At 40.5% G+C, this 114,512-nt stretch overlaps 6 protein-coding genes across 10 annotated transcripts; 2 read left to right on the top strand and 4 right to left on the bottom strand.

The window, feature by feature from the left end:
• Positions 1-6,249: 6,249 nt before the first annotated feature.
• On the bottom strand, positions 6,250-14,649 carry b4gat1 (beta-1,4-glucuronyltransferase 1). Its single transcript, XM_088346800.1, has 3 exons — positions 13,706-14,649; positions 8,487-8,711; positions 6,250-6,893 (listed from the first exon to the last, which is right to left on the bottom strand). The coding sequence occupies exons 1-3, from the start codon at positions 14,504-14,506 to the stop codon at positions 6,702-6,704; spliced, it is 1,218 nt and encodes a 405-aa protein (XP_088202926.1). The 5' UTR covers positions 14,507-14,649; the 3' UTR covers positions 6,250-6,701.
• A 1,891-nt stretch (positions 14,650-16,540) lies between these two features.
• pfdn2 (prefoldin subunit 2) lies at positions 16,541-23,494 on the bottom strand. The gene is made up of 4 exons (XM_088346802.1): positions 22,555-23,494; positions 21,261-21,349; positions 18,398-18,521; positions 16,541-17,024 (listed from the first exon to the last, which is right to left on the bottom strand). The coding sequence occupies exons 1-4, from the start codon at positions 22,633-22,635 to the stop codon at positions 16,833-16,835; spliced, it is 486 nt and encodes a 161-aa protein (XP_088202928.1). The 5' UTR covers positions 22,636-23,494; the 3' UTR covers positions 16,541-16,832.
• On the top strand, positions 22,553-27,865 carry nit1 (nitrilase 1). Its single transcript, XM_088346801.1, has 6 exons — positions 22,553-22,917; positions 23,915-24,160; positions 24,573-24,676; positions 24,742-24,878; positions 24,949-25,074; positions 26,080-27,865. Exons 1-6 carry the CDS (start codon positions 22,835-22,837, stop codon positions 26,371-26,373), a joined length of 990 nt encoding a protein of 329 aa, XP_088202927.1. The 5' UTR covers positions 22,553-22,834; the 3' UTR covers positions 26,374-27,865.
• A 2,233-nt stretch (positions 27,866-30,098) lies between these two features.
• On the top strand, positions 30,099-62,295 carry clcn3 (Cl-/H+ antiporter 3). Of its 3 annotated transcripts, XM_088348184.1 has the most exons (15): positions 30,099-30,271; positions 31,939-32,120; positions 41,311-41,471; positions 44,818-44,917; positions 46,626-46,813; positions 47,557-47,679; positions 48,808-49,014; positions 49,088-49,168; positions 49,232-49,479; positions 50,841-51,138; positions 51,200-51,386; positions 52,592-52,990; positions 55,268-55,484; positions 56,893-56,968; positions 60,682-62,295. In XM_088348184.1, the coding sequence occupies exons 2-15, from the start codon at positions 31,958-31,960 to the stop codon at positions 60,835-60,837; spliced, it is 2,604 nt and encodes an 867-aa protein (XP_088204310.1). In that variant the 5' UTR covers positions 30,099-30,271; positions 31,939-31,957; the 3' UTR covers positions 60,838-62,295. The 3 variants fall into 3 exon arrangements, with proteins under 3 accessions (XP_088204310.1, XP_088204311.1, XP_088204312.1); XM_088348185.1 differs by lacking the exon at positions 56,893-56,968; XM_088348186.1 differs by lacking the exons at positions 30,099-30,271; positions 31,939-32,120; positions 56,893-56,968 and adding an exon at positions 34,807-35,125.
• Positions 62,296-62,400: 105 nt separating this feature from the next.
• Positions 62,401-73,344, bottom strand: mfap3l (microfibril associated protein 3 like). Of its 2 annotated transcripts, none has more exons than XM_088348187.1 (3): positions 73,218-73,344; positions 69,084-69,444; positions 62,401-66,682 (listed from the first exon to the last, which is right to left on the bottom strand). In XM_088348187.1, the coding sequence occupies exons 2-3, from the start codon at positions 69,343-69,345 to the stop codon at positions 65,877-65,879; spliced, it is 1,068 nt and encodes a 355-aa protein (XP_088204313.1). In that variant the 5' UTR covers positions 69,346-69,444; positions 73,218-73,344; the 3' UTR covers positions 62,401-65,876. The 2 variants fall into 2 exon arrangements, with proteins under 2 accessions (XP_088204313.1, XP_088204314.1); XM_088348188.1 differs by lacking the exon at positions 73,218-73,344 and adding an exon at positions 72,832-73,036.
• Positions 73,345-80,499: 7,155 nt separating this feature from the next.
• Positions 80,500-93,993, bottom strand: aadat (aminoadipate aminotransferase). Of its 2 annotated transcripts, XM_088348340.1 has the most exons (12): positions 93,632-93,993; positions 88,055-88,223; positions 87,817-87,949; positions 87,684-87,758; positions 87,430-87,624; positions 86,186-86,334; positions 86,018-86,114; positions 85,820-85,881; positions 85,682-85,746; positions 84,222-84,328; positions 80,718-80,819; positions 80,500-80,645 (listed from the first exon to the last, which is right to left on the bottom strand). In XM_088348340.1, exons 1-12 carry the CDS (start codon positions 93,696-93,698, stop codon positions 80,604-80,606), a joined length of 1,263 nt encoding a protein of 420 aa, XP_088204466.1. In that variant the 5' UTR covers positions 93,699-93,993; the 3' UTR covers positions 80,500-80,603. The 2 variants fall into 2 exon arrangements, with proteins under 2 accessions (XP_088204466.1, XP_088204467.1); XM_088348341.1 differs by lacking the exon at positions 80,718-80,819 and having other exon boundaries at positions 93,632-93,992.
• Between the last annotated feature and the right edge of the window lie 20,519 nt (positions 93,994-114,512).

Here is a 114,512-nt window from a genome sequence, read left to right as displayed (position 1 = left end):
CACTGTCTTGTACTACGGACAGACTGAAGAGATCTTTTCTTCCTCGTGCCATGAGGCTCTTTAACTTCACCCGGCAGAGTAAATGCCCACATTAAACCACACCACCTACATTGGATATTACCGAATCTTACTGCAATATGTATTCTGTGTAGCACTATTTAGTTACTCTATATAACACGCTACAGTGGGCATTTGCACGTCACACTGGGTATTTGTATATTGTATTCTTTTGGCTTTATTATTGTACTGTTCTCAGCTCAGGGATGCTGCTGGAAATGTGAATTTCCCTTAGGGGATGAATAAAGTATCTATCTATCTATCTATCCGAGCGACTTGCAACTGTAATCGCAGCAAAAGATGGCGCTATAAAGTATTAACTCAATGGGGCTGAACAATTTTGCACACCCACTTTTTAATTTTTTTTATTTGTTAAAAAAGATTAAAATATCAAATAAAGTGTGTTACACTTCATGATTGTGTCCCACTTATTGTTGATGCTTTACAAGAAATTACAGTTTTATATATCTATGTTTGAAGTCGCAGCACGGTGGCGCAGCGGTTAGCGCGTGCGCGGCACAGTTATGAGGTCATTTGTGGAGTTTGCATGTTCTCCCCGTGCTTGCTTGGATTTCCTCCGGGCACTCCGGTCTCCTCCCACATTCCAAAAACATGCATGTCAGGTTTATTGGCCGGTCCAAATTGTCCCTAGGTGTGAATGAGCGAGCGAATTGTCTGTCCCTGTGTGCTTTTCGACTAGCTGGCAACCAGTTCAGGGTGTCCCCTGCCCACTGCCCGAAGACATGTGAGATGGGCTCCAGCTACCCTCGTGACCCTACTGAGGATAAACGGTGCAGATAATGGATGGATGAATGTTTGAAGTCTGAAATGTGGGAAAAGGCCACAAAGTTCATGGGGGCCAAATAGTTTGGCATGCCACTGTAAATACTGGATCAAACTCCTCATAATCAATATCGTCTTGGCTTTGCATGGACCATAATCGGCTCTGCATGTATCAATACAGTAAATGATTTTACATGTTCCATTTTATCTCCGAGCCAGATGTAATCATGAAAATAGCCATAGGTTCCTGACCCCTGAGCTTAGCAACCACTATTGTCTGAAACATGATTGGTTGAATACTTAATATTAAAGCAAACATCTGGAAGCAGCACAACCACAGATAAGCAGTGAAAGGAAGCTGACAGACAATTTGGAATTATTTAATAGGTACTGATGGATTAATGGAGAATAATTAATGATTCAGATTTTTTTAGACCAGAAGAGAAGGTCTCGAAAACCATTACGGCCCATCACTGATTGAAACAGACGTGTATACAAGGCACTGGTAATTCTTAAAATAACCCCTAAAACGATGTCAAAAAATATCTGAATTTCCTTTCCCAATCTTACCTATGTTTTCCTTTAAATTTGCATCTTATCAATGTTGTACTTTTCTTCTTAGTAATCCCTCACCTGACAACATTCACAAGAGAAATATCTGCCGCCTAAATGCGCAGCGTTAAGAATAACACAGTTATGAATAACGCCGTTAATTAATGCTGTTGCCATTAACTTCAGCATTATTTTTCATTTACGGGGTAATCTAACTATTGTGTGTGTTTATGTACATGCTGATTTTTATTTTATCATATTGTTTACTGTTTATTTTTGTTGAACTACAAATGTAGGATAAATCTGTTGCTGGCCATGTGCAATAAATATTACAAGGTTCTATAAGCTGTCTGTTCTTCTTTATTTAACTGACCCGAATACTGCTCAGAAAATGTCAAATTATTTGACATACAACAACTTGTCTTTAAAGTAACGAAAATATTTACTCTCTATTTACATTAACTATAGAGTAATTCAGTAGCTAACTCAGTTACTTTTTGGAAGGAGTAGTGAGTAAGTATAACTAAATACTTTTTAAAGCAACGTGCCCAACACTGCTAGTGCGTACCGACACATTGAAATGAGGCCCGTATCGATCGCTTCCATTGACACTCTCCCATCCCTGCAATGGAGTCACATTTTGTTCAGTAACCGTCATTCATGTGTGTTTGGTGTGTGTGTGTGTGTGTGTGCATGCACACACGCGGGCATAGGTGCTTTTGCTGAGCCGGTATGACAGCAGGGGTGTGAAGCTAAGAAGTGTTAGTGTGGTGAGAAGGATTACATTTATCTGTTGCCCCCCTCCCGGCCTGGTGTCACATCTCGTTATTGCTGTTCCGCGGCTGGGACTGCCCGGCTTTGACTAAGGTGCGAGAAACAGCAATTTTGCATCCCTGAGCTAGAGTACTTTATTTTCCGCCCCATAAGGCACACCGCATTATAATAGGCGCCCCCAGAAAAATATATGTTTTTCTAACATAAGGCTCACTGAACTATAGGGCGCATGAAATTGACACTATAGTAAGAGCTTCCGTGTGTAGGAGTATATAGTAATGGCGCTAACCCAAATCGCAAAACGTTGTATGCAATGAGAATCGAACCGAAGGGCGCTGACTCGTTATCGCTAGACCATCAGTGGTACAAAAATGAAGAGACTGTTTAACAGGCCTGGATATATGTTTACTCACCAGGAAATCTTGAGGGGGCGCCCCCAATGCTGTCTTTTTTTTTACTCCCTGCATTTTTACAGGGCCACACTGCAATAAATAGTCCTGATATTTTGATTGGGTGGACACGACTCAAATTTAGGTGGGCCGTGCCCACCTGGGCCCCCCCATACATTCGGCCCTGCTGTTCAACCCATCAAAATGTACTATTAAAATCTGTACAGATGAATTTTAAAGAATGGAGAGAACCGTCTTTCAACAAAATACTATACAAGCTTTACGCATACATTTTAAATCTAAATGTCATTGACGCACAGGTGAAGAAGTGGAGAGACTGGTTAACGTATCAGAATGCATTATGCAAATCAGTGTCGTGGCACTGTAAAAATAGTGATAATGAGATACAGTCTAATGCCTTGTTATTTGCACCACTAGTGGGCTAGCTGTAATCAGTTGATGACTCACCGTTACTACCAGAGTTCTATTCCTGTTGCATATAATTCTTTGCAAATTAGGTCAGTGGCGATTGTCGATGTGATAAACGTTCTTATTACCATAAAACCTCGTATGGTAACGCATACAAATAAGTGCCTTATAAGGCACACTTTCAAATTTCTGGGCAAATTGTGTCTTTTGTGTGCGAGGAATTGAGAAAACGTTTGTTTCGGGAGCTTTGGGAGCCTTTTGGGGATTTTCTATTTTATTCGGGTTCCTTTTGCTCCATTCAGACAATTCAGAGAAAAATTGAGTACAGTTTTTCTGAAATCCTTGGAGCCAATTGTCCCAATTGCCTTTAGGACTTGTAAAGACTGTGTAAACCCAAAAGTAGCCAGGTGGTGTTTACTACTAGACTGACCTTAAATGATTATTGGTTGTGTCAAAAGAAGAATAAGATTTGAAATATTATGAGTGTCACTTGAATGGCGGCAGTAGCTCAGGAGGTAGAGCGCTCGTCTTGGGATCAAGGGATCCCAGTTCGAATCCCGGCTCGTCCGTGTTACATGTCGAAGTGTCCTTGGGTAAGACACTGAACCCCTGATACCCCCAATAAGTAGGTTAGCGCCTTACATGGCTGCAAGGCCGCTATTGGGAAATGTGGAGCACATTGTAAAGCGCTTTGGGAAGTCATTGACTTGAAAAGCGCTATGTAAATGCAAATCATTTCATTTCATTTCAAATCATTGAATGGATTTTACAAATCACAGATCACAAACTCAATTAGTAAAAACAGAAAAATGGATTCTACCGACTGAAAGCTTCTGGGAAACGTTAAATCTGGCAATGGGTAAAAAGCAGTCAAAGTGAATCATACCTTCAGGCTAGTGACCAACAAGTTATTGGATAGCATGAAAATGGCAAAATTAAGAAAAGGTCTGCGACTTGTAATTTACCAAAGTGACGGATGCCAACTGCTGTTAAACTCGAAGAAGAAGAAGAAGCCTGTATCCTATCTCCAAAACGCCAATGTGTGACCCAAAGGTCTTGACCGGGTTCGACTGGATACCGTATGTGCCCAAATACATGCAAATGGGTAGACACCAAACCTCATGGGTATGCGTTGCTTTGAGATATGACTATCTGCTCGATTCTTGAATGAACTCCTACTTCAGTCCAAGTTTGGTGGCGCCACCTTTGGTGTGGCGAAGCACATGGGGGAACCTCCTCCCCCCTCAACTTGATCCTGGCCCCCACCTGCTGCTCTCTTGGCCCGAGATGGCCGCTGGGTGGGGAGCCGGCCCTCCTGCCAGGAGAGGGCGGGCGGGTGGCCCTAATTGCTTTTGGCGTAAAGCTCCGTGACCCAGATAAGCTGCTGGAGATAAACCTGCTCCGGTGCACACCAGCCACCCCCTCTGAGCTCCTTCCTCTACAACTTCTGCTGCGCTATATGAGACTGACCTCAGCCACTGGGAAGTCCAGTGACCCGGGTCTGCGCTCCCTGCATGCTAGCTTGTCACTCAGCTACCTGTAGAAAGAAATGGGCTCAGGGCACAGCCATTGAGACTTTGGGCGCTGGAATAGCAGCCTGTTTAAAAATGAAGGAACGAAGAACTGAAATGATATGTAACCCCTCAGCCTTTTATTTAACCACCAGCTATAAATAGAAAGGTGCATAGGGTCTATTTAAGAACTTGGCACGCATGAAATTTATTGGGAAAAATGCACCAAAGTCAGATTCTGAGTCCAAGCTCATTTCACGATATCTGAAGTGGTCATCAGTGCACTCTGAAGCGGACCAAATCTGCAACATCAGTTGGCTCTCATCGGCGTGTTCAAGGACGGTAATAGTTGCGATGAACAGAGCAGTGATGAGTCTTAATTTTTTTTTTTGACCAGTTAGCTAACCAATGCCGCGACATTGCCTAGGGAAAGTATTGCCCTAAGAAAAAAAACTTTTGTCATATTTCCTCATTTCAGGCTTCCAACATAAAGCTACAGAACTGAAACTATATTATAAGAATCAACAACATGTGAGACACAAGCAGTGGAACTAAATTATTTCAACATTTTATATTTACAACGAAGAAACTGAAAAGTAAAGGTTACAAAAATATGGCCTCTGTTTTCTTGGCTGAGCTAACTGACTCCAGAATTTTCCTGACAACTTCTTGATAACTTAATGTCAACCTCAATGGCCAACAATGACAATCAGACCTGTATGTCATTGAGTCTCAATTTATATGATTTGCGATGGGCTCAATGGTCTCTGATACGAGACACTCGAAAACTAAAGAACAGACTGAGGAATGGTAATCAATAAGATTTCACAACATTTACACATCTGTCGGAGCACGGTGCAAGCAGTAATATAAAAACGGAGAGAGCATAAAAACCACTCCAAATCTACCAAGACCTGGCCATCCCTCTTTACTTTCAACCCAAACAAGGAGAAAACTAATCAGATGATCACATAGGAGGACCTGCAGGCATACACACCGAAGGTGGGACAATATGTGCATAACGATCAATGAGTCCAATAACCATCAGAGTTCAAAGAGCTCATATGTTTTTTTTTTTACTGCGCCCATCTTGTTTTTAGCTTACTTTTAGCAAAGCTGTTCGGGACGGAACATGTTAGGTAGGAGTAATAGGGGTTGGGGGAGCGCTGGAGAGTGATGTCATGCCCGTCCAGGCGGGATATTTTTATTTTTATTTCACAGTGTAGCATGAAGATGGCAAAATTAAGAAAAAGGCTGCCTTAAGTAAAGTGCTAACGCCAACCCAAACACCATAGAGATGAAAAAGAGTTTATTCAAGCGCATCTATAAAATGTGTGTACTGGCACACACATCATGAAGTTGAGAGGCTGCAATGATGACAAAAGCCAGCAGATGTCGGCCGCGAGAAGAAAGTTCCAAATTCTGTCCAGCTCCTTTGTGTGAAAAATATTTACTGTAGAATAGCACTGAGGGTATTAAAAACTCCTGCACTTGTCCCAACACCCTATGTCTAGAATCTTTGTTTTGGTTCCATTATTTATTTTTAATATTGTGAAAGACTATTTGTCAGTTCAAAGAATGGCTTAGGCCTTGGCACAAATTGCTCCATTTCTCAAGCTACTTTCTGGTTTTGCAAATGTATTTGAAGATCTACTAGTTGACATTCTCTTTTTCAGTTGCTGAATGAACTCACTTAGACGTTGGGGGAAAATTTATATTGTTGTTGACACTATTGAAAAGGACTACCCACGCAGTTTTTTTTCTTTATAAAGTTTTTTATTTTCAAAGACAATTGTTTTATAAAAGTCAACTTGTGAGGCCAGTGATCAGCTAGCTTACTTGGTATAGTTGTATAGTGTTTGACGGCGTCTACATTTCAAGTTGTGCTTTCTTGATGCAAATCAACAGAGAACAGATAAGGTTGCTTGTTAATCAGTGCAACAACACAATATTCAAAAGAATAAAAGTCAAGAGATCTTCAGCTTGAACTTGACCACGTGACAATAAATAGAAATAAGTACAACACAAAAAACTTTGTTTTACAGTAGGGTACAGAGCAAACAACTTCAACTAGGGGCTTTTGACACCATCTAGTGGCTAGACCAGCCTATGACAAAGCAACTCCACCAAGCAAAAGCCACTGACTGGGCAAGCACAGGCAACAACTCAGAATCTTGTCAGGTACTGTTAGTGCCATGTAATTAATTCAGCAACGCCTCACGGAGTTTGGGTATTTGCTTTTGAGATTCTCCTTGAAGCTGCGAAACAGGATGCGGTTGCGTCCGTTCTCCTCGTCCTTACTGGCGTGGAACTCGCCTTGGATCTTAAAGCCCAGGTGGACCAGGAAGGCAGAGTTCAGCACGGAGAATTCATAGCCGGCCACGTGGAGCTCGCATGCCTGTGCAGAAAGAGGTACACCATCAAAGACCATACTTGCAGTCGTAACATTCAATTCTCAAAGACAAAGGTCGAGTCTAAATGTTTCGTATTTCTTCAAGTTTTATTTCGGATGTTTTACCTCCAAGTATCTATTAAAAAATGAGCTTCGCTTGATAAATGCTAATTAACTCCCTGTAAGTTGCATAGAAGATCATTTTTTTAGAGCAATGGGTCCGAAAGTTTTCCGGTTGCAGGTGTTTTTCCAAGAAGGTTGGAGGACAATGTGCTAGAAATCTCTCAAAAGGAGATTGGAGCAGAACCCAAAGTTGGCTGTAATTTTAGAGAGTTATTGCAGTTTTAAAATGACCAAGTCAAGTTAAGTCATTTTTATTTGTATAGCCCTTAATCACAAAGCGTCTCAAAGGGCTGCACAGACCACAGATTTTTGCAAACCACAGACTTAAATGTCGCCATCCCCTGATCCAAAACCTACATGAGGGTAAATATTACACATATTATCAACTTAAATATAGATTATTCATATGCTATATAGAGTAGAAGTGTGTTTTAAGCTTAGATTTTAACATTTAAACAATTTCAGGTTAGTTATGGGCGCAGTCCAGTCAATCAAGTTAATTTTTTGGGTCGGGTGTCAATACGTGCGAGCCAGGTCAGACTGGGCAGGATATTTTAGCCCCAAACTTACATCTAATGGTGGGACCTTGGATTTCCACAACGATGACACCTGTTTATCAATGTTCGTTTGTATTTATTGGGGTGCTTTGACACGAAACCTAGCTAAAAACACTCCCAGAGGCCTAAAGTACAACTGTGTAAATTGTCACAAAAATTGGTTCAGCCATTTCGAAAACTATAAGCCACAAAGGACCACGCAAGACCACACCAAATCGGGAGTTATAAACAAGTTTGGATGAGGTAGTACAGGGGAATATATTTTAATGACTTATTTTGATTGATAAAACTGTTTAACATTCCAAAAAAATAATGGTTTTACACTATATTTTGTTTGAATTATGTTCTGATTTTACATGAAAAAAATGCAGACAGTTTTCGCTCATTTTAAGTAATAAGTTTGTTGCTTTTCTATAAAAACAAGATAAAAAGTATAGTAAAAAACACAGTAAATGTACAAATTACAGCAACATTATCAACCAAAAAGCATTAGGAGTATTAACTCTGGAGCGACAGTAACCAAAAAAGAAAAACTTGACACTATCAGTTATTGCAGCATAATTTAAGCTTTTAGACATAACAACCATCACCAAAAAAAAAAAAAAAAAAAAAACATGTCTTGAATTGAGATTTAAGGTGAATTTGACAGGATTGTTAAGGGTTTAAACTTAAGAAAACAGCGCCTTTCCTCTGGGAAGCTTAGTTAGGGTTGCTGTCTATCAATCCTTGACAATAAACGCATTGTCTTGCAATTGTGTAATCGCACTGCGTCTCAACGCAATATCGATTAGATTTTTGTTAATCGTGCAGACCTAGACTGAAAGTCTCTCCGTCAACTTGCAGGTCTGAAAGCTTTCTAGCCGGCCTTGGCACGAATGTCGGGGACCAAGGCCGACGCCAACCCCCAAATTAAGTTTACCTGGCTGATGCGGTTGAAGCCGTACTGCTTAAAGCTCTCGTCGTAGGGGGGCACCGTGTTGGAGCCGATGTAAAAGGGCTCCCAGGGGTCCCGCCAAGTGACCTCATAGGCCACGTCGAGGACGTCAGCGGGCTCCGATGCGCGACCGTTGACCCAGCGGGAGTAGTTGGTGGGGGCCTGGCAGCGAGGGCACAGCTCATCGTAGAAGGGTCGCACTTCGCCCACCTGCAGGCACGGAAATGGGTAAGGGCTTAAAAGGTGAGAAGGGTGTGGAGGGAATACCGTATTAATTTCTGTTCAACGCACATCCCTTATTACTGATTCGATAAAAACATCAGTACAACATTTTGCGTGACTTTTTCTCAGCTCAGGCTAAGCATTGTAGGTCACAACTTAAATACATGCGGCTGTGATTCAAATAATTTAGAGACAACTATCAACACAATACCAACATCCAGGGGCAAGCGTAAACTCAGAGCTTTGGTGCTGGCAAAATTAAAAAAAAAAATCATTTCACTTTAAGCGATTCAGGATTGTAATAGTAATAATAGTCTGTAGTTTGCAATAAACTGTTGTCTGTGCAGCTCGTTGTGACTGTTTGTGATTAAGGGCTATACAAATAAACATGACTTGACTCACCATTTGTGAACATCACATTAGACTTTGTGATTAGCAGAAACACTTAATATGCCAACGACTTATTTCTAATAGAGTACACCAGGGATACTCAATTTAAAATATAGTGGTACAGATAGATAGATACTTTATTCATCCCCGAAGGGAAATTCACATTTCCAGCAGCATCCCTGAGCTGAGAACAATACAATAATAAAGCAAAAAGAATACAATATACAAATACCCAGTGTGACGTGCAAATGCCCACTGTAGCGTGTTATATAAAATATCTAAATAGTTCTACACAGAATACATATTGCAATAAAATTCGGTAATATGCAATGTAGGGGGTGTGGTTTAATGAAGTCAGGCAGACGTATGGGATGGTAGCTTGCCCTGCTAATGCTATTCTCAGTTTCTCTAAACACAGCTTTGTGCTTTCTAGGGCTCCACAATTAACCAAAATTGAATCAGCATGGCAATGTCACTTAGTGCAATTGTAAAACCGCAAAACACTGCATTTTTTTCAATAATTCATAGTTCCATCAAGTTTTTCTTTTCCGACATTGTTTTTTTGAGAGATGAAGTTTTTGGCCAACCAGAATTTTTACAGTTCGAGTTTTAACAGCGCCGGCCAATCAGAGGGAAGTTTTAATAACACTAGCCAATGTTGGTGATTCAAAGTTTGCATACACCACACTATGCCACACCCACCGTGTAAACCTCGCCGAATCACGAAACCCAGCCCCAGAGTCGACAAACAAGCAAGAAGCGAAGCTTGCACCGAAAATGGGTGGTTTGTTGCTCATATGGATGCATATTGGTTTTCAAATCATGGAAGTGGATCAGAAGAAAAGTGCCTTTTGCAGAATATGCTTTCGCGTAGTTGCTAGGTCCAGAGGAAATACAAGTAATTTGTACCAGCACCTTAAAAAACTACCACAAATTAAAATATACGACATGTCAAAAGGATTTCAAGTAACAGATGAAGACTCTACAAGTGTACAGGCAGATTAAGAAACCTCCATTAAAGCAGCATTTGCAGCCCTCACGGCATAAAAAAAAAAATCGCAGAGGCACAAATAAATAAAGCGGTGACCCGCTATACAGACGCTCCCCTAGTTATGATGATTCGACTTACGCAAAACGATGGATACGAACATTTGCTTTGGGATGTCGAAAAATATCCGGACATTGCTGTATGTTAGATTTTGTATTGTGGGCACCTTTTTCCGATTAGAGGACAGTACTGTAGTGCTTCTTTACGCCGCGTGGCGCTGTGAGAGGTAACCCAACATCTATCCCGAAGAAGAAATCTGGCTTCTATTTCATGGTTTGTGTGTAATCATACCAACGCGTACTGTCTCGCTAGCCAGTAAGAACTAGCACTTTTTATTGTGTAATATCTCATGCATCCATTCAATAGGGTTGGTGTAAAGTGTAAGGAAGAGGCGAGCAGTTTCTCTTAAAACGAAAATGGAATAATTGATGCGGTTGAGAAAATGGTCGGAACGCTTTTTTTCTGCCCCTTGTTACCACGGAGGAAGACCTCTTGAAGCTTATCTTCCAAAAGTAAGTTAAACTTCACTTTATTTATCTTTATAGAGCATATTATTTTATGAAATGTTTATTTTTTAGTACAAAACAATACAGGTTACTTATAGAATCCCTAAACATAAGTGTATAAAGCATAAACATACAAAATATAGCACCGAAGCAACTTACAAACAGATTCATTCCGGAACCTAACTCGTTCGAAGGTCGGGCAGGGTCTGTATCGTCAAAGAAATACTTCCGCTAAACACTGGAAGGCTTTCGTAGTCTTATGCACACAATGGACTTATTTTACTTAAGTTGGTGTTCCCGAAATGTACGTTGATTGAAGGGCTAAAGTGGAATCTGAACTGCGTAACGTGTCATATTTTGCAACATCTGAATTGAGACCTAGCCAGACCACTGAACCATACACGAGCCTAACGTTGCATGTAATTGATGATTCATTCAACCTGAAGAGTCGCTGCTTAAGGTGAACTTATTTCCCAGAGGAGCATACGGGAGAAAACTTCGCAAATGGTCCAAAAGAATGCTTCATTTCCTGGGGCGTGGATGAAACCAAGCAAATGTGTATCCCCACAGATAATGCTAATGTAATCAAAGCTGTAGACCTAAATGACTGGAGGAGACTGCAGTGTTTTGGTCACAGTAGGCACGTGGCAATTGGTAAGATTTTTACTAAACTATTTAGTGTACATTTGTATAGACGTGTCAACTTCACTATTTTTCTAAATATCATTATTATTGATTTTTTTTTTGAGAATGCTATGAAAAATGAACCACGAGGGAAGTCGTTGGTCATTCTTCCCATAGCTGGAAAAAGAGGGCGTAAATAACTGAGGCACAAAACCAAGCAGAGTTCTCTTGTCACAGAATTCTCTTGTCACAGATTTTGCGACAAGATGGGGCTGTGGACAAATGATGGTGCACAGAGTGCTGGAGCAAAAAAAAAGCCTCGACCCAGGTACTGTCTGAAGACAGGAAAACGTGACATCTGGTACCCACTTGGCAGACATTGAAGTCCTTGAATCAATGAACGGCGCCTTCAAACCACTTCAGGAGTTTACCTCTCAGGTTAAGAGTATGTCAGTGTGTCATACTTAAAACCAGTCCTTTATCTATTGAGAAATACGACTGAAAGAGGGGATGACACCGACTTAAATAAATAAACCAAGTCCAAAGTTATCAGCTATTTGGAGAGACAACGGGGACCAAGACACAGGACATTCTTGATATGCTTCTCTACTGGACCCAAGATTTAAAGCCGATGATCAGTCCAGAGAAGATTGACAGCATCAAGGACAGAGTGAAACTAGAAATGGATGAGACGGCACTAACTGTGGCTTTTTTTTTTTAATTATATGCAACTAAAATATTTATTACACAACAACTTCCTATGTACCTCTATAGGAGGGAGGACTCATGTGAACAGGGGCTATGTCAGCAAGAGTGGTGCTACTTTAAAGGAAAAAATGCGCCCCCAGGGAAGTTTATTAAGCAAGCAAACCGCACCTTCTGCTGCTGTGCAAGTGATAGAGAATGCTGAAGTTGAACTGAAGAGTTATTTGATGGCCCCAGTCATTGAGGGACATTGTGATTCCCTCGCTTGCTGGAAGGTCCACAACACCAACTTTCCGATGCTTGGTAAGCTTGCATGAAAATATTTGTGTGCCAGCAATGAACATGCTGCAGTGGCACATAGTACATTTTACTGTATATTGCACTAATTGCAGCCATGTCATGTTTACAGGCTTAAAAGTGTGTGGTTTTTGTGTGCAATGTTTACCTTTTATACAGACACTCTCCTACTTACGAACATTCGAGTTGCTTACAACAAGTTGAAGTTCACTTTATTTATTTTTAGAGAGCATATTATTTTAAGTAATATTTATTTTTCAGTACAAAACAATACAGGTTATTTATGTAAACCTCAAACATACTTGTATAAACCTTAAACATACATTCCATACAAAACATAGCAATGAAGCAACTTACAAAGGATCGTCCGGAACATATCTCGTTCGTAAGTAGGAGGAGCATCAGTAATGTGAAAATGATCTTACATTTCTATAAGAGTTCATTATTTATGTTAAAGGTTTACTTTGTTTGGTGTGGATTGTTTTTAGTGTGCAATGTTTACCTTTTGTGGGCGATTAAAATGAATACTTGAATACTTTTCTTGCTCTGATAAACATGCTTCAGTAGCACGTAGTAAATTTTACATTAGACTAAATTGCAGACATTTATAGCCTTAAAAGTATCTGGATTCATTTTAGTGTGCAATGTATACCTTTTTATCGTGTGCACATTTTCTTATTTTGTCAAAAGTTCATAATTTCCTTTTTTCAAATATTATTAATGATACAGGTTTACTTTGTTTGGTGTGAGTTATTTTAAGTGCGCAAAGTTTATCTTTTATAGTGTGCAAATGCTCTTGAATTTAAGAGATCATTATTTCCTTTTTTCAAATGTTATTTATGTTAGAGGTTGGCTTTGTCTACTGCATACCTGTCAACCTGTACGTTTTTGCCATACAAAGTACATTTTTTTATGCATTTTAAGACGAGTTCGACATACAAGGAAATCTGTACTGAAAAACGCAAATTTGTCAATGATGGGTACCATCCGGTATACACCGACTATCACGAAACGGCAAATCATTCAAGTCAAAAGGAGTTCGCCGCGGAAGCCTCTATTTCGGTATCGTTTTTTTTGTTGCAAACAAAGCGAGCGGTTTGATGCTACTGTGCGCATGCGTCTGCCGCCTGGGGATTTTCCGTCATGCATCAAAAAAATATGGTGTACGATTATTTTGTATTTTGTACAGAAAATACGACAGTTTGTCCGGGCATAGAGTCGTGGAGGTTGACAGGTATGCTACTGTTCACTGGCCTCACCCACTGTTTACTAGGGTTTACCACCGTCCGTCATGGTGTAGTCACGTGGTTAAGTCACGCGTGTACAAAGGGTAAATACGATTCACGCAGGTCACCCTTTTTGACTTCAAAACGATGTATTTATCCTAAAAGGTGAGAATTTCATTCCTGCACCTGGTAGAGCTGAACCAGCTCCTCTTTGGTGGCCGGGATCTTCCTGGTGTGCCGGATCTCGAAAGCGGGCACGACGAAAAGGCGGAGCGGCTCCGGCTGACGTTTGACCATCATAGCGGCGAACCGGCGCTCCAAATCGGCAGCAGGCACCATGTCCACATCGATAACCAGAACATAGGGGGACTCTGTGCCGCTTCGGGCGACATTCCGGAGTAGGTTGTTGGGATAAGCCACGCCAGCGCCGATGGCGTAGTTGCGGTACCTGTCACCGTGAGATCGCAGCTGGGCGAAAGCGGCGGCGCAGTCTTCCGGGCCAATTGAGTGGTGCTCAGGCAGAGTGGCCGTTTCCCCTGACGGGCACACTAGGTGAAACGTCGCCAGCGCCCTCACGCGAGGGCACTGGACGCTGAGTGCGTCCAGGAGCGTCGCGGCCTCCCGGACATCCGGCCCGTGTGCGAACACCGCCACCGAAAGCGGGCCGCGCCACCGCTCCAGAAGACCCTCCAGACGGTGCAGGTTATTGACGCTGGCGTGCGTCACCAGCGTTAGTTGGGCCGCCGCTGCCGACGACGAGCGTTCGCTTCGTATTAAGTTCTTGTAGACGCGGTACTGACCGCTACTGTCGAAGATGCCCCCGCTGGAGAGCGAGTACCGGAGGCGCTCCGAGCGACGAGCAGGTGGCGGCGGCGGCTGTTGTTCACCGTGGAGCTTGGGCAAGAAACTCAAGTAGAGGAGTTGCAAAAGGGTCACCAGTAGCAGCGCGCACGATACTGTGCACAGGGCCCAACGCTTCAGACGCATTTCCCCAGCCGGGGCCGATGCGTACGTCGCCGGTCGGGATGGAGGTCCAGCCCGAGGGGCCGCCGGCTGTTGTTGCTTAGCCTAGCCTAGCTCAGGCAGCGGAAACACGTGACCTTGAATCTAGCACTTCGACGGGGTTTCCGGCGGAGCTCCGCTTTTTTTGGTGGAGCGCACACAGCTATAAATAGCGCGTTGTAGCAGGCTTGCTACCCAGCGTGCCTACGTAGCGGCCATATTGGTTGAGTCAACGTCCCCGTTAGGGCACTGTTTGCAGATTGAAAATAATTAATAAATCATAATTTGCTTATTTTGCAACCAATTTTTCACGTGGATATTTTTTGTCAACGTCAACGCGTGCAGTTAATGCGAAAAAAAATCAATAAAGCAAAAAGCCTTTTATAAAAAACGAATAATTTATCAACACAGCAATTTAGGAGAAATTTCAATTGAAATTTTAAAACTCATTTAAAAACAGATTTACAAATCACTGTTAAGAGGATATGTTAAGACTTTTTAAAAATGTTTTTTAACCGATATTTTATTTTTATTTTGCAAATCACTCCATTTAAAATTTGTCTCCCTCCCATAGTTACTTAAGACTATTTAAGCTTATTTTGCCCGTCATTTTTGTCCTAAATAATGGTTACAAAACAAAATGCGATCAAAGTTCTTTAAAAAAAATATATCAGAAAGTGCTGCAAACAGGAATACCAACGTGTTTAATTTTGGTGTAGACAGTGCTGGGCAAGGGAGAGAAGGGGTGTGATCCATTCTTGCCGCAAACCCAGTCAAATTGCTCTGTGTGTTTTGCTGGAGTCTTCAGGGTGTTTACAGTTTGTTCTGTGGGTTTTCATCCTGAAGTGTCTCAACAGTGAACATACATTGTTTAATGAGCTTCCTTATTATGGATTCCTTGGCGGTGGACAGACAAAACTGGGTCTGTTGGTGTGACACCTTGAATGTGCCCTATCTATATTTAGTGTGGTCCCGGGTTAGCACCTACATATTAATGTTTTGTATATAATAATGGCGTTAGTTCTATCTCCCAGCCATACATAGATTGCTTTAAACTCCGATGATCAATTTTAAGCCTTTTTTCAAGATTCTAAGACTTTGGGGAACCATGTGAATCCGTACACACAACAGCTGGGCATAATGTTTTTGTAAATTGTGACTCCTAAAAACACAACTCAGCATACAAATCTTCTCTCGCTCCATTCAATCTCGTTCTTCTGCTACTCCTGCAGTTTTCGGTCAACAATGCACATGCATCCAGTCGTGATCCGGTGATGACGTAGGCCATTGACGTTCAGCAGGCAAAGGCGTTGACGCTGAATTCCACACGCGGTTGGCGTCAGGTGTGCGCGGGACTTTTTCCCGTGTTGCATATGTTGGAACCAATAGGAGCGCAAGCTCCGCACATTTTAAAGGCACGACATTACTAAACCTCTTGAGACAGCACCAATTTTATCACAGAAGTCACCCTAAATGAATAAGAATAAGAAGAATAAGAACTGACTTGATTGACATTTGCACAGAAATCAAACCGAATTCTATGAATTTGCTTGTTTTTATTGAGCTTTTCAAAAGGGAGCCGTTTTATTATTTCAAATGCATGCTTTGTTTTATTGCACTCTTTTTGTTGCCCAGATAATGGGCACATTTGTTTTTTCCAATAAAAATGACATCAATAATTGGCCTTCTTCCTTGGCATTTCTTTAATTTTATCAAAGAAATGAAACATACTGTAATCCATTAATATTGTCATGAAGTTAAACATGAGCTGGTATCCTAAAAAAAAAAAAAAAAAAAAAAAAAAAAAAAAAGTAGTCACGCGACGCATTATTCTCTACAAGTTGTGCTGCATCCAACTTGGTCATTTTGATAGTGGGCTACTATAGCTAGAGTAGATCTTTGATCCGTTACAAGGCTTTTAATATTTTGCGGGTCCAGACAAATTTTTTTTTTTCTCTCTCCAATATTTGTCTTTCAAAATTTAGGGTTGATCTATTGTTATTGAGCAGTACACTGATGGCATAGGCACAAAACGTCAAATGATTTTATTCTTACAACTTGAGAGAACAAGGACAAGCCCTCATCTCTTCAGCCAACTGCCCCAACCTCCTTGTCTGACTGACGTAAGCGCCGCACCATAAACATCAATCAAAACCACACTAAATGGAAAATGCCCATGTTTGAAGTTGTCAGTAAAAAAACAAAAAAAACAAACTTGAGGCAAATTCCACAATGTTCCGTTTGTTGCAACTTCAACATGTTTACAGCATGCTGGTGACCCCTTCGAGCCCTGCCCCAAAAGAAAAGTGAGCTATGAAACTAAAACCCCCGCCCCGCTTTTAGAGCCGCCTGCTTCGCTGTCCTTGGAAGATGCCGCTGACTGGTTTGACGCGTCGCCTTCTCCCTCGCCCACCAGGCGAATATTGTAGCGTTCTCTGTACTCTGTGAGCTCGCGCCCCTTTTCCTGCATCATCCGGTTGCGGGACTCGATTATTTTGGAGATCTGAAAAAAAAAATATATATAAATATGAAGTGCCATATAAATATATATATATAATTGAAGCTTAAATTGTATCATGAGAGAAGTCAGATCTTTAAGATTACTTATTTATAGTTTGACATTTGTGTTTCGTTGCTCGGCCCGGCTGCGTTGATTTGGCATCAAAAGAAAGAGAAGAGGATGCTGCTGCATTTTGTCCATACATTGTAATTCATTAATATTGTAATGTTGTTCAATTTGAGGTGGTATCCTACAACAGACTAATCACGTGGTGCATCATCCTCCACAGGATGTGCTGCATCCAACGGAGTCATAAAGATAGTAGGCTAATAAAGCTACATGCAGGATGTGTTTCATTCATTACAGTGCTCATATAAGGTTTTTATTTTTTTTGCAGCTCCAAACAAATTTGTTCTTTCCGTCCAATATCACTCAACATTTTGGGTTGCTCACCCCTGCGCTTGGGAGTGCCAAAGAGCAGTATGACTGCATGCAGCCCCAGAGCCGATTGAAAACAAAAGCTAATGTTTAAAGGATTTTGTTGTTATACAACTAAAGACATTCCCAGAGGCGTAAACTACTGCTGTGTACATTTTCATGATAATCGGTTTGGTTGTTTCGGAGCCTATAAATCACATACGAGAACACCCCCGCACGCAAATCAGGGTTGATATAATACTCTAGAAATCTAGATTATATGCTCATGAGGTTGCACAGGGAAATACAATACTTTTTGTTTGATGAAACCACTTTAGAAATTACGAAATAAATCAAATGAAGTAAAAGTGACCAACCTATCAATACAAAGATCTGAAAAAATAAGGAATTGCAAGTTTGAAAACAAATTAGGTGCAGGTGGGTCCTATCTAGCCATTCCACTTAGGTTGGCGCCCACTAGGGAGCGAAATATGTTTCAAATCTTGAAATTAATTCTTAGAAATAATTTCATTGAGTGTAATTATTTTCTTACTAAAAGAAAAAAAATTCATTGGCAGACAACTTTTGCTTATTTTAAGTATTATTGTTTTTTTCCAGGAAAAACAAGATACAAAATAAATATAGCAACACTTAAACAAGTTAAAATACGTCAAAAAACCGACACTGAGGAAAGTCAGACGAGCACAACAAGATGGTGATCACCAGCAGCAGTGCTCCGTAGATTATCATGGGGTTCCAACAGCTACTAGGGCAGCGTCGATTAAAACGCAAGAGTGGTCCTGCTGGTCCGGCCTACTGCTAACAGATAGGCTAACAACTCTCTTAACAAAAAAAGGCCTCATAAGCGCTACGTCCTGTTCGGACTAAGTCTGGTAAATGTTCCAATTTGTAGATAAAAAAAACAAAGGAGAAAAGTACCAACATCTCCGCTGTGATACCTGTTCCTTGTTGGTTTGCAATGCCGGCAGAACTTCTTTTACAGTCCTTTCAACCAACACACCACCGACCAGACGGAAGCATTTGCGGGACGGGTCAACATCCTTCAGTGTGTCGATGACGAGGCTTCAGAAGACACACAACAACCACAGAACAAGGTAGAAAGAGCTATAGTGAGCCTACAATCATTATTTGAGGACACATGTATACATTCAGATTTCTAGTACATAAACCCCTCGCTATTTTGCGCTCCAGTTATCGCTGGTTCACTCCTTTGCGGATTTTGAATTGAATTTATTTTGTCTTTATTGTCATTGATATCAATGTATCATGCATTGTGTTCTGTTAGACAGCGCTCAGTTGGGTGGGTGTGACGGTCCATCACTGTGTCACTGTAAATAGGTTGGTGTATGCTGCATCAGTAAACAAAATGGGAAGCATAGCGGATTGCTACAATAAAAAGGAATTCATAAATTAAACTGGACTCTGAGGAAAGTAAGAAGAGCACAACAAACTGGTGATCAACAGCGGGTGCTACGTGGATTATTAACGGGTTCCAGAAGAGTCTAGGGCGACTTCGGTAAAAAGGCAAGAGCGGTGCTGCCCGTCCGGCTTACTGCTAACGGATAGGCTAAAACCTCTTCTAAGCCACTGCTACAGACCCAGTATCTTGCCAACGCCAAGTACATTAGCCATGAAACAGATGACCAGGAGCTACAATTCGTGGGAAACCGCTTCAATGAGGTCAGCTTTATTTTAATAATCGCGGAGAACTGGTTCAATCCGAGGAGACCCGATGCTAGCCGGCCCCTCTCCAAAATGCTAACATTGAAACGAGAAGCCCTTCTACTTTGTTTTACTTTTATATAATAACAATAAAACCATTCATTCATGCAATTATGTGTTGTGTATTATTATTTGCAGATGTGTACATTTTTTTTGTTACAATTGTATACTCCGAGTCAGTAATGATGTAATCTCTAGGTGAGTTCGACCTTTTGGTGTTTTTTCTGAAGATGTGTCGCTAATTTACTAATTTTGACTTTGGGTGGTTCTTGTCCCTATTACCCGTGAAAACAGAGGAATCTCTGTATTGGCAGGTGACAGTCCTTTGTATTATTAAGGAATTTTTTAAGGAGACAATCATCAGAATCATTGTTTTGGCCATTTTAAAACAACTATTTCTCAGTTAAACCCCAGTCAACATGGTGTCTAGTGCAATATTTATTGCAATGATTTATTTTTGACTAACTCAGCGTTACAAACATACCACGAATGTCAGTTAACGATTAGTCTCTCAGTTTGACCTAAAAAGAGTTTGCTGGTTCAACAGTGTTTTCCTGGCAGAAGCCATCTCATATTGCACTTAACCCAGGTGAGTTCCACCCGACACTTGCTTTGCTAAGTCAAGACATTCTTTACAGTACTTAGGGCAACTTATGCACATCTACCAAACTTTGTTTTGACTAATCATGACTTCGGTTAAAATGGCAGGCAAACGACAAAAATCCACCAAATGTTCTAAACCAAAAGCTCTAAATGGAATGCATTTCTATTGCACTTTAACCCATCACCGAAGACCTCACAAAGCACTTTACAATATACTTCACGCGTGCCCGTTTACTTACACACACACGCTTATTGGGGGCATTAAGGCTTAAGTGTCTTGCCCAAAGAGGTGCCAGGAATCCATCCTGCGACCTCTTGGTCCAAAGACGAGCGCTCCAGCTCGCTTGGAGCTGTTAAATGTCGTCCAATGCAAACAATTAAAAGCGGTTTTGTTAAATCGTTACTTTTATGTTGAAATTGAAATCAGTTATTGTATTGTCTTGTACTGGATGACTTATGTATTTAAAAGTTAGCATAAATATTTGCTGGGTTAGGATTATAGTTTTACTTTAAAATCATAACCATCTGATAAAAATCAAGATTTTTGGTTTGGGGGCAAGTTGTCAGCCTTGGCCCGTTATCAGCTTGAAACAATTTTCAGTCAATTTTTTTCGGTTTTAGTGTTGGGTGTCACAAATAATCTGAGACAGTTTCTACACTAAGGCTATCACTACTCAAAAGAAGAGCGCAAGACTGAAAAAAATACATATATTGCCTAAGTATACAAAAATGGTACTATTCATATCTTATTTCTAAAAGTATTTTGGAAATGTGTCGCTGCACATGTCATTGCACTACAGTTCTGATGCACTTAGGGCAGTTTCCATTACAGGTCGACCGATTATCAGGCGAACCCATTATCGGCACCGATATTTGGGATTTTGACGGATATCGGTATCTGCATTTTTTTTAATTCGATGGGCCGATTAAATATATTTAAAACTGGGTGGTTTAGCGTCAGATGCAGCCGAGCCTCTGCCTCCTTTACACTTTCAATTTGCAAGCTCTGTTTAAATTTCTATTTCTTTTTTGCTTATTGTTTTAGCTTAATTTAATTCATGCGTTATATTCGTTTTTTTTTTTAATTTACTTATTGTAAAAACAAACAAACAGGGAGCTAATCAAGTTTTTAATGTACCTTTATACGAGTTTCTGCTAAGCTTAGTTTTATTCCTTAGACTGTTAGTTTTAGGTGAAAAAATAGTCATGTTTTTTTGTTGAAATTCTAAATGTAAAGGGTTTCAAAGCGCTATTAAAGTTTTATTTGAATTTATATCAAATATTCTTTTTTTTGTTTTTACAATATCAAAAAATTCTCACGCTAATTTTCAAGCTTTTACAGCAAATGAATATTGGCTTCAAATATCAGTTATCGGCCTCCTCTTAAAACAAATCGGTATTCAACATTGATCACTACATTGTCATTAATGACAACAAAAACAATTCTAGTTGGGAAATGCAGCATGCGAGCCCTACCTGTGCTCATTTGATTCCATCTCCAACTCAGCTACTTTAGAGGCCATACTGCGCTGTTCCTGGCGCATGCGTTGAAATGTTGCCACCACCTGTCAAACAGCACTAAGGTCAATTCACTCACCACTTCAGATACAATATTTTGTCCCTATGATCAAGTCAGGTAAAGGTAAGATCGGGCCTAAAAAATGCAGCCCGACCCGGCCCAGCACTACAAAAGCCCGAACCAGGCTTGATCGATAAACTTGATTTGAGGGATCGAGCCATAAGTAAATCCCAAAGCTGCACTTTGGCTGAAGTACATGGGGCGCCGAAGTGCAGGGCCGAGGTGAAGCTTTGGGGTATACTTCGGGCTCGGTGCCTCAAATCAAGTGCAGCGCCGAAGTGTGTTACTTTAAGTAAAAGTACAGTTACTTCAGAATATTATTACTCATATAGAAGTAAAAAGTAGTCATCCAAATAATGACTTTTGTAAAAGTAAGTGCACTGAATGGCGTGCATACTGTGCAGAACCTCCACAAATAAATAAATAACGGGGAGAGAGAGAGAGAATCCAGACTTAATGACTGACATTTTGTGCCTGACACCGGACAGAAATTCGGGCCCGGACCCAAGATCTTATATCTGAAGTCAGGCTTTAAATTGACCAATCATTTTTTACGGGTCAAAAATTACAGCTATCAATCAAGTGTGGCTGCCTCACACTTTTGTCCCAGGTGGATCCTGGCTCTAACCAGAAGGAAAAGATGAACTACCCATCAAAAACCAACAAAATTGTGAATTATATCCCTATACAAGTAGGTTTGACTGTTATTCCTCCAGGGCCTAATAACTGCCGGGCACACAGACAAATGTTGTACCCCTCAACGCCATTAATACCAGAACTTTTGTTGTTGTTGCAAATCTGATGTCTGCTTCGGTGGCCTTATTAACTGTGGATTGCAATCTAAGTATAAGCGAAACGTCTCACATCAGCATTTCCAGTGTATTTGTAAGGACGAGAGTAAAACATGAAATGAGTTTAAGTCACACTTGCAAAAGATCAATAGGGCGCCCCAAAATCAAATTTTGCTGAGGGCCGCATGGAGGTTTAAACTGGCCCTGATTAAAGTCCACAAGTCAAATAAATTCAAAGTGATGGATACACGAGACCGTGTCGTTTACGAAACGATTCAGCGTGAACGCTAGCAACAGAGAAGAGGCGCTACCAATAGCTACGGCTAGCTTGGAGCCTTCGCCTCGTCGATCCACACGTAATGTCCGGAAGCAAAAAGACCAAAAGCGGTCTCGTTGGTACCTGTTCGGCGGAGGGGCCCGACTGTTTTCCCCCTCCACTGTTTGCAGACTTGGAAGCGGCGTTGCTACCGTTCGCTGCCATTTTGGATCTGACTCGCTACCGAAGAAGACCCCTGTCAGGAGTCTAAGTGTTGCCCGCGAGATTGCCTGCATGAAAAGAATGCTTGTGCCCCCAACGACGTCAACGAGGAAGTAGTGCACTGACGAAAAATGGCTTCTCGGAGCTTCCAGCTTACCCTAAACATGTAGGGAATTGGGGATGATCGGAGTTTTCGAAGCCAATGTTGCTCTGCAAATTGAGGTCCTCCATCGAGATTGGTGCCGTTGCCCTGCTCGCTCTTCGGAAAACCAAGTTACACAGCAGGTATTTTTTCAGACAATGTCCACTTTTTAAAAGAATAAACATTAAGTTTAGCTTTCGTGATCGATGGTCGCAATCCCTCTTCCCGAGTGAAGTCAGTGGGTAGCCATCTTACGTTGCCACCTTCAACTGACCTAGGCACAGCAACAAATTTGCTTAAACCTTAAATTTACATCCATCCATCCGTCGTGGTGATGGTAATTGTCTTTTTTTAGGGGTCTGCTGACTAAAAACAGCCGACTCTTTCAGCTCCCAAGCCCTCTTCAGAAAGTTTTTGTTGCTTTAATTCATATAGTACCAATTATTATGTAACACCGTGGAAAAAAAGACTTTAAAGAGGGAAATACGGCAAAAAAGACTACATTAAAAAAGATACAAATAGGATAAACCGGAAAATAAGAATGACAAAAGAAGAACAACAATAAAGCAATAAACAATAAATGAAAAGCTAGGGAGAGAAAAACAAAAAAAGCAGGACATAAATATTAAAAAAGGAAGAAAAAATAAGTCAAAAGCTAGGAACTAAAACAAAATAAGAAAATGGAGAACCAAAATAACAAACAAAAGCAAGAAAAAGGGATTAAAAAAAGGAAAAAGCAGGAAAAAAATGGTTAAAAAAATGTTTGGCGGTATGTTGAACATTCTGCCATACAACAAGATAAGATACATGACCAACTTTGAAGAAAACATATGATTGGCTCAGAAATGAAAGCGGCATATCGTTTTTCCCAGGATGTTCCCCAAAGTAATTTTGGTCATTTTGCAGTCCATTGACAATTTCTCTTTACATGTGTCCATGTACATATTTATGGTTTTATCATTAATGAGACTGGCTGGAAAATATTTTCCAATGTGTGTGTCCAATTTCTGGTATAAGAACTTTATTATAGTGTCAGTCAAAAAGGCAGTAGTGGGCCTTATGTTACAAAAAATGAAATATTAGCCATGTATCTAGTGTCTTCGGCGTGCCGGATGATGCCAAGACATGATGCCTTTGCAGGATCCAGATCAGGATGGCAAGCTCTTGCCATCCGCTGGCGGCCCTGTGTCAGTTGAACGTGACAGCTGATAAAAAGGCCAACTTTTTCACCGCCCAACGATTACTGGAAGAGGCTAAATGTGGCGGTGCCATCATGGCCTTCCTCCCTGAGGCCTTCGACTACATCGGCTCCTGTCAGGAAGAGACCCTGGCCCTATCAGAGACTCTTGAAGGACCCACTATAGCACAGTACACCACCATTGCCAGGTACGTTGGCTTTATTATCGATGCTGGAGGATGTCCGCTCACTCAAGCACAGGCAACAGATAAGAGCTGAACAACCAGTCCCAATTTAACAAGTTTTGCATCCTTCCATTAGCCTTTTGATATTTCCTGTCACTGATTGTTTTCTTTTTTACTTTTAATGAGTTTTATTGGATCATACATTCACAATACTTCCTCTTAGTCTGCACTTGGCCATGCTTTCATAGACATCTTTGCGGCGGTACTTGTTTTCCAGCCAAATTCTGTAATTAAGTTTATTACAATTCATGTCGACTTGTTAATAAATAGCTTACAGATTATTACAAGAAAGATTGAAAGAGGATGCAACTACAATGCGGGGTCGCATTTGAGAAGCTCAGAATCACATTTCTCTCCCATTCCGTCCCCATTGCAGACAGTTAGACATGTGGTTGTCACTCGGGGGTTTCCACGAGCGAGGAGGCAACTGGGAGGCCGAACAGCGCATTTACAACAGCCACGTCATCATCAACAATGAAGGTAGTGCCTGTCCCTAAAAGCATGTGGACGCAGTTTCCTACGCAGTTGCGTACATGTACGTGCAGGACAGCTGGTGTCCACCTACAGGAAATGCCACCTGTTTGACGTGGAGCTACCTGAGCAGGGCATGTCATTCCGTGAGAGTGCCTTTACCATCCAAGGACCCTCGCCAGTGATGCCAGTCCAAACGCCTGTGGGAAAGGTGCGTCAATGTGTGTTGGTGCTGGACTGACTTACCCTTGTCACGGACGGTGCTCGCCTTCTCTCACCAGCTCGGACTGGGAATCTGCTACGATTTGAGATTCCCGGAATTTTCCCTGGCGTTGCGGAAGAGCGGCGCTGAGATACTGACATTCCCATCGGCTTTCACGGAAGTGACAGGAGCTGCTCACTGGGAGGTAGGAAGGGGAAATGCTTGATAAAGAGGCCCATCTCATTTGCTTTCTGTCCATACCAGGGGTTGGGGACCTTTTTGTCTCAAAAAGCCATGATAGCAAAATATTATTACTATTATTATTATTTTTGGGGGTAAGAGAGCCACAACATCAACATCCATTTAAGACAAAATTCAAAGGCTTATTCTACAGCACATTTTATTTCACTGTGTGACGTTTGATGATTTGATAAAACCAGTGTCTCTCTCTCTCCCATATCAAGTGATACAGTATACCACTTAAAATGTGTCTCCCCCGCAGTTGCATAAGATTGTTAAGATTTATCTTGTCATTTTTGTCGTAATTAATTGTTTTAAAATAAGGTGCAAACAGTTTTTTTTGTAAAAATGTCACAAAAAACTGCAAACGAGACGGATACAGATGTATTTACCTTCGGTGCAAAGGGCGATGGGCGAGTGAGAGAAGGGAGTCCGCTATGTGTGCAGAGATCCGCACACCCCTACTGCTTACCCAATCAAATTGCTCTGGGTGCTTTACTGGTATTTTTTTTGGGGTGTTTACAGTTTGCTCTGTGTCTTAACAGTGAACATATATTGTTTAATAAGCTTCCATAAACCGGATTCCAAAAAGACTTACAGCCAAAATGAGGTCTGTTGGAGTAATACTATGACCGTATACTGTAGTTGGGACACTGCCCTATTCATTCTGGACCAAACTAAGTGTACACTCTGCTGACCCGGTTTTTCATATACTGTACCACAATTTGAATGACACAGAGAAGATTAACATGGCTCAGAGACAAGCTCCCAGCCAGCCTCATGAAAAGAGCCATACCTGGCTCGTGAGCCCGACTCCTGGTATATATGAACAGACCTTTAGACCGGCATTCAGAATTGTGTCGTGTTATAAGATGTGAGCTACCTATTGTGCAGTAGACAAGTGTTAGTAGACTCCATTCACTGGACTCAAGCTGCAACCATTAAAATGCAACGTGGTCTTCTTCGACAGGTCCTGCTCCGAGCGCGAGCCATCGAGAATCAGTGTTACGTTCTGGCAGCGGCACAGGTCGGTCGGCATCACGCCAAGCGCTCCTCTTACGGTCACAGCATAGCTGTAGACCCCTGGGGAGCGGTCATGGCCGACTGTGGGAGTGACCGAGCGGACATGGTGCTGGTGGAGGTGAACCTGGACCAAATCCGCAATGTTCGCCAGAAGATGCCACTTCAGGATCATCGCAGAGATGCCGCAATTTACACCGCCCTAGAAACAGAAGTTCATGACTCTGGACAAAGTCTACCGTGACATCTCTTACAGCCAAGAATGCACAGCTGTAAATGCCAGTGTTCTGCAGAAACATCCTACCCTGTCGAGATATCCGACTGTAGGTTGACCTGACAGTAAATTTGTTTCCTTTGTAATCAAGTAAAACCAGCAACACTCAAACTCAGAATACTTGCAAACAACTTTTACTCATGATATAAAACGAAGGTTGGCATGCATATATACAAAACGTGATCACGGTAGTCAACAACCACTATGCTAAAAGGCTGCCACAAATAAACAGGCCAGGTTTAAAAGCTATGTCACAAAACAGTAATTTGAAGCACTGAAAGAGTTAAACAAGACTAAATGAAATGAAAGTCAGAAGTACAATACTCACAGCTTTCATCTGAATGTATAATCGCTTTCAAAGGCGCATAATACAGGAAGCACGAAAATGTGCACATTTACAGGCAAATCATTATCAGCGTTGTGACGAGGCATGCGAACTGGGCATTGGTAGGGCATTGGGTAGGAAGGAATTTCAGAATACGGGTACGGAAGGAATGTTTCAAAACAAAAGCAGTTGCACAAGAGTTGAGGAGCAACATATTTCTTTATCCTTCTGTCAGACTAAAAAATCTAAAGTTCTCATATACCTTGTGTTTTGTAAAAAAAATAAAAAATACGATTTACTTATGGAAAAGTCATATTTTTAGCTAGATCAATGCAATATTAATCATTTCTAAGAATTTACAAAACAACAAAATGTTTCATCTCTGTAAAAGTACAGGTTCTGACCAGATCTTTCCATCAACGTTTAGACTGTCAATATGTCAAATGAATACATTTTATGAGAACAAATTGTGATGTAAATGCAAACGGTCTGCATTTGCTTTTCAAGTCACTGAAGACCTCCCTAAGCGCTTTCCAATCTGCTTCACACTTACCCATTCGCACACACCTGATAGCAGTGTCAGCCATGCAATGCAACTACCTGCATATCAGGGGTATTAGGGCTTCAGTGTCCTGCCCAAGGACACTTTGACATATAACAGGGAGGAGCCAAAAATCAAACCTGCGACTTCATCATCCCAAGAAGAGTGCTTTACCTCCTGGGCTACTGCTGCTCTGCTACCTGTTCATTGTGTTGGAATTCTTTTGTTAATTTAGTGACAAAGAAAATTCACATCGGTCTCAATAAAAAAACTTCAGTCTGACATAGTCATAAAAACTGTATGGTTGGAAAAAGAGTCATTTGAGCTGTTTGCACGCTTTTTCAGGCCCGGTGGATGTTTCATTTCATATTTCACACGTCTCAAACTTATGGCCCGCGGGCCCAGTGTGGCCCCCCCTCACAATTTTTGGGCTGCATAGGACAATGAGAGAAGCATAAGAGAAAACTGAGTATCAAACACAAACATGCAGTTTTAAATATGTCCGCTCGATGTCACGAAAGCCACTCGTCATTCGCAAGGCACCCACTGTACTGTACTTACTGACTACCATTAATAAACGGAGAATATTGAGAAAACCCATGTTGATGTTATTTTTCCTCAAAAAATGGTCAAAGACGCGCTGTTTAAGCCATTACATAAAATAGAAAAAAAAAATAGCACCAGGGCGTCTTTACAGTAATTCAAAAAAGCTTCAGCACCTCTCTATAATAGATAGTAAATTGATCAGCGATTTTCCCATATTCAGGTTAACATTTTCATCACAAAAATAAAAAGCAGAAATATTTTTAAACCATTAAACCAATCGTTTACGATAATGTCTGTGCGCTATTTTTGTCACTTTCGAGTCTGCACTAGGGCAGCACGGCGGCGCGGTGGTTAGCGCGTGTGCGGCACAGTTCCGAGGTCATGGGTTCAAATCCAGCTACCAACCTTCTTGTGCGGAGTTTGCATGTTCTCCTCGTGCTTGCGTGGGTTTCCTCCGGGCACTCCGGTTTCCTCCCACATTCCAAAAAACATGCACGTCAGGTTGAGTGTCCCTAGGTGTGAATGAGCAAGCGAATTGTCTGTCCCTGTGTGTCAGGGTGTCCCCTGCCCACTGCCCGTAGATGGCTGGGATGGGCTCCAGCACCCCCGCGCCCTTACTGAGGATAAGCGGTGCAGATAATGGATGGATGGATGGAGTCAGCATTAATTTCTTCGAGGAAAAAAAAACGTTAGTGGAATTGTATATCTTTTTTTTAAACAAATGCACAGTTGATAAATGTACAAGATATCAAATCTTAGTGGAGGAAAAAAAATGCGGTGAAAAAAAACATTAATTGCTTAAAACCAAATCTTTCACACCTGAATCATAATTTGATTGTGAGCCTCCTAGAAGACCCACAGCTAAGGAACACTTTTTTGCCATGATTTTGCTTGTCCGTTTTTTTCTACCATGTGGCCCCTGGCTAAAATGAGTTTGACACCCCTCTCAAAGTTGTTGACAAGACTTGCTAATAATGATAAAAATAGTAGTAACAATTGTAATAACAGTAATAGATGTAATGTTTGGAGTAAACACTAGTAAACGTTCAATTTCAAAAAGCATGCGCCTAACAATATGGTCAATCTCCATGATTTGTCCAAACTGAGTGGCATACAATTATTCTTGGCATGTAATTACAGTATTGATAAAATCCTGATAAAAATGTCATCCTTCCACCGCCAGGCCTTCTTTTTTCAGTCTCTCATTTTCAAACACAATTTCTCTCCTCATAAGTACTGTATATGGTACAATAAAGACATTTATTTAAACATGAAACCTCCTTATGTTTAATAGGGTTTTGACAACAATATTATAATGGTTTCCAAGTCATTTAACAGGAACGGTCACCTAAAGAGTTGATTGCAAAGTACATTGTTCCTTGGTTCACTTGGTGATTTTGCAAATGTCTTTGGAGCAATCTCCTGGTATCTGCATGCTATTTAGATAACAGATTGGTGAATGATCCCCCAAAATTGTAGTCCAACTGTGGATAGCACTATGATTGGGAAAAGTAACTTAATCAATCGTTATCCGATAAAAGGTCTTATCAGATCACTGTTAAAAAGGAAAAAGTGACTGCTCCATATGAGATGTCATCCTGGAAGAAATGTGTTTATATATTTGACTGGAAAATAATCTGGTTGTTACCCAATTTATATTTGTCAAAAAACAAAGTGGGAAAATTTCCCTTAAAAAATGTTTGGATCTACCCCTCCAGAGTGCATATTGCAAAAGTTTCAAAAAATATATTAATGTCTCATGACCTTGAAACTGTAACATATATTTTGGCACAGACCCTTGGTAAAATATTTTTGGTCTGAAATTTGTAATTTTATTGCTGATAAAATGGACTACGGGGTTGAATTATTTCGTAAATATATTGTGATGTATGACTCTTTAAATCGAAGCCAAAATAAACTTTTGTTGTCAATCTTATCAATATAGCGAAATGTTACATCCATAAGTGCAAATTCACGGACAGAACAAATCTTTTCAATGTGAAATAGAAAATATTTTTTAATCAAGCTTTCCTCTAACAAAAAGAGCTTTCAAATTAATAATATTTGTAAACATTTTGGTATTTTTATGTAACTTGTGTTTTCTCCCCTGGCATGTTTATTTATTTTTCTTTGTATTTGTTTCGTTGTACAGTTCTAATGTTACGCAACGTTGGGATGCATTTTTGTATAAAAGTATGCGTTTTGTTCACCAAAGCATTCAAAACAAACAAACAAACAAACAAGACAACACAGTACGGTCAATCCGAGCGAGATGACGTTACACCCGGAAACAGGAAGTGCCTGTCGCTGACAGAGTGAGCGAAAGAAACTGGACTAAAAGACAGCAACCATGAAGAGGAACTTGCTGCGTCAATGTTTTGTTTAGTAAACGAGCTATTTCACGTGAATGGAACTATGACCTGCTGCGTCTGGGCTGCAATCGAGGCATTGTCAAGGTATGTTTTATTCCCCTAAGTTGGCTTGAGCTAACACTGGAGCTAGCTTTAGCACAAGTCCGTAAACGCCTCACGCTAGCACAAACGGTGCAGACGCATACAGGTGCTCAATTTGACAGGTATAATTCACCCTTTTTGACTCACATTTGGATCCAATCGCATTGGATTGAATTTGATCCGATTTTAGATGATAATTAGTCATGCTGACTGTGCATGATACAATAATACTGTTTTCTTGGCTTTCAGATAAACTGTGTAGTTTTAATATTACTCAAATTGATGTCGCAGTTTTCAAAACTACTTTTGACCAACGGCGAATAATTCCTATCCAAATTCATTGGTTTGGCATTCCCGACTAAACCCACCCATTTATCATCGCCAGAGGTTTTCAACTTCTTATCTGCCAATTCAGTCTCTTGTGTACCCAATTGTTACATTAGTTTTCTTGAATGGCTTTCCTTTATTGGCAATCTTGAGTGATAAATGAGTAACTCGAATGTGGTACGGTCATCATAAAGATTTTTTATTTGTATAATAATTGCACACGAATAAGATAACGTGTTAAAATTTGGTGCTGAAGTGCTCTGAGTCAGTGGGTTAGTTTTAACTTTTGAACATGCGAATTTGACCTGACATCAGGAAGTTGCCAATCTCGTGATCTTATCGATGGGCTTTCCCTAGAGAACAGTGTAGATTCTCATGTCAAGTCACCTTTATTTGCACTTAATCACTGAGAGTCTAAAAGGCCACAATTACAAGATCCCCTGATCTGAAACCTCCCTGGGGGCAACCAAAAACTCGCCTACGTTCCTGCTTGGAGCCTTTGCGCGGATAATGCTGGTCTACTAGTGATCCCAAGAGCCAAGAAGAAATCCACAGTTTTGAGAGCGTTCTCCATTCTGGCCTGGTGCTGTGGAATGCTCTGCCCTTTGAGACTCAATCTGCAACCTCAACCTAAAATCTTGTCTTAAAACACTTGTATTGAATAGCTTATGAATAATGTTGACTCCAGGAAGCCAACAACTGGACATTCTGTTTTTACCTATATTTTCTTTTGATGATTTATTTCTATTGTCCGTTGATGCCTTTGCAACATCCATTGCAAACTGGTCATTCTGGAAGGGGGATTACCTCTTGTGCGGCCCCTTCTCAAGTTTAGTCCATTTTCTCATGCTGAGGTTTTTGAGTTTTCATTTCCCTCATGTAGGTTTTAGATCAGGATATGGTGTAATGGTGGTCTCTAGTCTTTATAGCCATTTTATCCTTGTTGTGATTAAGGGCTATACAAACAAATAACTAGTCTTGACTATGATTCAAATCAAGAAACCTTAGGAAGTGGTATCACGTGAGGTAATCCCCCTTCCAGGATGAACAAGCTGCAATGGACGTTGCATGGGCACCAACAGTTATAAAATAGTCAACATTAACAATAAAAATCATAATAACTGAAATAGTGAAAAACGTCTAAGACTGTAACGATGAAGCTTCCCATCTTAATCAGTCGGTCGCTCCGGGTGTTGGTCCATGACTCAACTGACCAACAAACTACTGTGAAAAGTCATATTAATGATGTTTCAATAATTTTAAACAGATCTGTTTTGCAAGAGCTTCTGAGCATACTGTGCAAAATCTTGAACTTGTTGTGACTGCGCTTTTTTGCAATCCAGGGCATGGGCGATCTGCTAAATGGAGTCTGAGCAGCTGTACCACAGAGGCTACTCCAGGAACAGCTACAACAGCATTGCCAGTGCCAGCAGTGACGAAGAGTTGCTTGATGGAGCCGGCATCATCATGGATTTTCACAACACTGATGACGACAACCTGCTCGACGGCGAGGTGTCCTCCCCAGGTAGGAAGCACCGGGTTGGAAATTTTGGTGTGGACGCCATTCACATTTATATTGGCACGCTATGAGTTCACTTGACTTATATTGAATGCAGCAAACTCCAGTATTTGCAGTGAGGAGCAAATATCCAAAAATCGGTGATTTAAAAAGTTAGTAATTGCCGTTAGATGCCACCAAGCAGGGCAGAAGCTTTGGAAGGACTGACAAATAATAAACTGTTTGACATGGTGAAATGGTCCTCCTCTCATCTCAACCACTTTCTTTTATGTTTTTATGAACAAATTCATCTGAATTCATCTTTATTCAGGTGGCACTTTCAAAAAGTCTGCAGCTGGTTTGGCAGATATGAGAGAAAATCTCAGATTACATAGGATGTGTAGAATTTGGGATTCAATTTATTTATCTATTTGAGCTAACTAGACTAGAAGCGTACTCATTGACATTGCTGCATCAGCGTGTGAGTCTATCAATCAAGCATCAACTGGCTGATAGTTGCATTTTTGGAGCTCTTTCTAGATATATTCTAAGCAACCAAATTATGTGTAAAGGATGCTGTGTGAAGAAATCTTAGATTTACGATACGCTCACCGCCCTTGACGAGTGACGGCAGAAGATGGCCACCGGTGGCTTTTCTTCTGGCGATGGCAAAAACAGTACGTTCATACATTCATGTTTAATTCGGTGTTCTTGTGTTCATTGAATAAAATACTCCTGGTGCCGTCAGCTGCTGTTTTTTTTAATGATGACTTGCAGGTTATTTGACATATCCTAGCATCTTGCCCACTAAATTTTTAGCAGACTTCCTTAGTGGCGGCTGTCCAAAAGCTTTGTTTCTCGCCAAAAATATGACGTAACAAATGAAATGCACAGTTGGTGCACCGCCCGAGTGACCAAACCACATTTTTTTATGTTTTTCAAGGAAGCGGTTGTGGCGCACACTGCAGGAGTGATTACCCACCCTTTTGGGGGGTTGTAAGATGTATTTGTTAACTTGTTTAAAAAAAAAAAATCATGAAAGATAAATTATTAACTGCACTTAAAAGGGGCACAAAAAAAAACAAAGATGGTTTGATCCACAACTTGGATTAGTCTGATTAAAGGGACATTGTTTATTATTAAACGCTTGCTAGTGGTAAAAACTGAATTTATTAAAAAAAAAAAAAAGAATCATGAGCAAAATACACAACCTATCAAATACACCTGCATCTTCTTAAAAACTTGTTGATCAAGAAATTTGTGTTTAGTTTGCATTATACTAGGCTCACCTACCTAGCGGGAACTGACATGATTATCTGAAATCATGCTGCTACAGGTACCCAAAAACACAATAGCTCGCGAAAGTACTTGGCAAAAATGAGAAAAAAAATTGGTTTATTTAGTCACTTTGAGTCTCTGTAGTTTGTATTACATCTTGTGTTTTTTAGCACTAATTTTCGGTTACACGACACAATACAGCAACTTCTCTTTGTCAGATATTACAACTTGTCCCGTAAAATCTTCTGGGAAGTTATGTAGACCGTAAAATCTTTGGTTTGTTTGACGCTGTTTTCTACGTTGTTTTGGAGTGTTAAGTTATAAATATAAGAATTTAAGAATCTTTTAGGTTGAAATGCCATTGCAACAACCCAAACCTCTTCCTACCACCTACAACAAATTTTAAGAACACTTGCGCTTGATGAAGACTGCAGGGGGCAGCACGGCGGCGCAGTGGTTAGCGTGGGTGCGGCATAGTTCTGAGGTCATGAGATCAAATCTCCTGTGTGGAGTTTGCATGTTCTCCCCATGCTTGCGTGGGTTTCCTCCGGGCACTCCGGTTTCCTCCCACATTCCCAAAACATGCATGTCAGGTTAATTGGCCGGTCCAAATTGTCCCTAGGTGTGAATGAGCGAGCGAGTTGTCAAGTCAAGTCATTTTTATTTGTATAGCCCTTAATCACAAAGAGTCTCAAAGGGCTGCATGTCTCCGTGTGCCCTGCGACTGGCTGGCAACCAGTTCAGGATGTCCCCTGCCCACTGCCCTAAGATAGCTGGGATGGGCTCCAGCACCTCGACGACCCTACTGAGGATAAGCGGTGAAGATAATGGATGGATGGATGAAAACTGCAGTTCAATAAATGAAGACTAATTGTAACAATTGAGTGATGACCGCATTGTACAGCAGCATTAATTATTGATTAATCTGGATACACTGCGTTTTCAAAATTTAAAGTTTTAGACGCTAGTGTGTGCTAAACGACACTTCAACTTTAGCAAGACTTAAATAAGCAGTGCAAATGCAAGCGGTCTTGATTTGGTTCTAGGTTAAGTCTGTCCAAGCAAACACTGGCCACTGCACAATTGTTTTGCTTCCTGCTTTAATTGACCAAAAGTATTGGACCTTCAATCTTAACATGCAACAGATTTATGCACTGTACAAAAATGCAGGGAGGTGGTTCACAGCTGCAGACACGATTTTGCTATGAGTCCATGATATGTGCTTATACTTCAATGTTTGATGACGTGAGCCAAACATAGCGCGAGGAAACACCCTCAGGTGGCAGGTGCTTTTCCTTTTCTTGAACTTTCAATGTCTAGAAAGTGCACCCTGTTGTTGTATTGCATGGGGTGGTTGTTCAGATTTCTGCCTGTGATTTTGACAAGTATTCGTTTTAATGATGATGTCATCAGCTTTGAAGTCGTCTCTTGCTGTGGAGAGAAAGGACGCAGGGTGTGAGAAGGGAGGCTTAGCGCAAGGCGGCACACTACACTCGCACACTCTCACACTGGCTACGTCAGTGCCTTGCAGCCCCACTAGCGCTCGACCAGCCAAAATGGCAGCAGCCCATACACGTACTTGCGCCAAAAGCAGTTCGCAGCGCAGTTTAGCTTAGCCTAGCGGGATTCTAGCCTAGCCTGGGTGCTCTCACTAAACATGGAGGAGGAAGAGGAGTTGGATGTGAGTGCCGACCCCTATCTGCCGTACGACGGGGGAGGGGACACCATCCCCCTGCAGGAGATCCCCAGACGAGGTAGGAGGCCGAGCTTGCGTCGTAGAAAGATAATGAGATGAAGTCTGAGGCCTTGTGAGCCGATTTCAGCGCGGCCTGTGGCCATCTATGCCGAGGTGTCCACGTCCATCAAGGACAGGAGTCGGGAACCTATGGCTTTTTCATGATTACATATAATAATAATAATAATAATAATTTCCTTGTATTGTCATTCTGTGTAACAATGTACACAGAACGAAATGTCGATTGCACCTGACCCGTTGTAGCGAGCCGATGCAGCCGCAGCCAACAGAGGGCGCCGCCGACCACTTTTTAAGTCTTAGGAATGACTCGGCCGGGGCGCGAACCACCAACCTCCCATGGCTCAGAGATCAAATTTGACCATTACACAATTTTCTGGGGCATTCCAAAGTTATATGGTTAAACCACAGTTTTGGTACATGTGAAGCCAAAGCATCAATGAGTCAAGGTAAGGCTCAGTCCAGTATATATAGCAGGGGTCGGGAACCTTTTTGACTCAAAGAGCCATAAAAGCAAAAAATATTAATTTTATTTTGGGAAAGAGCCACACCATATATTATGAGACAAATTTACTAAATTGCTAAACCCGCGCCCCAGACAAAAGCTTAGTCTTCAGCACATTTATTTTTGATGATTTGATAAAAATTATGAAAAGCGAATAATGCCAGAGACCCTGTCCCAAAATCAACAAACATACCACTTTAAACATGTCTCTTTCTTGCAATGACTCAAGATCGGTTAAACTCCTTTTGACCCTTTTTTATCATACATATTGGTTTCAAAACCAGATGCAAGCATTTATTTTGTAAAAACGTCACAACATTCTGAGAATAGGGAGCCTTATGTGCTTACCTTTGGCGAGAGATGGGAAGGGGTGCTTGTACTTTTTGCATAGCTCCACCCATCCCTCCCACTCACCCAATCAAATGACTAAGTTCTCTTCCGGTGTTTTGGCGCATTTACAGTTCTGTGGATTCATCATAAGGTATCTGAACACTGAACACAGATTACATAGTGAACTTTTATATAAAGGATTCTTTAGCGTTGTACAGCTAAAACGAGTTTTTTTTTCCCCATTTTTTTGTGTGACACCTTGACTGTAAATTGTAGTGAAAAACGTGCCATATATATACTGCGAAGTAATCATTTGTCAGTAAGTTTCGGTTTAGCTTTACGTGTAACTTAATAGGATAGACGAATCAACTTTTGGACAAGATGGAGAAATTTTGCATGCAATCAAATCTGTCTCTGAGCCACAGATACTCGTAGAAAGAGCCATATATGGCTCGCGAGCCATAGGTTCCCGACCCCTGATATATAGGGTACGTTTTTAACTACAGTTTACAGTCAGGGTGTCACACTAACATACAACATTTTGGCAGTAGGTCACGAAGAAACCTTTTAAATGGAACTTCATTAAATTATGTATGTTCACTGTCGAGATTCTTTCTGATCAAAGCCCACAGAAAACACTCAAAAAACACCCAAATTTCCAGTAAACCACTGAGAGCAAAATGATTGGGTGAACGGGAGAGGTGGGTGGAAGCATTCCTTTCGGTCTCTCGCTCAATGCAGTTTGCAGTATTTTGTTTACAAAAGAAGTTTGCTTGCACCTTGTTTTGAAATCATTATTTGGGACAAAATGGTGGTCAAAATGAGCCCAGCACTCTTAAATAACTGAGGAAAGTAGCCAGATTTAGGTTGTATATATATATATATATATATATATATATATATATATATATATAAAATCCATCCATTTTCTGCACCGCTTATCCTCAGTAGGGTCGCGGGGATGCTGGAGCCCATCCCAGCCATCCTCGGGCAGTGGGCAGGGGACACCCTGAACTGGTTGCCAGCCAGTCCCAGGGCACACAGAGACAGACAACTCACTCGCTTATTTACACCTAGGGACAATTTGGGCCGACCAATTTACCTGACATGCATGTTTTTGGAATGTGGGAGGAAACCGGAGTGCCCAGAGGAAACCTACGCAAACACGTGGAGAACATGCAAACTCCACAAAGGAGGTTCGATCTCATGACCCCAGAACTGTACCGCACACGCGCTAACCACTGCGCTGTGTGTGTGTGTGTACGCACATACATACTGGACTGTCTCAGAAAATTAGAATATTGTGATAAAGTTCTTTATTTTCTGTAATGCAATTAAAAAAACAAAAATGTCATACATTCTGGATTCATTACACATCAACTGAACTATTTCAAGCCTTTTATTATTTGAATATTGCTGAATTTGGCTTACAGCTTAAGAAAACTCAAAAATCCTATCTCAAAATATTAGAATATCATGAAAAAGTATACAAGTAGGCTATTCAACTAATCACCTGAATCATCTAATTAACTCGAAACACCTTGCGAGGGTTTCCTGAGCCTTAAAAACACTCAGCTTGGTTCAGTAAACTAAATCACAAGTATGGGGAAGACTGCTGATCTGTCTGCTGTCCAGAGGACCATCATTGATACCCTCCATCAGGAGGGTAAGACACAAAAAGAAATTTCTCAAAGAGCAGGCTGTTCACAGAGTGCAGTTTCAAAGCATATCCACAAAAAGTCTGTTGGAAGGGAAAAATGTGGCCGGAAACGCTGCACAACCAAGAGAGATGACCGCAGCCTTAACAAAATTGTGAAGAAGAGCCGCTTCCAGAATTTGGGGGAGCTTCAAAGACAGTGGGCTGAAGCTGGAGTCCAGGTATCAAAAGCCACAGTTCACAGACGTGTCCGGGAAATGGGCTACAATAGCCGTATTCCCATGGTCAAGCCACTTCTGAACTCAAGACAACGGAAGAAGCGTCTGACTTGGGCTATGGAGAAGAAGCACTGGACAGTTGCAGAGTGGTCCAAAGTCCTCTTTTCAGACGAAAGCAAGTTTTGCATTTCATTTGGAAGTCAAGGCGCCAAGGTCTGGAGAAAGGCTGGAGAGGAGCAAAATCCAAGTTGCTTGAAATCCAGTGTGAAGTTCCCACAGTCAGCAATGGTTTGGGGAGCCATGTCAGCTGCTGGTGTTGGTCCACTGTGTTTCATCAAGTCCAGAGTAAATGCAACTGTGTACCAAGAGATTTTAGAGCACTACATGCTTCCATCTGCTGAAAAGCTCTATGGAGATGAGGATTTCATTTTCCAGCATGATCTGGCACCTGCCCACAGTGCCAAAACCACCAGTAACTGGTGCACTGACCATGGCATCACTGTCCTTGATTGGCCTGCTAATTCCCCTGACCTCAACCCCATTGAGAATTTGTGGGGTATAGTTAAGAAGAAGATGAAAGACACCAGACCTACAAATGCAAATGAGCTGAAGGCCGCTATCGAAGCATCCTGGGCATCAATAACACCTCAGCAATGCCACAGGCTGATTGCCTCCATGCCATGCCGGATTGATGCAGTAATCCGTGCAAAAGGATTCCCAACCAAGTACTGAGTGCATCAATGGACATTTTCAAATGTTTGATTTAGTTTTGCTGTTATAAAATTATTTTTTTACTTGGTCTGAGGAAGTATTCTAATATTTTGAGATAGGATTTTTGAGTTTTTTTCAGCTGTAAGCCAAAATCAGCAATATTCAAATAATAAAAGGCTTGAAATAGTTCAGTTGATGTGTAATGAATCCAGAATGTATGACATTTTTGTTTTTTTAATTGCATTACAGAAAATAAAGAACTTTATCACAATATTCTAATTTTCTGAGACAGTCCAGTATATATTTATATATACATATATATTGATAATGGACACGGGCTCTGGCATTCTTATTATTTTATAGATTTGATCAAATCATCAAATGACACACAGTGAAATAAAATGTGCTGAAGAGTTAGCGTTTGTCTGGATATGTTTGGTGGTTTTGTTCAATTTTGTCTTAAAATATATGGTGTGACTCTCTTAATTTTTTTAAAAATAATTTTTGCCATGTGTTTTAAGCTGCAGAGACTTTGAGCCTGAAAGCAGATTTGAGAAGGAAATTAAATGTTTTTTAGATGAAGTGTTTGAGGATTATGTTAGGAGTGACGAGATTGGATGGATTGAGAAATTAAATTGTGATTGACAGAACTGGAGTAGTAGTGGAACTGAGCAAGCGTGTGGATGAGAGAGTACTCTGTTGGTTTGGACACATGGAAAGGATGGATGGGGAGCGAATGTTGAAGAGGATCTACAGACCAGAAGTAAATGGAAGGAGACCAACAGGAAGGCCGCGATTAACGTGGATGGATGGTGTTATGAGTGCACTGGGGGAAAGAGGTCTAAATGTAGTGAAAGCTTGAGTTCTTGTTGGTGATAGGAATGAACGGTGAGGGGTTGTGAAAGGATAATGGGATGTTTGGACGCATTCTAAGGGATGGGAAGGTCACCTGTATGATGAGGCAGAGGTAAACCAGTGAAGGCTGTCGGGCCCTGCTGTTGAACAGAAGAGTGTGTTGTGTCACCCTGACCCGAATGACATGGCCGTTTCCTGTGTCCCGTTTCATCTGGAGGGAAGTAAGCATGACCAACTTAGCATTTGGGTTAGCCATGGTCGAATTTTTGTGTTTTTTGTTACTTTTTCCTTTTTTCATTTCTTTGTTTTTGTGCATGTGTTTGTCTTGCTGTCGGTCACCCCTCTCGAGGGATATGACCAGGGTAGATGGATACAATTATTGCCTTTATGGCTCTTTTGTGTCGAAAAGGTTCCCAACCCCTGATCTAGGAGATAGATGGAAACTGACGCAATGAATCTGCTTATGCCTGTGGTGATCACATTTTGGGCTTCCCTAACCACCTATAGATTGCCTTTTGTGATTGAAAATGAGGTTGTACGACCATCTGAGGTTGCTTTCAAACTTGGAACTCTTTTCAACAATCGAAATGAGAGCTTTTAGAGCGTTAGCTTTAAAGACATTCCCAAAATATTGCATGGGCCAGGGGACTTGACAATTTTTGCTTCAAAGTTGACCCATCTGGCTTCCTCAAGAGCTGTGACGTCATTGAATGAACGTAACACTTTCAAAATGGCTAATCCAATCCATTATCTGCACCGCTTATCCTCAGTAGGGTCGCAGGGGACATCCTGAACTGGTTGCCAGCCAGTCGCAGGGCACACAAAGACAGACAACTCACTCGCTTATTCACACCTATGGACAATTTAGATCGGCCAATTAATCTGACCTGCATGTTTTTGGAATGTGGGAGGAAACCCACGCAAGCACGGGGAGAACAAGGTTTGATCCCATGACCGTAGAACTGTGCCGCTAACCACTGCGCTGCCGTGCTGCCACATGGCAAATCACATTAACACAAAATGTGAGACAACTCTGAAACAGACAGATTGTAGTGAATGACGATTGCATGCCACTTATGTCTGCTTGCAGAAATTGGAACTTTGTATACCCTGTCGCTGGGGCCTTGTCACTGTTTTGTCAGACTTGTGTGCTTCGACCTTTAAAAGCTGCATGGGAGAAAATTTACCTGCCGCAGGCGTTCCGTATTTGCCTTTGGCTCCTCTTAGGTAGGCACTTGTGGCGTTTTGTTTGGGTTTTTTGCCGCGTGTGTTGCTGTTGGTATAATTTTGTCCGGTTGCATCGGGCATGCTGAGGGATTTTTTGTTTTGTTTGCTGCCGGTTGGCACTTTTTGGCTCGTGTTTTTCGGCCGAGGCTGCGGCCGCCTTTCATTGACTGTTTCTGGTTAGGCCTGTTATTTTGCCAGTTAACCACTTTTCAGTCTGCTCACTGTCAGTTGTACCATGACTGCAACACAATGCCTAGGTATTCTCCAAAAAACTACCAAAGCTTTGCTTAAAACACTTGTTACCTCTTTAAAATCTAACACATAAAACAATATGGCGACTGGCTTGTTTGGGTGCCGGTGATCCTCCGATTACGTCAAAGCTCAGGATGACAAAAACAAGACATGCAAGTTTTCAAAATGCATTATCTCGGAAAATAATTGGATTTAAAGGTAAGATCAGGCCTAAAAAAATCCAGCTGGACCCCATCTAGGCCCGCGGTATTAAAGCCCGATCCAGCTCAAGCCCGACTAACTTGATTTGAGGGACCTAGCACAAAACAAACCCGAATTTTAATATTTTATTTATGAGGACTCTGGAAGACGAATATGTTGCTTGGCTGCTGGCAAGCAGGGGACCAAAGCTCAGTGGCTGCTGCCAACCTTCAATTTGCTCTGTCTGGTAGGTTCCAACTATGCCATGTCAAATGGAGGCGGCGCGGCCAGCAGCTCTACCCACCTGCTGGACTTCTTAGAGGAGCCCATTCCAGGCGTGGGTACCTATGATGACTTCCACACCATCGACTGGGTGCGCGAGAAATGCAAGGACCGTGAACGCCACCGGAAGGTAACAACCCATTTGACTGTTACTAACAGAATTGCAACTTTTGAGTCGCTAGCCGCCCTCTTTACAAATATTGACTCTGGTTTGCCACTATAAATATTACAGTTGGTACGGAGTTGTTTTTTTGCACATAGCGATGGGTGTGTTCTTACCCACCGGCAGAAAATATTGCTTACCTAAAGATATTTATTTTTGTTTTTCATATCAAATAAGAAAAAAATCTTACTTAATTAAACATAAATATGTTCTCTAGTAGATGACACACAATTTAGCATATTTTAAGGAAATGTTTTTCCTTGTAAAGAAAAATCATCTTAAAATTAGAAGAACTTGATTGCCCTGGGGTGAAGTGTCTGCCCTAAGAATGGGATGTATTATTACAAGTCCGAGACTTCACTTGGTACCACATACCAGCTCAGTAGCCTAGATGGTAAGGCGCCCGCTTTGAGACTGGGAGGTTCGGGTTCGCGCCCCGGCCGAGTCATTCCTAAGACTTAAAAAGTGGTCGGCGGCGCCCTCTGTTGGCTGCGGCTGCATCGGCTCGCTACAACGGGTCAGGTGCAATCGACATTTCGTTCTGTGTACATTGTTACACAGAATGACAATACAAGGAAATTATTATTATTATTATTATTATAACAATATTGACTCAAAAGTTTTCTATCTCTCACTCACTGGATTTCTGTAAAATAAAGCGGTTGTGTGTGGGAATAAGGCTTTGTGACCCACTCTTCTTGAATCCGTTCTCTGATCTCTTTTTATTTTCAAAAAAGTTAGAGAACATTCTCCATTGATAAGTTAAAATGTCCAAAAAAAGTAGGCATGAAAAAAACAAGTATTTGCCTTTGTAAAGTTCCGCATGTGTTCATATATTGCATTTTTATCCTATTACAGGTGTTCAATAAAATATCCAAAAAGTCACACACATCCATTATTTCAACTCTTAACTTCACATATTGATAAAAGGGCACACTCTGTTTCAAAGTACAAATGACAATATTTGTTGTTCAAAGACACACATAGGAATGAGGTGAAACTGAACTGGTTACTTAAAACCATTAAGGTCTTTCAAACCTCTTAAAACTCATAATAAAGCACTCTTTCTCGACATTCAAATGGTCAGGAATAATGCTTCATACATGTCAATACCTATGGTTTAAATTGTTAAGTGTTAAAACAAGAGACTAACCTGTAAACAAAGGAGATCGTTTGTTGGAATAAGGCTGTCTTAACCACTCTTCTTGAATCCATTGACTGATCTGATTTGGGTGGAAGTGACTCACGCCATAAAGCACACAGATACCTAACCAAGGTTCCTACAACAATACTGTAAATTGTCTTTGATTTTTTGACCGTGTAGATCAGGGGTCGGGAGCCAATGACTCTTTTCATTAGTACAGATGGCTCAGAGATAAAACACTTAGATGTTCAATTGTTTTCGAAGAGTTCCAAATCTTGTGAGCTTACTGACTATATAGCGATGCATTGCTGAAGTTGGGTCCAGTTTATAAAGGACACAGTTTTACCCACAGTTTAACAGTCAACAACAAGTCAAGGTGTCACAACAACAGACCCTGTTTTGGCTGTACATCGCTAAAGAATCCTTTATATGGAAGCTCATTGAATACAGTATGTTTACTGATGAGACAATTTATGATAAAAACGCACACTTCAAACTGTAATCACCCACAAACGCTAGCCAAGCGCACAGAACAATTTTATTGTGTGAGAGGTAGGGGTGGGCGGAGCTATGCAAAATAGCATGCTTTACTCTCTCACACGCCCATTGCGCCGAAGGGAAATACATCCATAAACTTTTCTTTTGCAGTTTGTGAGATATTTACTAAAGAACTCTCCTTGCACTTTGTTTTAAAACCACTATTTATGAAAAAAATTAAGGTCAAAATAAGCCACGATGATCTTAAGTAACTGTGGTAGGGGACAAGTTTAAAGTAGCATATTTGTTGATAGGGACACAGTCTCTGGCATTATTATTATTTCATAAATTTTATCAAACGTTATACAGTGAAATAAAAGGCGCTAAAAAAATTACAATTATTCAGGAAAACGGATTTGGTGGTTTTGCTGATTTTTTTCCTTAAAATATCCGGTATGGTTCGCTTTAAAATGAAAAAAATATTAAAATATTTTGCTATTATGGCTCTTTAGGTCAAAAAGATTCCCGACCCCTAATGTAGATGAATGAATAAAACAATGAGAATTGTTTTCATGACTTTTCAAAATAGAGTGTTGACCTTCTCAAAATTAAATAAAATTCTCACTCATTTATGAGGGTATCACAGTATCTTGTCAGTCGTTCAATCCCCTGGCCAAGTCATGCCATATAGTTACAAAAATGGTACTAACTGCTTCTCACCTTGGGACTGGGTGTTAAGGGTTGGAGTTGGCGGTTTTGGTCACATAAAGACCTGTAAGTAAATACTTGTATACATATATAAGTAAACAACATGATCGGTCATCTGCTAGTTAAAGCAATTATTTTTTTTAAAGCATGAACATTCTTAATTTTCTAGAAACATGGGTCTAGTATCTTAATTAGAACATCCATTATCTGCACCGCTTATCCTCAGTAGGGTCGCGGGGGTGCTGGAGCCCATCCCAGCCATCTCCAGGCAGTGGGCAGGACACACCCTGAACTGGTTGCCAGCCAGTAGCAGGACACACAGAGACAGACAATTCGCTCGCTCATTCATACCGAGGGACGATTTGGTCAATTAACCTGGCATGCATGTTCATGGAATGTGGGAGGAAACCAGAGTGCCCGGAGGAAACCCACACAAGCACAGGGAGAACATGCAAACTCCACACAGGAAGATTCGATCTCATGACCTCAGAACTGTGCTGCCCAGAATTAGAACATTCATATTTAAAATAAGAAGAATATTTTGCCAGTTAGGTAAGAATGTGTTTCTTTAAAAGTTAGCCTGCTTTCTTATGGACAATGAGACTTCGATCACTTATACTTACTTACTTACTAAAAAAATTAGTACTCATATCTTATTTCTCGACTTATTTTGGAAATATGTTGCTGCTAATTGCCATTGCACAACTTTTTCATTGCACTATTATTCAGATGCACATAAAACTTTGGCCAGTTCCAGATCACTACCTTGTAAATAGTCATGCCAATTTATCCTAACATCTCTGAATTCTTTATTACATGTTTATCCTGGAGTGCCACGTCTAATCTCCTTGTAAAGAATGTACACTAGGTTGTTTACTTTGACAATAAATACAATTGTCATTCACACATCAGCTGTCCTTGGCCTGCTGAACGAATGAACGTCCTTTTTCATGCATCCTGCTAACATTGTGTGTCTGTGCACAGATAAACAGCAAGAAGAAGGAGTCTGCCTGGGAGTTCACCAAAAGTCTTTATGACGCCTGGTCTGGATGGCTAGTGGTGACGCTCACCGGCTTGGCCTCTGGTAAGTGCTGGACTGAACTTGACGCTTTCCTGCTTCGTGTGCCATTAGGCATTATCATCTTGTCTTTTTTTGGTTCCCCGAAATAAATCACACCTTTAAACAGTTTAGTTTTGTTGAGCAAAGTACCGTATTTTCCAGACTATAAGTGCTTTCAAAAACCCCAATTCGGCCAGGAATTTGAACGTGCAGCTTTCGAATCCGGCATACCTTATATGCGGACAATATTGGTAATGCAATATCATATTTGTGCCTTATTGAATGGTTGATCAAATTTATCGCTGGCCACAATTTAATGACAATGGTGGCAAACTGGATAGCAATGGTAAGAGAACCGATTCCTAACCATCAAGCCGCTAGGGACATGGATGGTTGTTTACAATAGCATAACATTTGTTGCAATGGGAATCTGACCAAGATTGCGACAGGGAGAGTACCGAAACCCATCCAATAGATGACACATGAAGAGGCATTAGGGCTTATCTCATTTTCACACTATTTTAGTCACGGTACTAGATATGTTAGACAAGAGAGAGTGTTTTTTCACTTTTTCTCATCTCAAATTAGGCGTTATAAGTGACAAACATTGTTGAATATGTGCGGCCATGTGTTTATAATTTTCAGGACGACTGAATTACTTCCCACAATCTCGTTTTATTTATTCAGTTCAGAACAACTGAATCACTTCCCACAATGCCTTTTTCATAACTCAATTAAAAATCTTGTGTGCTTCCTAAAGACGTTGCAAGTCAGCTGTAACACATGACATGTATTATGTCAGACAATATTCTCGCGGCTTGCCTAATAACACCAACAGTTTTAAACCGTTACTAAAGATAGTAAGATATCAGCTCGGTGGCCTGAGGGGTAGGGCGCCCGCCCCAAGACTGGGAGGTTGCTGGTTCAAGACTCGGCCGAGTCATACCTAAGACTTACAACATTGGTACTCATTGCCTCCCTGCTTGGCGCTCAGCATTAGGGGTTGGAATTGGGGGGTCTGGTCACCTAATGACTCCCGACACATCAGTTGAGCAAGGGGGCTGGGAATCCCCTCCTCTGTATCAATCTCCCAGAAAGAGTCTGAAATGCGAATGTGTTCTTGACTCTAGCCACTTCCCACCAGGTGGATATGGCTCCGGTGTGTATATATATATATATATATATATATATATATATATACTAATGATAGTGTGATGATGAAATGAGATCTAATGCATTGCCATGTATTGTCTGTATCTCAAGTGATCCAGTGGATGGTATCTGGCGCACACCACTAGGCCAGGGTCTATAAAACGATAGTGATAATTAGCGTCATTTTTTTTCCCACGATGAATAGTAAAAACGTTTCATAAAAGTCGATAATTAAAACTGTAATTACCACCAGACCAAAATTCAGGAGACAGAGAAGGTGACGAGTACCAGCCAATCATTTCGCATGAATAGCGACTCTCACAGTGGAAGCGAAAGGACTGCAAGACGATTAAAATGAGTGATCAAGAGACAATGGATAACACATAGCAAGCCCACTCAAAGGATGCTGAAAGAGTAGTAGACAGGAGAGGCCCCTATGCTCAGTTGTTTGGAAGTATTTTGGCTGCCCAAACAAGTTCTACATAAATCATCAAGACTTGCTTTAACTTGATATACAGAATGTCAGGGACTTAAAAAGAGCAAGCTTTGTGACTGTGACTTAACTTTGACATTGTGGCAGGTGCGTTGGCCGGCCTGATCGACATCGCCGCCGACTGGATGAACGACCTGAAGGAGGGCGTGTGCTTGAGCGCCATGTGGTTCAATCACGAGCAGTGCTGCTGGACGTCCAACGAGACCACGTTCGCCGAGAGGGACAAGTGTCCCCAATGGAAGAGTTGGGCCGAGCTCATCTTGGGCCAGGCTGAGGTGAGTTGCGGAGGAATGTAGGGCTGCAACTGTCCACTATATTACGGTAAAAGTCGACTAGTCACCGACTATTGAAACAATTAGTCGAATAATTGGAAAACAATAATTAGATGAAACAAATATGCAATTTGTAAAGTGCATTCAGTGGTCGACTGCATAGTCTGTAATTAAAGTATTTCATAATTCTCAACAGTTAGGTTTGTTGCTTTTAAGGTTTTAGCAACTGACATTTGTTCTTTGGACTGAATACATTTAATTTACAAAATGTTTGCCAGGTACATTCTGGCATTAGGCTCTCTTTTAAGCCTAATATACACGTAAACATGTATAATTCATGTCATCAAAACAACTGCTTGATTGTTATTTAAGTCAGGTTCCGTTTCCTTCAACTGTCTGACTGTTCTCTTTAAATGTTTGTGCATCACAGATGTACTTTCAAGGTCTGCTTTGCAAACCTTGCAAGTAGTTTAATTGCCATATCAAGGCTAAATGATGTATGCCAATGATGCATGTTACCGCTTGAGACAGACTACTGCACATGAGCGACTCTCAGCAGAGATTATAATCATGTAAAATGCCTCCAATGTTAGAAAAACGTGTCTTGCGACAATAGTCAACAATGGAGTTAAGTGTCAATTATTTATTTTATAGATTTTTATCGACTAATCTTTGCAGCCCTAAGTCCTCGCGTTGACCACCTGTGTCTTAACTGTACTGACATCGCTTCACCACTCCCAATGCAGGGTCCTGGATCGTATATCATGAACTACTTCATGTACATCTACTGGGCTCTGTCTTTCGCCTTCCTCGCAGTTTGCCTGGTCAAAGTTTTTGCTCCATATGCCTGCGGATCAGGAATTCCAGAGGTAAAATGTTTTGTATTTGCTTTATTTTTTCAGTTGCTATGCTGACCAGAATTAAAGCACAAGAAAACCAAACACTTGCTTGACTTGCATTGTTTTAATTTTAAATAATTTAAAACTATCTTGCTTCAAATTTTGGTAGTACTAACATAATTGGGGGAAAAAATAAGGCCAAACATGAACTCTTTGCCTTAGACCAAGGGTCGGGAATGTATGGCTCCCAAGCCAGATTTGGCTCTTTTCATTAGTACATGTGGCCCGGAGATAGTAAGGGTAAGTAAGGGCCAAAGCAGTCTTCTCTGTGACTTTCCAAATTCAGTGTTTAGTTTAAGCAACACAGTTACCCATTTGTTCGGTCCAAAACATTTTGGGCAAAGTTTAAACTACAGATCACACTCATGGCCTACACCAACATACTTTGTTTTGGTTTTACATGTCTTTGGAATCCAGTATATGGAAGCTCATTAAACCATCTATCTTCGGTGTTGAGACACTTTATGATGAAAATCCACAGGACAAACTGTAAAGACCTGAAACAGCCAGCCAAGCACCTAGAGCAATTTGATTGGGTGGGCAGATTTCTGCACACATACCACACTCCCCTAAATACATCTGTATCCCTTTTGCTTGCCGTATTTTGTGACTTTTTTTTTCCAAAAAGCCCTGTTCGAACATCATTTTGAAACCATTATTTATGACAAAAATTACAGTATAAATTATTCTCGACGATCTTAAGTAAATGCAGGAAATTTTTAGTAGTATATATGTTGATATGGAACACAGGCTCTGGTATTCCTATTATTTCATGGATTTTATTAAATTATCAAACTTTACACAGTGAAATAAAATGGTTAAAATGATTGTTTGTCTTAAGAGCGGGTTTGGTGGTTTTGTTGAATTAGGTGTTAAAACACATGGTGTGGCTCTAAAATAAATGGAATATTTTGCTTTCATGGCTCTTTGTGTCAAAAAGGTTTTTACCACTACCTTAGACAATCAATATCTATGGTCAAGAAAATAGACTTTAGTTTGAGAAGAAAAGAAGGTGGGATAAAAAAAGAAGTGTTTGAATATGTCCATGGGAATAATTTAACATCAACATGAGGCAACCCTCCCTCCATTCTTGGTCAGATCAAAACCATCCTGAGTGGCTTCATTATCAGGGGTTACCTGGGCAAGTGGACCTTAATGATCAAGACCATCACTTTGGTGTTAGCGGTGGCATCGGGCCTAAGTCTCGGAAAGGAGGGCCCGCTGGTCCATGTGGCGTGCTGCTGCGGCAACATCTTCTCTTACCTGTTCCCCAAGTACAGCAAAAACGAAGCCAAGAAGCGAGAGGTAGGTGTGGGCTCACAATGTTCTTTGGCTGTGCTTTTCCTGTTAACGCCAATGTTTGCATCCGCCGGATCAGGTCCTCTCCGCCGCGTCAGCAGCCGGCGTGTCGGTGGCATTCGGCGCGCCCATTGGCGGTGTTCTCTTCAGCCTGGAAGAGGTGAGCAAAGTAGGCTGATCTGGAAGTTTGTGTTAGACTTGAAACCTCTCGTTTCTCCTGCAGGTGAGCTACTATTTTCCACTAAAGACGCTGTGGCGCTCGTTTTTCGCTGCCCTGGTGGCCGCCTTTGTCCTGCGCTCTATTAACCCGTTTGGGAACAGCCGCCTGGTGCTGTTCTACGTTGAGTACCACACTCCCTGGTACCTGTTTGAGCTCATCCCCTTCATCCTTCTGGGAGTTTTCGGGGGCCTGTGGGGCGCCTTCTTCATTCGAGCCAACATTGCTTGGTGTCGGCGACGCAAGTCAACCCGCTTTGGCAAGTGCTTTAGATATCTGTGGTACATTTGTAAACGAAAGTAAAGACCCCCACCTCACCTGCCAAAATGTCTCTGTAGAAAGAGAATTATTAGTAAAGTGGTACCTCTTTATACGAGCGTAATCTGTTCCAGGAAAAGCTCATCCAGCAAAATTTCTAGATATAAAATCATCAAAAACTAATTGGCCCATTTCCGACCTCCCAAAAGCGTAAAAATGAACCCTAAATAGCTATAATACTTCCTGATTTCTAAAAACACATGAGTAATTAATCACAAAAAATACAATAATCAGTTATAAAAGATTATTCTAATGAAATAAAATGACAGTTTATTATGAGCACTTACCATGGAGGAAGTGTCTGTAACGAACGTATGTGCTGGCGCCCGACTCTTGATGATACGTAAGCACTTACTGTACACGTATAATCAACGCTTCTGTTACTTTAAATGAACATGAACACACACAATTTTTCAGTTTTCATTCATCACTTCATTTTGCCCTTAACGCTGGACTTACAATGCTATCCCCTTATACAGGTCTTTTGAAAAGAAACTTATCCAAAAATATTTGCCCCTGCGTTCCCTTCAAAATGTTACAGAAATGCGTAAGGCAAGTGTCATTAAAGAGCCGTCACATGACCAGTTGGCACTCTTTCTGGATGGCGGTTTTTAAACAAAAGCCGCAATTTCCTCCCACTTAGCTATCATCTGTCTGATATCCTTTGTAAACACCAACTTCTCTGGTTCGTCCTCCATTCTGCCTGGTTTTTTTTCAACGGGAATATAACCTCCCTCCAAAATTATTGCAGCAAAAGCGCTGCGTAAATGCTTGCGTGACTTTGAGAACTGCACTCGCTGCTTTCCGATTGTAGTCCTTGTCTTGGTCACTCACACAAAACTGCTCTCATGTTTTTCTATTATTTCTTGCTCCATTTTAATCGTCATCATTCTCCCTACCGTTTCCTTTTCCGGAAATCATGGCTAAAGTCACAAAGAGGAGATGATATAAAATGTGATTAAAGATATGCGACCAAAATGAATTTGCTGTGGAATACAGGTACTCTACAATTATAACCACTGGCACGGAATCAGGTACCTGATGGTCGGAGGTGCTTGCGAAAACTGGGCCGAGCTGATGCAGGCGTTGTGCAGTCATTAGCGGTGAGCGGTCTCGAGCAGTCTCTAGTGATAGCCTTTGGGACTGGTCATAAACTGTTTTTTCCCTCGTAAAGCGGGGAAGATTATTGTTCTAAAAAAACCTAGTATTTCTCGTTTTTAGAGGTGCTTGTATACAGAGGTAACACTGTATTACAGAGATGCACAATGTTGGACTTGACGTGGTAACTTTGTCTGACCTCAGGCAAGTACCCTGTTTTGGAGGTGATCCTGGTGGCGGTGATCACCGCCATAGTGGCCTTTCCGAACCCGTATACCCGCCAGAACACCAGCGAGTTGATCAAGGAGCTTTTCACTGACTGTGGTCCCCTGGAGTCCTCACAGCTCTGCCAGTATCGCAGCCAAATGAATGGCAGCAAAGCCTTTACGGACAACCCTAACCGGCCCGCGGGGGCAGGCGTCTATGCCGCCATGTGGCAGCTTTGCCTGGCTCTGATTTTTAAAATAATTATGACCATCTTCACGTTTGGCCTCAAGGTGAGTTTTTGTCCTTTGCTCCGCTTGGTCCCCATCCCTTACCTAATGTGGTCTCCTGCAGGTTCCGTCAGGTTTGTTCATCCCCAGCATGGCCATTGGTGCCATAGCGGGCCGAATCGTGGGAATCGCAATGGAGCAGCTGGCATATTACCATCACGACTGGTTCCTGTTCAAAGAATGGTGTGAGGTTGGCGCAGACTGCATCACGCCGGGACTCTATGCCATGGTGGGGGCCGCGGCCTGCCTCGGTGAGTCCACTCGCCAGGGTGTCAAAAATATTTTAGTTTACACATTGAAAAATATTAAGTAGGTAAATAGATTTTAATTTAAACATGCTTTCTGTAGGCAGATAAGCATGACACAAAAACCTTTCCACGATTTCCAGTGCTGTAAATATGTGTGGAATAGATATAACATTTTATTGACGAGCTGGTACGAGTTCACTATCTACAAGCTGAAATCCAGTGTATTGATCCTCCACTTTACTCTTTCTCTCCTCTTCCCCGTGTTAGTGGCCCAAGCTCCGCTCCTTTTAAAGGGGAACTGTCACCAGTAAGGCAGGTGGCTGTTTTCAACAAATCGGCCATGGACCACAAAGGTATAAAGAGAAATATAACTGGCAGAACAGAGAATTCAATGTTTATTTGATCGAATTATTCGCCGATGCGGATGGATTGCCTGAATCTTTGCTCTGTAGAGAGAAATTGACCAATAACAAGAAGAGTAATGTGGAAAGAATATTACAGGGAAAGCATACTACGTTTGCAGCAGAGTACCCAATTGAATGTGAGAGAAAAAGTGCGAGTGCATCAATTCTGGCGAAATTATATGAGCGCAAAAATAGATTTAAGAAGTGGTTTTCATCTCCAAACTACTCTACTGCTGCAAATTTTGTTGGGGCCCAGGAGATTATAAAGTGGGGAAAACCGTTCACAGATGGTGACTACATGAAGCAGTCATTCATCGAGATATCAGAACACTTTATTACAGACCTTAAGAACAAAAGTGAAATAATGCAGAAAATTAAAGACACGCCTCTCTCCACTAAGACAGTGAAAGAAAAGGCCATTTAAATGGCAAAGATGCTCGGTGTTGCTCGCGGCCACCTCAGTCCCACTTTTAGTCCAGGTTTGGCTGCAACCGGGTTAGTGCCAACGTGGTTCGGCAACCCTTGCAAACGAAACCTCTTCTGCCGGATACGCAATACCTTCCCTACTCCTCTGCCTAGGGGCTGGGTTTTAAAGTCCCCATTGTCACGAACGGGGGGTGTCGGGCACCAGTGATTGTCATGACTCAGCGCCCGCTTCCCACGTCTGAGATTGGTCTTAAATTTCATTTGTTGTGGTCTGGAAAAGGTCTTAAAAAGTCTTGAATTTGAATGGGAAAATCCTGGGAGTACCCTGTCAATGCCGCCACTTGGCCTCATTCTGATTTTTTTTTTCCTCTCCCGCAGGTGGCGTGACCCGCATGACCGTTTCCTTGGTGGTCATCGTCTTCGAGCTGACTGGCGGATTGGAGTACATTGTGCCACTCATGGCTGCAGTCATGACCAGCAAATGGGTCGGCGATGCCTTCGGGCGCGAAGGCATCTACGAGTCGCACATCCGTCTCAACGGCTACCCCTTCCTGGATGCTAAAGAGGAATTCACGCACACGACTCTGGCCAGGGAGGTGATGCGGCCGCGCCGTTGCGACTCTCCGCTGGCCGTGCTGACGCAGGACGACATGACGGTGGACGACCTGCAGGGTGTCATCAATCAGACCAGTTACAATGGGTTCCCTGTCATCGTCTCCAAGGAATCTCAGAGGCTTGTGGGCTTTGCTCTGCGCAGGGACATCACCATTGCTATAGGTAACGTTGCTGCTTGCAGGCTCTTCTATTCCCTTTGAAAATCTGTCTTTCGTAACCAATGTTGGGCACTTTACTGAAAACAGTAATTAGTTGGGCTGCAACTAACAATTATTTTAATAATTGATGAACCATTCGTTTATTCTTTTGATTTAATTGATGAATTGGATTTTTTTAAAACACATTTTGATTTCTTCCTTTTATTCAAATATTGAAGTTTTGGACGGACACAAAAATAGAGCACAAAACCTTAAAATATTTTAGAATATTAAAAAAAAAAATCTAAGTGTTAAATAACTTAACAATACAGACGCTCCTCTACTTACGACTATTCGACTTAAGAAAAAAGGTAGATACAAACAATTTTTTCGGGATGTCGATAAATACCTGGACTTTGCTGTAAGTTAGATTTTGTATTGTGTGAATCTTTTTTTTAGTACAAGACAGCACTATAGTGCTTCTTTCCGCCGCTACCGGCGTGTGGTGGCGCTGTGAGAGGTCACCCAGCATCCACCCCGAAGAACAAATTAGCTTCCGCTTCCTAATTCGTGTGTAAACATTTTATACTGTATCTTCAGCGCGCTAAGAACTTTGACATTTTTATTGATTAACATCTCGTGCATCCATTCACTATGGTTGGTGTAAAGTGTAAAGAATAGGTGAGCCGTTTCTTTTGAAATGAAAGTGGAATAAGAAAGCTGGATGCGGTTGAGAAAATGGTTGGATTGCTTTTTTTTGGACCACTTTTTACTACGGAGGAAGAAGTCGCCTAACTCTTCCAAAAGCAAGTTAAACTTAATTTTATTTATCTTTATAGTCAAGTCTGGTCATATTTATTTGTACAGCCCTTAATCACAAGGAGTCTCAAAGGGCTGCACAGACCACAGAATGTCAACGCCCAAGGTGAAGCTTTGTTTCTCCAGTACAATGCTTTATCATTCAGTCTGCTTTGTAACGTTATAGAGCATATTCTTTTATCAAACGTTTATTTTTCAGTTTCAAAACAATACAGGTTACATATACAAGTCTTAAAAATACTTGTATAAATCTTAAACATACATTCCATACAAAGTATAGGACTGAAGAAACTTAAGAACAAATTCAACTTATGATCGTCCGAATTCATCTCGTTCGTAAGTAGGGCAGGGCCTGTAAACAAAGATATATACAAATGTATGCTATACACTATTCAAAGACCATATTACATTTGGACTTAACATACGAAACAAAAACAAAGAAAGAGCAATAAATTAAATTTTATCTGTAGCAGAATCTTTATCCGACAAAAAATATAAAAATGTTAACCCACTTCTCTAGACTTTGTGAACATTTTTTTAGGTAAATCTTTAAATATGATAAACATTCCCGATGTAGAAATGATATGAAATATGCTTAAGAATATGACCCTTGTGTTGAGATAAACATGTTGTTTTACTGACTTGGAAAGTGTTATATAAATGCAGACCATGTAAGTAATTTATTTTCATATTATTTTCTCCTTATTTCTGCAGCACTTTCTGTTGCCTTGAAAGTTGTTAACTTTGTAGTGTTTGACGGTTTCATGCCAATTCTGTTTAATTATGCAATGTTCAACAAAAATGATTTTAAAAAAAAATGTAAGATACTTTTATAAAAAGGGTCTTAAGGCGTCTTCTGCCAGACCAAAGTGGTACTACAACCTTTCATCTTGACAAGATCCAATGCACCTATTTGCATTGATTTAACTTAACTTAACTCAGGAGGCACCACACACACAAACACCTTGAGGGTATTGAGTAAAACCAAGATAAAGGTTTAATCCGGGATACGTTCATTATCTTGGCTGAATCAAGCCTCAAGTAGGTTGCATTTCAACCGGTTCGATTTGGCTAAAGTTACTGTGGTGATTAATTCTCTACAGCAGGTAGCTATTTTGCAGCTGTGAGCTACTTTTTCTAAAAGTAAAAAAAATCATGTTACTACAATGTTGTTACCATGTTATTACCAGGGTATTAAATGGAAGTCAGGTTAAAAGGACACAGTCAATCACTAAAATAATCATTTGACTTCAAAATCACATTGACCCAGCACTGGTGAGCTATTTTCAAAACAGGTCTGCGGGCACCTCAACTGTCCTTAGGGGGCACTCTGGTGCCTGTGGGCACCACATTGGAGACCCCTGCTCTACAGATAGCCTTCTCTTGACCAGTCTAATATTATCTCCAGACACCTTTTTAACGCCCGATCCAATTTTCATCCCTGATTTGAGTTAACATCTCTTTCTCCTTTGCACCCCAACAGAGAACGCGCGGCGTAAACAGGAAGGCATCATGCTGAACTCGCGAGTGTACTTCACCCAGCACGCCCCCACCCTGCCCGCTGACAGCCCCCGGCCCCTCAAGCTGCGCTCTATCCTGGACATGAGCCCCTTTACCGTCACTGACCACACCCCCATGGAGATTGTGGTGGACATCTTCAGGAAACTCGGCCTACGCCAGTGCCTGGTCACTCACAACGGGTGAGTACCGTTCGCTGCTGGCGAGTGCTCGATGTTAACTAGGGCTGCAACAACGAATCGATTAAAGACTATTATTAAAAGCGCACAATCTATACGTAAAGTATACGTTAATTCAATGAAAATTAAAATGCATTGAATTTTGATGTAAATGGTCTGAATTTATGTAGTGCTTTTCAAATGACTAAAGACCCCCCTAAGCGCTTTAAAATCTGCTTCACACTTACCTATTCACGCACACCGATAGCAGCAAGGCAACTACCTATTTATCGGGTTCAGTGTCTTGCCCAAGGACACTTCGACATTTAACCCCGATCGATCCTACAACCTCTCGGTTCCAAGACCAGCGCTCTACCTCCAGAGCAAATGCCGTTGTGATTTAGTAGTGGAGTTAGGCTGTTGAGGGGACATGGTTGTAGTACCACTTTGAGTCTGAAGGGGGTGACTCAAGACCACATTTGCTTCCGTGATGTCCTCTTGAACTAGCCACAAACTCGTAGTAGCAGTGTAGTCCAGCAGAGGGTGCCTTGACCCCTTATTTTAATGCCCAAGATCTTTTTGAATCGATGAAGTACCGTATTGTCTAGATCAGGGGTCTGCAACCTATGACACGCCTGCCAGGAGTGGCACACGAGGGGTTAACCAGTGGCATTTTTAAAGCGCGTACCTGAAATTTAGACATTTTCAGTTGCGCGCCGTGTTGTTTAGAGGCTTTACGGTCACGCCCCTCCTCCTCTGCTCTGTATGTGAGCGTCTGTCTGGCGGCGCAGAGGAGAGGAGGAGAGATCCGCGTTTTAACCTAGCCAACGGAACACAGGCGCGCGATAAACGAAGGAATCATGACGGCTCCTCCAGTGAAAAAACACCTGGGGGATAAAAACTCTCGCAAAGTTCATGCATCGTTTATGCATAAGCTAGTGTTCTCGCAATTACATGAAATGTTCAAGCAAAGTTCCCTTCTGTTAACAGAAGGCATCGCTTAGATATTGGAGGTTTCATATATATATATATATATATATATATATATATATATATATATATATGAAAAGTAAATGTTGTGCAAGAAATGCATCCTTTCACAAAAAGCCGTTTTTCTCAGTTTTCTTGGAAAATATTATTTTTATGAAATTAAGCAATGTTCAACTGTAGTTTACTACACAATAGTTAAAGTATACTTTTTGATGAAAGATGAGGGTTCAAGCGTTCTTTTTACGTATCCTATGCCTATATAGCTACAGAGCTACATTTTAGGCCTTCAAAATGGCAAAAATTGTCTGTCACCAGCACTTCCCATTTGAGAGAAACGTCTGGCACTGAATGAGTTATTATAATTGTTAGTTGCAGCCCTACCGTTAACGCTGAACCCCTACGGCGCAAGCAGCTTGTTGCAAGTAACAAGTGTGTGTTTCAGGATTATGTTGGGAATCATCACAAAGAAGGACATATTAGAACACCTGGAGGAGCTCAAACAGTCCGCACAGTTCTTGGTGACCAGCCGAGCCTCTTTACACGCGAGGCGGCAAATCGCTAGCTCGCTTTTGAGGGAGGGACGCATAAAGCTTGGTGTACTGTGTCAACTCAGGGCGGCGGCTTTACCCTCCTGCTTTCACTTTCTGCTGGGGCCTGGCTTAGTTTGGAACACTTGCTTTGGAGAGGTGGTCACTCAGAGTCCGGGTTCAAACAGTGGCAGACTGTCGTGGCCTACGTGCTAATGAGTCCTGGACCACGCCGGTGCGCCATTCAGTTTAAAAAGGATGTCTAAGATCAGGGTTTCGAGGGTTCTTTATAAATATAATCCAGTATTTGCAGGTAAGTTAAATAACCGAAGCTCCAAAAGTTATCATTACTAGGACTAGAACACTCTGGAAAGCAGCTATAAATCACATATGATTACCGAAATACAAACATTAGCACATAACAGGCCACCGAACTCCAGGTAAACAAAGTGACGTGATCTACCGTTAGGTAGCGTCAGCCTAAGCTCAAAGATGTTAACGTTATAAATACCTTTATTTTTTTTGTTGACTTATCTGAGAAAAGATTTAGACATCCTTATTAACTTTGTTCACGTTGAGTTGGTGCTGTGGTCGACTCGATTCAACTGTGGCTTGGGAAATGCACCCCATCGTCAAACCTCTTAAGATACCGCGTATCAGATTTGCATGCACACCGAACATTTTAAAGTTTAAAATGTAAGAAAAAACACACAAAAACTAAACGAAAACTGACGAACTGCAATGCATTTCAATGGCTGGGGAGCAGAGATATTCCGAGTGTATTGAGTTGGCTGTGATTGGCTCATCACGTTTTAGGGCAGGGTTTAGAAATATGCTATTAAAAGAAAATATAAACATAATCAAATTATTACATTTTGTTTAAAATAAATGAATAATGTAACTTTAACGAAGAACTGCAGGAAACCAAGGTCACGTAGTTGCTTGTAGTCCTACAAAAATGTGCTTATATTTTAACCTCGTATTATAGTATTGAGCCCCCCCCCCCCCAAAAAAAAAAAACTATTTTTTTCACATGGCAGAAAAGATATGCTCTGTTTTAGTTCACATTCAGAGCACGTTAGGAACCTACAAAATTTTTTAAACTCAGTGTTGAGTTTAAACTTAAGTTGACTTTAGGACTGCATGATTTTTGGGGAAAAAAAATAATAATTGATTTTTCAGACCAGTATTGAAACTTCCTTGCAATTTTCGATTTGAAAAGAAATGTGCATTTTCTGTGCTGTTTTTTTTCTGTAAGTACTCAACCCTCCAATTGTCCACGGGTCAAAATGACGCACGACTATCTTGTTGAAAAACAAGAAAAATCCCCATGTTATGACTTTTCCTAGATTGTTCCTAACATTAGAAAAATGAAAGGTTTTATTTATTCACAATTCCATGTAAGCTGTATGAAATTTTATTTTTTTAAATGGCCCTTAAAATGAAGACTGTACAAGTGTTATTGATATTGCCAAGCTTTAACCCTAAGAAAACAGCGCCATCTTCTAGGGAGCTTTGTTATGGTTGCTATCAGCTCACACAAGGCTCAAACCGCAACGTCATGCGATTGCACAATCACACCAAGTCACATTGCAATATAGATTACATTTCGGTTAATTGTGCCACTCAACTAGAAATTCATAATATAGCGAGAAGACCTCAATGGATTATGAACTTGCAAGGAGGACTGGGAGAAAAGCTCTCCGATAAGAAAATTCAATCCCTTCCTAAAGCTCTCCTCAAAGCCCCCTCTTTTTATTAAATCTTCAAGGTTACAAAATAAGAGATTAGCCCTAAAGGGTGTCAAAGAACAGCAACACGATTGGCCATAAGCGATAATGATACAGTAGGTAAAACAACAAAAAAAATGTGTTCAAATAAGGAACTAGCATCCAATGAAATCTCCTTTGCACTGGTAACAAATTGATAGCACACTAAAAATCCAAGAAACTCTGGGATATCTTATCTTGTAGCCACGACATATGTTTATGCTGCAATGTGCGCTAGCTCTTACTGAATTATGATACATGAAATTCCTCTATCAAAGCATTATCTATGTGTAAATATACTATTAATAAAATGGTAATCCTGCAAAATAATCTTTATATTTTCTAAACATAGTGTGCCTGTAGTTAGATCATGCCTTTTTTCTGTAACTAGGTCATATGTTATTCAGTGCTATTTGAGTCCCATTGACGTAAAAATGGGCTTATACTTATCTTTAAAAAAATTGTCTTGTGTGCTTAACGACCCTTTACCATAGGACACACTGATGTGTGCTAGATACATCAATTTTAATTAAAGTACTATGATTGCAGTACAAGCAAATAAAGTTAGAAAAATCTAAAAATTCATGTTTTTTTTTCATAATATTCCCCACCTAATGTCAATTTCTGTTGTGCATTTTTCATGTTTTAGATATCTAAAATATGTTGTGTCCCAGGGTGAAAGTTTGAGTGTGCATTAAATAAGAAATTAAAACGGCATAAGCGAAAAAATAAAGGCAACTTTCTTTTTTCTTTCTGTGTGGCCCGGTACCAAATGACCTAGTCAAGTACCAGTCCATGGCCTGGTTAAGGATCACTGCCAGAATGTGTTTGGAAATGGTACATTTATGTATTTATAATCCACTCGAACCAGGATAAGCTAACTCAGCTAATCTAAGTTTAACTGTTTACTTTGGGTGTTTCATGTATATGTAGCGCAGTGGTTCTCAAATAGTGGCACGGAAGCTTTTGACTTCGCATACATTTTTTTTTTTTTTTAGCTTTCCCAGAATAAAGTGCCCCTCAACTACACTAGGGGGCAGTGGGGTTCTCAGTGGCAGAATGTCTCATTTACATTTAGCCTCCATGCTGTGCATCAAGCATGGAGTATGAGCATTTAGTATGAAGTGTAGCAGGCCCTCAAGTGACCCCATGAAAAATATATTTAACACCAATGCAGAGACAAGTGAAGAGAGATGGGGTAAAGAGAAAAACAAAAGTCTCTGCCCGTAGCACTTTTTACTGCGACCTTGTTGGGAGACAGGCAAAGTCTGCTGTTCTTGCTATGTTAAAAAATGTTAGCAGCGGACAGCACAAAGCCAAATAAATTAGGTTGTCACTTTTTCAAACCAATCACGAGGATAAGACACATGGGTTTTGCTTGAGCAAAAATGTGCCGAAAGGCGTAGATTTGGCATGGAGGGATGTGACGCGTTACCACCAATATTGAGCAATCTTAGTTTTGTCCCCACCGATCTTTTTTTTAATCACTTTAAAAATTAAGATCGATCTTAGAGAAGCGGGAGAAGATTTGCTCTTCAGAGGAGGGGCATGACAGAAAATATTTCAGAAGCACTGATGTAGCGCCTTGTGATTAGCATTAGACTCTTAGCCAGTTAGCAATGTTATGAGGCCAGCGAATTAGTTTTAGCATGTAGGAATACACATCAAAATTAAATGTCAGCAGTGGAGCTCAATTCAACCTCAAGGGTGGCACTTTTTGGTTTAGTTTTCTTTTTTGGAAGCAGCTTCTGTCAGTTGTGTGTATGGTCTGGTCGGTGTTCTCAGCTTCCCTTCACTGCAGCGTTTCCTGAAATCCTGCCACCGGTCTGTCCTGTTGGCAACGATGTCCCTGAGACCCGCTAAAAACGAGAGGGGATTAAAAAAATCAACCATTTCCTGGACTCACAAAGGTTTTCCTTTTTCTGTGTCTCCCAGGCGGCTTCTGGGCATCATCACAAAAAAAGATATCCTGCGCCACATGGCTCAAATGGCAAATCAAGATCCCGAGTCCATCATGTTCAACTGATCCGATCCTTTCAGGACATTGATGAAGAAGTGGGCCTTTTGGACCACGAGAGGCACGACCTCTAACGACCACTGAGAAGCGGCGTCTCCTTCTCCCACTTTCCATTTATTGGAGTTGATTGACAGCTATTGGGTGATCTGACACAAAGGCGCTCTCCTTTCGTTCTTTGCGAATGAACATTTCTGGAGTTCCGTACAGCACTACCTGGTGTGCAATATTGCTTTCGTTCACTAATCCCTCCATTGTGAAGTAAAAAAAGAATCTGTGAATCTATAGACCCTTTCATTTGTTTGTAAACATTTTGATGTATCTAGTGGGCGGAGCCTAACCTGAAGGCAAAAGATCCCTTGTTCTGGTTAGACAGTGGAAAAGAACGCTGCCGTAGCTTCTAGCTGTCGTCAGTTTGTGTGTTTGTGTGCCAGAATCTGAGAAAATACATTAGGCATCATAAATTGAAGTTTTACAGGATCCCAGCGGACACTGTTGATCCAAAAAAAGAAGAGTTATGGTAAATGCATTTAAGCAGAAAGGTGGGACCGAGGCATTCATCAAAAATGCTATGGTTTGCGGCGCACACTTCATATCAAGAGAAATTAAATGTTTACGAGTCCATATTACTTATATCGCCAATATATTTAGTTATTTTGTGACAAAGGTAGACTTGTAAACACTGTGTGGGTCGAAAACAAAAACAGGCATGCATTATTAACTGTTGTTGGTCATACTATCCAAGTAATTAATGAGATACATTTATTTATGAATTTATAGTATTAAAAAAACAAGTATGCCCAACGATTGTTTGGTAATAGGCTGTATGGACTTGATAGCAACAATCATAAACATTTAATTTCTCATACTTGATATGAAGTGTGCATTTTTTATGAGAGTCTCAGTTCAAGCTTTTTGCTTTAATGCACAACTACGTTTTCTTTGATCAAGAGGGTCCGCTAGGATCCTGTAAAGCTTCAATTTACGATCACTTACGTTTTTTTCTCAGATTCTGGAACACAAACACACAAAAAGACGACAACTAGCAACTACAACAGCGTTCTTTTCCTTGGTCTTCTAGCCAGCGTAAGTATTATTTTGACTCCAGCTTACACTGTGACGTCACACTTGTCATTGGCTATGAAAGGGTCTGTCATGTGCGAATGAGTTTCCACTACTGCTTTTTCCGCATTTGGCGTCATTTTAACTGGAAAGGCTTGAGCTCCCCGTTTGACGTTTGCTGAAGAAAATCAAGGGGTGGACGGGCTTCTCCACATATCAGTGCACCCGTGTCCATTTTACTGCATCTAGGCTGAGGAAAAACGTAGACCGAGCACCTTTGCGATGTGAGCTACGATGGGCTTTGTCAAAAAAGGAAACTTTTGAAAAATAAACATGTCACTTTTTGCTTCTGTATTTCCGTCCAAGGTGTCCAGCGTCCACCCAATTAATTTATGAAATCGTGCAACGTTGTGATCTTTGCGTTCTTTAATTGTACACTTGAAAGATTCATTAAATTTGGATTGAAATGTCAAGTTTCTGTCATTGTCTTTTTCTGGTCGGCGGAGGAAAAAAATGAAAATTGCATTTTGGGGGATTTTTTTCCAGGCTGAATTTGTCAAATGAGAGACCACACACTATTAGGTTTCATCATCGCTTTGTATTCAGTAAAAAGGCATCAGGGGACCACCGCTAGGTAGCAGAGAAGACCTGACAAATCGCAACACATGGTGAAGAATAGGGGTGGGCAAACTGCGGCCTACGGGCGGGATTATGCTTACCAACAAATTCAGTCCGACCGGTGATCAAGACTGTGAGAAGCACAAGAGAAGAATGAGCCGCATTGTCAAATATCTCCACTGTATGTCACCAAAGCTAAGCGCCACTCCCAAAGCTGTATTTGCTGACTACCATTTATCAACCAGAGAACATTTTGAGGAAACAGTAATTCCGATGTCATTTTACTAAATAGAAGTCACATATGCGCTGTTTAAGGCAATATGACAGCACTAACTTGGATTAAAAAATACGCAACGGGGTGTTTTAGCAGAGGTTTAAGGAAGAGTTAGCTCCTTTCAATAATAAGATATATAACAGTGAATTCCCCAAATTAAATTATACATTTTAATGACAAAAATGACAAGCAGAAAAAGCCATTTAAACCAATCGTATGTTTAAAAAAAAGTAGTACTCTGATTTAATTTGTTATTTTGGTGTTTTATCCTGTGTCCCTTTGTGTGCCCCCTTAAAAACTTTTTTTTATTGTGGTCATGGCCAAAACTGAAATACCTGGTTACATTTTTAAATTAGGTTTATTGGTCAAAGTATTACATTTCATGGAATAAAATACATCTGAAGTAGCCCTATTGCATTTACTTTTCCAATGCAAATGATCCAAATGAAGTGCCCAAAAAGATAGCTTACTATTAACATTATTTGTATTATTGAGTGCTTCAAAACCAATCGGATGAAAAGGTCCCTTTGGAAAAAGTTGGCAATTTTACATTACTTGTGCATGTATTGCCCAGGTATCATTTTACTATCGGCCATTTTTCCCCCAGGGCCCTATGCAAATGTTTTCAAACCAATGTGGCCCGTGACTCAAAAGTTTGACCACCCCTGGTCTAGAATGTGGAAAAGATCAGCTTGATAAAAGAAAAAAAAATAATGGTTAGAAGTGGGGCGTGTAGTGTCCTTAGAGGGACAGTATGTAATATTTAGTGCCTCCTAGAGGTACAAAAAAACCTTTCAGTAGAAAAAACAACATAAATTTGAATGCTAGGAAAATACATCAACTATCATACCAATGTCAATTTTATTTACAGGGAGTGCAGAATTATTGGGCAAATGAGTATTTTGACCACATCATCCTCTTTATGCATGTTGTCTTACTCCAAGCTGTATAGGCTCGAAAGCCTACTACCAATTAAGCATATCAGGTGATGTGCATCTCTGTAATGAGAAGGGGTGTGGTCTAATGACATCAACACCCTATATCAGGTGTGCATAATTATTAGGCAACTTCCTTTCCTTTGGCAAAATGGGTCAGAAGAGGGACTTGACAGTCTCTGAAAAGTCAAAAATAGTGAGATATCTTGCAGAGGGATGCAGCACTCTTAAAATTGCCAAGCTTCTGAAGCGTGATCATCGAACAATCAAGCGTTACATTCAAAATAGTCAACAGGGTCGCAAGAAGCGTGTAGAAAAACCAAGGCGCAAAATAACTGCCCGTGAACTGAGAAAAGTCAAGCGTACAGCTGCCATGATGCCACTTGCCACCAGTTTTGCCATATTTCAGAGCTGCAACATCACTGGAGTGCCCAAAAGCACAAGGTGTGCAATACTCAGAGACATGGCCAAGGTAAGAAAGGCTGAAAAACGACCACCACTGAACAAGACACACAAGCTGAAACGTCAAGACTGGGCCAAGAAAAATCTCAAGACGGATTTTTCTAAGGTTTTATGGACTGATGAAATGAGAGTGAGTCTTGATGGGCCAGATGGATGGGCCCGTGGCTGGATCGGTAAAGGGCAGAGAGCTCCAGTCCGCCTCAGACGCCAGCAAGGTGGAGGTGGGGTACTGGTATGGGCTGGTATCATCAAAGATGAGCTTGTGAGGCCTTTTCGGGTTGAGGATGGACTCAAGCTCAACTCCCAGTCCTACTGCCAGTTTCTGGAAGACACCTTCTTCAAGCAGTGGTACAGGAAGAAGTCCGCATCCTTCAAGAAAAACATGATTTTCATGCAGGACAACGCTCCATCACACGCGTCCAAGTACTCCACAGCGTGGCTGGCAAGAAAGGGTCTAAAAGAAGAAAAACTAATGACATGGCCTCCTTGTTCACCTGATCTGAACCCCATAGAGAACCTGTGGTCCCTCATCAAATGTGAGATTTACAAGGAGGGAAAACAGTACACCTCTCTGAACAGTGTCTGGGAGGCTGTGGTTGCTGCTGCACGCAATGTTGATCGTGAACAGATCAAAGCACTGACAGAATCCATGGATGGCAGGCTTTTGAGTGTCCTTGCAAAGAAAGGTGGCTATATTGGTCACTGATTTGTTTTTGTTTTGTTTTTGAATGTCAGAAATGTATATTTGTGAATGTTGAGCTGTTTTATTGGTTTCCCTGATGAAAATAAATAATTGAAATGGGTATACATTTGTTTTTTGTTAAGTTGCCTAATAATTATGCACAGTAATAGTCACCTGCACACACAGATATCCTCCTAAAATAGCTAAATCTAAAAAAGCCCCACTCCAACTTCCAAAATATTCAGCTTTGATATTAATGAGACTTTTGGGTTCATTAAGAACATGGTTGTTGTTCAATAATAAAATTAATCCTCAAAAATACAACTTGCCTAATAATTCTGCACTCCCTGTAAAAACAAATCATAGGTCGAGAAATTTGGATTTCTTTTACACCGTGGAATCCCCTGTTAAGTCATGTTTGTCCGGGATCCTGAACCTACGCTCTGCCGTGTAGCACTGCCCCTCGCTCATACTTCATATTCAACATTGTGCCAACTCGTGGTCAAATATTACACAGTGAGGCTTTAAAAAGTTAAAAGTTAAATATTTTCTCTATAAGTATGTGTTAACAATGCCCAACTGAGTTCAAAGAGCCCTTATGCTATGTACTTCTATAAGGCCTGTAAGGAGCGGAACAAAACCCTAAAAAGATGAAAAAAGAAGATTTTATTTGAGTGTGTCTAAGAAATGCATGCAAATCATGTGTTACTCTGCCTCTATCTCCTGGCTTAAAGTCATCAACACAGCCTTAAGGCCCCTATGTGTAATATTTAACCACTAGATTGCACTGTGTTGTACAAGCGAGGGCCAGTGATACACCGAATAAATATGGTATCACACACTGTCCTTTTAAGTTTTCAAATGTCGCACCCCACCTTTAAGCTACAGCGCTTAAAACACAGTACAAAAGTGCTTTGAATAAAACTGGAAATGAAGGAATGCGTTAGAGGAGATTCTTGAGCTGCAAAAAAGATACATAGAGAGAAAGGCGAAGGATGAACTGAAGACGAGCGCCCGACATTTCTTTGCTGATGTGATTTACATTCAAGCAGGACAGCAATTCAAAGGGCGGCGTGTGCTTGCTCACACGTGACTCTCGTAAAAAAGTTGACAGGGCGGCGGGCTGGCGGCAGGGGGCTCCTCGCTCGCACTCTCTTCTTCTTGTTGCTGAAGCGGCGTGGCAGGCGCCGGCTCCAGGTGCGAGTGAACCGACACCTTGACCGCCACGTGCTGCGGCTGCTCCTGGATAGACGACTCGTCCGAGTCGGCGGCGGGCGAGCGCCGCCCGGCCTCTCGTTCCTGGAGCAGAGCGAGGGCGTCCACCGGCGGGGCACAAGGGACCCCGGGTCGCCGGCCCTCTGGCGCCTGCCTGAGGAAGGTGTGCCTCATCTCTTCCACGCCCACCACCTCCAGGATCTCCTCCACGAATGTGCGGCAGTTCATGATGAGTGGCGGCAGCGGGATGCTGCGCGCCAACTCCTCGATGTAGCGTGCCAGCTCCATGGTCTTGAACTGGGTGACCTTGGCCAGCTCCAGCGTCTTGGTGGAGGTGATGATGGGGATGCGCTTTGCAATCTCAAAGGCCTTCTGCAGCTTCTCGGCGCCCTCCGTGCGGAAGAACTCGTTGATGGCCTTCTCGGTCTTCTTGAGGTGGCTGCTCATCATGCACAGGCGCGTCACGTTGAGCACCATGATGATGGTGAAGGTCACCAGGCACACCACCATGTAGTAGACGCCCATGTCGCCTTTGGTGAAGACCACGCGCAGCGTCACCGTACAGTTGGAGGTGCCGTGTACGTTGGACGCCACGCACGTGTACTTGCCGCGGTCGGCAAATTCGATCCTGCTGATGTTGAGGACGCCGTTCTCCAAAAGTCGCCATTTGCTGCCTAGAAAAGGGAAGGGGCCTAGGTTAATCATTTAACACTCCTCTTAAAACCTCTCCGTTTGACAGACACCTTAGTGCAGTGTTGTCAACCAGTGTGCCAGGGCACAATAGTATGCCGTGAGACCTAGGCTACTGTGCCGCTAGACATTTACCAAATTTATCCCTGCAAAAAAATAGGCCACTGTTCAGTTTCTTGGATTTCTTCCAGTCATCAGCCAAAGTGACAGCAGATTGCTATTTTTTCATTCCTTTTATATACTAATCATATGCTCATGAAGTAGCACAGGGAGTAGATTTAATAACTTATTTTATTTGAAAAAAACCCCGATCATTTTAAACTTCAGTAGACAGTCAAACTAAGGAGAGAAGACATCGATGAATTTTGAACTTGCAAGGAGAACAGGGAGAGAAGCCTTCAAAAGAAAGGCCAACCTGCTCTAAAGTCCATCCACTGAGGTCTTCGTTTTCGTAACTGTTTAAGTTTGCACAATAACAACAATGGATAAAGTTAATAAAGATGTCTACATCTATTCTAAGGTAAATCAAGATAGTATTTGAGGCACCAAATTGTCACTTTGCTGCGTAGAAATCCGAAGTTAACATTTTTGTTAAGGTTAACATCTCTAACGTTCGGCTGACGTTAGCTATTGGCTTTGAGACTCCTTGTGATAAAGGCCTATACAAATAATCATGACTTGACTTCCCTTTGTTGTTGTCAAACTGTTTTTAAAGGTTCTGATCATTGGAATGTTGAAGCCACCCGACATAAGTGTCATTCAAGTTAAGTCAAGTCATGTTTATTTGTACAGCCCTTAATCACAAGGAGTCTCAAAGGGCTGCAAAATGATTGTTTGTATAGCAATAATTTAATAATGGAATTAAGGGTCATCTCAAGACTGCATCAGGATCTTCAGGTGAATAGGTGCATTTCAGAATCACAATCACCTTCGATAGCATTGGATTGCTACAAGTAAATTACGCCTGCACCACTAATTTAAAGTATTCACATGTGAAATAAAAACTCTACACAACCGGGCTAATGCACTTAAAATTATCAAGTCAACTCGACAACTAAAATACCGTACATTTGTAAGTTATGGTAATTTAGTCAAGTGTAAATAAAGTAAACGGTACAATGTGAAACCATTTATATATATATATATATATATATATATATATATCCCTGGATTTTCACAAAGAAAAGTTTTCCATCTGCCACAGGGATGTCCAAATTTTGGACTGGCGTGACTTCGCTACAAGCACCCCAGGGGCATCATGTTCATCTGTTAATAAACAACAGGGTAGACTGCTGGAAGTGTGAATTTCCCTACGGGGATGAATAAAGTACCTATATATATATATATATATATATATATATATATATATATATATATATATATATATATATATATATGTGTGTGTGTATACTAGAGCCATATCCCCCTGGTGGGAGGTGGCTAGAGTCAAGAACACATTCGCATTTCAGACTCTTTCTGGGAGATTGATACAGATTTAAAAGTACGAAAATAAACTAAAAATACTTATACGAATAAAGGACTTACTACCCAAACTGTTTTAGAGCCAAAATACAACTTTTAAAGAACCATAAAAATAGTCAAGAACATCCATCCATCCATCACCTATACCGCCTATCCTCAGTAGGGTCACGGGGGTGCTGGAGCCCATCCCAGGAATCTTCGGGCAGTGGGCAGGGGATACCCTTAACTGAATGCCAGCCAATCGCAGGGCACAAAGAGACAGACAATTCACTCCTAGGGACAATTTGGACCGGCCAATTAACCTGACATGCATGTTTTTGAAATGTGGGAGGAAACCGGAGTGTCCGGAGGAAACCCACAAAAGCACGGGGAGAACATGCTCCACACAGGAAGCTTAGTCAAGAACACTTAAAAAAAATGATCTTGCTTAGAAAATAAGTTAATGCAACATCCTAACAAACACATATGCATTCATAACCACATATTCCTATAAGAATTTGATTTTATGGCCCCAGAGACACATCAGTAATTACATTACATCCCTACAAAAATTGTTCCACCGCCTATTTTATACGTTTTTGATCTTTTAAAAATATTTAGGGTCACAAGTTTGGATGGAAAATAACCCAATTTGATGTAGTGTAGGTTGCAAATTTGACCACAGGGGGAGTATGTCGCCCATGCATGGTGATAAAACAGTACCATGGGGTACAACTGTAATGGCTAGGAGACTCGGAAAAGTACTTAATACCCGGGGCGGAGCTAGAACCATGTAGTGGAAAAGGGGTTTAGTTACCGGTAATTTTTCTAAGTTACATCAGGCAATAATGAGTTTGACACCCCCTGCTGCCTCAGTGTCATAAACCTTTCGAAAAAAATAAAGCTGTTGCAAGAACTTCTTACCCCAACTGCTATCCGTGTCCACGAGGACTCCGTGGGAGTTGAACCACTTGATGCCGGGGAAGGGATCCCCGCTGACGTTGCAGTCTATCAGCACAGAATTTCCCTCACGAGCTATCAGCTGACTCGGAAAGGCGAGCAAAACCGGGACGAACCCGTCACTGTCACTTTGAGTTTCGTTGCCATCTCCAGAAGAAGAGGCGACAACGTGAAAAGCAACAAGAGACAACACAAGAAAAAACTCCGGTCCGGTAGCTCGCCACATGTTGCACGAGGAACGTCAACAGGTCATTTTCCTTCCTTCCAGCTTGCGGCACCGCGTTTGCTGACCGGCTATCTCCATTGAGCAGTGGGAAACATCTCCCTGGAAACAAGTAGAGAAAAGGTCAGTCCGTATTTATTTTCTACTTATTTGACAAGTACAGGGATCCCTTGGTTTTCGCGGTTAATGGGTACCAGAAACACCTGCGAAAAGTGAAAATCTACAAAGTAGTGTCGTACTGCCACAAAAGCCCTCAGGGGTTAAACTTATCTCGAGATGACATAATTACCGACTGAGCCTATACGACTGTAACAAAACAACAATCATAGATCTATAATTAATAACACACAACACATACTTGCAGTTGAATTAATGGTTTTATTGTCAATATACAAAAGAAGAACGAAATTAGAGGGCTTCTCCTTTTAGTATAAGAAAGCAATTTAGAGAGCGGCTGACTAGCTGCGGGCTAGCATCGGGTGTCATCGAATTGAGCCAGATTTCCGCGTTGATTAAATAAAACAGTCCCGAGTGTAGCAGTTCCCATGAGTTTTGGCTCCAGGTCATCCGGTTCATGGCTAATGGACCTAGCTTTGGCAGAATACAGGATCTGTAGCAGTGGCTTAGGAGAGTGGTTTAGCCTAGCTGTAGCGCCCCAGTCGCTTCTGGAGCCCGATAATCCACGCAGCACTCGCTGGTGATGACTATTTCTTTGCGCTCTTCTCAGAGTCCGATTTGATTGATACATTTCTTTTCAATGTAACATGATGCTAAAATACTTGCTCAGCTTTAGAGCAGTTTTATGGCGAGGGAGCGGTTTGGGGAGTGTGTGAAGACATTGACTTGTGCGCTCGCCCACTGTTTGAATGACAGCATACACGAGCCTATCACCGTTGCGCACGCAGACCTTCACACCCCCCCAACACCGAGCCTACTCCCTAATCTGTTAATATATCTGTTGTTTTTTTTTTTTTTGTGTGTCTGTCCACCCAAGAAGAAAGGGGGACCTTTAGATATGACCACCATATTTCACAATCAGGTAGGTCACCCCTGATGTCAAAGCTGCAGAAACAAAGCTGACTTGGCTTTTTTGGTTTTGCTTACTGAGCAACTTTCCCAGAAAGACATTCTACTCTCCAAGGCCAAATTGGGTTTGGCCAGGGTCACAATCTTTCACAAGCAACTTTTGAGGTGACAATGCCCAGAAAACTGACTCAGCACTTTATCCAGAAAGATATTTAAATGGTTTTGTCACAACACAGGTCATGCTTTAATAGTGCACAGCCATTCTACTTGATTCTGTGTTTTAATGGTTTTAATTTATGTTTTATTTTGAGAGAGAAAGCCATGATAAATTTTAAGACGAAATTCAGAAAAAAACGCCAAGCCCACTCTCCAGGCAAAATCCTTTCTTTCAACGCATCTTATTTCACTGTGACGTTAGATGATTTGATCAAATTGCTGAATAATGCAAGAACTTGTCTCCTTCCCACAATTACTTAAGGTCAATGCGGCTCATTTTGAACTTCATTTTTTTTTATTGATAATGGTTTTGAAACAAGTCGCAGAGTTCTTTGGTAAAAATGTCACAAATTACTGCAAACGAGGATACTATCGTTTTACCTTTGGTGCAGACGGCCCCGGGCAGAGAGAAGTGTGCTGTATGCAAAACCCAGCTCACCCCTACAGCTTACCCAATCAAATTGCTCTGTTTGCTTGGCTAGCGTTTCTGGATGTTAACAGATTTTCTGTGGGTTTTCATCGAAGTGTTTTAACAGTGAATCTATATTGTTTAATGAGCTTTTATATAAAGGATTCCTTAGCGACGTACAGCCAAAACGGGGTCTGTTAGCATACCTGTCAACCTGTACGTTTTTGCCATACAAAGTACGTTTATTATGTTTTGCCATTTCACCGCAAAGCACATCATACCTCAAACAGTTGCCGATCACTTCACAAGGCTTTAATACTTTTCTGTCCCTGTTAAATATTCTGTTTGCGATTTACAATACAGTCATCAATTGTTGATATTGTGGTTTGGTTTACAAAATAGAAATGCCAACTATTTTTTTTCCTCCAAAAAATATATTTATTTTCAAATTTAAATTAAAGTGTTATTAATGGATATTTTAGTTACGCTGATAACAATTGTTCCTGATTTTATTATTGTTTTTATTTTATTGTTACACGTGTACAATATAACATGTTAAACTACACAAATAAACAGGTTTGAAAAAAAAATATGGTGTAAGATTGTTTTGTATTTCGTAAGGGAAAATACGACAGTTTGTAAGGGCATGGAGCCGAGGAGGTTGACAGGTATGAGTTAGTGTGAAACCTCGACTGTAAACTGTGGTGGGGAGTATGCTCTTTAAATGATTTAAATAATTGTCAGCACTGAGTCATATGAATCTCATTAAAAGAACCATATATAGGTCGCGAGCAGTAGGTCCCTGACCAGTGTGCATACCTGTCAACCTCCACAGCTCCATGCCCTTACAAACTGTCGTATTTTCCCTTACAAACTACAAAATAATCTTACACCATATTTTTTTCAAACATGTTTATTTATGCAGTTTAACATGTTATATTGTACATGTGTTTCGTTATATCATATTTATTGTTAATTAACATTTTGTTGTGAGATCCTGAGTTGCTCCACATGAATGAGGTTTATTATAAAAAAAAGTTCAAAAATAAAGTAGCTTGGACGTTCACTGTAGAAGGAAAAATTACATGCAAATATAATTAGGTAGAATAATACATTTTCTTATTCAAATTATGAATTCATTTTCTGCATTAAATTATTGTTGGTAATATACTGATTAAAGGGATAACCACAAACCTGTCTTTTTCATTTTCTTATTTTATACTTCCTTTTTTCTTAACTTTTTTATACAACATAATAATTCGTAATATAATGCATCAAAGCAAGTGAGCCGTTTGAGAGCTTTCTCTCTTTATTGAGTTGAGCCGAAAAAGCCGGTTCTCTAAAAAGAGACGGACTTCCTTTCACTACATCAAACCGCTCGTTTCGTTTGCAACGAAAAAAACGATCCTGAGATAGAGGCTTCGGCGGCGAACTCGTTTGACTTGATTGATTTGCCGTTTTGTGAAAGTCGGTGTATACCGGATGGTACCCATAATTGACAAATGTGCGTTTTTCCGTATGTCGTACACGTCTTAAAATGCATAATAAACGTACTTTGTACGGCAAAACCGTACAGGTTGACAGGTATGCGTGTGCTCTGAACCCAAACTCGCTCCTGTAAAAATTTAATCATCAACATCACAAAAGACAGTTTATTACGGTGAGACGTGTAAATGGATTTAGAGTGGATGTTAATCAAAATATTCGACCCCCTGCAACAAGCAAAATCCGGCACCGTTTGTTTCCTGGCATAGTTACAAAACCGACGAACGGGCCGACCGAGATGACGACATCAGAGTCCAATTCCCAAACGGATCCCATTCCATAGTCACACAAACCGTGTAAGAGCAGTCAATACGGCCCATAAGCAAATATCTCCAACGATCCGATACAGAAGCGGTTCGGGCTCCGGCTATCAACTGGAAAGGGCTTCTCGCTTGGCGGAGGGCTGGAAGGTCTCCGGCCCGCTACACAGCGCGGATGACGCTTAGCGCGACGACTAAAAAAATACCTTTTGACGTCGGTTTGCTTTACGAGCTCTGGGTAGAATTTAAAAAAAAAAAAAAAAAAAAAAAAAAAAAACAGCAAACGGAACAAAACCACTCGCCCCAACCACCCACCCACTCAAACCCCCCGCCCCCCGTTAGTACCGCGTCAACGACCTTGTTTGCGTTTGTCCTCTTTTGAGACATCTTGAATTAAATGCAATATTTAGTGTTCTCACCTCAGGGCTCGTCGGCTGCGACAAGATGGAACAATGACGAGACTCTTTCTAGTCCTGACTTGCCGTCAAAGCGAGCAGCTTCTCTTTCTCTTGACTCCACTCCCGACCCCCTCCTTGTTTTCCGGCGATAAAACACTTGGCCACTAAGGGGTGCTGCTCATATGATTTAGCTGTTGCTTGCCTCAATGGCCGATGGTGGACCACACAAATGTAGAAATAAATGCCTACTCACCAACACTACCGTTTTAAGCGTTAGCACGGGCGTAAGCAGTCCAATTTTGAGAGTGTCAAGCACCCCCAAAATCATGGCGATTTAAAACCCTCAATTACTTGATAAAGTACTGGATAGTCTTAAGTATGATAAGAAAGCAAGATCCTAAAATTAAAGGAAAACAGAGTATTGGAAATACTCCACTGCCTTGAAAGGGTTCAGTCCTTTTAATTCTGAGCACCGCTATTGATCCCTCCTAACTCCATACCTGTCAACCTGTACGGTTTTGCCGTACAAAATACGTGTATTATGCATTTTAAGACGTTTACGACGTACGAGAAAATCTGTACGGAAAACGCAAATTTGTCAATTATGGTTACCATCCAGTATACACCGACTATCACGAAACGGCAAATCAATCAAGTCAAACAAGTTCGCCGCCGAAGCCTCTATCTCGGTATGGTTTTTTTTTTCGTTGCAAACGAAACGAGCGGTTTGATGTAGTGAAAGGAAGTCCGTCTCTTTTTAGAGAAACTGCTTTTTCGGCTCAACTCATTAAAGAGAGAAGGCTCTAAAACGGCTCACTTGCTTTGATGCATTATATTACGAATTACTGTATTAGGTTGTATAAAGAAGTTAAAAAAAAAAGGCAGTATAAAATGACAGGTTTGTGGTTATCCCTATAATCAGTATATTACCAACAATAATTTAATGCAGAAAATGAATCCATAATTTGAATAAGAAAAGGTATTATTCTACTTAATTATATATGCATGTATTTTTTCCTTCTTCAGTGAACGTCCAAGCTACTTCATTTTTGAACTTTTTTTAAATAATAAACCTCATTCATGTCGAGCAACTCAGGATCTCACAACAAAATATTAATTTACAATAAATATGATATAACGAAACACATGTACAATATAACATGTTAAACTAAATAAATAAACACGTTTGAAAAAAAAAATATGGTGATTATTTTGTATTTTGTAAGGGAAAATACGACAGTTTGTAAGGGCATGGAGCCCTGGAGGTTGACAGGTATGCAACTCCTCTTTTGCTCGGCTAGTGTTCTGAGGAGGCTCCGGTGTATTACAGAGAGAGTATGTTATACACTGGTTATGTTGAACAACTACTTAAGCAGCCAATATTACGACTTTGTTACCATCAACAGATATTTGTCCTGATTTTATATGCATTTAATCTTAGTAATAACGTTTCTGCTAACAGCAAATTGAATGTGATGTTTACAAATGGGAAGTGACACTCCTGAACAGTGTTGAAGAATCCTAGACCACTTTAAAGCCCCGGTGTGTAATATTTGACCACTATATGGCGCTGTATTGTCTCGTGCGAATGAAAACGAGTGCCACAGAGCAGAGCATAGTAACAAGTTGCCTGACAAACATGGCGGCAACCTATAGGTAGGGATTCCACTACTCCTAAAAAGTATTGAAGGATCCTAAATCACTTTAAAACCCCAGTGTGTAATATTTGACAACCAATGGCACTGTATTGTGTAATGTGAACGAAAACCAGTGCCACAGAGCACAGTGTAGTAGCAAGTTGCCAGACAAACATGGTGGCAATATCTTGGTAGGGGTTCCACTATGTTATAGAAAAAATTCTCCACCCATAGTTTTTTATAAAAACTGACATTGGTATGATAGTTCATGTATTTTTTCCTAGTTTTCAAATCACAATTTTTGGTTTGTTTTTAATGAATGAAAGATTTTGGTTGCACTAGGAGGCACTAAATATTATATATTACCCCTTTAAGTGAAATGAAAAAATAATAAAATAATAACCAACCAGACACTCTGAGAACACCCCCAAAGCTCTGAATCTAAGATCGCCCGCGGGCGTTAGGCCGGTGGTGAGCAATCACCGGGCCATGGACCGGTACAGTGCCGCGCAGAAAGGAATAAAAGTTGCTTTATTTCAGAAAAAGATGCCCTTTTTTTTCTTTTTTTGCTTACATTGTAAATAAGGCCTGCATCAACATGGGAGTACAGTCACCATTGGAGGACTTATATAAGGTCATTAACTGAATAGGACTCTAAGCAAAATAAGATTTGGGGCCATCCTATTACTTCATCATTTGGATACCTACTCTGACTCATTCTATTCTTTACTCTGTCATTACGAATACTCTTAAAATACTGTTCTAGTCGGAGTGTTATCCACAGTGAAGAAGGCCACCGAAGGAGAAAACAGATTTGCAAATTGGGGGAAAAAATCTTTCAAATGAATATTTGGCAAGGTAAACAACTTTCCTTACTGGCCACAAAGGAATGAATAACTAAAACCTCAAAGGGCAGCCAGGCATGATCTACCCATGGTTTATAATATGAAATAGTACAAAATCTAAAGATGCTAAATAGTGCTAAAATCCAAAATAGGATACTGACAGTGGTTAGCGCTTGTGCGGCACAGTTCATGTCATGGGAACCTGTCGTGGGTTCAAATCCAGCTCCAGACTTCCTGTGCGGAGTTTGTATGTTCTCCCCGTGCTTGCGTGGGTTTCCTCCGGGCACTCCGGTTTCCTCCCACGTTCCAAAAACATGCATTTCAGGTGAATTGGCCGGTCCAAATTGTCCCTAGGTGTGAATGAGCGAATGAGTTGTCTGTCCCTGTGTGCCCTGCGATTGGCTGGCAACCAATTCAGGGTGTCCCCTGCCCACTGCCCGGAGATGGCTGGGATGGGCTCCAGCCCCCCCGCGACCCTAATGAGGATAAGCGGTACGGCTGATGAGACAGTCATCTAAGCCATCTAAAAGTAACAAAATAAACAAATTAAATCCTGCAAACACAATCTGATTTATGATCTGTGTTATAAATTAACTGCAACAAACGTACAAAAACTGAATCTAAACGCAAATACCTTAATAAATATATAAATGCACGAATGTACATGAAAGAAGGTAAAATAAATAATTTATGTTTTAAATTAATCGCAGCACCAATGTACAAAAACTCCACAACACATATAAAAACGTGAATTTTACTTTAAAAACCTAGCCTGAGCACATGTATTTGCACCTTTCATGTTTGTGCTGTTATCATAAGATTGTCCCTACAGTCGTCAAAAGGGATGTTCATTTCTTCAAGCCTGTGAAGAATTAGCTCAGACAAGCCTTGACGTGTAGGTTCAGGGGCTACAAGAAGCCCCAAAGAATTATATTTTAAACCCAATAATATAATAACAATAATAATATAATTATATATATATATATATATATATGTCATTATATTTACACGTTAACTGCTCTTTAGGGCCTCCTTGTGGTCGTGGAGCCCTAAGCAGCCGCATAGCTCGCTTACACCTTCCTTGGGCCACTTTTGGTTTTGCTGACGATATTGCGAGACTGGCAGGAAAATAAGAGGAACTCAGAGATTTTATCAATCGCATAGACAAAGCGTCAACCCAGTATGGAATGGGAATCAGAACAAAAAAAAACCCTAAAGTAATGACCAACCCAGGTTCCAGACTTAAACCCATCTGGAGACAGGAACATTGCAGGGAAAGCAAAGATCAGACACATGCAAGCGCTGGTTACTTCCATCTTCCTCTACGATTGCAATACATGGACTCTCACGGCAAAGCTGGAAGAGAAAATCCAGGCCATGGAGATACGATGCTGCAGGAAACTTTACCCGTTTGACGAACCAGGTGCGCAACACCATCAGAGGGCACATTGGACCCTACGTAGAACTCTTCTGAACTGTGCGCAGACGACATCTGCAGTGGTATGGTCACGTCACAAGATCTTCAGGACGGACCTAGATAATTCTCCAAGGCACAGTCCAAGGGGTCAGGAGGAGAGGAAGACCGAAAAAGAACTAAGCAGACAATATAAAGGAGAGGACTAGTGCCAACTTTGCCACGACCCCAAAACAGGCCAGGAAACGTCAGCAGTGGAGAAAGCTGTCCAGAGTTGTGTCCTCACAGTGGCGCTCTGATGACCAAGATGGTTAAGGGATACGCGAACTGTCAACCATATATAACTCGCATTTTTTTAACCACAGAAAAAAGTGTGTGTTTTACACAAGGTTTAATATTACCGTTACTTATACTTATACTACCATTACCCAAATATTACCATATTTGAGCAATGATTAATCAGTCAAGTAATATACCTGACCAAATTTTCTCAAATCCAAACCACCTCGACCCCGACTGATTTGGATGACATAGGAAAAAGCATTCGATTTAATTCATCATCGCACTATTTTTACTCGCAGCACCACATTGTTGAACATGTGGGGACATGATAAAATAATTGACAACATAAACTCCAGACTTCCTGTGCGGAGTTTGTATGTTCTCCCCGTGCTTGCGTGGGTTTCCTCCGGGCACTCCGGTTTCCTCCCACATTCCAAAAACATGCATTTCAGGTGAATTGGCCGGTCCAAATTGTCCCTAGGTGTGAATGAGCGAATGAGTTGTCTGTCCCTGTGTGCCCTGCGATTGGCTGGCAACCAGTTCAGGGTGTGCCCTGCCCACTGCCCGGAGATGGCTGGGATGGGCTCCAGCCCCCCGCGACCCTAATGAGGATAAGCGGTACGGCTGATGAGATGAGATGAGATAAACTATGAAAACAATTCTAAAATAAATTTCAAAATGTATTTATTCAAAGGTGGTGTCTGTTACCTCTAAATATTGTACATGCTGATTGTAGCTCCTATTGTTGCGCGTACAAGTATGTGAAATTCTTATAAGCGCACGAAATAACTCTTCCCTTTTCATCTTTTTGGGGGTTTTGGTTGGCATTTGGACTGTATTTGTACTTTTCTTACTTTCACCGTTTTCGTCATGTAATGAAGGAAAACCACGACCACATGCGTGATATCACTGTCACCCGCATGCCCTTGCCTCCTGCCTATCAGCATAATGCACTTATTGGCAGGAACACTAATGATAAGAGTAAAATAAAAGCGGACAGACGTGGTGGTAAATTCATATAAAGGCTCTTTAAACTCAGTTGTGCATTGTGAACACATATTAAGTGTCCTCCATAGTCCGATTCATCATCAGATGCACCAAAGAGTTGTTTTCCTCGTCGCTCTTTTTTGCGTTTATTCATATCTTTGAGGATGACTTTTTGTTTTCTACATTCTGTTAGAGAATGGAGAGAATTTAAGTGTCTAACATTAGTTTCTGGTACCGTGAGTAAAACTTGTGATCATGAGATTATATCTAATGCATTTTCCTATGTCATCTACATCTCTTGTAGTCTAGTGATTACACAGTGTATTCAGGCTGATTTTAATTATTACTGTTATAATTACTCAGGTTATTATCGGACCGGGCCGCGAGAATATTGTCTGACGTTAAAGCATCTGTGGAACAGAAAAGGTTGAGAACACCTGAATGGACTCGTCCTGGAAATAGCTCACTCCTACTGGGTTATTGTGATTTTCCAATAAAATGACTTCTTTAGTGGTTGACTGAGTATTTTACGCCCAATAATTAAACTGGTAATCATATACCAACAACATCGTGATAACATGATAAATTGTTATTTAAGCTAAGTATCTCTCAGCCTAAAAAAGGTTGGGGACCCTTGTATTTGATTTTGACAGGTTCAGATAATTGACCAAGGAGTCAAAGAGTCCTGGAAACCTTAACATTATTTTTTAAATTTATGAATAAATATACATGCAGACATTTACATGTTATATTTCTTTGTTTTTCATAAAATTAGTCTAATTAGTTTTGAAAACGCTCAGAATTAAAGGAAAATAATATACAGTGTTAGGTCACAGTTTTAAGCACTAAATTTTCAGTTTAGTAGTCCATCCATCCATTATCTGCACCGCTTATCCTCAGTAGGGTCGCGGGGGTGCTGGAGCCCATCCCAGCTATCCTCGGGCAGTGGGCAGGGGACACCCTGAACTGGTTTTCTGCCAGTCGCAGGGCACACAGGGACGGACAATTCGCTCGCTCATTCACACCTAGGGACATTTTGGACCAGCCAATTAACCTGAAAACTCCACACAGGAGGTTCGATCTCATGACCTCAGAACTGTGCCGCACACGCGCTAACCACTGCGTCGCCGTGCTGCCAGTTTAGTAGTATTTTTGTAGTAGTTCTGCGGTCGGATTTTTGTAGTATCTCTTAGTATTTTTAAAGCATTTCTGTTGTTTTATTTTTGTACTATTACTGCAGTAATATTTTCTACAGAAGTATTTTCACAGTATTTCTGTGGTATGTTGGAGTATTATTGGGCGGCAGTAGCTCAGAAGGTAGAGCGATCGTTTTAGGATTAAGGGATCCCAGTTCGAATCCCGGCTTGTCCGTGTTACATGTCAAGTGTCCTTGGGTAAGACATTGAACCCCCAATTACCCCCAATAAGCAGGTTAGCGCCTGACATGGCTGCACAGATCACGGCCGCTATTGGGAAATGTGAAGCACAATGTAAAGCGCTTTGGGAAGTCATTGACTTGAAAAGCGCTATATAAATGCAGATCATTTCATATTACTGTATTTTTGTTGAATTTGTCATATTTTTGCGTAATAGTATTGTTGTAGTATTTCTGTCGTAATATTTCCTTTGTAGTATTTTTCTATTATGGTATTACTGTAGTGGTATTTTTGTAGTATTTCTGGAAAAGTATTTGTTCCCGTTATTAATGATAGCAATTTAGGTTTTCCTTGCCCTCATTAAGGATCTAGATCAAGGGATGGTTTAATGAGTCTGTGCAGCCCTGACTTGACTATTAAGATATTATGTGATTTATGTTCTTGCTTAATTATACTGCATATATTTGTCTGTATTCATTTTTTTAATGTTTATTTTTACATATGACAAAATCTGTCTTCCATAGGGACCAGCTTCAGTATTTTCCAGTCCCCAATCCAGTTTGACAGTAACAAATCCGATCTCCAAGCAGGGCCTTGTGAATATTTGTGTCCATTTATCCCGAGTCATGACATTCTTTTTATCATATTTTTGTCCTTTAATTGTTCATGTTTATCCTGGAGTGCCACGTCTTGTTTCATTGTATACGATGGATACAATTCTAATAAAAAAAATTCTGATCTTTTATGAAAAAAGGTCACATATCACACAATGGCGTCAGATTCTTTTTTAATATATTACTTTACATTTGATTGCATTCGCTGGCTGTGTTTGCTGAAAAAATAATTGCCTCCGAAATCCAAGAGGTTCATCGTGCCTCTTTGATGAGACTGGCAAGGCGACGGAAAGCCTGTTGAGAGAGAAATGATGAGATTGGGATTGTTGTATAGCTCACCCGCTTGGTTAACTAGCATGCTTATACTTCATCTATCTGTTCAGGAGTAGAGAGCGAAAACGCCGCCCTAGCATAAGAGCATGGCTTGTTGCTGTTGATCATGAAAACGCCTCCTGGGACCAGCAGCACCTTTTCGAAATGGGACAAAAACAAAAGAAGTTGCTGCAAAGCCAAGGTGGACAATAGGGCTGCAAAAATAATCGAACTTTAATCGATATTGAGATGTGACGTAGGGCATAATTGCAAGACACTGCGTTTTTTTTCAAGAATTTATAGACAGCATCACACACAAAGCTCCCCAGAAGAGGGCAATGTTTAATTAAATCTAACCCAATTAACAATCCTGTAAAATTGACCTAAAATCACAACCCAAGTAGTACACAAAGTAAAAGGGATGCTGTTATTGAACCGTTTGGAGAATCTGGACGGTTTTGAGGTCTTTTTAAAGGTAACACACTGAAATTTTGTCCCAAACTGAAATAATCACTGCAAGTGCGACTAACATTGAGTAATGAAAGTTGGAACACACAGAAATAGAATGATTTTATTCTCGCCCGAGTATAGTTTTGCAATCACATGCCTGCAGATGTAGCATGGTCATCTTTGCTAGACAACGGCTACGCAGATGACACTCAACTATATCTTCCGTTGGAGGAATCTGCCACACTAAATTGTGGAAATTTGGGGGCCTGCCTCACTGAGATAAAAGAGTGGATGTCACTCAATTTCTTGCGTCTTAACTCTGAAAAGACCTAAATGTTAGTTATTGGTCCATCTAAATGCCGTGACTTATTCTCAAAAACTGCTGTAAACATTGACAAATGTCACATCACACAGAGTGACTCAGTTAAAAATGTAGGTGTCTTCAGTTGGTACAAAATGCTGCAGCGAGGCTTTTAACTAGGACAAGAAAGTCCAATCACATTACGCCGATTTTGGCTAACCTGCATTGGCTCCCTGTTAGCCTAAGATGCGATTTCAAGGTTCTCTTGGTATTATACAAAATAATACATGGGCCCACTCCCTCATATCTTTCAGATTTGATTTCCCCCTATGTTCCGGTCCGAAGCCTTCGTTCTGAAAGCGCTGGTCTACTGGTGATCCCAAGAGCCAAGAAGTGTTCCGCAGGTTCGAGAGCGTTCTCCATCCGGGCACCGGTGCTGTGGAATGCTCTTCCCCCTGAGATCCGATCTGCAACCTCAGTCAGGGATGTGATTTGACCAAAGTGAAATTATCTGAAAATTAGGCGGGGGTCTGGGGGCCGCGGGCACCCAGCTAGGTCCAGGGCAGTGCCCTGGTGGGGGGAGAAGTGGGGCGAAGCCCCCCGGAGGTCATGGGTTTTCCGTGTTTTTAAGTACTTTCAATGCACTCAGATGACAAAGAAATAGACAAAACAACAGCATACATTTTCAATGTATTTTGAACTATCCCATATAAAATTACAGTTTAAGTCAACTCAAAATCAGTCACATTAAAAAACATTGGACTGCCTTTGCTATTAAAAACTATCACTGAGAATATCATCATATCTAACTCATGTGATTACTAAGTTAACACATAAATCATGTTGAAGAGTTCAAATTTCATGAACAAATAATTGTATCATGACCAAATGAAAAGTAACTCATATTAGAACATACCATAAATGTCTTTGTTATAGAAGAAGATGTTATCTATAAATGAAAGTACTGTAGTGGGTTGTACATAATTCACCCACGGAACCATTGTTTAGTTAGCGAGTTCCTAGGGGGACTCTTAATTCGGCCGGTTCTAGCCACTCTCGTGTTTGTTTTGTTATCGCCAGTTTAAATGTCATTAAAGCAGCTTTCGTTGGCACCTTTGTTTGACACTCCGCTTACGACTCCCGTCTCTGCTCGCTACATTGGATCACGTCGGGGTCACCAACATTTGTAGATAATTCCTTCTCTAACCAGTCCGATCGAAACTTGTTTTTTTACGATCTTAGCAATTTCTTTAACTCGCGGAGCATCTTTGCGTTCGATCTCGGACATCTTTCTTTAAACACTCGGCAAAAACGTGTGAGAAATGAACAATGGCATACTCCTACGCCTTTATAAGGAGCGCGTTTATTGGTCAACACGGAGACTTCAACCAATCGCAAGTACGTTTCATTTCAGTTACGGAAACACTAAAATGGAACGCTGTCGAGACGAAATCGTTTTTTTTTACCATTTAAAAGAATCGGAAATTTTAAAATTTTATTTTTGGAGCGAAAGCGGAATTCCGCGAATTAGCGGAAAAATCACATCCCTGCTCAGTGGATATGTTTAAATCCAAGCTTAAATCACACTTCTACTCTACAGCATATGAATAACCTATATTTTTTGTTGACAATATCTCTGTACTATTTGTAATTGCAACATCCATTGCAGCCTGGTCATCCTGAAAGGGGGATTACCACATGTGCAGTCCCTTCTCAAGGTTTCTTCATTTTCCTCATGTTGAGGTTTTTGAGTTTTTCCTTGCCCTCATATTGGTTTCAGATCAGGGGATGGTGTAATAATAGTCTGATATAATAGTCCGTGCAATAACCTGTGCAGCCCTTTGAGACTCTTTGTGATTAAGGGCTATACAAATAAAAATGACTTGACTTGACAATAGCATGAAGCCTTACCTGGTCCCAGGTCAAAGTTGATCATCAGCTGAAAAACTAAACATGAGTATTTTATACATTTTTCTACTGGTCGGTTTAGGTGTTTCCAAAAGTGGCCATTTGGAAACTCCAAAAGAACCAATGACTGGTGACATTATACTAACACGTCTTTGCTACTCAATAGTATGTCGGCACTTTGGCGGGCCATTAAAACGTTGACGCCACAATGTGTAATATTTGACCACTAGATGACGCTGTAATGTCTGGGCCAAGTGTAAACCAGTGATAAACCACACAGCGTGGCGGACAAACATGGCGCCAACTTAAATGGGGATTCCACATTGTAAAAGAAATACAAATTTCTTAACCTGACTTGACTTGACCTATTTCCTTTTTCTGTAAAAATAAACATTGGTATAATCGTTTATGTACTTTTGACGGATATTCAAATGAATGTTCTTTTTAAAGTATGAAAGTTTTTTTGTACCATTAGGAAGCACTAAATAATACACACTGTGCCATTAACAGGTTAAAGCATGTCACCAGTATTAACCCTTGGATGCATAAGTGGGATCAAAAATGATCCTATGGGTTGTTATCCTTCAAAATCTTTAGAAATTAAAAAAGTTGTAATACTGTCATAGTCCAGGTATTCCTCATAAAACATGTGAATGACATGATGCCATGAGTATTTTCATTTTTCCCTCACTAATTTTTCCATCCTACTCACAGAAGAGTGAATGTACTGGTAGGTCATGCATCCAAGGGATAAAAGTACTCACAAAAACATAACTAGCACAGAATATGCAATTTTCTTTTAAAATCTAAAATGGCATCGGAATTGCAATACTTGTCTGAAAATCGCAAAAAGATTTTTACCCTGAAATCCCTAGTGGAAGCCACCTTTCTGTACAAACCTCTTTCTCCAAGGCCTTCTCCATGATCAGCTGTCGTGTGTCTTCGATGCCCAACAGCTCCATCCACAGGAACATCCCTGCTGAGGGCGTGTGCCACTTGGCCAAACCTGACACATGTTAGAAGGGAAATTTTGTATGGCCGGTTTTCTCAGTGTCTGCCGTCTTTATGATTGTGACGAGTGTTGGGAGGAACGCGTTCCTAAAACGCGTTATTAAAAATACATTGTCACTCAACTGTCGGTTCAATATGGTGCATTACTCCGCTCCTTATAAAAAGCTAATTATCAATACAGTATAACGTCTCCTGGTCGGTAACTATTCCTTCCTGGCACACAGTGTAACATACAACCCTAAATCCACCAGCAACAAAACACTAAACAGAACATTTGAAAGGGTTGACGTGTTTATATATAGAGTACCTACAAAGTAAAACTGAATACAGTCACGGTGGCGCCCTCCCAAGCACAGACTACGAGGCTGCAGAATTTCTCCTTACTGATATTCTGCCAGCCATATATAGCCGCATCTAAGCCGTATTTACAGCTATAAAATAAAATAATTAGATCAGGGGTCAGTCTATATGCGTATATTTGGTTGTGTGTTACAAGTAGTCAGTCGAGGATATTACTCAGCCACAACACCGATACTTCATCCCATACAATCAGGGCACAGATACAGAACAATAAGATTGAAGAGGGCCTGCCCCGGAAAAAAACTTGTTCCTCTCTGTCATTACTTTTCTAAACAACAGGCCCTGCTAACCTATCAAATCATTGTCCCACTGCATGTTTGTCATTCAGTATTTTATCTTGTGTAATGTACTGTAAGGTCTGTTGTTTTCCCCGGTACAGTCAGTGGAAGTGAATTTTCCAGAAGGGACCAATAAATTGAATCTAATCCCATATGGTAATTGGTAGGCAGAGTTCGTGGAAGGGATGTGGCTTATACAGGAACAACGAAATCAATGTGGCAAACATGAGCACAGTAAAAGTGTGCTGAATTTTCGTCTTTTTATTTGTAAAACAATTTTAACAATCCACCATGGCAGGAGACAAGAAGAAAATGTCTTGGACAGTACCCAGAAATGGAGAAGGAAAGATTTGGGTCGTTTATATCTGGAGTGTCTTGGCTAAGTTTTTGTTCGTAAGCTCTCATGATCCTAAAGGCAGGAAATATAATGGGTTATCCGCTTCCACAGGTTGGTGTACAACTTTTCTCCTATCTCTTTTATTATGTGGCTATTTTAAAGTATTTTTAGGGGTCATCTTCAAGGCAAGTATATATGGTAATTTGTAACTAGATACTTACTTTCAGAGTAACGGGCTACTTTTGGGTCTCAGTAATCTGTAGGTAACGGAATTAATATTTAAACGAAGTAACTGGTAACTATGACTTATTTCTTTTTCTGAGTACTGTGCCCAACACTGACCTTGAGCTCTTTGAGTTACTGAAGATCATACCTGTGAGCCACTTGTGAGCCGAGCCAATCATGGCATCTCGTTGCTTTCTGTAGAACTCGATCACGCTGTGGCGACAAGACAAAAATGGACTGAGTATTAAACCGTGCTGCTCGGCACGATGCGCGGCGAATCATGTACCCTTCAATGTGGCGAAGAAAGCCATCTTGGCCCCAACTGTTTAAAAGTTGCCACACCATTAGCTGCAAAGGAAGCAGAAGCTCATTTGAAACGCAAACCCATTTACAAACATCCAGACACAATGAGTGGCTAGACAGTAACGTAGCATAGGTCATGAAGTCATGTGTATGAATGATGATGCATGAGAAAGGGGCTCACTTGCGTGAAGGTGCTGGTGTGCATGGTGGAGGCCTGAATGTGCAGCACCACTCGATCCACCAGCGGTTTGGGCCCTGTCACGAAGCCTAACCTCAAACTAGGACATATAGAAAGGCTTTTGAGGACATAAAAGGGAGGGAGCGGAAAACAGCTGGAGAGCGGGAGTACCCTGAGGACAGGATCTTCGAGAAAGAGTCAGTTCTGATGACGCGTCCGTCTACGTCCATGGAGAGAAAGCTGGGCGCCCAGGGTTTGTCGAATTGCAAGAAGTAGTAGGGGTCGTCCTCCACAATCAACATGTTGTACGTTTGCGCCAGCTATTGGCATGGACACAGTGCTCTGACATTTATTATAAATCCAAAACGTTGTTTAAAATTAAACAATTGTTTGGAATTAATTCCCTGCCAGCCTTGTCAAAATGGCTATCTGATGTCTATAACTGCAAATGGCATGGAACCAAAATTGTTTAAGAGACATTTTTGCATTTGTTAGCTCCTCTCTCGATTACTGTAATGCATTACTGTCCGGTCTCTGATGTCTGGCATCAAATGTTTTAAGGCAAAATGCTGCACTGGGGCTTTTCACTAAGACAAGAAAGTTTGATCATATTACCAAAGATTTAGCTGACTTTCAGAGTCAGTTTAGGATGTTATTTTAAGATTTTGTTGGTAACATACAAAAGGTAGCGTGGACCTGCCCCCTCTCATCTTTTTTGGAGCATTTGTTCGGAAAATGCTGATCTAGTAGTGATTCCTAGAGCCAAGAAGAAATCTGCAGTTTCAAGAGCGCTATCCATTTCGGCCCCGGTGCTGTGGAATGCCTTCTGAGATACGACCTGCAAAATTAGTGGAAGTGTTTAAATCTATGCTAAAACACACAAATATGCCATGGTTTATGATTGATGTTATGTTATAAATGACCTTATACACTTGTTTTCTTGTCTTTGAGGGAGGAGGATGAGCCTGGATGTTGCACGGTGCATGCATTTCGAGCAATCGTACTGACACTTGGACATGATGTACGCCATCATCTAGATCCAGTAGCATCAATCAAGATTTGGGGGCAGTAAGCTGTCAACTGGAAATTCTGTTATTGACTATATTTTATGTTGATGATGACTGTCTAATGTCTGTTGGTGCCCTTGCAACATCTATTGCAGCCAGCTCATCCTGGAATGGGGATTACCTCATGTGTGGCCCCCTCTCAACGTTTCTTCATTTTACTCATGCTGAGGTTTTTTAGTTTTTGCTCGCCCTCTTGTAGGTTTTCAGATCAGGGGATGTTGTAATGGTAGTCTGTGCAGCACTTTGAGACTTCTGTTATAATTGGCTATACAAATAAATATAGCTTGCAATTTCTGACTGGGAATTAATCTGAAACCTTTAAAAAAAGAAAATCAATTATAATGCCACCTCGTAAACATCCTTCTTCCTCTGTTCTGTCATGGATGCCCCTGTGGGGTTCCCTCCGTTAGGAATGGTGTAGAGGACTTTTGGCCTGGCCACATCTGATGGGTCCCAACGGGCCAAGACCTGCCGGAGGGCTTCAGGGACCATGCCGTGCCGGTCGCTGGGGACATCCACCAGGGTGCAGCCCAGCGGCTGGAGCTGAGTAACAGACCAGAGGTGAACCAAGAGTCTGGGCCGGTCAGATGGCGAGGTCTTACCGCCGCCAATGTCCCAGGGTAGGTGGGCGAGTCCAGCAGGATGTGATCTCCTGGGCTAACCAGCATCTCGAACACCTGCATGGGTCCACAGAAGCTTCAGTCCCACATGGATGCAAGCGAGCCACAGTCCTACCTTGCAGAGGCCCTCCTGACTGCCTGTGGTCACACAGATGTCCATCTGGCCCTGCTCAGGGCTGTACGATGCTGTCGGTGGCTCATGGAGCCTCTTCTGCAGCTCCTTCATCCACGTGAGCAGTTCGGGGATTCTACATCAGTTTTTGTTTGCATGGTTGATTTTTGCATAAACCTCCAACGCTTCCTTCTGCAAGATAGCTGCAGTTGATTGCAGCTGACCCAAAAATCTTACTTACCCGTTGGAGGCAGAGTACTGGAGGGCCCGTTTCATGGCGGCTCCATCAAAAGACACAGTTGGGCCATTCTTGACCTGGATCGAGGCAGACTGGAAGGGGAAGGTGTCGGGGTTGGGGGCCCCAGCAGCCAGTGATATCAGCGAGGGGGGGGAGCGCTGCTGCAGCTCGGCTTTATAGGCACAACATGCAAGAGATAAACATACACAGATAGGTTTAGGGTTAGTTGTTCGAGGATTAGGGCAAAGGGTTAGGTTTTAGGTTTGGGGGTTAGTGCCGCAGTTGGGAATCCTCTTGACTCAAAGAGCCATGAAAGAAAAGTATTCTTTCATCTTTTTTTGGGGGGAGAGCCACACCAGATATATTCTGAGACAAAATTCAACAAAACTAGTAACTATTGCTTTGTTTCGGTTTTGCATATACTAACATTGAAAAGATTTAGCGAACATAGAGCTGCCCTTATTTGATATCAGAGCCAGATGTACTCATGAAAAGAGCCATATCTGGCTCGCGAGCCAGACATTTCTGACCCCTGAGTTAGAGGGTTAGGGTCTATGGCTAGGGGTCAGGGTTATGTGTGACGTGAGAAACGGGATGGTGCTTCACCCACACTTTTACATGCTAACTGGTATACATTTGCAAAGTGAAAAATACATTAAAATATTTTGAGTGTGTGTTTTTCCTGCCTTTGACCTCTGCTTTTTTGTTTTCATGTCAAGTCATTTAAAAAAGAACGTGTCATGTCAGTGTAGACTATGCGTGTCAAACATACAGCCTGCAGGCAATTTACGCCTACCAATGGAAAGTAATACTACAGAAATACTACAAAAATCTGACCACAGATGGCTGCGGCTGCATCGGCTCGCTACAACGGGTCAGGTGTATCGACATTTCGTTCTGTGTACATTGTTACAAAGAATGACAATACAAAGGAAATTATTATTATTATTATTACTACAAAAACAAAACTGCAGTAATACTACTGAAATACTAAAAAAAACAAATTGCAGATATACCACAAAAATACTAAAGAAAAATACAACTACAATAATACTACAAAAGTATATGTCAAATTTAGTGGTCAAAACATTTTATTTTGATTGTATTTTGAGCGTTTTTGAAAAAAAAAATTGATTAAGCTAATCTATTTAAAATTAAATCTAAAAAAATATTTAAAAATTAAAAATACATTTATCCATAAATGAAAAGATTAGATAGGTCTCCAGGATGGGCCCCTTGGCCAAATATTTTAATACAATGCGGCCCCCGTCTTCATAGTTCCCGTATGACGTCACACCATCCAGGGTATTTTCCGACCTGGCACCATTACTGATGGCATGTTATTGGCACTGGGTAGTGGCCAAAGGTCAACCCAAGATTATAAAATAAAAATGGTCTTCTCTTGGTTGATCAACGTTTGTTTCGAATTGCGCTAGAGGTTCAGTTAAGTTGGGATTTTTACCAAACACCAGTCATAAAACTAAACGAGTGTGAGAAGACGAAGCATTTGTCCGAACAGGAAAGGAGCTCCTTCAAAATACGCAAGGATTTGCTCAGGTAATTATCTCATCTCATCTCATTAGCCGTACCGCTTATCCTCAGTAGGGTCGCGGGGGGGCTGGAGCCCATCCCAGCCATCTCCGGGCAGTGGGCAGGGGACACCCTGAACTGGTTGCCAGCCAATCGCAGGGCACACAGGGACAGACAACTCATTCGCTCATTCACACCTAGGGACAATTTGGACCGGCCAATTCACCTGAAATGCATGTCTTTGGAATGTGGGAGGAAACCGGAGTGCCCGGAGGATCTCAAAATCTGATAATTTTAGTGTTATGTGTAGTGGATCTGCCGTCAAATGCGGTGGTAAATAAGGTGCTTTCCAGGTGCCAACTGGAAGTTACAAATGAGTTTGTGCTCCCTTTACACTGTAGAAGTAGCATTAGCTAAACAAGAAAAAGCGCACAAAAGAAATCTGTACAGACACTGTACAATTGTTAATAGAATGCCTATCTTTGTTAAACATAATCACGCCTGTAATCAAGTAACAATGTAAACTATTACGTGAAGTTACATAACCTGAAGGGAGTAAAAGGCAAATTGGGTAACCTAAAAAAAGCATAAAAACTCGTCAATTAACCATAAATATGACACTACAAGAAGGCATCAAGATTTCACCACAGCATTACAAGTTATGAAATAAACTGAAATGAAGGCTTCTACAAATAATTACCTTAATCTATCCATCCATTATCCCAGCTATCTTCGGGCAGTGGGCGGGGGACACCTTGAACTGGTTGGCAGTCAGTTGCAGGGCTAATTGATTTAATGACTTAGAAAAATTATTGTTTGAAATATTTACTTATTTTTTTTAATACAAGTTCACCAAATATGCACAACAAAACAATCAAAAGCCTGTAAAACTGTGGTAATATTGTACACATTTTTTTATGAAAGGTGTCGGTTGTACCCAAATTAAGTGTTTGGACATCCAAATGAGAGGTAGTCACGTTAGAATTTATGTTACCTGCAGAAATTCTTAAGATTTATTTTAATATCAAATCTATGCTAAGATAGACAATGCTGAGAGAAAGAAAAGAGAAAAATGAGGGGCATTACGTCAAACAATGACCCGCAGTTTTAAATATGTCCACTGGATGTCACCCAAGCCAAGCACCACTCCCAAAGCAAACCACCCACTGTAGCTGTAGTTGCTGATTACCATTTATCAACCAGAGAACATTTGAGCAAACACACCTCCCAACATTATTTCACCTAATTATGAAGTCATGGACGCGCTTTAAGGCAATACGACGGTACTCAGGGGGGTGCGTTGATGTCTCTTAACTCATTCAGTGTCATAACAAAGAAATACATTTCCAGGAACATTGTCCCCGAGTGCCAAAATGTAAAAATACGTTTGGTTTTATCCTAAAAAATATATTATTAGGCTTTGGTGCAGCTCATCGGTAAGCATTAAACCTCTGGGAATGATTTCAGTATGAAAACCACCATTCGATGGCAGTAGTGTGCTTTGATCAGACTTTTGTCCACACATTGGGAAGACCCCTCTTCCTTCTGTTGTGTCACTCAGCTTTGGTTTTCTTTTTCCTTCTCCCTCCCAATTGGCCATACAGTATTTGGGCATTTGGGTGTAATTTGTCCTGATTACGCTCCAATTATCTATCTGTCTTCCTTCTGTATTCAAACCATCTTTTTCCTCGACTCAGTGTTAGCCTGCTGCCTATCTTGTCAGGTTATACTAACATCAAGTAAGCACTTTGGTGACAGTTTTGTTTTTCACAGTGTACCTAACCCTTCCCTGCCCTTCTGGATCTCGATTACCGCCTGCTATACTTTTGGACGGCTGAGTTTACCGGATCACCGAACCCTTGCCTGCCTCTTGGACCACGACTGCTGCCTCTGGTGTTCTTGAAACTGTTGCACCGATACCTGACTCCCTGTGTACGGACCCTGTCCGAATAAAGAATTCCATTGCTGCACTGAGCTATGTTTTTGCTCTGTGCTTCCACACTAGGACTGCATGAATAAGAGAAATCTAATCGGTAGTGCGATCGTGTAAGCGCAAGACACTGTTATTTTCAAGGATTTATATCCATAAAAAGCTTCCCAAAAGAGAGCGCTGTTTACTTAAATTTACCCCACAATTCGGTAAAATAACCTAAAATCCCTATTCAAGATGTACATAAAGTAAATTGAATGCTGTTATTAAACCGTTTGGAGAATCTGGAGGGTTTTGGTCTTTTGATAGTTAACACTCTGAGGTTTTGACCCCAACTATAATAATAACTACAGGTTATACTAACATCAAGTAATTTAAGCTAGAACACACTTAAAGAGAAGGTTTTAATTCTGTCCTGAATTTTGTTTTGCAATCACATTCCTGTTGATAAGTGTAGCATGGGCATTTTAGCTGGAAAACCGCTGAAATCATAGTATTAAGCCTTACCTGGTCGCATGTCAAAGTTGATCGCAATGTAAGAACTACACATTGGTATTTTACATATCTTCTAAGGGTATAACTAGGTGTTTCCAAAAATGGCCACTTGGAGACTCCAAAAGGACCAGGGACTGGTCAGATACAGACATGCATTTGCTTTTCAACCATCTGACAGCCCTGTCACGAAGATTCAAGATTCAAAGTGCTTCTTGTCATATGCACAGTAAAGAACCACGATTCCCTGCACAACAAAATTCATACTTTGCTGTCCACACAGTTGCTAGCGTAATAAATCCAAGAAACTATATACATGTATACATAAAAGAATATTTCAAATATCGAAAAGATAAAAATACAAGGTTAACTCGAGATGAGTTAAGATAAAAAGATAAAAATAAACTAACCCTTGGACGCAAGAAATTTTCCCAATTTTGGGATGAATAAAGGATTCTTATCTTATAAAATAATCTCATGGGTTGTTATTCTTTAGAATCTTTAAAAATAAAAAAGTTGGAATAATGTTATAGTCGTCATAAAACATGTTTATGACATGATGCCTTTGGTATTTTTATTTTTCCCCAACTAAATTTCGACCCGGGAAAGCACGGCGGCCCAGGTGTTAGCAAGTCTGCAACACAGTTCTGAGGTCATGAGTTCGAACCTTCCTGTGTGGAGTTTGCATGTTCTCTCCGTGTTTGTGTGAGTTTCCTCCGGGCACTCCGGTTTCCCCCCACATTCCAAAAAAATGCATGTCAGCTTAATTGGCCAGTCCAAATTGTTCCTAGGTGTGAATGAGCGGGTGACTTAACGGTCTCTGTGTGCCCTGCGAGTCGCTGGCAACCAGTTCAGGGTGTCCCCTGCCCACTGCCCCGAAGATAGCTGGGATGGGCTCGCTGGGGACATCCACCAGGGTGCAGCCCAGCGGCTGGAGCTGAGTAACAGACCAGAGGTGAACCAAGAGTCTGGGCCGGTCAGATGGCGAGGTCTTACCGCCGCCAATGTCCCAGGGTAGGTGGGCGAGTCCAGCAGGATGTGATCTCCTGGGCTAGCTTTTTATATAACAGGTATGAAATCTCACAATCAAGTTCTCAAATTGGGGTAAACACATTTGTATAAAATTTAATCAATAACAAGCAGAAAATGACTTTATATCATTTGCACCTAAATTAGAGAGTGCCATTTTTGACACATTGCAATTCGGCATGAGTTTCCCTGAGGCAAATAAACAGTATTGGAAATGAATTAAATTGTTTTGCTTTTTTTAGGAATGCACAGATGATAAACAATAAAATAGAGTGAATCATAGTGAAGGAAAATAATAGTGAGGAAAAACCCTTAATAATAATTTTAGAATCAGATCTTACACCCTGAATCATAACCCCAATCTAATAATGAGCCTCCGAAAAAGCCCCAGCCCTACAGCTAAAGCACCCTTTTATGCCATTAGTTTACAAGTCCGCCGTAAGAGTGTTTTTTCCCACGTGCCCCTCAAACTAAAATTAGTTTGACACCCCTAGTGTAGACTGTCACATGTCGACCAAGGATATAAACAACCTTCTATATGTCAAATATTTTCACTGACAACGATTTTGTTCATTGTTTGTTTTCGCTATCGCACTCACTCAGCATCCTGATCGGCGATGGCTTCCTTGCTGCACTGACAGTGGTGAGAAATCGAGCATAATTCATGGTTCTCGCTGGCAGCCCTAACCAGACGTCCTCTGAAAATGACTTGCTGACACTTCAAACTATTTAGTGAGTGTTTATGAAACAACAAGAAGCTCGCTATCGCAAAAGTCAAGCGCTCCGGCTCATGATTATGACGTCACGCGGTTTGTGCCCATACCAGACACAGATTGAACACTAATTACGTTAGCGTGATGTAGCTCCCCACTAACTAATGTCCCTACGCGGCGGCCATTTTGGTCGGGTCAACGTCTCCATTAAGGCGATCCGTGTACAGTGAAATTGAATCTCTACTTCCTCTTTTTACAACAGATTTTTATACGGGTAACTTTTTTTTCAACACTTCAGGGATTTGAACCGATGAGCACACCACTGCTACAAAGACACGGCTGAAACGTGCTCTATTGAATATTTGACCGCTTCTTTACAAAGCCTTAATTGATCATAATATTATCACAATTTTATCCTGATTGGTCCTTGTGAAACACGAGAGCTCTCATGTACCACGACATATGAAGAAGAGTGGCGGTATTTCAGGGAATATACTAAATTTTACTTCTCGTGCCTCTAATAAATATAAGGCGTTGGAGGTTCTTGTCGCGCAGTCATCCTCCCTGCATTTAAGCATTAAATTTGATATTTAGTTTTGTCGTAATTTTGTAGTTTTTTTGTAGAATTTCTGTAATAATGTAGTACTTTTGTTGCAGACATGTAACGTAAATGTAAAACTAATCTATTCAAAATTGAATCTAAAAAAAATATAGAAAATTTAGTATATGTATCCATAAATGAAAATAATCGGATAGTTCTCCAGGATCGGCCCCTTGGCCAAATATTTTAACCTAAAAAATGAATATCGCAAATTTTATGGACGGACTCAAGTACCAGACCCGGTCCCAGGGTGTCAGCATTGCTCTACTTAGCCACTTAATAATACCTCCCTCACCATCAGCTATTTGTGTGCCAACATACTAGAGAAAATGGTTTTCTGATTGAGGCGTAACGTCATCAGTCAGGCTATGCAACGCAATCTAAGACAAACATACAAATGTAGCCATTTATGACATCTAATTGTTCACATTTAATCTTCCCTTAGTTGAACATATTATTCAACATGTTTGAGTATAAACTTACCTAAACGTGTTGAACCTAACCTTCAACTCAGGCAATAGATCGATAACAATAAATCACATTAGACAAACTCAAAAGGTTCAGAATAAATCAAGCAGCTTTTAATCATAGTTTCATGCATGTTTACAATTTTGTTTTATAAAAGGGTTAGATTATTAGAGTCTATAAAACCATGTAATCTTACCAGAGTAATCTTTTCAGAAAGCAGGCCAGATTCTTTATGGTGAGAATGTGTGAGGGTCGACTATACAGCCTGGCATTCTTTGAACAGTCTTCAATAAATTCTCGCTTCGTAAAAGGTTTACAGTGTTCGGCGATCAGCGTGGCATCCTCGTAGCTCACCTTTGTAGCATTTTCATTTGACTCGCAGTCTCATGAAAAAGTGCTGCTCTGCCGTTAAAAACACAGCTTTCAGTTACTTCACTGTTTCACAGAGTTCCTCTCCAGTTAACTTTTTGTTGTCACCATGTTTCGTCTGACTGTGTCTCTTGATATTATATTCTTTGAAAACAGCAACAGTTTCTTAGCAAATTAGGCGGACGCAGATGTTTCGGATTTTGGTGAAAAAAAGAATACAATCTCCACTTGTCCTGGAAGCGTCAGCCCTCACACTCAACTTTCCTTTTTTTAAATTTTCAGTCGCCATTTTGGAAATAAGGTGGGCTAACATTCTCTCAGAAAGCCAAGGGGAACGTGCCCAAAAGGCTACTGCCATCACCTGGTGAAATGGTGAATTTTTATTTTTTGTACAATTTATTTTTTTTATTCTACAGAAAACATTACAACTGGACTTTGGACAGGCCTGTAGAGAGCCCCATAACTCACAGATCACACCTTTTGCCTCTAGTCATTGGTCATTTTATAGGATTGGTTTAAGATGAACAAGCGGTCATTATCACACATGATGGACGATAATGGTGGAATTTAAAGGTATGAAGATTTTAAAATCAAATGGGACTTCAATCCATCCAAAAAATAAACAAATTGGTTTCATTTCATGCAATTTTTCTCTATAACAGTTGAAATTCTAAAATGTCAAGAAATAAACCCCCACATACCTCAACGTTTTATACAGGGAGTGTCAATTCTGGACAGTTAATCTGATCATAACTTCATAAGACAACATATAACAAAAAAACATTTCCTGGAAAACAAAACAAAAATGGAATTCATTGTAAATTTGATGACACTGTGATAATTAAAATTGAAGTGAATTGTTTTTATTGTCATTAATAAAAACGTAGTAAACATTGTATACGGCGAGATTAGACATGGCACTCCGGGGTGAAACATGTAATAAAGACTTCGAAGAAAAAAAAGATATAAGACTGTCAGGATAAATAGTCCCTCCCCAAAAAATCTCAACGTAGTGCTGAGAAAATTTATAAGATCATGCAATAAAAAAGGAATAGTGCAATGAAAGTCGGTGCAATCACATCTGGCAGGGTGAAACATATGATGAAATCTTTGCAGGGAAAAAGAAGCAGATAAAAGACCCTCAGAATAAAAGGCCGAAGAAATATCTACAACGTAGGGAATATAGACTGGCCTAAGTTATAATTATAGGGCAATGTTTTTGAATGAAAAGAACAGTGAATCGTAACAATATTGCAATGAAAAGAAGTGCAATAACATTTAGCAGAACCCAAAAAAGAAGAAAAAAAGGTGCGAGATATGTTTTTACAGTTTTGTGTGGTCGACCATGTATGTAATTATCCATCCATCCATCCATCCATTATCTGCACCGCTTATCCTCAGTAGGGTCGCGGGCTGTGCTGGAGCCCATCCCAGCTATCTTCAAGCAGTGGGCAGGGGACACTTTGAACTAGTTGCCAGCCAGTCGCAGGGCACACAGAGACAGACACCTCACTCGCTCAATCACACCTAGGAACAATTCTGGACCAACCAATTAACCCTTACATGCATGTTTTTGGAATGTGGGAGGAAACCGGAGTGCCCGGAAGAAACCCACGCAAGCACGGAGAGAACATGCAAACTCCACACAGGGAGGTTCGATCCCATGACCGAAGAACTTTGGTGCACACACGCTAACCACTGCTCTGCCGTGCTGCTGTATGTAATTAGTTATAGTTAATACTTCTTTCAAAAAGTAACTGAATTGGTAAATGAGTAACTCTTAAGCAAAAGTACCAGGGATAGTATATCTATTTCCGCTACTTTTAAAAAAAGTTGCGGTAAGTCAAAGATGTCAGTAAAAAAAAAAAGAATACACATGTAGTTGCGTTAAAGAACATTGTAATTTATTGCTCATCACCAGCAACAGATTTATCATAAATGTGAAGTGCAACAAAAATAAACAGTAAACAATATCATAAAAAAATAATCAGCATGTACATAAACACACACAAAAATCTACGTAAACACGCACAAAAAACGTGAGTAAATATGCTCAAAAACGTACGCAAACACAGACAAAAACATACATAAAAACGCACAATAACGTGCGTAAACAAGTACAAAAATGTACTTAAACGCGCACCAAAATGTACATAATCACACACAAAAACGTCCGTAAACACATAAAACCTACGTAAACACACAAAAACGTATGTAAACACTCTCAGAAACGTACTTGAATGCACGCACAGAAACGTATTTAAAAAACACGTACGTAAACAAATACAAAAACATACGTGAACACACACAGAAACGTCTGGAAATGCATGCGTGTAAACGTGTATAAAAACGTACATAAACACGCACAAAAATGTATGTGAATACACACAGAAAAGTACGTAAACGCATGCACGTAAACGCATGCTGGTACCATACATAAAAACTTGCGTAAACACAACACACAAAAATGTACATAAACACGCATAAAGCGTACGGAAACACACAAAAAGTATGTAAACGAATAAATTGTGCGTAAACACATGAAACACACGTACACGCACAAAATGTACGTAAACATGCACAACAAACGTGCGTAAATATGCACAAAAACGTACGCTAACACAGACAAAAACATACATAAAAACGCACAATAACATACATAAACAAGCACAAAAACGTACTTAAACACGCACAAAAATGTACATAAACACGCACAAAAATGTACGTAACCAAACAAAACTTACGTAAACACATAACACGTACGTAAACACACAAAAACGTAGGTGAATATGCACAACAACGTACGTATAAATGCACGCACAAAAACGTACATAAAAAACACAATGTACGTAAACACATACGAGAACACACACAGAAACACATGCGCATAAACATACGTAAAAACGTACATAAACATGCACAAAAATGTACGTGACTACACACAGGAAAGTACGTAAACGCATGTTTGTAACGTACATAAAAACCTGCGTAAACACGTACAAAAATGTACGTAAACACACGTATAGCGTACGAAAACATACACAAAGTATGTTAACACATCAATTGCACGTAAACACATAATACCTCCATAAAGACATCAAACCTACGTAAACGCATGCACGAAACGTAAGTAACACCCCCTTTGCCTATGCCATTATGCTCTCCAGTGTGCCTTTGTAGAAGGACACCAGCAGCTTCGGTTCCAGGTTGTTCCTCCTGAGAACCCTCAGAAGGTGGAGTTGCTGCTGGGCCTTCCCCTCCACAGTTCTCCTGACAGTGGCCAAATGAGATTTAGGACTATGTATTTTAAATCACCTTTAGCCTCCAAAGTTAAAGAAATAGACTTTAAAATGAGTGATAATATTTAGCCATCAAAATAATTATTATAATTTTTACTTTGTTATTAAATACAACCTTCTTTTTGAGCATTCCTGCCTCCCCCACATGGGTCCATCCTCCAACATAATGACCCAACAAAGGACCCTGGGGGAGGCTTCCACGTCCCTGTACCATTGGCGGCTTTTGGTTCCTGACTCGGTGGTAAGGAGAAGCCTCCTCGCCTTGTTCTTTTCCTGGCAGCAAGGAAAAAAAACCTTCAGCCTCGTCTAGTTACGATCCTGGCAACAAGGAGAAAGCCACCTCGGCCGCGCCTGGCTCCAGTCCTGGCAAGTAGGTGAAAGCTCCGTTGGCTGTGGCTGATTCCTGTCTCGGGAGCGAGGGGCATTACTGCAGCCTCCGTGATTTTTTTTTGGGCCGTCTGGGGGAGGTAATGTTAGGGTCTGACACATCTTATACAACCAGAGGGCCCCTACTGGGTTTTAAACTGGGCACGGGTATGTCTAATCCCCACACTCCTGTGCCCAATTATCCCGTAACCTTTAAAAAGCACACTTTGATCTGCACATGTTTTTTGGGTCATTGTCATTTCATTTTAGCACCATGCTAGGGTTGTTTCTGGTTATCCTTGTTACCTTACATATTGCAGTTTCCAATTCCGGTTTCAGTCATCGTTGTTTCCAGTTTCCAGTTTGTTTTTTGTTTCTAGTTTTCTTGTTTGAACATTTTCTTCGTTACTTTATGCTCACTTCTTGGGTTTTACTATGGTACTAGTATTGTTATTAAATACAACCTTCTTCTTGAGCGCCCCTGCCTGCAATTCTTGTCTACCCCACTTGGGTCCATCATCCTCCAGAACGCAACCTGCTGAATACTTAAACGAATAATGTGTCTGGGGGGGTGCCTCCATTCCAATTTCCCGGCAAGGAGAGGATGCAGAGGGAAAAGATCTGACCTCCAGAGGTGCAGCAACCCGACACGCTCAATGAAATATTTAGAGCTTGACGTTTTCGCCGCAGTGCAGGACAAAGCAGAGACGTCATGGCAAAGCCTGACTCCGGCACATCTTATTGGCTATCATCAGGACTGAGATGGCCAACATGAGTCCTTTTGCTGCCTACGTCTCAGCTCCATCGTCGGCCTTTTAAGATATAAGCCATGATGCCTTTAGGCACCCATGCAACAACATAAGGTCGGAATCAATGGCAAGCTTTTTACTGGATCGTTGGTGCGTGGTGAGGACAGAGGGTCAAGTTTAAAACAGGCTTTGCAGGTTGATGAGACGCTTTGAACAGTGCTGAGTCACTTCAGTGGCTTGATGAGGGTTCAGTTTACTCGTCAGATTTGCTTTATTAATAGATGACCACCGACGGTATACAATTTCGAATTAACACTGTTTTAATACGGCTGCATTTGCCTGAAATAAAGGTTATTGTGTAGTTTATTCAATAAATATATTGTTATGTAACGTTAAAAATTTTGGATATAACTCATTTCAGAGGGCTCCGGTTTCCTCCCACATTCCAAAAACATGCATGTCAGGTTAATTAGACGGTCAAAATTGTCCCTAGGTGTGAATGAGCGAGCGAATAGTCTGTCCCTGCAACTGGCTGGCAACCAGTTTATGGTGTCCCCTCCCCACTGCCCGGAGATGGCTGGGATGGGCTCCAGCACCCCCGCGACCCTACTGAGGATAAGCGGTGCAGATAATGGACGGATGGATGGATGGATAATTTCAGAGGCAACTTTTGACACAATTACCAAATTACAATTAGAATTGAACTCTCTTTGTCAATAATATCTGTGCTGTGAAACATTGTATGCAATGAGATGGGACATGGCACTCCAGGGTACACATGTAATAAATACTTGAAAGAGAAGAAAAATATAAAAGACAAATGGGCAATAATATTTACAAAGTAGTCCTTACAAAATGGCTTAAATTTTAATAAAAGTGTATGATAACAGTAGTGCAATGAAAAGTACGGTAGTCTAATAACATTTAGCAGCAACAAAAATTCTTAAATAATTCCCCAGATGAATAATTCCTTACTTTTGCATGTTTGTTTAGGGTGGTTAGGGCCGTAGGATAGAAAGTTTTTCTAAACTTGTTTGTCCCTGTTTTAAGGGACCTGTAGTGTCTACCAGAGGGCAACAAGTCAAATAGGTGGTGGCCAGGGTGAGAAGAGTACTTCATAACATTGAAGCTCTCCTTCGGTATTGCAAGCCGGCGATGTCCACCAGACAGGCAGAAAGCATCTAACTATCTGCCACTGAGGACAACTGCTCCATTAAGTTGGACACATTTGGAGGCCCGTCTCACTGAGATACAAAGATGGATGCCACTTAATTTTTTTTTGCAACTTAACCCAGAAAATCCAAGATGTTGATTGTTGGTCCAGCTCATTGTCATGATTTGTTCTCAAACACTGCTTTGAACCCCGACAATTGTAATATCACCCGTAGTGATTTGGCCAAAATTTGAGCTGTTATATTTTATCCTAATCTGTCATTTCAGTTGCATGTGAATAACATTACTAGAATAGAGTTCCATCACCTCCGTAATATTGCTAAGATTCGCCCAATGCTGTATCAATCAGATGCTGGGATAAAAATTCATGAGTTTATTACTTCTTGTCTTACTGTATCGCTCTTTGGTCTCCCGATGTATAGCATCAAAAGTTTGCAGCTGGTTCAAAATGCGCCAGCGAGGCTTTTGAATAAATAAGATTTGACCATATCAATCTTATATTAGCTAATTTGCACTGGCTCCCATTACACTTAAGATGTGCCTTTAAGGTTCTCTCACTAACATACAAATGCTTGCATGGACTTGCCCTCTCTTTTCTCTGATTTCATCTCCCCCTATGTTCCTGCACGGAACCTCCGCTCGGAAAATTCTGGTCTACTTGGAACCCCAAGAGCAAAGAAGAAATCTGAAGGCTCAAGAGCGTTCTCCATCCGGGCCCCGGTTTTGTGCAATGCTCTGCCTCCAGAGATAAGATCTGTAACCCCAATGGAAGTTATAAAATCTAGACTTAAGACTCACTTCTACTCAATATCTTATAACTGATGCCCAACTCATACTTTTCTTTTTCTTTCCTTTCCGGCTGCCTGCCTGTTGGTGAAAAGAGGGAGAAAGACATATTGAGATGAGTCAGTGGACCAGCACCTGGACCTAAAGCATTTCATCATCCGCATCGACCAGTCAACTGAGATTGGAAGCTGCATCATTGCTGTCATAGATTTTTTGGGACAATTTTAAAGAATTGTTTGTGTTGTTCACTTGGTAAATAAAATAAGCTTGTTTACACACATTTTCTTTGTTTTTATTCTACACAGTCTGTCTTGCTGTGAGTAAATGGCTTCCGCGTTGTGTTTGTAAGGTTTCTTATTGCTTTATTAGGGGAATAGCAATCATTAATAAGGGGGAGCATTTGGCTGAAGTTGACAGGGATGCTTCTATTGTTATTATTAACATTATTACCATTATTATTACAGTGCGGTGCCTGGTGGACCTTTTCTTTTTAATTGTCTTTATCGTCATTTATATCAACAAGACTGTGAAAGACATGGCACTCGAGTAAACATGTAAGAGAGACGTAAAGACAAAAAAGAGAAATGACTGTCAGAATAAAAAGGAAAAAAATATTTTCAACATAGAGCTTAGAGACTGCCCTAAGTTATAATAGTGCAATGCTTATGAATCAGACAGAATAATGCATCGTAACAATAGTACAATGTGAAGTGCTATAACACTCAGCACCAGCAGCAACAAATATATCCAAAGTATGTCGCAAGGTATATATTTTCACCGTTCCGTTCAATAACATTTCGTAGAAGTAAGTTTTAGGCGCTCATTTAGGGTGTAGTTGGCCCTGCGGAGCCTGTTAGTCCATGTTTTTTGGGTTTATGAGGCCTACACTGCATGAAAGCCCTCGCATTTGATAGTTATAGCCTCATTATTTGATGGCAGGGTTGAGTGTCCCATCATCGGATCCTCACCTGTTCTACACGTTGAATATTGTTAAACATTCATGGACCTCCAGACAGGTGATCCGAGGCTCAGGTGTCTACCTCCCTGCACGTGTGTAGGCAGGATGTCAGCGTCGCTATTCAGCCCCCCCGTAACCCAAACCCTACTTGCATCAACTTTTGAATATTACATTAACGCCTGCTGTTTCCCTCTGTGCAGGTATCCTTCTAATTGAGAGCAGCAGGTAAGTGGAGAACGAGCAAGATACGGAGGAGGAGCACACTCATATATGAGGCGTCCTCGCTGCACCCCAGCACTACCAAGAAGTAGGGAAGAGGAAGCTTCGAATGGAACAGGTTGTATAGCTTCTTTGCTCTTTTTCTACGTTTCCATTCTTTCGTTGGCCATCTGGACACCATTTGATCCTGCAGCATCTCTTAAAAAACCCTCCTTGCAGCTTTTCATCCTGAAATGAGGGTGGGAGGGTGCTTGGTGCTGTCTGCTCAATTATTTGTGTAGCATCAGAAAATGCTTATTATAGAATAGAATAGAATAGAATAGAATGGTCTTTATTGCTATGACAGCTGAACTTCTATATTATCAAGAAATATACCGCCACCACTCATATAGGGGGTATCAATTCTGAACATCGAATATAATACCTTCATAAGACAATATATAACAAAAACTACATTTTCTGAAAACAAAAATTGAATCCATATTTATTTTGATGACACAGTGATAATTTAAGTTTAATTGAATCGTTTTTATTGTTATTGATATCAAAACGTTGTGAAACATTGTAAGCAACGAGATAAGACAGGGCATTCCAGGGTAAAACACGTAATAAAGACTTTGAAGACTGTCAGGATAAATAGGCAAAAATACAAATAATCACAATGTTGTGCTTCAAAAACTGGCCTAAGTTACAATAATAATAATGCAATGAAAAGGAACAGTGCACTGTAACAAAGGTGCAATGAAGATAAGAGCAATAAAATCTGGCAGCAACAATTTAAAAAAAAACATACAATTCACAAGACATATATTTTCACAGTTTTGTGTCGTATTACGTAATATTTGTAATTCAAGGCTGCATATATTGTCCTGCTTGCTGGCCTCCTCTTAAAAGGCCTCTGTTTAAAATATTTCTGGGGTATTTATCCCTTTAAATGTTACCCTTATAAATATCCTTATTTTCAAATTGATCACATTTAAAATACAAAAACAATCAAACTATCCAGCTCCTTTGTATCCTAAATAATCATTTTAGTTTATTCAAAAGAATCATTTGTTTGCATTTTTCACTCTGAAGCAACAGTAATCAGGCAGTAAATATAGGTTGTAGTAAATAGCAGAAAATAAAGAACAAGTTTATGTTTTAAATTATCAACCTTTCAAGCGGTTGTATTACCAAGACGAATTCAACATCATAACTTTTTTTTAAAACAGGTTTATAGATAATCCATCAAAAATGTGATGAAAATGTGGTCAATTGATAAGAGAGTACATAATTATCAGAATACATCATAAGTTTTATCCTGGATGGGCCGTTTAAATGTCACTAGGAATAAAATGGACTCAACTATTTCAAGGGAGTGAATTCTTTCCGACGCCGCGTTGTTCACATTATGGTTTGGTTATACTCGTTTTTAATATAGCGTTTTTGATAATATACAAGCCTCTCTTGTTATATATTATGAATGAAAATAGATTTATTCATTTTTTTGTTTTGTTTTCTATAATTTTGGGGGGTACTTGGGTTGAATTTGGGAGCACCCCCCAAAACTGACTGGTTACGCTCATGGTTGTAATTTACACGTTTCCCTTTTAATTGGCGTCATAATTATGTTAAAAGAATGGTCGTTTTGTATGCAATACCAGTATGTAATAAAGTGACTTTTTAGTTTAACTCTAAAACGTAACGTTTCAAAAAAGGTGACGAGGGACGTAAACAGAGTTGGCACACACCAGCCACGTAAATAAAGGGGAAGGCGTTCTCGAGTACGAAATTATACGTAATCGCTTGATCCAAAAACGGGGCTAGTGTAGGGCAATTGACTTTAGAATATGAAGATTATATTTTTTAAAAACAAGAAACAACATTACGAATAAATTAGAACACAGCAAGTGAAGGAAAATAAGTTTCGAAGATACCTGCGGAAGTGATCGCTTCTACTATTCGCGCATGCGTATCTTAGAAAGGTGCAAGCCAGGTAAGGAGAGAGAGAGAGAGAGAGAGAGAGAGAGAAGAGAGAGAGAGAGAGAGAGAGAGAGAGAGAGAGAGAGAGAGAGAGAGAGAGAGAGAGAGAGAAGGACAGAGAGAGAGAAAGAGAGAGACGATATCGAGCGAGACTCCATTTGACATTTGATACTCAGGAAGTTGACGACGTAGCTTGGATTCTTCTTTTGTCTCATTCGAATTGTGCACTACCACTCGCGAACACGCACAACAAACACTCATACATTTTATTTAAAAATGAAAAACATTCATTTATTTCATATAAAATAACACATTTTGGGTCATAAGTAGCTACGGATGCCGCACGTCGACACTGAGCCGCAAAAAGGTATGAACTCCATTTTTTCCATTTATCATTATATTCCCTGCCCTTTCTGTTCATTTTAAGAAAACCTTTAAAATAAATAAAATGGACCTTTTCTTTTCGATGCAGAATTGAACGTCTTCAATGCGTTTTTTTAGTTTGGAATATAGCGGGAACAAATTGCTTTACCGTTGCAACGATGATTTACAACGATTTTTTTGTGTTTGTATTATTTTTTCCTTAACGAAAGTTAAAACTCCGATTGCGTTGCACCTGTTTTCTACACCTGCTCCGACGCACGCTAAAGTCGTTTTAACATTGGCACGTTATTGCACTTATTTTCATTTCACTATTGATACAATTCATTATTCCACATTGCATTATTATTATTATTATTATATCCGAGGTCAGTTTTTTAGGCACTATGTTATAATTATGTTTTATATCTATCCTGTCGTTTATCTATTTTCTATTCAAAGTCCCTATTACATGTTATACCCTGGAGTGCCATGTCTAATCTCGTTGCTTACAATAGTTCACAACGTTGATATTATTGACAATAAAGACAATTCAAATTCTAATTCTACTTCTAATTCTAATTCTAATTCCAATTCTAATTCTAATACAACATTTAATCGCGTATAAAATGCTTCGAAATAACGGCATTTTCTCGTTGTATAGAATTAAATGCGTGTGTAAAGAGCGTCAACTATTGTATTTTTTATTTCAAGGCAAGGTTGCGTGACATAATCGAGCTAGAACTCCTCCCTAAAATAAGCATTAAAGTCGGAGTGGTGGGGGTGGAGGGGCAAAAGTGATAAAGCCAAGGGGCTTTGTAGCTACAACTAACAATGGCACGTTAAAAATCGTTATAAAATGAGGGATATCACTGTTAATATGCTTAAGCTTTATTGTAAAAACAAACGAATGAAATTTTATTTTGATCATCAAATAACTGATCTACCGAAATGAGTCACAGTGAGGCAAATATCAAATTTAGGATTATTGGTAGCCCAGGATGCCGCCCCTAAGACGTAATAAGGTAGGAACTCCATTTTTTTCATTTATCATAATTTCCCCTGCCCTTTCTGCTCATTTTATAAAAAAAACCTTAAAAAAAATCAATTGGTCCTTTTCTTTTTAATGCAGAATTGAACATCTTCAAATGTTTTTTTTTTTAGATAAAATATAGTGGTAACAAATTGCTTTACAGTTGCAATGATTAGTTAATACCTGTGGAAGCTTTATAATGTTTTTGTTGTGATCTTATTATTTTTTCCTAAACAAAAGTTGAAAATTTCCTGTTGAATTGCATTGCACCTGTTTTTTGCACACATGTCAATTTTACTCTTTATAAAATAGCGTATGAATTGCCTCGAATCAATGGCATCTTCACGTCGTATGAACTTGAATGCAATTGTAAGCGTCAAATGTCTTTTTTTGCTTGAAGCCCGAGTTGCATGACATAATCGAGCTATAACCCCTCCCTAAATGAAGCATTGAAGTTGATAAAGCCAACAAATGGGCTTTATAGTAGCTCCAACAAACAATGACATGATAAAAAAAGACTATTTAAGAAATAAAGTATTGCTTTAAAGCAGGCGGTTCAAACCTTTTGCAAGCTAGGGGCTACTTTTTGTTACTAATTAGCCTCTAGAGAACCCAGTTTTAATATGCATTTCTAAAATAACAAATGATCAAATTACTATTTTATTACTAGTGTGTTATTACCAGGTTAATTATTGGAACTAAAATTAGATAGACTGAGTCAACCACAAAAAAATACTAGAAAATCCCAATGACCCAGCACTGATGAGTTATTTTCAGAGCAGGTCTGAGGGCACCTTGGCTTTTTAAAGCACTTTTCAGGCAAATAAATTGCCATCGAAAGAAAAACATTCAGTGTACAATAAGATAATAAAAGTCACCCCCACCCATTATCCCCACGTTACAACCTGAAACACGTAATACTGACTGACACTCATAATGGTTAAAATACAATAAAAGCAAAAATAAACAGTAAATGAAACATAATATATTATTACGACAAGGCACAGAGAAACCATGTGAGGAAGGGGACCTTAGTAAGGATTAGCCACACTGATAGGAATGGCAGTTGATGGGCTTAGGATTTCAGCCACTGAACCACACCCTACCAGTGTGATCCCCCAAAATGAGGAAACACTGAAACATAAAAATAGAAATCTAAGTTGGAACACACAGAAATAGAAGGTTTTCATTCTGGCCTTAGTTAATTTTTGCAATCACATGCCTGCAAATGAGTGTAGCTCGGGCATCTTAGCTAGATTACAGCTGGGACAATAGCAAGAAGCATTACCTGGTCCCAGGTCAAAGTTAAACACAATCTAAAAACCTAGACATTAGTATTTTACACATTCTTTAAGGGTATGTCTAGGCGTTTCCAAAAGTGGCCATTTGGAGACTCAGAAAGGAGCAGTGACATCATACAGACACGTCTTTGTTTTTCAACAGTCTGATGGCCCGATGGGAGGCTGTCAGAACGTTAAGAGGTTAAACAAATCAAGACTAAATACTAATAATAAATTAAAAGCCATATTAAAAAGTGGGTCTTGAGCCTCCTCCTAAAAATATCAAATGTCCCCGAACGTTCCATATGTGAGGACCAAAGTGGCTGAATGCTGCTTCAACCGTAGGTTTGGTTCCTCAACCTAGAAACAGACAACAATCCGCTGCCAAAGAACCTCAGGGGCCGCAAACGGCTGATATATTATGTCCTTAAGGGGCACCACGTTGGAGACCCCTGCTTTAAAGTAATTCAAATAACAGATTTTGTGAATGACACCATGACAACAGGCCAAAATAACAAATAGGAACTTTGGCAACTTGTAATGTCATTGTGAGCGTGTTGAGAAACAACACGACTGGCGCTTCTTTTGGTGCCTACTTTTTAGTGCTATTGATTGAGTCCAGGAAATGGCGACGGGAGCCATTTGGGGCTTCTGAGAAATCACTTAGCTCGCAGTTTGGATGGCCCGGGATCAATGCAGCCAAGGCCCAGAGCGAGACAGATAATGGCCGCGCAAAAGGGAGGGGCGTCTAGGGCGCCAGGGACCCCTGACAACAAAATCCTCCAGTCGGGAGAAGCTGTAAGCAGAGCCGGCGCAAGGCATAAGCGAACTAAGTGGCTGCTTAGGGCCCCGAGACCACTAGGGGCCCCCCAAGAGCGGTTAACTTATAAAGGATTAAATATATAAAAACCATTGTAGTGTGTTAGTGATGATTACTCTAAGACAAAAATACTTTTAAAGAAATACAACAAAAAATCTACAAAATAACTCCAAAACAAAATACTAAACATAGTGCCTAAAAACAGGGAGCTCACATTTTTTTGTGTTCCTTCAGAAAAGAAAAAAAATACAACAAAATACTACTACACTACTACAGTAATACTATAACAAATACTACAAAAAATATTACCCCAGAAATACTGGAAAAATACAACTACAGTAACATCACAAATCGGAAATGTGGCAAAAATACTATGATGAAAATACTACAAAATACAACAGAAATACTACAAAAATACCTAAAAAAGTCACACTACAGCATAATTACAAAAGACTACAAGCATAAAACTACTGTATTAATACACAATTACTACAGAAATACAACAAATATTCTACTAAGGAATTACAACAAACATACTACAGAAATATTAAGAAACTACTGCTATGGATTTACTATGATTCTAAATACTACCACAGAAATATTACCCCAGAAATACTGAAAAAATACGACTACAATAATATTACAAAAATATAAAGGAAATATGACCAAATACTTCTAAGGAAATATTACAAATACAACAGAAATACTACAAAAATACCCAAAAATATTACACTACAAAAATACAGCAAACATAAAACTACTGTAATAGTACACTAAATGATACAAATATAATACAGATGTACAACAAATTATATTATAGAAATACAAAAAAAAACCCTACTGCAGAAATACAACAAAAATGCTGCAGAAATAAAACTACCGTAATACTACAAAACTAAATATCAAATGAACAGCTTAAAACAGGGACCTAATATTTTTGGAACCCAATGTGGCCCCTGTCTCCAAATAGTTGCCCACTCCTGGTGTAGAATATTGAATGAATAAATGTGGGTATGCAAATGATCACGTAATAGGGCCCCCCCCCCACAAATGTAATTTTCCCTAGGGCCCCACGAAGGCTGTAAGTCTGAAGTGCCCCCCCCAAAAAAACACGCTAGCCCAAAGCATGAAGACTTGCCGCAGTGTCCTTAGTCGACCCCGACGGTGGCCATTTTCTGGGATCAGTCAGTAGATGAGGCTTAGGTGGAATTCGATCAGACAAAATGGTTTAATATAATGGAAGGCAGTCGGAGAGTCGTGTATCTCAACTAAAGGGCCTACTCGGAGTTGTTTCCGTTTCGTAGCGACTTTTTTAGGACGTTTTATTTCTTATGTGGCCTGGCAGGCATTTTAATTGTGCCCCCCAAATATGACAATATAGATAGATATTTTCTGGTACCAGCTTTATCCCTATTGTACCTTTGTGTGTCTACTACAAAAATGCAAAATATCACTTTTAGTGCTTTATAACAGGGACCCAATAGATAACGTTGCTTTAACTCTAAAAAGAAAAAATATATAAAACAACTACTTCTACAATGATACTGTATTACAAAAATACAACTACAGAAATACTGCAGAAACAATACAAAATACTACTACAGAAGTACTACAAAAGTAATAAAACAAATACTACTACAAAAATACATCTACATTAATTCTACAATAACTCTACAAAAAGACTACAAAAATACTATTTACAGAAATAAAAGTATAATACTACTACAAAACTACCACTTTGCAAATAGTATATAAAAACTGCAAAAATGCAACTACAGAAATATTAATACCGAATTACTACGAAAATACAACTACAATAATACTACAGAAGTATTATTATGGAAATGCTAAAAAAAATCCAACTACAATAATACTACTATAAAAAGATTGGTGGAGAGTGAATTTACGTGTGTGCTCGTCTCTTTGTGTGTCTGCAACAAAAATACTACAAAACTAAATAGCTATTTTACTGTTTAAAGACAGGGTCTATTATATTTTTTAATCTTCATTCTGATTAGAAAAAATTATTATAGAAATACAACAAATACAACAAGAGTAATATTAAAATATACTAAGATACTAGTAAATAAATAGATACTAGTATGGAAATAATTCAAAAGACTTCTACAGAATGACTACAAAAATACCACTACAGTCACACTATAATACAAAAACACTGGGACATAAATATTACGACAGAAATACTACAAAATACTGTACATCTACAGTAATTCTACAAAATATTACAGATATACTACACAAATTGTACTATGGAAATACTACAAAAATCTGACTGCGGAAATACAACAAAATTACAACTCAGGTAATTCAAAAATATTACAGATATACAACAAAGATTCTCCTATGCAAATACTCCAAAAATACAACTGCAGAAATACTACAATGCAGCACTAGGAATCAAATTGACCAAACCATTTCAAGGCATTGGAGTATTTGTTCACATTCTCCTTTCACTTTTTTTTGAAATCATTATGTATAAGCCTCTCCTGTCCTTTATAAATGAGGGTGCCCGGGTGGAATTTAGGGGTGCCCTAAATGGACGCCCACGTTTCAATGTACTAAAACATTTAAAGTGGATGAAATGCGATAACCACTGCTGTCCTGTGTCCAGGTGAAGCGCCGCTCTTGCCATTGACTCCTTTTCTGTGTATGGCACTGGTAGAATTCACTGTGCGAGCTCCTTCTCAGTGAATTACCATAGGGCCATAAACAGAGCAGAGAAACAGCTCCAGCACAACGGCCTCCTTCTCCTCCTTCTTGTGCCCCTTTTGGCACTAGCACATTTTTGCTTGTGTACATCTGATTCCAGCAATTATGTGTAGTGCCAATATGGGAAAAGACAGACGTGCTACACTCTCCTGTTGGATCTCAGCTTTGAGTTCCATTGGCTCTACGGCGGGGCTCTCCGACCTTTTTTCACCCAAAGAGCCAGAAAAGACAGAGCCACAACAACTATTTGAAGACAAAATCCAACCAAATCCCCAAACGCACGTGCTATCTCTTCAGCACATTTGATTTCACCGTGTGACGTTGGTCAATGTGATCAAATCTATCAAATAACTCGACAATTCCCGCGGCAATCGTGACACTCGGGGCTGGGCTCTGGCATGTAGTCGCTAGCATGCAGTCATTAGCAAGAAGTTGGTAGCATGTATTTGTTAACACGTAGTCGTTAGCATGTAGCTGTTAGCATGTGGTCGTTAGCACCTACTTGTTAGCACTTACTTGTTAGCGTCTACTCGTTAGCATCTACTCGTTACATCTTGTTGGCATGTAGTCGTTAGCATGTATCCGTTAGCATGTAATTGTCGTATAGAGCCATTAGCATGTAGCTGTTAGCATGAAGTCATTAGTATGTAGCCATTAGCATGTAGCTTATCACGTAGCCGTTATCACATTCCCATTAGCACATAGCCGTTAGTGCATGGTCATTAGCATGTTTCCGTTATATTCTAGTCATTAGCACCTACTCGTTGGCATAAACTCATTAGCATTTACTCGTTGGCACAAACTCGTAAGCATTTACCAGTTAGCATGTAGCCGTTAACATGTATCCTTTCGCATGTAGTCATTAGCATGTAGCTGTTAGCATGTAGTCAAGTCAAGTCACATTATTATTATTACTTTGTATAGCCCTTAATCAAAAATGTCTCAAAGGACTGCACAGGTTACAATTACACCATCCCCTGATCTTAAACCAACCATGTAGTCATTAGCATGCAGCCGTTAGCAGGTAGCTGTTAGCATGTGCTAGTTGCATGTAGCTGTTAGCATGTAGTCAAGTCAAGTCACATTTCTTTGTATAGCCCTTAATCACAAAATGTCTCAAAGGACTGCACAGGTTACAATTACACCATCCCCTGATCTTAAACCAACCATGTAGTCATTAGCATGCAGCCGTTATTATGTAGCTGTTAGCATGTGCCAGTTGCATGTAGCTGTTAGCATGTAGCCGTTAGGATGTAGTAGTTTGCATGTAGCCATTGTAATAGTCTCATTAGGAACTACTCGTTAGCTTCTACTCATTAGCATAGCCGTTAGCATGTAGTTGCTAGGGTGTTGCTCTTAGCATGTATCTATTGGCATGTATTCGTTAGCAAGTATCCATTAGCTCCCATGCTCTACGGGCAGCTTTCTGGTGGTGTTTGGCAATGGTAGAACTCACACTGGTGAGCTTTAAGGATCCGGTGGTTCTAGACTTGCCAACTACCGCTTGAGAGCCTCCACCTGCTAGAGACAAAGCCAAATGAGCATGCACCTTTCTTCCAGTCCCTAAAAGAAATGAGTCAGTGGATGTTGGTGGTGAAGGGCGAAGTGACGCTCTGTTCTTCCCCTGCACACTGCAGCCTCAAAACTCCCTTTTCTAGGAAGACAAACGCAACACCAGCGTCCATGTTAGGTTCAGAGCTTTAGCGGTGCTGATGGGTCATTTTATTTTCCCATCTCACTTAAAGGGACAGTGTGTAGTATTTAGTGCCTCCTTGCGGTAAAAAACAAAACAAAAACAATTAGACATGGATTTGAACACTCTGAAAAAATACCGAACTGTCATACGGTTGTTAATTTATCTAAAAAAATCATATGTGGAGAAATGTGTATTTCTTTTACATCATGGAAACCCTACCTGGAGGTTGACGCAATTTGATGCTACGCTGTGCTCTTGTGGTACTTTTTGTTTGCGTTAGACCCTACGGTGCCATCTACTGGTCAAGTAATACTGGGGTTTTAAAGTGATTTAGGATCATTTAACACTGTTCAGGATTGTCAGTTCCAGTGTACGGCACGTTACCTTAAAAAATTAATGGTATAGTTAATGACTACTTCTTCCAAAAAGTAACTAAATTACTTTACAGTAAAAGTAACTAGTTACCAGGCAAAGTCACTAATTACGTTGCTTTAAAAAAAAGAGTTGTTGCATGTCAAATAACTTGTCTGAGCAGTATTTGAGAAGAACAGATATGTAGTGGTTTTATTGAACTTTGTAATATTTATTGAACCTCACCAGCAAACGATTTATTCTACACTTGAAATCCAACAAAAATAAACAGTAAACAACAACATAAAATAACCATCAGCATGTAAATGACCACGCACAAAAATGTGCACTAAAACGTTCATAAAAACGTCCGTAAACACCTACAAAAATGTATGGAAACACAGGAAAACGTACGTACACACGTGCACGTAAACATACCTTAAAACACACAAAACGTAAATGTACGTAATACACAAAAAAACGTGTAAGTACACAAAAACCTACATAAACACATAAAACGTACATAAATACACATAAAACGTACGTAAACACACACACGATAACGCGCGTAAACACATACGTAGGTAATGCACTTTTGACCGTCAGTAATGGTAAGAGCCTTTTGTAACAGCAAAAAAACTAATCTGTTAGTAACCACGTTACTGAAAAGTAACGCCATTATTCCCAACACTTGTAATTTCCCTGTTGTCAACATCACATTACACATTGCGGTTGGCAGAAACACTTTTACTACGATTCGATGGAGCTAAAACGAGGACTAGCATCGGTTAATGATAACAAAGTCACCATATCAAGTGGTAAAATAGTTGTTCACTGTATAACATATTCTCACTGTTCATCATATTTAAGACTATCCTGTCTTTTATTTTTTAAATATGATTAGATGTTTCAGGTGGCTCCTCAATGTGTGGACAAAGATTGGATTAACGTCATTATTGCCATCTAGTGGTGATTTATCATACTGAAATGGTTCCCAGCGGCTTGATATGGCAGAGCCAAAGCATTTACGATAGTTTTATATATATTTTCCTGTTTTGCCACTCAAAGACAATGCTTCTGAAAATGTATTCATACTCACTGAATGAGGTAAAAAAGCTTAACTGATTTTTCTTTTAAATCTACTGATTTCTCAAATTCAAACAACCCAAAGAAAATATTGATTCGGGACTAATATTTTAGTCTATGACTGCTTTATTTTGAAACGAGACTATGTCTTTGTGCGCTGATAAACAGCTGCAATGATTCTCGTTTTGGTCAAACATTGCCACTTACGTCTTAAAACAAGTACGACTTTCTTCTAATTCCTGGAGACGGATTGTGATTCGCGCATAGCTCAATAAAATCTACCGCTTTTCAACGTCAAAAGCTTAGCATGTACGGAGAACATTTGCTGCTTTGCTCTTCAGTTATTGCTGGTTCACTGCTTCGCATATTTTTAATGGAATTGTCTTTATTGTCATTGAGCTCAATGTATCGTGAATTGCGTTCTGAAGGAGACAGCGATCAGCAAATGCTATTATGGC

The sequence above is a fragment of the Urocampus carinirostris genome, chromosome 11 (genome assembly GCF_059441175.1).
Source record: "Urocampus carinirostris isolate Australia breed hairy pipefish chromosome 11, RoL_Ucar_1.0, whole genome shotgun sequence".
Lineage (NCBI taxonomy): Eukaryota > Metazoa > Chordata > Actinopteri > Syngnathiformes > Syngnathidae > Urocampus > Urocampus carinirostris.
Note: the sequence above shows the minus strand (reverse complement) of the source record. Positions and strands in the feature narration are given on the sequence as shown.

Bases quoted from the DNA above. Each gene is read 5' to 3' on its own strand.
- b4gat1 (XM_088346800.1), bottom strand. From the start codon at position 14,506: ATGCGTCTGAAGCGTTGGGCCCTGTGCACAGTATCGTGCGCGCTGCTA. The intron at 8,712-13,705 runs GTGCAGGAATGA...CCGTGCCTGCAG, and splicing joins AGCTGGTTCAGCTCTACCAG to GTGGGCGAAGTGCGACCCTT. The intron at 6,894-8,486 runs GTAAACTTAATT...CTTTCTGCACAG, and splicing joins GCTTCAACCGCATCAGCCAG to GCATGCGAGCTCCACGTGGC.
- pfdn2 (XM_088346802.1), bottom strand. From the start codon at position 22,635: ATGGCAGCGAACGGTAGCAACGCCGCTTCCAAGTCTGCAAACAGTGGA. The intron at 21,350-22,554 runs GTACCAACGAGA...GCTGTTTGACAG, and splicing joins CGGGCCCCTCCGCCGAACAG to GTGGTGGCAACATTTCAACG. The intron at 18,522-21,260 runs GTAGGGCTCGCA...TGTCTTCTGAAG, and splicing joins ATGGAATCAAATGAGCACAG to CCTCGTCATCGACACACTGA.
- nit1 (XM_088346801.1), top strand. From the start codon at position 22,835: ATGTTGCTCTGCAAATTGAGGTCCTCCATCGAGATTGGTGCCGTTGCC. The intron at 24,879-24,948 runs GTGCGTCAATGT...TTCTCTCACCAG, and splicing joins TCCAAACGCCTGTGGGAAAG to CTCGGACTGGGAATCTGCTA. The intron at 25,075-26,079 runs GTAGGAAGGGGA...CTTCTTCGACAG, and splicing joins CAGGAGCTGCTCACTGGGAG to GTCCTGCTCCGAGCGCGAGC.
- clcn3 (XM_088348184.1), top strand. From the start codon at position 31,958: ATGGAGTCTGAGCAGCTGTACCACAGAGGCTACTCCAGGAACAGCTAC. The intron at 44,918-46,625 runs GTAAGTGCTGGA...ACATTGTGGCAG, and splicing joins GCTCACCGGCTTGGCCTCTG to GTGCGTTGGCCGGCCTGATC. The intron at 49,015-49,087 runs GTAGGTGTGGGC...CCGCCGGATCAG, and splicing joins ACGAAGCCAAGAAGCGAGAG to GTCCTCTCCGCCGCGTCAGC.
- mfap3l (XM_088348187.1), bottom strand. From the start codon at position 69,345: ATGTGGCGAGCTACCGGACCGGAGTTTTTTCTTGTGTTGTCTCTTGTT. The intron at 66,683-69,083 runs GTAAGAAGTTCT...TCCCTTTTCTAG, and splicing joins GGACACGGATAGCAGTTGGG to GCAGCAAATGGCGACTTTTG.
- aadat (XM_088348340.1), bottom strand. From the start codon at position 93,698: ATGAATTATGCTCGATTTCTCACCACTGTCAGTGCAGCAAGGAAGCCA. The intron at 86,335-87,429 runs GTGGCATTATAA...CCATGCCAATAG, and splicing joins GGAAGAAGGATGTTTACGAG to CTGGCGCAAACGTACAACAT. The intron at 84,329-85,681 runs GTATGATCTTCA...AACATGTGTCAG, and splicing joins GGCTCACAAGTGGCTCACAG to GTTTGGCCAAGTGGCACACG.